We start from the raw sequence: 144,179 nt of genomic DNA, 5'->3' as shown, positions 1-144,179 counted from the left end.
GAGTTAGGAACGGCGTTAGGAACGGAGTTAGGAACGGCATTAGGAACGGAGTTAGGAACAGCGTTAGGAACGGCATTAGGAACGGAGTTAGGAACAGAGTTAGGAACAGAGTTAGGAACAGCATTAGGAACAGAGTTAGGAACAGCATTAGGAACGGAGTAATGGAACAGCATTAGGAATGGAGTTAGGAACAGCATTAGGAACGGAGTAATGGAACAGCATTAGGAACGGAGTAATGGAACAGTGTTAGGAACAGAGTTAGGAACAGCATTAGGAACAGAGTTAGGAACAGAGTTAGGAACAGAGTTAGGAACAGCATTAGGAACAGCGTTAGGAACAGCGTTAGGAACGGAGTTAGGAACAGCATTAGGAACAGAGTTAGGAACAGCGTTAGGAACAGTGTTAGGAACGGAGTTAGGAACAGAGTTAGGAACAGAGTTAGGAACGGTGTTAGGAACGGTGTTAGGAACGGAGTTCGGAACAGAGTTAGGAACAGCGTTAGAAACAGCATTAGGAACAGCGTTAGGAACGGAGTTAGGAACAGCATTAGGAATGGAGTTAGGAACAGCATTAGGAACGGAGTAATGGAACAGCATTAGGAACGGAGTAATGGAACAGCGTTAGGAACAGCGTTAGGAACGGAGTTAGGAACAGCATTAGGAACAGAGTAATGGAACAGCGTTAGGAACAGCGTTAGGAACGGAGTTAGGAACAGCATTAGGAACGGAGTAATGGAATAGCATTAGGAATGGAGTTAGGAACAGGGTAATGGAACAGCATTAGGAATGGAGTTAGGAACGGAGTTAGGAACAGCATTAGGAACGGAGTTAGGAACAGCATTAGGAACAGCATTAGGAACGGCGTTAGGAACGGAGTTACGAACAGCGTTAGGAACGGAGTTAGGAACAGCGTTAGGAACAGCGTTAGGAACGGCGTTAGGAACGGCATTAGGAACAGAATTAGGAACAGCGTTAGGAACGGAGTTAGGAACAGCGTTAGGAACAGGGTAATTGAACAGCATTAGGAACGGCGTTAGGAACGGAGTTAGGAACGGAGTTAGGAACAGAGTTAGGAACAGAGTTAGGGACAGAGTTAGGAACAGCATTAGGAACGGCGTTAGGAACGGCGTTAGGAACAGCGTTAGGAACGGAGTTAGGAACGGAGTTAGGAACGGAGTTAGGAACAGCGTTAGGAACAGAGTTAGGAACAGCGTTAGGAACGGAGTTAGGAACAGCAATAGGAACGGAGTTAGGAACAGCATTAGGAACGGAGTTAGGAACGGAGTTAGGAACAGCGTTAGGAACAGAGTTAGGAACAGAGTTAGGAACAGCATTAGGAACGGAGTTAGGAACAGCGTTAGGAACGGAGTTAGGAACAGCATTAGGAACAGAGTTAGGAACAGCATTAGGAACGGAGTTAGGAACAGCGTTAGGAACGGAGATAGGAACAGAGTTAGGAACAGAGTTTGGAACAGCATTAGGAACGGAGTTAGGAACAGCGTTAGGAACGGAGTTAGGAACAGCGTTAGGAACGGAGTTAGGAACAGAGTTAGGAACAGAGTTAGGAACAGCATTAGGAACGGAGTTAGGAACAGCGTTAGGAACGGAGTTAGGAACAGAGTTAGGAACAGAGTTAGGAACAGCATTAGGAACGGAGTTAGGAACAGCGTTAGTAACGGAGTTAGGAACAGCATTAGGAACAGAGTTAGGAACAGAGTTAGGAACAGAGTTAGGAACAGTGTTAGGAACGGAGTTAGGAACAGAGTTAGGAACAGCATTAGGAACGGAGTTAGGAACAGAGTTAGGAACAGCGTTAGAAACAGCATTAGGAACAGTGTTAGGAACAGAGTTAGGAACAGCATTAGGAACAGAGTTAGGAACAGCATTAGGAACAGCATTAGGAACAGAGTTAGGAACAGAGTTAGGAACAGCGTTAGGAACAGCATTAGGAACAGTGTTAAGAACGGAGTTAGGAACGGAGTTAGGAACAGCATTAGGAATGGAGTTAGGAACAACGTTAGGAACAGCGTTAGAAACAGCATTAGGAACAGTGTTAGGAATGGAGTTAGGAACGGCGATAGGAACGGAGTTAGGAACGGCATCAGGAACGGAGTTAGGAACAGCATTAGGAACAGAGTTAGGAACAGAGTTAGGAACAGCGTTAGGAACAGCATTAGGAACAGTGTTAGGAACGGAGTTAGGAACGGAGTTAGGAACAGCATTAGGAACGGAGTTAGGAACAGAGTTAGGAACAGCGTTAGAAACAGCATTAGGAACAGTGTTAGGAACGGAGTTAGGAACGGCGTTAGGAACGGAGTTAGGAACGGCATTAGGAACGGAGTTAGGAACAGAGTTAGGAACGGAGTTAGGAACAGAGTTAGAAACAGCATTAGGAACGGTGTTAGGAACAGCGTTAGGAACGGCATTAGGAATGGAGTTAGGAACAGAGTTAGGAACAGAGTTAGGAACGGCGTTAGGAACAGAGTTAGGAACAGAGTTATGAACGGCGTTAGGAACATAGTTAGGAACAGAGTTAGGAACAGAGTTAGGAACAGAGTTAGGAACGGAGTTAGGAACAGAGTTAGGAACAGAGTTAGGAACGGCGTTAGGAACGGAGTTAGGAACGGAGTTAGGAACGGGCATTAGGAACGGATTTAGGAACGGAATTAGGAACAGAGTTAGGAACAAAGTTAGGAACAGCGTTGGGAAAAGAGTTAGGAACGGAGTTAGGAACAGAGTTAGGAACAGCATTAGGAACGGAGTTAGGAACAGAGTTAGGAACAGCGTTAGAAACAGCATTAGGAACAGTGTTAGGAACAGAGTTAGGAACAGCATTAGGAACGGAGTTAGGAACAGCATTAGGAACAGGATTAGGAACAGAGTTAGGAACAGAGTTAGGAACAGCGTTAGGAACAGCATTAGGAACAGTGTTAAGAACGGAGTTAGGAACGGAGTTAGGAACAGCATTAGGAATGGAGTTAGGAACAGCGTTAGGAACAGCGTTAGAAACAGCATTAGGAACAGTGTTAGGAATGGAGTTAGGAACGGCGTTAGGAACGGAGTTAGGAACGGCATCAGGAACGGAGTTAGGAACAGCGTTAGGAACGGAGTTAGGAACAGCATTAGGAACAGAGTTAGGAACAGAGTTAGGAACAGCGTTAGGAACAGCATTAGGAACAGTGTTAGGAACGGAGTTAGGAACGGAGTTAGGAACAGCATTAGGAACGGAGTTAGGAACAGAGTTAGGAACAGCGTTAGAAACAGCATTAGGAACAGTGTTAGGAACGGAGTTAGGAACGGCGTTAGGAACGGAGTTAGGAACGGCATTAGGAACGGAGTTAGGAACAGAGTTAGGAACAGAGTTAGAAACAGCATTAGGAACGGCATTAGGAACGGAGTTAGGAACAGCGTTAGGAACGGCATTAGGAACGGAGTTAGGAACAGAGTTAGGAACAGAGTTAGGAACGGCGTTAGGAACAGAGTTAGGAACAGAGTTATGAACGGCGTTAGGAACATAGTTAGGAACAGAGTTAGGAACAGAGTTAGGAACGGAGTTAGGAACAGAGTTAGGAACAGAGTTAGGAACGGCGTTAGGAACGGAGTTAGGAACGGAGTTAGGAACGGGCATTAGGAACGGATTTAGGAACGGAATTAGGAACAGCGTTAGGAACGAAGTTAGGAACAGCGTTGGGAAAAGAGTTAGGCAATAGAGACAGATCGTGGTTAGAGCGTTGGATTAGCAACCGGAAGGTTGCAAGTTCAAATCCCCGAGCTGACAAGGTACAAATCTGTATCAGCGTTAGGAACAGCAGGAACGGGCATTAGGAACGGATTTAGGAACGGAGTTAGGAACAGCATTAGGAACGGAGTTAGGAACAGCATTAGGAATGGAGTTAGGAACGGAGTTAGGAACGGAGTTAGGAACAGGGTAATGGAACAGCATTAGGAACGGAGTTAGGAACGGAGTTAGGAACAGCATTAGGAACGGAGTTAGGAACAGCATTAGGAACAGAGTTAGGAACAGAGTTAGGAACAGAGTTAGGAACAGTGTTAGGAACGGAGTTAGGAACAGAGTTAGGAACAGCATTAGGAACGGAGTTAGGAACAGAGTTAGGAACAGCGTTAGAAACAGCATTAGGAACAGTGTTAGGAACAGAGTTAGGAACAGCATTAGGAACAGAGTTAGGAACAGCATTAGGAACAGCATTAGGAACAGAGTTAGGAACAGAGTTAGGAACAGCGTTAGGAACAGCATTAGGAACAGTGTTAAGAACGGAGTTAGGAACGGAGTTAGGAACAGCATTAGGAATGGAGTTAGGAACAACGTTAGGAACAGCGTTAGAAACAGCATTAGGAACAGTGTTAGGAATGGAGTTAGGAACGGCGATAGGAACGGAGTTAGGAACGGCATCAGGAACGGAGTTAGGAACAGCATTAGGAACAGAGTTAGGAACAGAGTTAGGAACAGCGTTAGGAACAGCATTAGGAACAGTGTTAGGAACGGAGTTAGGAACGGAGTTAGGAACAGCATTAGGAACGGAGTTAGGAACAGAGTTAGGAACAGCGTTAGAAACAGCATTAGGAACAGTGTTAGGAACGGAGTTAGGAACGGCGTTAGGAACGGAGTTAGGAACGGCATTAGGAACGGAGTTAGGAACAGAGTTAGGAACGGAGTTAGGAACAGAGTTAGAAACAGCATTAGGAACGGTGTTAGGAACAGCGTTAGGAACGGCATTAGGAATGGAGTTAGGAACAGAGTTAGGAACAGAGTTAGGAACGGCGTTAGGAACAGAGTTAGGAACAGAGTTATGAACGGCGTTAGGAACATAGTTAGGAACAGAGTTAGGAACAGAGTTAGGAACAGAGTTAGGAACGGAGTTAGAAACAGAGTTAGGAACAGAGTTAGGAACGGCGTTAGGAACGGAGTTAGGAACGGAGTTAGGAACGGGCATTAGGAACGGATTTAGGAACGGAATTAGGAACAGAGTTAGGAACAAAGTTAGGAACAGCGTTGGGAAAAGAGTTAGGAACGGAGTTAGGAACAGAGTTAGGAACAGCATTAGGAACGGAGTTAGGAACAGAGTTAGGAACAGCGTTAGAAACAGCATTAGGAACAGTGTTAGGAACAGAGTTAGGAACAGCATTAGGAACGGAGTTAGGAACAGCATTAGGAACAGGATTAGGAACAGAGTTAGGAACAGAGTTAGGAACAGCGTTAGGAACAGCATTAGGAACAGTGTTAAGAACGGAGTTAGGAACGGAGTTAGGAACAGCATTAGGAATGGAGTTAGGAACAGCGTTAGGAACAGCGTTAGAAACAGCATTAGGAACAGTGTTAGGAATGGAGTTAGGAACGGCGTTAGGAACGGAGTTAGGAACGGCATCAGGAACGGAGTTAGGAACAGCGTTAGGAACGGAGTTAGGAACAGCATTAGGAACAGAGTTAGGAACAGAGTTAGGAACAGCGTTAGGAACAGCATTAGGAACAGTGTTAGGAACGGAGTTAGGAACGGAGTTAGGAACAGCATTAGGAACGGAGTTAGGAACAGAGTTAGGAACAGCGTTAGAAACAGCATTAGGAACAGTGTTAGGAACGGAGTTAGGAACGGCGTTAGGAACGGAGTTAGGAACGGCATTAGGAACGGAGTTAGGAACAGAGTTAGGAACAGAGTTAGAAACAGCATTAGGAACGGCATTAGGAACGGAGTTAGGAACAGCGTTAGGAACGGCATTAGGAACGGAGTTAGGAACAGAGTTAGGAACAGAGTTAGGAACGGCGTTAGGAACAGAGTTAGGAACAGAGTTATGAACGGCGTTAGGAACATAGTTAGGAACAGAGTTAGGAACAGAGTTAGGAACGGAGTTAGGAACAGAGTTAGGAACAGAGTTAGGAACGGCGTTAGGAACGGAGTTAGGAACGGAGTTAGGAACGGGCATTAGGAACGGATTTAGGAACGGAATTAGGAACAGCGTTAGGAACGAAGTTAGGAACAGCGTTGGGAAAAGAGTTAGGCAATAGAGACAGATCGTGGTTAGAGCGTTGGATTAGCAACCGGAAGGTTGCAAGTTCAAATCCCCGAGCTGACAAGGTACAAATCTGTATCAGCGTTAGGAACAGCAGGAACGGGCATTAGGAACGGATTTAGGAACGGAGTTAGGAACAGCATTAGGAACGGAGTTAGGAACAGCATTAGGAATGGAGTTAGGAACGGAGTTAGGAACGGAGTTAGGAACAGGGTAATGGAACAGCATTAGGAACGGAGTTAGGAACGGAGTTAGGAACAGCATTAGGAACGGAGTTAGGAACAGCATTAGGAACGGAGTTAGGAACAGCATTAGGAACGGAGTAATGGAACAGCATTAGGAATGGAGTTAGGAACAGCATTAGGAATGGAGTAATGGAACAGCATTAGGAACGGAGTAATGGAACAGCGTTAGGAACAGCGTTAGGAACGGAGTTAGGAACAGCGTTAGGAACGGAGTTAGGAACAGCATTAGGAACAGAGTAATGGAACAGCGTTAGGAACAGCGTTAGGAACGGAGTTAGGAACAGCATTTGGAACGGAGTAATGGAATAGCATTAGGAATGGAGTTAGGAACAGGGTAATGGAACAGCATTAGGAATGGAGTTAGGAACGGAGTTAGGAACAGCATTAGGAACGGAGTTAGGAACAGCATTAGGAACGGCGTTAGGAACGGAGTTACGAACAGCGTTAGGAACGGAGTTAGGAACAGCGTTAGGAACAGCGTTAGGAACGGCGTTAGGAACGGCATTAGGAACAGAGTTAGGAACAGCGTTAGGAACGGAGTTAGGAACAGCGTTAGGAACAGGGTAATGGAACAGCATTAGGAACGGCGTTAGGAACGGAGTTAGGAACGGAGTTAGGAACAGAGTTAGGAACAGAGTTAGGGACAGAGTTAGGAACAGCATTAGGAACGGAGTTAGGAACAGCATTAGGAACAGGATTAGGAACAGAGTTAGGAACAGAGTTAGGAACAGCGTTAGGAACAGCATTAGGAACAGTGTTAAGAACGGAGTTAGGAACGGAGTTAGGAACAGCATTAGGAATGGAGTTAGGAACAGCGTTAGGAACAGCGTTAGAAACAGCATTAGGAACAGTGTTAGGAATGGAGTTAGGAACGGCGTTAGGAACGGAGTTAGGAACGGCATCAGGAACGGAGTTAGGAACAGCGTTAGGAACGGAGTTAGGAACAGCATTAGGAACAGAGTTAGGAACAGAGTTAGGAACAGCGTTAGGAACAGCATTAGGAACAGTGTTAGGAACGGAGTTAGGAACGGAGTTAGGAACAGCATTAGGAACGGAGTTAGGAACAGAGTTAGGAACAGCGTTAGAAACAGCATTAGGAACAGTGTTAGGAACGGAGTTAGGAACGGCGTTAGGAACGGAGTTAGGAACGGCATTAGGAACGGAGTTAGGAACAGAGTTAGGAACAGAGTTAGAAACAGCATTAGGAACGGCATTAGGAACGGAGTTAGGAACAGCGTTAGGAACGGCATTAGGAACGGAGTTAGGAACAGAGTTAGGAACAGAGTTAGGAACGGCGTTAGGAACAGAGTTAGGAACAGAGTTATGAACGGCGTTAGGAACATAGTTAGGAACAGAGTTAGGAACAGAGTTAGGAACGGAGTTAGGAACAGAGTTAGGAACAGAGTTAGGAACGGCGTTAGGAACGGAGTTAGGAACGGAGTTAGGAACGGGCATTAGGAACGGATTTAGGAACGGAATTAGGAACAGCGTTAGGAACGAAGTTAGGAACAGCGTTGGGAAAAGAGTTAGGCAATAGAGACAGATCGTGGTTAGAGCGTTGGATTAGCAACCGGAAGGTTGCAAGTTCAAATCCCCGAGCTGACAAGGTACAAATCTGTATCAGCGTTAGGAACAGCAGGAACGGGCATTAGGAACGGATTTAGGAACGGAGTTAGGAACAGCATTAGGAACGGAGTTAGGAACAGCATTAGGAATGGAGTTAGGAACGGAGTTAGGAACGGAGTTAGGAACAGGGTAATGGAACAGCATTAGGAACGGAGTTAGGAACGGAGTTAGGAACAGCATTAGGAACGGAGTTAGGAACAGCATTAGGAACGGAGTTAGGAACAGCATTAGGAACGGAGTAATGGAACAGCATTAGGAATGGAGTTAGGAACAGCATTAGGAACGGAGTAATGGAACAGCATTAGGAACGGAGTAATGGAACAGCGTTAGGAACAGCGTTAGGAACGGAGTTAGGAACAGCGTTAGGAACGGAGTTAGGAACAGCATTAGGAACAGAGTAATGGAACAGCGTTAGGAACAGCGTTAGGAACGGAGTTAGGAACAGCATTTGGAACGGAGTAATGGAATAGCATTAGGAATGGAGTTAGGAACAGGGTAATGGAACAGCATTAGGAATGGAGTTAGGAACGGAGTTAGGAACAGCATTAGGAACGGAGTTAGGAACAGCATTAGGAACGGCGTTAGGAACGGAGTTACGAACAGCGTTAGGAACGGAGTTAGGAACAGCGTTAGGAACAGCGTTAGGAACGGCGTTAGGAACGGCATTAGGAACAGAGTTAGGAACAGCGTTAGGAACGGAGTTAGGAACAGCGTTAGGAACAGGGTAATGGAACAGCATTAGGAACGGCGTTAGGAACGGAGTTAGGAACGGAGTTAGGAACAGAGTTAGGAACAGAGTTAGGGACAGAGTTAGGAACAGCATTAGGAACGGCGTTAGGAACGGCGTTAGGAACAGCGTTAGGAACGGAGTTAGGAACGGAGTTAGGAACAGCGTTAGGAACAGAGTTAGGAACAGCGTTAGGAACGGAGTTAGGAACAGCATTAGGAACGGAGTTAGGAACAGCGTTAGGAACAGAGTTAGGAACAGAGTTAGGAACAGCATTAGGAACTGAGTTAGGAACAGCGTTAGGAACGGAGTTAGGAACAGCATTAGGAACAGAGTTAGGAACAGCATTAGGAACGGAGTTAGGAACAGCGTTAGGAACGGAGATAGGAACAGAGTTAGGAACAGAGTTAGGAACAGCATTAGGAACGGAGTTAGGAACAGCGTTAGGAACGGAGTTAGGAACAGCGTTAGGAACGGAGTTAGGAACAGAGTTAGGAACAGAGTTAGGAACAGCATTAGGAACGGAGTTAGGAACAGCGTTAGGAACGGAGTTAGGAACAGAGTTAGGAACAGAGTTAGGAACAGAGTTAGGAACAGCATTAGGAATGGAGTTAGGAACAGCGTTAGTAACGGAGTTAGGAACAGCATTAGGAACGGAGTTAGGAACAGAGTTAGGAACAGAGTTAGGAACAGAGTTAGGAACAGAGTTAGGAACAGCGTTAGGAACAGCATTAGGAACGGAGTTAGGAACAGCATTAGGAACAGCATTAGGAACAGAGTTAGGAACAGAGTTAGGAACAGCGTTAGGAACAGCATTAGGAACAGTGTTAAGAACGGAGTTAGGAACGGAGTTAGGAACAGCATTAGGAATGGAGTTAGGAACAGCGTTAGGAACAGCGTTAGAAACAGCATTAGGAACAGTGTTAGGAATGGAGTTAGGAACGGCGTTAGGAACGGAGTTAGGAACGGCATCAGGAACGGAGTTAGGAACAGCGTTAGGAACGGAGTTAGGAACAGCATTAGGAACGGCATTAGGAACGGAGTTAGGAACAGCGTTAGGAACGGCATTAGGAACGGAGTTAGGAACAGAGTTAGGAACAGAGTTAGGAACAGAGTTAGGAACGGCGTTAGGAACAGAGTTAGGAACAGAGTTATGAACGGCGTTAGGAACATAGTTAGGAACAGAGTTAGGAACAGAGTTAGGAACGGAGTTAGGAACAGAGTTAGGAACAGAGTTAGGAACGGCGTTAGGAACGGAGTTAGGAACGGAGTTAGGAACGGGCATTAGGAACGGATTTAGGAACGGAATTAGGAACAGCGTTAGGAACGAAGTTAGGAACAGCGTTGGGAAAAGAGTTAGGCAATAGAGACAGATCGTGGTTAGAGCGTTGGATTAGCAACCGGAAGGTTGCAAGTTCAAATCCCCGAGCTGACAAGGTACAAATCTGTATCAGCGTTAGGAACAGCAGGAACGGGCATTAGGAACGGATTTAGGAACGGAGTTAGGAACAGCATTAGGAACGGAGTTAGGAACAGCATTAGGAATGGAGTTAGGAACGGAGTTAGGAACGGAGTTAGGAACAGGGTAATGGAACAGCATTAGGAACGGAGTTAGGAACGGAGTTAGGAACAGCATTAGGAACGGAGTTAGGAACAGCATTAGGAACGGAGTTAGGAACAGCATTAGGAACGGAGTAATGGAACAGCATTAGGAATGGAGTTAGGAACAGCATTAGGAACGGAGTAATGGAACAGCATTAGGAACGGAGTAATGGAACAGCGTTAGGAACAGCGTTAGGAACGGAGTTAGGAACAGCGTTAGGAACGGAGTTAGGAACAGCATTAGGAACAGAGTAATGGAACAGCGTTAGGAACAGCGTTAGGAACGGAGTTAGGAACAGCATTTGGAACGGAGTAATGGAATTGCATTAGGAATGGAGTTAGGAACAGGGTAATGGAACAGCATTAGGAATGGAGTTAGGAACGGAGTTAGGAACAGCATTAGGAACGGAGTTAGGAACAGCATTAGGAACGGCGTTAGGAACGGAGTTACGAACAGCGTTAGGAACGGAGTTAGGAACAGCGTTAGGAACAGCGTTAGGAACGGCGTTAGGAACGGCATTAGGAACAGAGTTAGGAACAGCGTTAGGAACGGAGTTAGGAACAGCGTTAGGAACAGGGTAATGGAACAGCATTAGGAACGGCGTTAGGAACGGAGTTAGGAACGGAGTTAGGAACAGAGTTAGGAACAGAGTTAGGAACAGCATTAGGAACGGAGTTAGGAACAGCGTTAGGAACGGAGATAGGAACAGAGTTAGGAACAGAGTTAGGAACAGCATTAGGAACGGAGTTAGGAACAGCGTTAGGAACGGAGTTAGGAACAGCGTTAGGAACGGAGTTAGGAACAGAGTTAGGAACAGAGTTAGGAACAGCATTAGGAACGGAGTTAGGAACAGCGTTAGGAACGGAGTTAGGAACAGAGTTAGGAACAGAGTTAGGAACAGAGTTAGGAACAGCATTAGGAATGGAGTTAGGAACAGCGTTAGTAACGGAGTTAGGAACAGCATTAGGAACAGAGTTAGGAACAGAGTTAGGAACAGAGTTAGGAACAGCATTAGGAACGGAGTTAGGAACAGCGTTAGGAACGGAGTTAGGAACAGAGTTAGGAACAGCATTAGGAACGGAGTTAGGAACAGCATTAGGAACGGCGTTAGGAACGGAGTTACGAACAGCGTTAGGAACGGAGTTAGGAACAGCGTTAGGAACAGCGTTAGGAACGGCGTTAGGAACGGCATTAGGAACAGAGTTAGGAACAGCGTTAGGAACGGAGTTAGGAACAGCGTTAGGAACAGGGTAATGGAACAGCATTAGGAACGGCGTTAGGAACGGAGTTAGGAATGGAGTTAGGAACAGAGTTAGGAACAGAGTTAGGGACAGAGTTAGGAACAGCATTAGGAACGGCGTTAGGAACGGCGTTAGGAACAGCGTTAGGAACGGAGTTAGGAACGGAGTTAGGAACAGCGTTAGGAACAGAGTTAGGAACAGCGTTAGGAACGGAGTTAGGAACAGCATTAGGAACGGAGTTAGGAACAGCATTAGGAACGGAGTTAGGAACGGAGTTAGGAACAGCGTTAGGAACAGAGTTAGGAACAGAGTTAGGAACAGCATTAGGAACGGAGTTAGGAACAGCGTTAGGAACGGAGTTAGGAACAGCATTAGGAACAGAGTTAGGAACAGCATTAGGAACGGAGTTAGGAACAGCGTTAGGAACGGAGATAGGAACAGAGTTAGGAACAGAGTTAGGAACAGCATTAGGAACGGAGTTAGGAACAGCGTTAGGAACGGAGTTAGGAACAGCATTAGGAACAGAGTTAGGAACAGCATTAGGAACGGAGTTAGGAACAGCGTTAGGAACGGAGTTAGGAACAGCATTAGGAACAGAGTTAGGAACAGCATTAGGAACGGAGTTAGGAACAGCGTTAGGAACGGAGTTAGGAACAGAGTTAGGAACAGAGTTAGGAACAGCATTAGGAACGGAGTTAGGAACAGCGTTAGGAACGGAGATAGGAACAGAGTTAGGAACAGAGTTAGGAACAGCATTAGGAACGGAGTTAGGAACAGCGTTAGGAACGGAGTTAGGAACAGCATTAGGAACAGAGTTAGGAACAGCATTAGGAACGGAGTTAGGAACAGCGTTAGGAACGGAGTTAGGAACAGAGTTAGGAACAGAGTTAGGAACAGCATTAGGAACGGAGTTAGGAACAGCGTTAGGAACGGAGTTAGGAACAGAGTTAGGAACAGAGTTAGGAACAGAGTTAGGAACAGCATTAGGAATGGAGTTAGGAACAGCGTTAGTAACGGAGTTAGGAACAGCATTAGGAACAGAGTTAGGAACAGAGTTAGGAACAGAGTTAGGAACAGCATTAGGAACGGAGTTAGGAACAGCGTTAGGAACGGAGTTAGGAACAGAGTTAGGAACAGCATTAGGAACGGAGTTAGGAACAGCATTAGGAACAGAGTTAGGAACAGCATTAGGAACAGAGTTAGGAACAGAGTTAGGAACAGAGTTAGGAACAGCATTAGGAACAGCGTTAGGAACAGAGTTAGGAACGGCGTTAGGAACGGAGTTAGGAACGGAGTTAGGAACGGGCATTAGGAACGGATTTAGGAACGGAATTAGGAACAGCGTTAGGAACGAAGTTAGGAACAGCGTTGGGAAAAGAGTTAGGCAATAGAGACAGATCGTGGTTAGAGCGTTGGATTAGCAACCGGAAGGTTGCAAGTTCAAATCCCCGAGCTGACAAGGTACAAATCTGTATCAGCGTTAGGAACAGCAGGAACGGGCATTAGGAACGGATTTAGGAACGGAGTTAGGAACAGCATTAGGAACGGAGTTAGGAACAGCATTAGGAATGGAGTTAGGAACGGAGTTAGGAACGGAGTTAGGAACAGGGTAATGGAACAGCATTAGGAACGGAGTTAGGAACGGAGTTAGGAACAGCATTAGGAACGGAGTTAGGAACAGCATTAGGAACGGAGTTAGGAACAGCATTAGGAACGGAGTAATGGAACAGCATTAGGAATGGAGTTAGGAACAGCATTAGGAACGGAGTAATGGAACAGCATTAGGAATGGAGTTAGGAACAGCATTAGGAACGGTGTTAGGAACAGCGTTAGGAACGGCATTAGGAATGGAGTTAGGAACAGAGTTAGGAACAGAGTTAGGAACGGCGTTAGGAACAGAGTTAGGAACAGAGTTATGAACGGCGTTAGGAACATAGTTAGGAACAGAGTTAGGAACAGAGTTAGGAACAGAGTTAGGAACGGAGTTAGGAACAGAGTTAGGAACAGAGTTAGGAACGGCGTTAGGAACGGAGTTAGGAACGGAGTTAGGAACGGGCATTAGGAACGGATTTAGGAACGGAATTAGGAACAGAGTTAGGAACAAAGTTAGGAACAGCATTGGGAAAAGAGTTAGGAACGGAGTTAGGAACAGAGTTAGGAACAGCATTAGGAACGGAGTTAGGAACAGAGTTAGGAACAGCGTTAGAAACAGCATTAGGAACAGTGTTAGGAACAGAGTTAGGAACAGCATTAGGAACGGAGTTAGGAACAGCATTAGGAACAGCATTAGGAACAGAGTTAGGAACAGAGTTAGGAACAGCGTTAGGAACAGCATTAGGAACAGTGTTAAGAACGGAGTTAGGAACGGAGTTAGGAACAGCATTAGGAATGGAGTTAGGAACAGCGTTAGGAACAGCGTTAGAAACAGCATTAGGAACAGTGTTAGGAATGGAGTTAGGAACGGCGTTAGGAACGGAGTTAGGAACGGCATCAGGAACGGAGTTAGGAACAGCGTTAGGAACGGAGTTAGGAACAGCATTAGGAACAGAGTTAGGAACAGAGTTAGGAACAGCGTTAGGAACAGCATTAGGAACAGTGTTAGGAACGGAGTTAGGAACGGAGTTAGGAACAGCATTAGGAACGGAGTTAGGAACAGAGTTAGGAACAGCGTTAGAAACAGCATTAGGAACAGTGTTAGGAACGGAGTTAGGAACGGCGTTAGGAACGGAGTTAGGAACGGCATTAGGAACGGAGTTAGGAACAGAGTTAGGAACAGAGTTAGAAACAGCATTAGGAACGGCATTAGGAACGGAGTTAGGAACAGCGTTAGGAACGGCATTAGGAACGGAGTTAGGAACAGAGTTAGGAACAGAGTTAGGAACGGCGTTAGGAACAGAGTTAGGAACAGAGTTATGAACGGCGTTAGGAACATAGTTAGGAACAGAGTTAGGAACAGAGTTAGGAACGGAGTTAGGAACAGAGTTAGGAACAGAGTTAGGAACGGCGTTAGGAACGGAGTTAGGAACGGAGTTAGGAACGGGCATTAGGAACGGATTTAGGAACGGAATTAGGAACAGCGTTAGGAACGAAGTTAGGAACAGCGTTGGGAAAAGAGTTAGGCAATAGAGACAGATCGTGGTTAGAGCGTTGGATTAGCAACCGGAAGGTTGCAAGTTCAAATCCCCGAGCTGACAAGGTACAAATCTGTATCAGCGTTAGGAACAGCAGGAACGGGCATTAGGAACGGATTTAGGAACGGAGTTAGGAACAGCATTAGGAACGGAGTTAGGAACAGCATTAGGAATGGAGTTAGGAACGGAGTTAGGAACGGAGTTAGGAACAGGGTAATGGAACAGCATTAGGAACGGAGTTAGGAACGGAGTTAGGAACAGCATTAGGAACGGAGTTAGGAACAGCATTAGGAACGGAGTTAGGAACAGCATTAGGAACGGAGTAATGGAACAGCATTAGGAATGGAGTTAGGAACAGCATTAGGAACGGAGTAATGGAACAGCATTAGGAACGGAGTAATGGAACAGCGTTAGGAACAGCGTTAGGAACGGAGTTAGGAACAGCGTTAGGAACGGAGTTAGGAACAGCATTAGGAACAGAGTAATGGAACAGCGTTAGGAACAGCGTTAGGAACGGAGTTAGGAACAGCATTTGGAACGGAGTAATGGAATAGCATTAGGAATGGAGTTAGGAACAGGGTAATGGAACAGCATTAGGAATGGAGTTAGGAACGGAGTTAGGAACAGCATTAGGAACGGAGTTAGGAACAGCATTAGGAACGGCGTTAGGAACGGAGTTACGAACAGCGTTAGGAACGGAGTTAGGAACAGCGTTAGGAACAGCGTTAGGAACGGCGTTAGGAACGGCATTAGGAACAGAGTTAGGAACAGCGTTAGGAACGGAGTTAGGAACAGCGTTAGGAACAGGGTAATGGAACAGCATTAGGAACGGCGTTAGGAACGGAGTTAGGAACGGAGTTAGGAACAGAGTTAGGAACAGAGTTAGGGACAGAGTTAGGAACAGCATTAGGAACGGCGTTAGGAACGGCGTTAGGAACAGCGTTAGGAACGGAGTTAGGAACGGAGTTAGGAACAGCGTTAGGAACAGAGTTAGGAACAGCGTTAGGAACGGAGTTAGGAACAGCATTAGGAACGGAGTTAGGAACAGCATTAGGAACGGAGTTAGGAACGGAGTTAGGAACAGCGTTAGGAACAGAGTTAGGAACAGAGTTAGGAACAGCATTAGGAACGGAGTTAGGAACAGCGTTAGGAACGGAGTTAGGAACAGCATTAGGAACAGAGTTAGGAACAGCATTAGGAACGGAGTTAGGAACAGCGTTAGGAACGGAGATAGGAACAGAGTTAGGAACAGAGTTAGGAACAGCATTAGGAACGGAGTTAGGAACAGCGTTAGGAACGGAGTTAGGAACAGCGTTAGGAACGGAGTTAGGAACAGAGTTAGGAACAGAGTTAGGAACAGCATTAGGAACGGAGTTAGGAACAGCGTTAGGAACGGAGTTAGGAACAGAGTTAGGAACAGAGTTAGGAACAGAGTTAGGAACAGCATTAGGAATGGAGTTAGGAACAGCGTTAGTAACGGAGTTAGGAACAGCATTAGGAACAGAGTTAGGAACAGAGTTAGGAACAGAGTTAGGAACAGCATTAGGAACGGAGTTAGGAACAGCGTTAGGAACGGAGTTAGGAACAGAGTTAGGAACAGCATTAGGAACGGAGTTAGGAACAGCATTAGGAACGGCGTTAGGAACGGAGTTACGAACAGCGTTAGGAACGGAGTTAGGAACAGCGTTAGGAACAGCGTTAGGAACGGCGTTAGGAACGGCATTAGGAACAGAGTTAGGAACAGCGTTAGGAACGGAGTTAGGAACAGCGTTAGGAACAGGGTAATGGAACAGCATTAGGAACGGCGTTAGGAACGGAGTTAGGAACGGAGTTAGGAACAGAGTTAGGAACAGAGTTAGGGACAGAGTTAGGAACAGCATTAGGAACGGCGTTAGGAACGGCGTTAGGAACGGCGTTAGGAACAGCGTTAGGAACGGAGTTAGGAACGGAGTTAGGAACAGCGTTAGGAACAGAGTTAGGAACAGCGTTAGGAACGGAGTTAGGAACAGCATTAGGAACGGAGTTAGGAACAGCATTAGGAACGGAGTTAGGAACGGAGTTAGGAACAGCGTTAGGAACAGAGTTAGGAACAGAGTTAGGAACAGCATTAGGAACGGAGTTAGGAACAGCGTTAGGAACGGAGTTAGGAACAGCATTAGGAACAGAGTTAGGAACAGCATTAGGAACGGAGTTAGGAACAGCGTTAGGAACGGAGATAGGAACAGAGTTAGGAACAGAGTTAGGAACAGCATTAGGAACGGAGTTAGGAACAGCGTTAGGAACGGAGTTAGGAACAGCGTTAGGAACGGAGTTAGGAACAGAGTTAGGAACAGAGTTAGGAACAGCATTAGGAACGGAGTTAGGAACAGCGTTAGGAACGGAGTTAGGAACAGAGTTAGGAACAGAGTTAGGAACAGAGTTAGGAACAGCATTAGGAATGGAGTTAGGAACAGCGTTAGTAACGGAGTTAGGAACAGCATTAGGAACAGAGTTAGGAACAGAGTTAGGAACAGAGTTAGGAACAGCATTAGGAACGGAGTTAGGAACAGCGTTAGGAACGGAGTTAGGAACAGAGTTAGGAACAGCATTAGGAACGGAGTTAGGAACAGCATTATGAACGGCGTTAGGAACGGAGTTACGAACAGCGTTAGGAACGGAGTTAGGAACAGCGTTAGGAACAGCGTTAGGAACGGCGTTAGGAACGGCATTAGGAACAGAGTTAGGAACAGCGTTAGGAACGGAGTTAGGAACAGCGTTAGGAACAGGGTAATGGAACAGCATTAGGAACGGCGTTAGGAACGGAGTTAGGAACGGAGTTAGGAACAGAGTTAGGAACAGAGTTAGGGACAGAGTTAGGAACAGCATTAGGAACGGCGTTAGGAACGGCGTTAGGAACAGCGTTAGGAACGGAGTTAGGAACGGAGTTAGGAACAGCGTTAGGAACAGAGTTAGGAACAGCGTTAGGAACGGAGTTAGGAACAGCATTAGGAACGGAGTTAGGAACAGCATTAGGAACGGAGTTAGGAACGGAGTTAGGAACAGCGTTAGGAACAGAGTTAGGAACAGAGTTAGGAACAGCATTAGGAACGGAGTTAGGAACAGCGTTAGGAACGGAGTTAGGAACAGCATTAGGAACAGAGTTAGGAACAGCATTAGGAACGGAGTTAGGAACAGCGTTAGGAACGGAGATAGGAACAGAGTTAGGAACAGAGTTAGGAACAGCATTAGGAACGGAGTTAGGAACAGCGTTAGGAACGGAGTTAGGAACAGCGTTAGGAACGGAGTTAGGAACAGAGTTAGGAACAGAGTTAGGAACAGCATTAGGAACGGAGTTAGGAACAGCGTTAGGAACGGAGTTAGGAACAGCGTTAGTAACGGAGTTAGGAACAGCATTAGGAACAGAGTTAGGAACAGAGTTAGGAACAGAGTTAGGAACAGCATTAGGAACGGAGTTAGGAACAGCGTTAGGAACGGAGTTAGGAACAGAGTTAGGAACAGCATTAGGAACGGAGTTAGGAACAGCATTAGGAACAGAGTTAGGAACAGCATTAGGAACAGAGTTAGGAACAGAGTTAGGAACAGAGTTAGGAACAGCATTAGGAACAGCGTTAGGAACAGAGTTAGGAACGGCGTTAGGAACGGAGTTAGGAACGGAGTTAGGAACGGGCATTAGGAACGGATTTAGGAACGGAATTAGGAACAGCGTTAGGAACGAAGTTAGGAACAGCGTTGGGAAAAGAGTTAGGCAATAGAGACAGATCGTGGTTAGAGCGTTGGATTAGCAACCGGAAGGTTGCAAGTTCAAATCCCCGAGCTGACAAGGTACAAATCTGTATCAGCGTTAGGAACAGCAGGAACGGGCATTAGGAACGGATTTAGGAACGGAGTTAGGAACAGCATTAGGAACGGAGTTAGGAACAGCATTAGGAATGGAGTTAGGAACGGAGTTAGGAACGGAGTTAGGAACAGGGTAATGGAACAGCATTAGGAATGGAGTTAGGAACAGCGTTAGGAACAGCATTAGGAACGGAGTTAGGAACGGAGTTAGGAACAGCATTAGGAACGGAGTTAGGAACAGCATTAGGAACGGAGTAATGGAACAGCGTTAGGAACGGAGTTAGGAACAGCGTTAGGAACGGAGTTAGGAACAGAGTTAGGAACAGAGTTAGGAACAGCATTAGGAACGGAGTTAGGAACAGCGTTAGGAACGGAGTTAGGAACAGAGTTAGGAACAGAGTTAGGAACAGAGTTAGGAACAGCATTAGGAATGGAGTTAGGAACAGCGTTAGTAACGGAGTTAGGAACAGCATTAGGAACAGAGTTAGGAACAGAGTTAGGAACAGAGTTAGGAACAGCATTAGGAACGGAGTTAGGAACAGCGTTAGGAACGGAGTCAGGAACAGAGTTAGGAACAGCATTAGGAACGGAGTTAGGAACAGCATTAGGAACAGAGTTAGGAACAGCATTAGGAACAGAGTTAGGAACAGAGTTAGGAACAGAGTTAGGAACAGCATTAGGAACAGCGTTAGGAACAGAGTTAGGAACGGCGTTAGGAACGGCATTAGGAACAGAGTTAGGAACAGAGTTAGGAACAGAGTTAGGAACAGCATTAGGAACAGCGTTAGGAACAGAGTTAGGAACGGCGTTAGGAACGGCATTAGGAACAGAGTTAGGAACAGCGTTAGGAACGGAGTTAGGAACAGCGTTAGGAACAGGGTAATGGAACAGCATTAGGAACGGCGTTAGGAACGGAGTTAGGAACGGAGTTAGGAACAGAGTTAGGAACAGAGTTAGGGACAGAGTTAGGAACAGCATTAGGAACGGCGTTAGGAACGGCGTTAGGAACAGCGTTAGGAACGGAGTTAGGAACGGAGTTAGGAACAGCGTTAGGAACAGAGTTAGGAACAGCGTTAGGAACGGAGTTAGGAACAGCATTAGGAACGGAGTTAGGAACAGCATTAGGAACGGAGTTAGGAACGGAGTTAGGAACAGCGTTAGGAACAGAGTTAGGAACAGAGTTAGGAACAGCATTAGGAACGGAGTTAGGAACAACGTTAGGAACGGAGTTAGGAACAGCATTAGGAACAGAGTTAGGAACAGCATTAGGAACAGAGTTAGGAACAGCATTAGGAACGGAGTTAGGAACAGCGTTAGGAACGGAGATAGGAACAGAGTTAGGAACAGAGTTAGGAACAGCATTAGGAACGGAGTTAGGAACAGCGTTAGGAACGGAGTTAGGAACAGCGTTAGGAACGGAGTTAGGAACAGAGTTAGGAACAGAGTTAGGAACAGCATTAGGAACGGAGTTAGGAACAGCGTTAGGAACGGAGTTAGGAACAGAGTTAGGAACAGAGTTAGGAACAGAGTTAGGAACAGAGTTAGGAACAGCATTAGGAATGGAGTTAGGAACAGCGTTAGTAACGGAGTTAGGAACAGCATTAGGAACAGAGTTAGGAACAGAGTTAGGAACAGAGTTAGGAACAGCATTAGGAACGGAGTTAGGAACAGCGTTAGGAACGGAGTTAGGAACAGAGTTAGGAACAGCATTAGGAACGGAGTTAGGAACATCATTAGGAACGGCGTTAGGAACGGAGTTACGAACAGCGTTAGGAACGGAGTTAGGAACAGCGTTAGGAACAGCGTTAGGAACGGCGTTAGGAACGGCATTAGGAACAGAGTTAGGAACAGCGTTAGGAACGGAGTTAGGAACAGCGTTAGGAACAGGGTAATGGAACAGCATTAGGAACGGCGTTAGGAACGGAGTTAGGAACGGAGTTAGGAACAGAGTTAGGAACAGAGTTAGGGACAGAGTTAGGAACAGCATTAGGAACGGCGTTAGGAACGGCGTTAGGAACAGCGTTAGGAACGGAGTTAGGAACGGAGTTAGGAACAGCGTTAGGAACAGAGTTAGGAACAGCGTTAGGAACGGAGTTAGGAACAGCATTAGGAACGGAGTTAGGAACAGCATTAGGAACGGAGTTAGGAACGGAGTTAGGAACAGCGTTAGGAACAGAGTTAGGAACAGAGTTAGGAACAGCATTAGGAACGGAGTTAGGAACAGCGTTAGGAACGGAGTTAGGAACAGCATTAGGAACAGAGTTAGGAACAGCATTAGGAACGGAGTTAGGAACAGCGTTAGGAACGGAGATAGGAACAGAGTTAGGAACAGAGTTAGGAACAGCATTAGGAACGGAGTTAGGAACAGCGTTAGGAACGGAGTTAGGAACAGCGTTAGGAACGGAGTTAGGAACAGAGTTAGGAACAGAGTTAGGAACAGCATTAGGAACGGAGTTAGGAACAGCGTTAGGAACGGAGTTAGGAACAGAGTTAGGAACAGAGTTAGGAACAGAGTTAGGAACAGCATTAGGAATGGAGTTAGGAACAGCGTTAGTAACGGAGTTAGGAACAGCATTAGGAACAGAGTTAGGAACAGAGTTAGGAACAGAGTTAGGAACAGCATTAGGAACGGAGTTAGGAACAGCGTTAGGAACGGAGTTAGGAACAGAGTTAGGAACAGCATTAGGAACGGAGTTAGGAACAGCATTAGGAACGGCGTTAGGAACGGAGTTACGAACAGCGTTAGGAACGGAGTTAGGAACAGCGTTAGGAACAGCGTTAGGAACGGCGTTAGGAACGGCATTAGGAACAGAGTTAGGAACAGCGTTAGGAACGGAGTTAGGAACAGCGTTAGGAACAGGGTAATGGAACAGCATTAGGAACGGCGTTAGGAACGGAGTTAGGAACGGAGTTAGGAACAGAGTTAGGAACAGAGTTAGGGACAGAGTTAGGAACAGCATTAGGAACGGCGTTAGGAACGGCGTTAGGAACAGCGTTAGGAACGGAGTTAGGAACGGAGTTAGGAACAGCGTTAGGAACAGAGTTAGGAACAGCGTTAGGAACGGAGTTAGGAACAGCATTAGGAACGGAGTTAGGAACAGCATTAGGAACGGAGTTAGGAACGGAGTTAGGAACAGCGTTAGGAACAGAGTTAGGAACAGAGTTAGGAACAGCATTAGGAACGGAGTTAGGAACAGCGTTAGGAACGGAGTTAGGAACAGCATTAGGAACAGAGTTAGGAACAGCATTAGGAACGGAGTTAGGAACAGCGTTAGGAACGGAGATAGGAACAGAGTTAGGAACAGAGTTAGGAACAGCATTAGGAACGGAGTTAGGAACAGCGTTAGGAACGGAGTTAGGAACAGCGTTAGGAACGGAGTTAGGAACAGAGTTAGGAACAGGGTTAGGAACAGCATTAGGAACGGAGTTAGGAACAGCGTTAGGAACGGAGTTAGGAACAGAGTTAGGAACAGAGTTAGGAACAGAGTTAGGAACAGCATTAGGAATGGAGTTAGGAACAGCGTTAGTAACGGAGTTAGGAACAGCATTAGGAACAGAGTTAGGAACAGAGTTAGGAACAGAGTTAGGAACAGCATTAGGAACGGAGTTAGGAACAACGTTAGGAACGGAGTTAGGAACAGAGTTAGGAACAGCATTAGGAACAGAGTTAGGAACAGCATTAGGAACAGAGTTAGGAACAGCATTAGGAACAGAGTTAGGAACAGAGTTAGGAACAGAGTTAGGAACAGCATTAGGAACAGCGTTAGGAACAGAGTTAGGAACGGCGTTAGGAACGGAGTTAGGAACGGAGTTAGGAACGGGTATTAGGAACGGATTTAGGAACGGAATTAGGAACAGCGTTAGGAACGAAGTTAGGAACAGCGTTGGGAAAAGAGTTAGGCAATAGAGACAGATCGTGGTTAGAGCGTTGGATTAGCAACCGAAAGGTTGCAAGTTCAAATCCCCGAGCTGACAAGGTACAAATCTGTATCAGCGTTAGGAACAGCAGGAACGGGCATTAGGAACGGATTTAGGAACGGAGTTAGGAACAGCATTAGGAACGGAGTTAGGAACAGCATTAGGAATGGAGTTAGGAACGGAGTTAGGAACGGAGTTAGGAACAGGGTAATGGAACAGCATTAGGAATGGAGTTAGGAACAGCGTTAGGAACAGCATTAGGAACGGAGTTAGGAACGGAGTTAGGAACAGCATTAGGAACGGAGTTAGGAACAGCATTAGGAACGGAGTAATGGAACAGCGTTAGGAACGGAGTTAGGAACAGCGTTAGGAACGGAGTTAGGAACAGAGTTAGGAACAGAGTTAGGAACAGCATTAGGAACGGAGTTAGGAACAGCGTTAGGAACGGAGTTAGGAACAGAGTTAGGAACAGAGTTAGGAACAGAGTTAGGAACAGCATTAGGAATGGAGTTAGGAACAGCGTTAGTAACGGAGTTAGGAACAGCATTAGGAACAGAGTTAGGAACAGAGTTAGGAACAGAGTTAGGAACAGCATTAGGAACGGAGTTAGGAACAGCGTTAGGAACGGAGTTAGGAACAGAGTTAGGAACAGCATTAGGAACGGAGTTAGGAACAGCATTAGGAACAGAGTTAGGAACAGCATTAGGAACAGAGTTAGGAACAGAGTTAGGAACAGAGTTAGGAACAGCATTAGGAACAGCGTTAGGAACAGAGTTAGGAACGGCGTTAGGAACGGAGTTAGGAACGGAGTTAGGAACGGGCATTAGGAACGGATTTAGGAACGGAATTAGGAACAGCGTTAGGAACGAAGTTAGGAACAGCGTTGGGAAAAGAGTTAGGCAATAGAGACAGATCGTGGTTAGAGCGTTGGATTAGCAACCGGAAGGTTGCAAGTTCAAATCCCCGAGCTGACAAGGTACAAATCTGTATCAGCGTTAGGAACAGCAGGAACGGGCATTAGGAACGGATTTAGGAACGGAGTTAGGAACAGCATTAGGAACGGAGTTAGGAACAGCATTAGGAATGGAGTTAGGAACGGAGTTAGGAACGGAGTTAGGAACAGGGTAATGGAACAGCATTAGGAATGGAGTTAGGAACAGCGTTAGGAACAGCATTAGGAACGGAGTTAGGAACGGAGTTAGGAACAGCATTAGGAACGGAGTTAGGAACAGCATTAGGAACGGAGTAATGGAACAGCATTAGGAATGGAGTTAGGAACAGCATTAGGAACGGAGTAATGGAACAGCATTAGGAACGGAGTAATGGAACAGCGTTAGGAACAGCGTTAGGAACGGAGTTAGGAACAGCGTTAGGAACGGAGTTAGGAACAGCATTAGGAACAGAGTAATGGAACAGCGTTAGGAACAGCGTTAGGAACGGAGTTAGGAACAGCATTTGGAACGGAGTAATGGAATAGCATTAGGAATGGAGTTAGGAACAGGGTAATGGAACAGCATTAGGAATGGAGTTAGGAACGGAGTTAGGAACAGCATTAGGAACGGAGTTAGGAACAGCATTAGGAACGGCGTTAGGAACGGAGTTACGAACAGCGTTAGGAACGGAGTTAGGAACAGCGTTAGGAACAGCGTTAGGAACGGCGTTAGGAACGGCATTAGGAACAGAGTTAGGAACAGCGTTAGGAACGGAGTTAGGAACAGCGTTAGGAACAGGGTAATGGAACAGCATTAGGAACGGCGTTAGGAACGGAGTTAGGAACGGAGTTAGGAACAGAGTTAGGAACAGAGTTAGGGACAGAGTTAGGAACAGCATTAGGAACGGCGTTAGGAACGGCGTTAGGAACAGCGTTAGGAACGGAGTTAGGAACGGAGTTAGGAACAGCGTTAGGAACAGAGTTAGGAACAGCGTTAGGAACGGAGTTAGGAACAGCATTAGGAACGGAGTTAGGAACAGCATTAGGAACGGAGTTAGGAACGGAGTTAGGAACAGCGTTAGGAACAGAGTTAGGAACAGAGTTAGGAACAGCATTAGGAACGGAGTTAGGAACAGCGTTAGGAACGGAGTTAGGAACAGCATTAGGAACAGAGTTAGGAACAGCATTAGGAACGGAGATAGGAACAGAGTTAGGAACAGAGTTAGGAACAGCATTAGGAACGGAGTTAGGAACAGCGTTAGGAACGGAGTTAGGAACAGCGTTAGGAACGGAGTTAGGAACAGAGTTAGGAACAGAGTTAGGAACAGCATTAGGAACGGAGTTAGGAACAGCGTTAGGAACGAAGTTAGGAACAGAGTTAGGAACAGAGTTAGGAACAGAGTTAGGAACAGCATTAGGAATGGAGTTAGGAACAGCGTTAGTAACGGAGTTAGGAACAGCATTAGGAACAGAGTTAGGAACAGAGTTAGGAACAGAGTTAGGAACAGCATTAGGAACGGAGTTAGGAACAGCGTTAGGAACGGAGTTAGGAACAGAGTTAGGAACAGCATTAGGAACGGAGTTAGGAACAGCATTAGGAACGGCGTTAGGAACGGAGTTACGAACAGCGTTAGGAACGGAGTTAGGAACAGCGTTAGGAACAGCGTTAGGAACGGCGTTAGGAACGGCATTAGGAACAGAGTTAGGAACAGCGTTAGGAACGGAGTTAGGAACAGCGTTAGGAACAGGGTAATGGAACAGCATTAGGAACGGCGTTAGGAACGGAGTTAGGAACGGAGTTAGGAACAGAGTTAGGAACAGAGTTAGGGACAGAGTTAGGAACAGCATTAGGAACGGCGTTAGGAACGGCGTTAGGAACAGCGTTAGGAACGGAGTTAGGAACGGAGTTAGGAACAGCGTTAGGAACAGAGTTAGGAACAGCGTTAGGAACGGAGTTAGGAACAGCATTAGGAACGGAGTTAGGAACAGCATTAGGAACGGAGTTAGGAACGGAGTTAGGAACAGCGTTAGGAACAGAGTTAGGAACAGAGTTAGGAACAGCATTAGGAACGGAGTTAGGAACAGCGTTAGGAACGGAGTTAGGAACAGCATTAGGAACAGAGTTAGGAACAGCATTAGGAACGGAGTTAGGAACAGCGTTAGGAACGGAGATAGGAACAGAGTTAGGAACAGAGTTAGGAACAGCATTAGGAACGGAGTTAGGAACAGCGTTAGGAACGGAGTTAGGAACAGCGTTAGGAACGGAGTTAGGAACAGAGTTAGGAACAGAGTTAGGAACAGCATTAGGAACGGAGTTAGGAACAGCGTTAGGAACGGAGTTAGGAACAGAGTTAGGAACAGAGTTAGGAACAGAGTTAGGAACAGCATTAGGAATGGAGTTAGGAACAGCGTTAGTAACGGAGTTAGGAACAGCATTAGGAACAGAGTTAGGAACAGAGTTAGGAACAGAGTTAGGAACAGCATTAGGAACGGAGTTAGGAACAGCGTTAGGAACGGAGTTAGGAACAGAGTTAGGAACAGCATTAGGAACGGAGTTAGGAACAGCATTAGGAACGGCGTTAGGAACGGAGTTACGAACAGCGTTAGGAACGGAGTTAGGAACAGCGTTAGGAACAGCGTTAGGAACGGCGTTAGGAACGGCATTAGGAACAGAGTTAGGAACAGCGTTAGGAACGGAGTTAGGAACAGCGTTAGGAACAGGGTAATGGAACAGCATTAGGAACGGCGTTAGGAACGGCGTTAGGAACGGAGTTAGGAACAGAGTTAGGAACAGAGTTAGGGACAGAGTTAGGAACAGCGTTAGGAACGGCGTTAGGAACGGCGTTAGGAACAGCGTTAGGAACGGAGTTAGGAACGGAGTTAGGAACAGCGTTAGGAACAGAGTTAGGAACAGCGTTAGGAACGGAGTTAGGAACAGCATTAGGAACGGAGTTAGGAACAGCATTAGGAACGGAGTTAGGAACGGAGTTAGGAACAGCGTTAGGAACAGAGTTAGGAACAGAGTTAGGAACAGCATTAGGAACGGAGTTAGGAACAGCGTTAGGAACGGAGTTAGGAACAGCATTAGGAACAGAGTTAGGAACAGCATTAGGAACGGAGTTAGGAACAGCGTTAGGAACGGAGATAGGAACAGAGTTAGGAACAGAGTTAGGAACAGCATTAGGAACGGAGTTAGGAACAGCGTTAGGAACGGAGTTAGGAACAGCGTTAGGAACGGAGTTAGGAACAGAGTTAGGAACAGAGTTAGGAACAGCATTAGGAACGGAGTTAGGAACAGCGTTAGGAACGGAGTTAGGAACAGAGTTAGGAACAGAGTTAGGAACAGAGTTAGGAACAGCATTAGGAATGGAGTTAGGAACAGCGTTAGTAACGGAGTTAGGAACAGCATTAGGAACAGAGTTAGGAACAGAGTTAGGAACAGAGTTAGGAACAGCATTAGGAACGGAGTTAGGAACAGCGTTAGGAACGGAGTTAGGAACAGAGTTAGGAACAGCATTAGGAACGGAGTTAGGAACAGCATTAGGAACAGAGTTAGGAACAGCATTAGGAACAGAGTTAGGAACAGAGTTAGGAACAGAGTTAGGAACAGCATTAGGAACAGCGTTAGGAACAGAGTTAGGAACGGCGTTAGGAACGGAGTTAGGAACGGAGTTAGGAACGGGCATTAGGAACGGATTTAGGAACGGAATTAGGAACAGCGTTAGGAACGAAGTTAGGAACAGCGTTGGGAAAAGAGTTAGGCAATAGAGACAGATCGTGGTTAGAGCGTTGGATTAGCAACCGGAAGGTTGCAAGTTCAAATCCCCGAGCTGACAAGGTACAAATCTGTATCAGCGTTAGGAACAGCAGGAACGGGCATTAGGAACGGATTTAGGAACGGAGTTAGGAACAGCGTTAGGAACAGCATTAGGAACGGAGTTAGGAACGGAGTTAGGAACAGCATTAGGAACGGAGTTAGGAACAGCATTAGGAACGGAGTAATGGAACAGCATTAGGAATGGAGTTAGGAACAGCATTAGGAACGGAGTAATGGAACAGCATTAGGAACGGAGTAATGGAACAGCGTTAGGAACAGCGTTAGGAACGGAGTTAGGAACAGCGTTAGGAATGGAGTTAGGAACAGCATTAGGAACAGAGTAATGGAACAGCGTTAGGAACAGCGTTAGGAACGGAGTTAGGAACAGCATTTGGAACGGAGTAATGGAATAGCATTAGGAATGGAGTTAGGAACAGGGTAATGGAACAGCATTAGGAATGGAGTTAGGAACGGAGTTAGGAACAGCATTAGGAACGGAGTTAGGAACAGCATTAGGAACGGAGTAATGGAACAGCGTTAGGAACAGCGTTAGGAACGGAGTTAGGAACAGCATTTGGAACGGAGTAATGGAATAGCATTAGGAATGGAGTTAGGAACAGGGTAATGGAACAGCATTAGGAATGGAGTTAGGAACGGAGTTAGGAACAGCATTAGGAACGGAGTTAGGAACAGCATTAGGAACGGCGTTAGGAACGGAGTTACGAACAGCGTTAGGAACGGAGTTAGGAACAGCGTTAGGAACAGCGTTAGGAACGGCGTTAGGAACGGCATTAGGAACAGAGTTAGGAACAGCGTTAGGAACGGAGTTAGGAACAGCGTTAGGAACAGGGTAATGGAACAGCATTAGGAACGGCGTTAGGAACGGAGTTAGGAACGGAGTTAGGAACAGAGTTAGGAACAGAGTTAGGGACAGAGTTAGGAACAGCATTAGGAACGGCGTTAGGAACGGCGTTAGGAACAGCGTTAGGAACGGAGTTAGGAACGGAGTTAGGAACAGCATTAGGAACAGAGTTAGGAACAGCGTTAGGAACGGAGTTAGGAACAGCATTAGGAACGGAGTTAGGAACAGCATTAGGAACGGAGTTAGGAACGGAGTTAGGAACAGCGTTAGGAACAGAGTTAGGAACAGAGTTAGGAACAGCATTAGGAACGGAGTTAGGAACAGCGTTAGGAACGGAGTTAGGAACAGCATTAGGAACAGAGTTAGGAACAGCATTAGGAACGGAGTTAGGAACAGCGTTAGGAACGGAGATAGGAACAGAGTTAGGAACAGAGTTAGGAACAGCATTAGGAACGGAGTTAGGAACAGCGTTAGGAACGGAGTTAGGAACAGCGTTAGGAACGGAGTTAGGAACAGAGTTAGGAACAGAGTTAGGAACAGCATTAGGAACGGAGTTAGGAACAGCGTTAGGAACGGAGTTAGGAACAGAGTTAGGAACAGAGTTAGGAACAGAGTTAGGAACAGCATTAGGAATGGAGTTAGGAACAGCGTTAGTAACGGAGTTAGGAACAGCATTAGGAACAGAGTTAGGAACAGAGTTAGGAACAGAGTTAGGAACAGCATTAGGAACGGAGTTAGGAACAGCGTTAGGAACGGAGTTAGAACAGAGTTAGGAACAGCATTAGGAACGGAGTTAGGAACAGCATTAGGAACGGCGTTAGGAACGGAGTTACGAACAGCGTTAGGAACGGAGTTAGGAACAGCGTTAGGAACAGCGTTAGGAACGGCGTTAGGAACGGCATTAGGAACAGAGTTAGGAACAGCGTTAGGAACGGAGTTAGGAACAGCGTTAGGAACAGGGTAATGGAACAGCATTAGGAACGGCGTTAGGAACGGAGTTAGGAACGGAGTTAGGAACAGAGTTAGGAACAGAGTTAGGGACAGAGTTAGGAACAGCATTAGGAACGGCGTTAGGAACGGCGTTAGGAACAGCGTTAGGAACGGAGTTAGGAACGGAGTTAGGAACAGCGTTAGGAACAGAGTTAGGAACAGCGTTAGGAACGGAGTTAGGAACAGCATTAGGAACGGAGTTAGGAACAGCATTAGGAACGGAGTTAGGAACGGAGTTAGGAACAGCGTTAGGAACAGAGTTAGGAACAGAGTTAGGAACAGCATTAGGAACGGAGTTAGGAACAGCGTTAGGAACGGAGTTAGGAACAGCATTAGGAACAGAGTTAGGAACAGCATTAGGAACGGAGTTAGGAACAGCGTTAGGAACGGAGATAGGAACAGAGTTAGGAACAGAGTTAGGAACAGCATTAGGAACGGAGTTAGGAACAGCGTTAGGAACGGAGTTAGGAACAGCGTTAGGAACGGAGTTAGGAACAGAGTTAGGAACAGAGTTAGGAACAGCATTAGGAACGGAGTTAGGAACAGCGTTAGGAACGGAGTTAGGAACAGAGTTAGGAACAGAGTTAGGAACAGAGTTAGGAACAGCATTAGGAATGGAGTTAGGAACAGCGTTAGTAACGGAGTTAGGAACAGCATTAGGAACAGAGTTAGGAACAGAGTTAGGAACAGAGTTAGGAACAGCATTAGGAACGGAGTTAGGAACAGCGTTAGGAACGGAGTTAGGAACAGAGTTAGGAACAGCATTAGGAACGGAGTTAGGAACAGCATTAGGAACAGAGTTAGGAACAGCATTAGGAACAGAGTTAGGAACAGAGTTAGGAACAGAGTTAGGAACAGCATTAGGAACAGCGTTAGGAACAGCGTTAGAAACGGAGTTAGGAACAGCGTTAGGAACAGAGTTAGGAACAGAGTTAGGAACAGCGTTAGGAACAGTGTTAGGAACGGAGTTAGGAACAGAGTTAGGAACAGAGTTAGGAACGGTGTTAGGAACGGTGTTAGGAACGGAGTTCGGAACAGAGTTAGGAACAGCGTTAGAAACAGCATTAGGAACAGCGTTAGGAACGGAGTTAGGAACAGCATTAGGAATGGAGTTAGGAACAGCATTAGGAACGGAGTAATGGAACAGCATTAGGAACGGAGTAATGGAACAGCGTTAGGAACAGCGTTAGGAACGGAGTTAGGAACAGCATTAGGAACAAAGTAATGGAACAGCGTTAGGAACAGCGTTAGGAACGGAGTTAGGAACAGCATTAGGAACGGAGTAATGGAATAGCATTAGGAATGGAGTTAGGAACAGGGTAATGGAACAGCATTAGGAATGGAGTTAGGAACGGAGTTGGGAACAGCATTAGGAACGGAGTTAGGAACAGCATTAGGAACAGCATTAGGAACGGCGTTAGGAACGGAGTTACGAACAGCGTTAGGAACGGAGTTAGGAACAGCGTTAGGAACAGCGTTAGGAACGGCGTTAGGAACGGCATTAGGAACAGAATTAGGAACAGCGTTAGGAACGGAGTTAGGAACAGCGTTAGGAACAGGGTAATTGAACAGCATTAGGAACGGCGTTAGGAACGGAGTTAGGAACGGAGTTAGGAACAGAGTTAGGAACAGAGTTAGGGACAGAGTTAGGAACAGCATTAGGAACGGCGTTAGGAACGGCGTTAGGAACAGCGTTAGGAACGGAGTTAGGAACGGAGTTAGGAACGGAGTTAGGAACGGAGTTAGGAACAGCGTTAGGAACAGCGTTAGGAACGGAGTTAGGAACAGCATTAGGAACGGAGTTAGGAACAGCATTAGGAACGGAGTTAGGAACGGAGTTAGGAACAGCGTTAGGAACAGAGTTAGGAACAGAGTTAGGAACAGCATTAGGAACGGAGTTAGGAACAGCGTTAGGAACGGAGTTAGGAACAGCATTAGGAACAGAGTTAGGAACAGCATTAGGAACGGAGTTAGGAACAGCGTTAGGAACGGAGATAGGAACAGAGTTAGGAACAGAGTTTGGAACAGCATTAGGAACGGAGTTAGGAACAGCGTTAGGAACGGAGTTAGGAACAGCGTTAGGAACGGAGTTAGGAACAGAGTTAGGAACAGAGTTAGGAACAGCATTAGGAACGGAGTTAGGAACAGCGTTAGGAACGGAGTTAGGAACAGAGTTAGGAACAGAGTTAGGAACAGAGTTAGGAACAGCATTAGGAACGGAGTTAGGAACAGCGTTAGTAACGGAGTTAGGAACAGCATTAGGAACAGAGTTAGGAACAGAGTTAGGAACAGAGTTAGGAACAGCATTAGGAACGGAGTTAGGAACAGCGTTAGGAACGGAGTTAGGAACGGAGTTAGGAACAGCGTTAGGAACAGAGTTAGGAACAGCATTAGGAACAGAGTTAGGAACAGAGTTAGGAACAGAGTTAGGAACAGCATTAGGAACAGCGTTAGGAACGGAGTTAGGAACAGCATTAGGAACAGAGTTAGGAACAGAGTTAGGAACAGCGTTAGGAACAGAGTTAGGAACAGAGTTAGGAACGGTGTTAGGAACGGAGTTCGGAACAGAGTTAGGAACAGCGTTAGAAACAGCATTAGGAACAGCGTTAGGAACGGAGTTAGGAACGGAGTTAGGAACGGCGTTAGAAACGGCATTAGGAACGGCGTTAGGAACAGAGTTAGGATCAGAGTTAGGAACAGAGTTAGGAACAGCGTTAGGAAAAGAGTTAGGCAATAGAGACAGATCGTGGTTAGAGCGTTGGATTAGCAACCGGAAGGTTGCAAGTTCAAATCCCCGAGCTGACAAGCTACAAATCTGTCGTTCTGCACCTGAACAGGCAGTTAACCCACTGTTCCTAGGCCCTCAATGAAAATAAGAATTTGTTTTTAACTTGACTTGCCTAGTTAAATAAAGGTTAAATAAAAATAAATAAAAATCAGCCAGCCAGGAGGCTGAAGAGGAATCAGTCACGCCCTGACCTTAGAGAGCCTTTTATTCTCTAATTTGGTTAGGTCGGGGTGTGACTAGGGTGGGTACTCCAGTTTTTGTATTTCTATGTTGTCCTGGTATGTTTCCCAATCAGAGGCAGCTAGCTGTCTATCGTTGTCTCTGATTGGGGATCATACTTAGGCAGCCTTTTCCCACCTGTTAGTTGTGGGATCTTGTTTTTTTGTTGTTGCATGAGAGCACTTCAATTGTACAACACGGTCACTCGTTTCTTTATTGTTTTTGTTGGTTGTTTCACTTTAATAAAATGTGGAACCCTAAGCACGCTGCACGTTGGTCTGAGTTTGCCGACCAAGAAGATCGTGACAGGTGTGGAGAGTTAAGATTGTCTCTCTTTTGCAAGAGCTGGAGTCCATCGCTGCAGGAAGTGTTCTGTTTGCTATGAAACGGACTCCAAAAGAAAGTGCAAACAGATGTTATTCTCAATATTAGGACACTGATGACTGGACGGTGTTGAATTGCAATTCCTTCCCTAATCCATCTAGGTCCTGTACAAAAAGCATATCTTTCATAAATGGACAAATAATTGTATTAATTTTGGGGAACTGGGGAAATATTGTGAAAACAAAGTTTCTCATATGCTATTCAACTGATTTCATTATCATGCTAATCTGTAAGGTTGGAAATATATTTTGGTAGAAAAACACACACAAACAAATAAAACAAATAAACACAGAGCCATTTTAACCATCAAAAAAGATAGTTTGACTTTGCAGTCTGACGACCGCCAAATGGATTCTACGGCTATAAATATTTTAACACTTTTGAAATGTAATGGAAATTCATTTTAAGGATAAATATAAAATATTTATTGTACCAAGTACCTCCTGGATCATGCATAAAACACTTGTCAGATTTGCTGAGAAATTGCAGTATGTTGAGTCGAGCGTGTGGGCAAACCTTTTGGTTCTGAAAGAGGCAGTTGACCGCCTTTTTTTCAACAGAAGAAAAACACATTTATTTTACCTAGAAAACACAAGGAAAAGCACCCCACCCTCTTTCATGTAAAGTACATGAGGTTAATCATGCATATTCACTGAGGACCAAATCCTAACATACTGTAAGATGTGAGTGCATAACTCTGTTTGCAGTGGTATATTTGCAAATAAGTTTTAAAAAGTTTACAAATATATATATTTTTCTCAATCATGTGACACTCCTCGGGTGAACAGCATCAATGTTATAACTTTAGACCGTCCCCTCGCCCATACCCGGGCGCGAACCAGGGACCCTCTGCACACATCAACAACAGTCACCCACGAAGCATCGTTACCCATCGCTCCACAAAAGCACGGCCCTTGCAGAGCAAGGGGAACTACTACTTCCAAGGTCTCAGAGCAAGTGACGTCACCGATTGAAACGCTATTTAGCGCGCACCACCGCTAACTGAGTTAGCCGTTTCACATCCGTTACATGGGCAACAAGTTTCTATATGCCAAACTGACGTTATATTCATACAGGCGTGTAAGGCAGAACATTGGTACATTGTGGGGGGCAACCTGTCTGCCTAGAGCAGGCCTGGGCAAAGGCTGGCCCGGTGCCGTATGTGGCCCGCGACCTGATTCAGTACGGCCCGCAGAATCATGCTCAGATCACGTAAAGAATTTGCTATTGTAAAATTTTGAGAAACATATTTGTTATTCAAATTAAAAGCCCAATGAATACTCGCCTTTGTGTAATGATTTAACTCCCACCGCTTGTGGGACATTTATTTTGAAGGCACGTATAAATAACAACTGCTCGAGGACAAACTGACTGACAGGCTGGCACACACATCACAGTTACAAATAGTAGCTAGCTAGAAATTGCGCAAAAATACGTTTTTCAAAGATTTAAAGGAAAAGAAAAGTAGACAATGAATGTAGGGTGTTCCAGCAACAGTGGACATCGACATATTTCTTTATTGAGGTATCAGGGAAAGTTGTGTGCTTAGTGCGCAAAGAGAGCATCGCTGTCGTGAAAGACTACAACTTGTCCCGACACTTCCCATGCAGAGAAATATAGGAATATGTCTTCTGAGCAGAGGGCAAGTGCATGGAATGAGTTGCTTTCACAGTTGCAAAAGCAGCAAGGACTTTTCACAAAACTGCATTCAGCAACCAATGGAATTGCGAGAGCTAGCTATGTACTGTCCCACAAAATTGCTAAACATAGCAAGCCATTCGCTGAAGGCGAATTCATTAAAGAATGTTTAATTGACGCTGCAGCAATACTTTGCCCCGACAAGAAAGACCTGTCTGAAAATGGAACAGTTGAAAGACAAGGTAAAGGATTTCACCTATTTCTCATTGGCCCTGGATGAGAGCAGTGATGCATGTGACACGGCACAGTTGTTGATATTCTTACACGGAACCCAAACCGGCTGCGCGCGTGCGCCATTGTTCATAAATGTATTTTGTCCCCCCACAACAAACGCGATCATGACACGCAGGTTAAAATATCAAAACAAACTCTGGACCAATTATATTGATTTGGGGACAGGTCGAAAAGCATTAAACATTTATGACAATTTAGCTAGTTAGCTTGCACTTGCTAGCTAATTTGTCCTATTTAGCTAGCTTGCTGTTGCTAGCTAATTTGTCCTGGGATATAAACATTGAGTTGTTATTTTACCTGAAATGCACAAGGTCCTCTACTCCGACAATTAATCCACACATAAAACGGTCAACCGAATCGTTTCAAGTCATCTCCTCCTTCCAGGCCTTTTCTTCACTGACCTCATTGGTCTTTCAGTCACCCACGTGGGTATAACCAATGAGGAGATGGCACGTGGGTACCTGCTTATATAAACCAATGAGGAGATGGGAGAGGTGGGATTTACAGTGCGATCTGCCTCTGAAATAGAACTGATTAATATTTTAGCCCTTGGCAACGCAGACACTCATTGGCGAGCGGGAGCAGAGTGGGTGCAATATTTGAATAACATAGATTTCTACATTTATTTTGCAACACTCAGCATGCGACACGAGCTGTGTGGTCAGCCTGTCACGAGGCATAAGCCCAGACTTTGAAATTACAGAGGAGCTTGCTTCAGCGCAGTCAATGAAGAGCACAACCACAGCAAAATATTTATTGGAGGAGGTTAATAAGTGTGTGGCAAAGTTTTGAAAAGTGATCCAGTGTGACCACTGATGGGTGCCCAAACTTGACAGGAAAAAAGGTGGGCCTTTTGAAAAGGACACAAGATCAAGTAGCTGAGCTGAACCCAGATGAGAAAATGGTATCTCTGTATTGCATTATTCATCAGGAGGTGCTCTGTAAATGTGTTCTGAAAATGAGATGTTTTGGATACAGTCACTAAAGTGATAAACTTCATAAGAGCAAAACCTTTAAACCACAGGCAGTTTGTCTTGCTGTTGGAAGAGACATAGTTGGGTCAGGCAGATCTCCCCTACCACAAACGTGGGAAAGGTGCTTAAAGGGATGTGGGACCTGAAGTCGGAGATTGCTGAGTTTTTGCAAATTAAAGGATAATATGTGGATTTCCCTCAACCGCAAGATAAAGAATGGTTGGCTGATTTTGCCTTCACCTTGGACATCATGGCCCTCATGAATGAACTGAATTCCAAAATACAAGGGAAGGGCCTTTTTGCACATCAGACGTACAGCCTTGTCAAAGCCTTCAAGGGAAAATTACTCCTCCTGACCTGCCAAGTAGAAGCCAACAATCTTACCCACCTTCCGACAATACTAGTCTGTTCCCTATCAGATGAAAAGCGGGAGAAGTATCGCTGCTGCGCGCTTTGAAGGGTGAGTTTTCTCATTGTTTTGAGGATTTAAATTTGTTGGAAAATTACATGCTGTTGGTTTCCTCTCCTTTCACCTTAAATGTGGATAATGCTCCCACTGACCTGCAACTTGAGTTTATCGATCTTCAGTCTGATGCAGTGATTGGAGAACTATTCAAAACAATATCACTGACGAGGTTATATGCCTCTCTCGATGAACAAAACTTTCCAAAGATTAGGAGTCATTCTCAGAAGATGTTTGTGCTGTTTGGGTCAACCTGTATATGTGAACAGACATTCATGTCAGTGATTCTCTCGTTAACACAGGTGTGAGTGTTGACGAGGACAAGGCTGAAGATCCCTCTGTCATGCTGATTGAGTTCCGAATAACAGACTGGAAGCTTCAAAAGGAGGGTGGTGCTAGGAATCATTGTTCTTTCTCTGTCAACCATGGTTACCTGCAAGGAAACACGTGCCGTCATCATTGCTTTGCACAAAAAGGGCTTCACAGGCAAGGATATTGCTGCCAGTAAGATTGCACCTAAATCAGCCATTTATCGGATCATCAAGAACTTCAAGGAGAGCGGTTCAATTGTTGTGAAGAAGGCTTCAGGGCGCTCAAGAAAGTCCAGCAAGCGCCATGACACCACCAGTACAGAGCTTGCCCAGGAATGGCAGCAGGCAGGTGTGAGTGCATCTGCACGCACAGTGAGGTGAAGAGTTTTGGAGGATGGCCTGGTGTCAAGAAGGGCAGCAAAGAAGCCACTTCATTCCAGGAAAAACATCAGGGACAGACTGATATTCTGCTAAATGTACAGGGATTGGACTGCTGAGGACTGGGGTAAAGTCATTTTCTCTGATGAATCCCCTTTCATCTGGCTGACCACCCAGAATCCCGCCCCCTCTTCATCTCCCACTGTGCCCTGACCAAACTGTGCCAGGCGCTGCACATCAACATCGCCAGGGTGTTCAGTTACCTGTACCTGTACCTGTACCACACAAACACACACTGTACACCTAAAACATCTCACCTCAGGCTGAAAACCTTACGTTTAACTGTTTAATTGAAAGTGGGACAGTATAGACCTCAGACCATTTACAACACTTCTTGACCTTGTGCATTACTTTTAAGTGTGTACAAAAAAAGATTTTTTTGCTCATACAACCTTACAAGAATCAACAGTTCACTATGTGACAGTATATGATTCTAAAAGCATGTAGCACTCCCTATTTCCACAAGTAATGCCAGTAAAGCCCATCCTTTTTTTGTGACAATAGCAGTCCAGTGAGAGCCTATCTGGCCAGTGTTATTGGTTGTCCTCCTACTCTGGCCCAGACCCCTGGCTGCTACACACTATTTATAGAACTGACGAGTAAACGCCAGTGGGAACAGGTGAGCTGGGCCCCGTGTGTGTGTGTGTGTGTGTGTGTGTGTGTGTGTGTGTGTGTGTGTGTGTGTGTGTGTGTGTGTGTGTGTGGTATGGGAAGCAGATGAGCCCATTTACTCCCGGTGTTTATACTGCACATTGACTAAGCCTATTTATCTTCAGGAAGTTGTTGATGTACTCCAAGTTACAGCAGTGTGCACGTTTTGACTTTAATCATCATCACAGGAGTAACTGAGGAAGTCATCCTGCCCTTAGGGAGACGGGGTGGGGAGGGAGGCTCTGGTAATCAGAGAGGACTTAATCAGCCAGGAAATAAACACACACACAGATATCCCCCTGTTATTATACATAGACGCACGGTTGATCACATTGTGTCCTGCTCTTTGACAGGACAGCCTGTCCCCATAAATGTGTCAGTACAGTACGTTACAGCCCAGTTCATATCAGCCACACTGGCCAGTCAGCCCAGCCAGGCCCTGGGTAACTGTGTGTTTCTGTGTTTGTGACACACACTTTAGGGGATGGGCAGAGTGCGATTGAGAAACCAACGTGGTATACAGGTTTCAATCCTTGTTGTTGTGGGGGAGAAACGGTAAATGTGATGAATGCCAGGTCATATCTGATAGGAGAAATGTATTACTGTATTACTCTATAATCACCAAGGTATTTGTTTATGTGGATAACACACACATTCAACCTAATCCTCTGTCTCTCCTCCACATAGGACCTGGGGGTGCGTCTGCTCTTCCCTCTGGGTAACCTAACGTCTCAGAGCAGTGAGGCCAGAGAGCACCTCTTCACAGCTGATGGGTGTGTGTCTGTGCTGCTGGACCCCCCTACCATACACACACCCACACACCTCCAGCCAGGGACGCCCGTACACTCTGTACTTCTCCCGTGTGGGGAGAACATGCTGGTGAAGCTGGTTAGGGTTCTGTTCATCCACCCTGCAGTGGGGCCTACCCTGGCAGCTAACAAACACCTAGTACACGACCTGCTGGACACACTGAGGGAGTTTCAGCGTTTTAGGGTAATGTAAGAGTGAAATTATGGTCCCCATAATGTTCTCATAACATCCCCATAATGTTCCCAAAATGTTCTAATAACGTCCCAATAATGTTCTCAGAACATGTGAAAAAAGGTGAACCCAAACAGCCCACAGTTATTTCTGATAAATGTATTGACAGGACGGACATACCAAGGCCTACCAAGGTGATTTACTCTGAAACGTACGCCTGCTTGTATGTCCCGTCAATACAACTATCACACTGTACAAACCCTTCACTGTAAAACTCTATACAGTCACTCCTTGTTTGGTACCAGTTTCCTGTCTGCTGGAGACAGGTGCCAAACATCTAACACATATTTCTTCTTCAATTTCTTTCTTCTTTGTGTTTTTTTGTTGCACATCCTTTTTCGGTTTAGGTCCTTTTGCAGTCTGAAAGAGCCAAAGAGAGAACAGGATGTTCTGGTTGGTTTCTTGTGAAACTTCTAGGTGGTTGGAATGATGGTTTCAGGACTGACTGGTACAGGCCATGTTCAGGCGGGTGTGAAATTCTCAGCTTTAGCTGTGCGCTCTTCCCTTCCGCCTCCCTCCCACACACTGTAATGCAGTGTTTTTTGAGTGAGTCAGACACAGACAGACAGACAGACAGACAGACAGACAGACAAACTACCCCCCCCCCCCCCCCCCCCCCAATACGCTGCTGTTCATTGATTATTGACACCATTAGTATCTATCTAATTATCCTGCTGCTGGTCACTATTACTCATGTTTATATTACTATTCGTATATTAACAGTATTTAGATATTCCTGCTACCAGTCACATTTCAGCCCTGTTTACATGTACACTGAGTGTACAAATCATTAAGAACACCTTCCTAATATTGAGTTGTACCCATTTAAAAAAAATATTTTCCCCCTTTTTCTCCCCAATTTCGTGGTATCCAATTGTTAGTAGTTACTGTCTTGTCTCATCGCAACAACTCCAGTAAGGGCTCGGGAGAGACGAAGGTCGATAGTCATGCGTCCTCTGAAACACAACCCAACCAAGCCGCACTGCTTCTTAACACAGCACACATCCAACCCGGAAGCCAGCCGCACCAATGTGTCGGAAGAAACACCGTACACCTAGCGAACTGGTTAGCGCGCACTGCGCCCGGCCCGCCACAGGAGTCGCTAGAGCGCTATGAGACAAGGATATCCCTACCGGTCAAACCCTCCCTAAGTCAGACGACGCTAGGCCAATTGTGTGTCGCCCCACGGACCTCCCGATCGCGGCCGGCTGGTGGCACAGCTAGCACTGCGATGCAGTGCCTTAGACCCCTGCGCCACCCGGGAGGCCCGAGTTGCACCCCTTTTTGCCCTCAGAACAGCCTCAGTTCATCGGGACATGGACTTTACAAGGTGTCAAAAGCGTTCCACAGGGATGCTGGCTCGTGTAGACTCATACTTCCTACAGTTATGTCAAGTTGCCTGGATGTCCTTTGGGTGGTGGACCATTTTTGATACACATGGGAAACTGGTACACCTGGCACCTACTACCATACCCTGTTCAAAGGCACTTAAATCTTTTGTCTTGCCCATTCACCTTCTGAATGGCACACACACAATCCAATCCATTTAATGGTCTCAAGGCTTAAAAATCCTTCTTTAATCTGTCTCCTCCCCTTCATCCAAAGTGATTGAAGTTGATTTCAATAAGGGGTCATAGCTTTCACCTGGATTCACCTGGTCAGTCTATCTCATGGGTGTACAATGTAAAATGGTTTGTACACTCAGTGTATCATGCCTACGCTGACACTTTTGCACACACACACACAAACACACACCCACCCATCACTTACGCTGCTGCCATACTGTTTATTATTATTAATACTGCTTCCAGTCACTTTCTCCTAATCCATGCCTAGATGTACATATCCACCTCATTACTCCAGTATCCCTGCACATTGTAAATGTGGTATTGGCACTGACCCTGTATATAAGTTCTTCTATTATTTCTTAGTTTTTAGTTATTAGTTGTACTAATATACAACTGCTCTGTTGGGTAGAGCTAGCAGGTTAAGCATCTCACTCTACTGGTGAATGTGTCAAAAAAAACCTGAAACTGAAACCAACGTTTTTTATTTCTCCTCAGCACTGGCTGTGGACCCAAATCAGGCAGCTCAATATCCTGTTTTGATCACAGTTTATGACAGGCCATGCATGCTGCTTTACATTAGAGACAGAGAGAGGGAGAGGAGAACTTCTCCACCACACCAAAGGGCCTTTCCAGTCAGACCCAGAAACGAAACACACACTATGACGCAGGCACCGGTTGACAGTACGACCGCAATATCTTTGATATAATACGACCAAACAAGCTATATTTTCCTTCCTTCTCTCTCATGCTGTTGAAGCTGCTCCTCTCTAATGCTGCTGGGGGGGGGGGGGGCAGAACTGTCCGGAGTTTTATCAGCCCACCTTTTAGCAGCAGATGCATTCAGGGAGAGCTAATGTAAGGCAGTGTGTGAATCATATGTGAGTTAAACCCCTCTCTCCCGTCATGTGATGTGTGTGTGCAGGCTGGCAGACAGTGAGGGACTTTGGGCCAGCTGGCTGGCCTGGTGTGTCAGACCCTGTGGAACCTCACTGAGAAGGGGGGGGGGGCGGGGACAGACTCCCCAGCCACACTGGACAACCAGGAGAGAGGCACTGCTTGAGGTCCAAACACTTTACCTAGGTAGGGTTATTTTTCTGAAAGTTTTATGAATAACCTTTTATAGTTATATGTTTTGGTCTACTGCTGTAAACATACTTTATTTTTTATGTTGTATTGTTTTGAGGAAGCTCCGATTCAGAGGGGTTGGGTTAAATGCGGAAGACACGTTTCAGTTTAACGCATTCGGTTATACAACTGACTACAGTGCCTTGCGAAAGTATTCGGCCCCCTTGAACTTTGCGACCTTTTGCCACATTTCAGGCTTCAAACATAATGATATAAAACTGTATTTTTTTGTGAAGAATCAACAACAAGTGGGACACAATCATGAAGTGGAACGACATTTATTGGATATTTCAAACTTTTTTAACAAATCAAAAACTGAAAAATTGGGCGTGCAAAATTATTCAGCCCCTTTACTTTCAGTGCAGCAAACTCTCTCCAGAAGTTCAGTGAGGATCTCTGAATGACCCAATGTTGACCTAAATGACTAATGATGATAAATACAATCCACCTGTGTGTAATCAAGTCTCCGTATAAATGCACCAGCACTGTGATAGTCTCAGAGGTCCGTTAAAAGCGCAGAGAGCATCATGAAGAACAAGGAACACACCAGGCAGGTCCGAGATACTGTTGTGAAGAAGTTTAAAGCCGGATTTGGATACAAAAAGATTTCCCAAGCTTTAAAACATCCCAAGGAGCACTGTGCAAGCGATAATATTGAAATGGAAGGAGTATCAGACCACTGCAAATCTACCAAGATCTGGCCGTCCCTCTAAAAACTTTCAGCTCATACAAGGAGAAGACTGATCAGAGATGCAGCCAAGAGGCCCATGATCACTCTGGATGAACTGCAGAGATCTACAGCTGAGGTGGGAGACTCTGTCCATAGGACAACAATCAGTCGTATATTGCACAAATCTGGCCTTTATGGAAGAGTGGCAAGAAGAAAGCCATTTCTTAAAGATATCCATAAAAAGTGTTGTTTAAAGTTTGCCACAAGCCACCTGGGAGACACACCAAACATGTGGAAGAAGGTGCTCTGGTCAGATGAAACCAAAATTGAACTTTTTGGCAAAATTGCAAATCGTTATGTTTGGCGTCATCACCCTGAACACACCATCCCCACTGTCAAACATGGTGGTGGCAGCATCATGGTTTGGGCCTGCTTTTCTTCAGCAGGGACAGGGTAGATGGTTAATATTGATGGGAAGATGGATGGAGCCAAATACAGGACCATTCTGGAAGAAAACCTGATGTAGTCTGCAAAAGACCTGACTGGGACAGAGATTTGTCTTCCAACAAGACAATGATCCAAAACATAAAGCAAAATCTACAATGGAATGGTTCAAAAATAAACATATCCAGGTGTTAGAATGGCCAAGTCAAAGTCCAGACCTGAATCCAATCGAGAATCTGTGGAAAGAACTGAAAACTGCTGTTCACAAATGCTCTCCATCCAACCTCACTGAGCTCGAGCTGTTTTGCAATGAGGAATGGGAAAGAATTTCAGTCTCTCACATACCCCAAGCGACTTACAGCTGTAATCGCAGCAAAAGGTGGCGCTACAAAGTATTAACTTAAGGGGGCTGAATAATTTCACACCCAATTTTTCAGTTTTTGATTTTAAAAAAGTTAGAAAAATCCAATAAATGTCGTTCCACTTCATGATTGTGTCCCACTTGTTGTTGATTCTTCACCCAAATTGTTTTTTATATCTTTGTTTGAAGCCTGAAATGTGGCAAAAGGTCGCAAAGTTCAAGGGGGCCGAATACTTTCGCAAGGCACTGTAGGTATCCCCCTTTCCCTTAGACCTCTGGTGATTACGAGGGACTTCCACCGAGCATTCTGGGAGTCAGAGTTCCGTCCTGAGGCTCAGAGGCTGAGGGACAGGATCCAGACTCAAACAGTCTGCCATCTACACAGTCTCCCTCCCTAAAGTGTGATGTCCTAGCCTTTCTTCTTGCTGTGCCCTGCCTCCAGTGTGTCTGTACTCAACACACTTTACCTTCCGGTTCTACCACGCTCTCTAATTCCATTAGTAAGGTCCTGACCAGGGACAACTCTGGGACTTAGTTATAGGCTGTTACTTGGGTTGAGTGTTTTCCAAGTCAGGAAACCCTCTTGGCCCTAGCTATGACATATTTTGAGCCTCTGACCTGTATGACAAACGGTTTTTGTTGTACCATAATGTAACTGGTAATGTAATATTATCATAGGCTACTCTTACATATCGCAATAATTGTAAATTGCTTCTGTGGTGATAAAAAGTTACGACATTGTTAATCTGTGAACTGCTGTAAGTAATAAACCACAACAAAACAAAGTGTGGTAAACGTTCTCCTTCTCAAAGCCTTTATTGTTACAGATATGGACCAGGCCAGGCAGTACTGCTGCAAAGTTAGTAAAGAACAGCGTTTTTTTAAATCACATAATTATCATTACATCAAATAAGTACAAAAACAGCACTTCTGTCAAAATAAAGTAAACCTATCCTGCAATAATAACGCCTTACAGTGACCACAACCCAATAGCATTTCATCAGCCATAGTTAATGACACATGGTTCTCTACATGATACACACCTGTCCGTCTGGGTTGATAAAGTTATTTAGTCTCATCCTGTTCAGATTGTCGTAGGGAAATGAGGCAGTTCAGTATCAGTAGAGATATGGACCAAGTCACCCTCTGTTTGCCCTTAATAGAAAAGTCCCTGAACATCCAGAGAATTCAGTCTACAGCCAGTCACCCACAAGGATGCCAGGGAGTTTCCGCAGGGAGAACGGAACAGGACAGGAAGGTGAGCAGAATAGAGGTCAAAGGTGATCCTAGAAGGAATTTTCCCTCATCTCACTGCACATTAGACAGGTCCAAGTGTTCTAGCACAACAGGTGTGGGAGTAACGTTCAACCTTGGACTCGTCAACACAAGCAAACATTGAACCACAGAGTTCAGTGTAGTATAAAATGGCAGGACTGACTCCCCACTGGACAAAAACAAGTTGAATCAACATTAGGACATGATTTCAACAACAGAAAATGAAATGGGTTGATGAATGGAAGTGGAAAAAGCAATCAAAACAAGAGAATTTAGTATTTCTTCACCTAACTGTTAACCTAAATCCAATGAGATGGTGACTTTTCTTCATGTTAGTCGACAAGTCAACCAAATCTAAAACAAAACTAGACATTGAACCAGTGGGTCCACACTCAACACATGCGGTTGTACCAAACATTTATTTGTGTGTGGGACTCAATTGCATTAACTGTGCAAAATGCATCTGTAATAGCCAAATGTTTCCTACATCATTACTGATGACATATTGTAAAATGTCATTGATGGAGATCAGATGTTTATTGTTAAGGTTGGAGATAATACATGCATGTGTGCTATGACTACAACTTGGTGGGCTTGTTTCATGAATGATTCAATGTATAGATTATTTCTATGTAATAATCATATCATTATGTTGATGCAGCAGCAACAGTTCTATGGAGAAAACAAAAAAATACAATGATTCAATAACATATTCCATTTTTTTTATATAAAAAGTTTCAGTATCTGACATTAGTCAGAAGTTTGATAAAACCTCTACACTTCCTCTCACAACCACCCCCAAATAATGTACCATTCCATAATCATCCTCATCTTCCTCCTCCTCTTAACGTGAAACAATCATTCAATTGTCCAACTGTATCAATCCACCCTCAGTAGAATGCAGTACTTTACTGTTTTTAGTCAACAAAACTAAAAGTGTGGAGAGTCTACCCCTCGTTTAAAAAACTGTGTTTGCACTGGTTAGGCTCCCACAGAGGGAACAAGCACATCTATGACCGACTGCAGTCGGACCGTATCGACCATAGTCGGTCCAATGAGGCCCAACTGGGCTCCCTACGAATGAAAGCCAAGCGACCCAGAATGATAAGAGTCATTCTGCTCGCCAAAGAGCACTTCTTAATGCGATAGAAAAGAAAACAGCAGAGGTATTTATTTACTGGTACAATTCACAATACCCAAAGCTTTGAAAGTGTTAGGATGCCCAGGCCAGGGTCAAAGATCGAGGGTGAGCGGAAGACAGACAGGTGAGGTCATTGTTATGACAACCGGAAGCCAATCCCCTGGAAGACCACTTTGTTTTAGCTTTCATGTTCTTTTTCTTACAGGACAAAGCTTTTTACCAGAAACAAAACAATGTAACAGTCACCACATAGAAAGAGCTACAGCAGAGGCAAGAAGTTTCACACTTCAAATTACCTCGCTTTCTTCCTGTTTTTTTGTTGCTTGAAATTTCAACACACTTTTTTTCTTTATATTTTCTGTAAAACACATGGAGTTACACACACATCCACACATGATATTTGTCACTGACATCAGTCTCTCATACAGAATGGGTTCATCATACGTACAGTCGAACTAAATAGGGCTCAGACAGTGTTATTTTTTAGTTTTTCCAACACCTCTCCGCTTTCACACACTTCTTGGGTTAGCTTACACAAACAGTTTCAGGGTGGGGGGTATTGGGGAAAGGGGGGGGGGGGGTTAATGCTGTGGGTTTATGATGGATAGGGTTCTTAGGGGTGGGAGGGAGGAGGGGGTCAATATGACCCCTTGCTTACATGAGCAGCAGTATCAGGCAGCACCTCTACACACTATACTGTGGTGTATGACATAACCAGGCACACCAACACACAGGCCAAATAATGCTTCCATCATCTCCAGTTACCGCAACAACAACCACATGAAGATAACAACTTCTCTTAATACAAAAAGACTAAAGCAAAATATATTCAACAAAAAACAGTGACTACATTATCAAGTGCAGACTGATGCACTGCTTTTGCTTTCTGGAGATTTGCTGTGGGTTTTCACACTATATGGAGATTCTATTGACATCATCCACTGAGGTGTATTAGAATACTGGAAGGGTGGCCTGTGTCATCGGTTTCTTTTCCTCTGGCCCAGCAGAGTGTCTGCTCCAGGCTGCCCCCTCATGGTGAGTTTTGGCACTGCAGGTAAAGAGGACAGCTTATCTTTCCACAAGTAGGTTGAGATGACTTTTCTTTTTGCAGTTCTTTTTTTTCTTCAGCTTTCATTTGCTTTTTTTTTGTTCTCTCATTTGTTCTGTTCATTTTTCTTTCCACATCACGAGGACGAGCTTCGTCACGACGGACAGGGTTACCTTTCATCTTTTTAGTTGTTTTCTATTTCCCCCCCCTGGTTTATTTCTTCTGAAGTGTCCCACGAGAGCAAAGACAATGACAGCAAAAAACAATGATAAACGCCAAAAGCATTTCATGTCATGTAGCGGGTGATCGCTCTCAGAGCGTAGAGCAGTTCTGCCTGCATGCGGGCTTCCATAAGAAGCAGATTGACATGGACCTGGAAGAGTGAGGGAGAAAGAGAGAGTAGAACGCATTACAAAACTGCTCCACAACATTACTCCAGTCACACAGATCAACAACTAGGAGAGGAAACTATATAGAAATGTTAAATGCTAACAGAAACAGAAACCCATGGACTAAGAAATAAAATAGAAAGTTGTCCCCTCACCTTCTCGGAGTGCTGGAACTGTCTCCAGAAGCTCTCGTACATTCGTTTGGTGGTTTTCTCCGGGCTGCACACCATGGTCTTAATGTAGACCTTAAAGCTGCGGTCCAACAGCTGGTTAATCTCCCCGTAGTCATAGTCATCATACCTGAGACATAGATATTTCTTTACTAATAACTACATTACTGTACGAAATTACTGCACTTTGTCAATGTATTAAACACGTGATAACATTCTTCTTTTGACTGAATCTAGCATATTACATCATGAAATATATACATTTACATGAGTAGATTGGTGTTTGTATAGAGCCAGTGAGTGACGTACCTGATGCCGAACATGCAGTGGATGTAGTTCCAGATAGCCCTGCGCAGCATGGTGGTGTCCACGTCTTTGTGCATGGCCATGGTGTTGTAGGTCAGGTTGTAGGCCATCTGGAACTTCTCATCCAGCAGCTGACCAACGTCAGGGTACAGACGGTTCACCAGGGAGTAGCCATGGTCCTCCCAACTGTAGTCCTGAAGAGAGGAAAGCAAGGAGTTAATCAGAATGTCTGGATATCAATTGATCAATCAGATAGATAGCGCAACATGGTAACATTTAGAAAATGTAATCTTGAAGTTATTGAGAAAAAAAAAAAAACTCTTCACTTTCTCTCTTTCTGGCTCTCCCTGAAGGGGTGTGTGTATGTACACGTGTATTATATACCTGCACTCTGAAGGTGGGTACATGTTCTCCTCTCCTGGAGAAGTCCTTGTAGCCGTAGCTGGGGTCTTCAAAGTGCCTGGAGACGTCTCTGGATGGCACACACTCCTCGTCCTCTGCCGTGGCCACAAGCATGCTCTCTGTCTTCTCCCTCTCAAAGCGTGTGGCCATCTCCTCCTGACTGGCTTCCTCTTCATCACGACACTCCTGCAGCTGCTTCATCCTCTCCATCAGCACCTCCACCTCACCAGACACCTCTGACACCTAAACACAGGAACACACACATTCTGGTTCAGGGCACTGGTCATACAAAGGGCAACCACAACCACAAGCATCACTGTGCTCACAACCACACGGGTGTCAAAGCCGAGTGACTAACAAACCTACAGCTTCTCTCCCTCGCTCACCCACACACAGTCCTGACTCTCCTCCTCCCGCTCACCTGGTGATTGCCTCTCCTCTCCTCCAGGTGGCCGTGACCGTTGCCATTGGCGATGTCGCAGACACAGTACTGGCTGAGGGAGGGGGGTCTGAAGGTGTGCCCCCCGTCACTGTGGATCTCGGGGGTGATGCCACAGCCAAAGGTAAAGGATGCCAGGGAGTGGTAGTGTGTGAGGAGCACCACAGCATGGATCAGCTCAGCCAGGGACCAGCTGTGTTCTTCAGCCTTCAGCAGGTGCTAGAGGGGAGAGCTGATACGTCAGTCAATCAGTAGTTTCCTTTGGGTGGAATCTTTTCTTTTCCTGTCTCACATTCTATCCATCCATCGCTTTCCAATTGTTTTATTCTCTCTACCCATCCCTTCCCCTCTTCCTTCTATACAGATCCCCCTTTCAAAAAGTTATATAACTAACTCTGCAAAGTCAGCAGCTGTGTAACTCAGGCCAGGCCTCATCACATCATTTCGGTATCTGTTACATAACCCTAACCTGTCCCTCTGTCTGGTCCTGGGGGTTTGTGTCACAGATCCAGCCCCCCCACGTACCTCGATGTGTGCCTTGGTGAGGAGCCAGGGCCGGTGGGCCAGGATCTTGTTGAGCTCCCCGAGGGCCTGCAGCTTCTGTGGGGCTCCGTCCAGGCCATTCAGCCACTTGGAGTCCCCTCCTACCTGGAGGAAGTCGTTGACGTGCAGGTTGACCAGGTAGGAGCACTGGTGTCTGGCTGCAGCCTGGGAGGGGAAACAATTACCAGACTGCCCAAGAACTCTAAAATGTACAGTCTATAGGCGAGTGTCCAAGAATTCAAAACGTACTCTCTGTAGGTAGAGAGATATACAGGGCTTGTAGTGGCTATACTGTGGTAGTGTAGAGGTTGGAGGGGGTTAGGGATCTCACCATGATGCCTATGTAGTGGCGGTAGTGCAGGGATAAGGGCCCGTCCATCTGCAGCAGGTAGTGCTGTGTCCTCAGAAAGCTCTCCAGGTACTGTGGGTGGAAGCCCATCACCAAGGAGATGTTGTCAAGGCGACCCAGTGCTGCGAATGCGTCCTCAAATATCGATTGTGTCCTGGGGTCTACTTTACTGACTTGAAGGATCTGATGCAATAGAGACAGTGAATTTAATGTAATTCACTTATTGGTATAAGATGCTAACTAAATATCTGTAATAAAATGTCAATGTTATGGATGATTTGCATAGATAAGTAACAAGTAAAATGTTTTGAAGTCCAAAGAAAACTCGTGGTAAAAAAAGGTTTTGTTCTCCATACCTCTTTTTCAGGGATAAATCTACTTGGTCCATTTCCCAGGGGTCTTGGGATTCGAACTCCAAAGTCCTGCAAGACAAAATAATACAGAAAACACATATTATAGTTATGCAAGAGCCAAATGCAACAGTGCTCATTGGCGTCAAAAGCTAAAGGCACAGGGGGAAAACTCTAATTGCGATTTTTCGTACCATTTTGGCTGCGAGCCCTGACCGTGTAATATTGTACATCCTTCTGTGGGTTATCGTATCTCTCACCCCCTCCTCTAGCCCACATGTTCGCTCTATAGTCGGGTTGGCGCACTGCAACCGCAGCCTGTGCAGAAATAAATCTCTTTGTTCAACATTTAGCTGCAGCAAGCCACAACAGCAGTCTCTAGAAATGTTACAAAACTACCAAAATACACAAAAAGAAGGCTTGATAGATACAATGTATCATGCCTACAGTGGCTATGTAACCATTTGCAGTTTGATACACCCTTGATACAAGTAATACCCTTGATAAATATTAGACACAATGTTATTGATCAGAAAGGCTCGCATACTAAAATAGTTAAATAAACGAATTCAAAATATGATTGACATCTCACTCAACATAAAAACAGCCAACTGTCAACTTGAAAAGTCGCTGATTGCGACATGTCCTACAGGCTAGGGCTGACTGTCTGCTCCGTTTCTGTCCCTCTGCGCCGCGCAGAGCTGGCGGAATGAATGACCTAGAACTGCCCGCCGAAGATTACTCGAAAGCGACAATACTGTCTTGCATTGATATACACCAACCGAAAAAAGTAGAACCTTATACCGAACGGTCTATAGAGTTGGCAGTAGGATGACAAAGAACTGGAAAGAAAGTAGAGTTGAAAAGCAGCGCAAACTCCTCAAACGCGTAAACAAGGTTGGACACAAAAGAAAAGACTGCACTGCAGTTCCTTCGCTCGAAGCCACAGAAAACAAGTGGCTAAAATGACATGAAATTGTCTTGTCACAAATTAAATAATCTAAATTCCAAAACGAAAGCATAGGCTTTCCAAAACATGCATTCACTGTCAAAATAATTTCCCCTTTATTTTATTCTTACCTTTTTGCTTAGCCGTTCACACCGAGTGCATATTTTAAATACGTCTGTCACTGTAAATGAATCATTTTCAATGGTTTCTGTTGCTGCAGTTGCGTGCTTCATAATGTGTTCTCGGCGCGATCTTATGTTTTCAGGTATAGAAATATAAAGGTCTACTTCGATGGCCGTTTCCTTTCTCGCTTTGTTTCTTAAGGGACTGGTTAATAAAGTGCTCAGTTGTCAGCCGGTGCTGTCCTACAGCAGAATACCGTTCTCTCTCTGCGGATACAGTCCGTAAATAAACGGAGCCTTGGTTGACTGACGTGCGCAAAAGCCAATCCCATGGCGAAAACAACCTCCATTCATCCAATGAGATATAAGGGGACGGAGAGAGGAGGAGTGAAATGTGTAGAGAGGTGAGCGTCTTAACTTGAGCACAGAGCGAGCCCCCACGAAAACATCATCAATCGTCTCTAATTTTGTTCCTTGCTGCAGCCATTGATTGGCAATGGATATCGACTGACTATCACTCTGCAGCGCACAAAATGGCGTGAAATGGTCACTTCCACCAACTGCCTGCTTATTATGGCTTTATTACATGATACATATATTTTTCACCCCTTCCACCCACAGCTGACCCGGTGCTACATGGACGTTTGCAGGCACCTGCTATCTTATCTCTGTGTGTTATAAACAGGATGGGGAGCATCACAACTGTAAATATGGCGGCAGATCTTATAATGGCACAGTAAGATACCTGGACAGTACAGGTCAACAAACAGCAAATCAATTCCAGCTTTCCACTTAGACTACCAGTTCAGATAAAGCAGCCTTAAACCAAATCAAACAGGGCTGTATAGCACCTCAAACAAACCTACCAGGAAGTCTCGATAAAGACAGGAAACGGTTCTCTTTCTGGGTCTATCATAGAGCCTGTCAGTATAGACACCGCCTGGAGCGGATGATGTCACCAGTCACTGGTGTCGGTGTTTTGTACTGTACTCTGAAGTCATTTATGAGTCATTTTATAATGCTGTTTTGTCAGATGGTTGTACCATGAAAAAGGGCTTTGGTCTAGATATGACTACTCAAAAAAGGTACTGCAGTGGCATGAAATCTGAGTATCTGACTATTGTATTATAAATTAGTGGTGGTAAATAAGCAGCTGCATAATTGTGATAATTGCTTATTACTGCAGCACATCTAGCCAGGTCAAGTGTTCCATGGCAGAGATACCAACAACAACCTCATTAGAAGCACAACGCCACTGGAAGGCTGATCATATTAATATTATCTAATAATAAATTCAAGGCAGGGGTGGAAGAACCAAATAAAAACCTGCTAAAACAAGTTCTATTAGGAGTGGTGGTGTGAGGGAGCCCAGATTGTTGTTTATCACCAAGCTGATCTGAACCAAGCTCCAATCTAACACTTTGGTTAAGAGCCTGGCTGCCTGGTTGATATGGGCCTGGCTAGATACATAGCACGCCATTTGGCAGACTCATTGTGTGACGATGCCCCCCCCCCCACTCCTGTTACCCCTAGGGAGGGGCGGGGGTTGGGGTAAACATGCCCTGGGGCTGGAGTCAGCACTCTAGTTTCCCAGCAGCAGAGCGAGCACAGTGTGTGAGCCCCATGGCTCAGCAAAGTTGCAGAGCAGAAGAGGCCTGGTCAGCGTTCAGCTTACGACATGCCCTTTTCACATAAAAGAGTTAGCCTAGGCTAGGGCCCCGACTGGCCCCCAGCCCCCCGGACAAGGGACAGGGCCAAACACTATTTTCAGGGGCGTACACAGCCCTACCACACCACCACCTACTCGGGGGCTTTACTGTACCCACGCCAGCTAGGGGCGTAGTGGGGGCGGTGGTTACTATAACATCATGATGATTTGTTAGACTGCCATGGGAGGCTGGTAGAGAGCCTGCAGGGATCCTTCTCAAGCTGGTTCTCACAGTGCAGATAGTGAGCCTCTGAGAAGAAGGGAAAGAGGGATTGGACATGGTCCTCTCTTCACTGAGTCTGAATGAGCAGTCTAACTGACCGGTGTAGCGGGTTTGACATCATTAACTCATTGCTGTGAGATCTGGTGGCATCTAACATTATGTCATAGCAGTTCTATCAAACCACACACACACACAGAGAGAGAGATAATGGACTCGTGGAGAGCATTGTCACACATTAGTTAATATCCTATTGTTACAACTGACTGGGAATACATTCTAAACTACAGATAAGACAAACAATGGTAGACATAGAAAGATGACATACTTGGGTGTGGTGGCTGGGGTTCGAGAGGAGTAAGTTAGAGACCTGTTAGTAAACTATTAACCATCACATCCATGCAACTGGTTTGTGATTTTTATAACATTTGATGGACAGGATAAAAGTAATTAAGATTAGAATGGGCCTGGAATAAACAAACAGCAAACATCAGACCAGTCACAAGTTCACGATCCGGTTCGAATTCCAAAACATGGATCCCTCTCAACTTGAAATTCAACTAACATGAAAGGACAACTCCATAAGATAATGTAGAGAGGAATTTCAGTGTCACTCCCTTAACTTTGACAAAAGTAATTAACATGTATAATACATGCAAATATGTAACACATGATATTGTGTGATTTTGTACCTACTCTAGATCTATTTATCTTTTCATTTTAAGAGAGCCTGTAAAAATAAATTATTCATAGAGTAGCATTTAAACATTTGGGCATTTAGGAAAAAAGTTTAGAAGATGGCAATTGTAAATGCAAACTTTTTAGCTGCTTTTGCCAATAAAAAGAGGATACAAGTTAAAGGGATTAAAAGAGAAAGGAAGCCAAAACTAAAGCTGTACACATTATGTGCCCCAGAAGTGTCTGCAGTGTTTTTAACATGCGATGAAAATACAAGAGAGCGGAGAGACCAAATCACAAAACCATGGGGAAGTTCAACAAGTGGTAGAAGTCCTCCTAACCAGTTCAAACCTGACCTTTCGCTTAGCAGAGAGGAAGCAAAAAACTCCCTCTCATACAATGACATAAGCCTAGCAACAGGCTTTCCCCAATCACAGGCCAGAACAACATTTACAGGGTCCAATCGTTTCTCTCGCTCTCCCCCTCTTGTTCCTCTGGTTTAAAAAAAAAAAAAGTTTTTGCTAGAGCTGGGAGAGAGAGTTTGACTAACTTTTCACTTTGCTAACTAAATCTTCCAGCAAGTTTTAAGAGCTGTTTTGAGTGCGAGAATGTATACAAGTCAGTGTTGATGTGTGCGTGGGGGGAGTAACAGGTAGACCTCTATCCGCAGCTTAACCCAGAGCAGTTTCACAAGAGCAGCCCACATCAACAGTGTACTGTATGCAGCATGCATGCATATTCCTTATGTCACTTTATTTCTCTCTGTCTTTTCATGCCGTTTACAGTTGAGGCTCTCCAGTTGTTGGTAACGTCTGTTTAAACTTAATGGACAGGAGATAAATCAACAAAATATACAAATACACTACAGTTGACTTGTTCATTTGCAAAGAGTGAAAAGTAGGTATTTTCCCCTTTCCCCCCTCTTTCACCCTCCCTCTGTCGCTCTCCCACTCTTCAAACAACGCTCTTGGTTCGAGCCAGTCCATTCCATCACTAAGCAGTTAACATAACGGCTAAGACTTGGCATAACACTGCACAGTTAACCCTCACGTCCCCATCCATGTCCACTTTGAAGTTAAGGACAGTTGGAATTTTCTTCATTCACATGTCAAGCAATGTCACACGTCACATTGTTCAAAATTGTAACTAAATTGCTTGCTTTTCTTTGTTTCTGCAGCTGCATAGCTATAATTGTATACCTGGAGATGGTGAGCCTTGAGTTATACATGTAACTGCCAAAATAATGGAAACACATGAGTAAATGAGGGATACAAAGTATATTGAAAGCAAGTGCTTCCACACAGGTATGGTTCTTGAGTTAATTAAGCAATTAACATCCCATCATACTTAGGGTCGTGCATAAAAATGCTGGGCAGGCCATTATTTTGGCTACCATGGCTATGCCCTTATAGGATGGCAATGCCCCCATCCCCACGGAAAGAGTGGTCCCTGAACGGTTTAATGAGCATGAAAACATATGCCAACATATGCCATTACACAATGATGTAAGACACTTGTATCTTCATGAATGTTTAATATTACAAATGTAGTATTTTTAAATTTTGCACTCTGCAATTTAACAGATGTTGTCAAATCGATCCAGGTAACTGGATTCTAGCCGTAAGGGATCCCTAAGAGGTTTAAGACACTATGTTGGGGGCCTCCCAAGTGGCGCAGTGGTCTGTTTAAGAGCCTGGCTGAATCAAACCAAGCTCCAATCCGGGTCACTACAGACCCGGGTTTGATCCCAGGCTATGTCACAACCGGCCGTGACCGGGAGACCCATAGGGCGGTGCACAATTGGACCAGCGACGTCTGGGTGAAGGGAAAGTTTGGCTGGGACGGCTTTACTTGGCTCTTTGCGCTCTAGCGACTCCTTGTGGCGGGCCGGGCACCTGCAAGCTGACACTGGTCGTCAGTTGAATGGTGTTTTCTCCAACACATTGGTGCGGCTGGCTTCCGGGTTAAGTGGGCGGTTTGGTGGGTCATGTTTCGGAGGACGCATGACTCGACTTTCACCTCTCCCGAGCCTGTTGGGGAGTTGCAGCGATGAGAGAAGTTCGTAATTGGATATCACGAAATTGGGGAGAAAAAGGGGGTGAAATACAAAAAAATTATAGATAAAAAAAAAGACACTATGCTGGGGCATTAGGTAGCCTAGAGGTTAAATGCGTTGGGACAGTAACCAAAAGGTTGCAGGTTCAAACCCCTGAGCCAACTAGGTGAAAAATATGTTGATGTGCACTTGAGCAAGGCACTTCACCCTAATTGCTTCTGTAAGTCGCTCTGGATAAGAGCGTCTGCTAAATGACGGTTTTTATTTTGGCAGTTACCTGTATGTTGCTGTCGATCAGTGGTCCTCTACATAGCCTAACAACAATAGTAACCGGTGAGAATTGATTCATGCATTTTTCAGAAAGTCAAACTCGAAGAGCAACAGGTGAGAACCTGGGAACCACTGACATTATATAAACCAGAGTTTAAATCCTCTCTAATTCCTCCCTCTACTCCCCCTCCCCTCTCTATTTCCCTCCTTTTCTCTACTCCCCCTCCCCTCTCTGATGTGTGTTTATTCTGGCATGCTATCAGAGTGCAGCAGCCTCGCCAAACGCCGGCTTTCCTGAGCCGAGAGGCGCGGTTGAGAGCAACGGGCCCGGCCCAGGACAAACGCACACCAGGAGGAAACTGCTTTCCCTGGATTCCATGAAGTGGAGCGGAACTCCATGGAGCAAAGAGCACAACAATGTAATAGATTGCAGTGAGGGTAGAGAGGAGGGAGGAATGTAAAACAAAAGAGAGAAAAAAAACATCCAAAACACTTTCCTCCTCTTTATGATTTGTGCTAACATACAGTAACCCCAACCCCCCTCTAACTCTCCCTGATCTCCTCTTCCAGAGTTCGGTGCCTCACAGGGTTCACCTCTGGGAACTGTGGAAGATACCACGGTTTTTTTTACGCTGCAGAGGGGTGCAGGAAAGAGTTCAAAGGGTAAAGAATAGGGACCAGAGAGGTTTAAGAGGAAGAGGGTGTGCATGGTAAAGAAACATACACAAAGATCTGGAGTCAGTTAACCATCCCAAAACTAGAACCTTGACCATTGGGGGGGGGAAGACAAAACTGACCTTAGATCAGTGAGATGCAACATGCAGCTCCAAACTATCCATTGGTGAGCTGTGGGTCTCATGGCAGTCAGTACCAGCTGTGGTTTTTGGTTTGTGAGAACCAGACTCAGCTCACATCCGGGACTCTGTCCAACACATCCCTGATCAGATTATAATAACCCTTAATAAGCATTCACAACAGATCCAACCCCTCACCTGATGGACAATGATGCACTCCCCTAACTCTCCATCTCCACAAACAACAACAGTAAAAAACACGCTCACCAATGTTCCAACACTAATGTGAGTAGTGTCACTAAATCATAGGTAACAACACCTCATAACTTCTATAAAACTCCATGAACCTCTCTGCTCTGCCAGCCGCTACATAGGGCGTTATATCAGTCTCATCTGATTGCTCATACGGTTAAAGGAAAGAAAAACAATGAAAGTGTAAATTAACTCTTTGTATGAAAGAGCGGGACTGAGAGAAGAGCAGGCATGGGGGGGGGGTCAACTTCAAGGTTGGAAAGGTCTTACTATAGCACATTATGGAAGTGTGAAAGGTGCAGATATGAGAGGGATGTCAAAGTCTGATCCTGTCCACCGATTATGAATGACTGACATACCGGGCAGCGGACAGACAGTCCGATGTAACACGTCACAGACATAATGGCAAACATCCGAGATATGACAAGTGCATTCTCCCTCTCAATAACTGTGTGTGTAATATATACAGTGGGGCAAAAAAGTATTTAGTCAGCCACCAATTGTGCAAGTTCTCCCACTTAAAAAGATGAGGCCTGTAATTTTCATCATAGGTACACTTCAACTATGACAGACAAAATGAGAAGAAAAAAAATCCAGAAAATCACATTGAAGGATTTATGAATTTGCAAATTATGGTGGAAAATAAGTATTTGGTCAATAACAAAAGTTTCTCAATACTTTGTTATATACCCTTTGTTGGCAATGACAGAGTTCAAACGTTTTCTGTAAGTCTTCACAAGGTTTTCACACACCGTTGCTGGTATTTTGGCCCATTCCTCCATGCAGATCTCCTCTAGAGCAGTGATGTTTTGGGGCTGTTGCTGGGCAACACGGACTTTCAACTCCCTCCAAAGATTTTCTATGGGGTTGAGATCTGGAGACTGGCTAGGCCACTCCAGGACCTTGAAATGCTTCTTACGAAGCCACTCCTTCGTTGCCCGGGCGGTGTGTTTGGGATAATTTTCATGCTGAAAGACCCAGCCACGTTTCATCTTCAATTCCCTTGCTGCTGGAAGGAGGTTTTCACTCAAAATCTCACGATACATGGCCCCATTCATTCTTTCCTTTACACGGATCAGTCATCCTGGTCCCTTTGCAGAAAAACAGCCCCAAAGCATAAATGTTTCCACCCCCATGCTTCACAGTAGGTATGGTGTTCTTTGGATGCAACTCAGCATTCTTTGTCCTCCAAACACGACAGTTTTTACCAAAAAGTTAGATTTTGGTTTCATCTGACCATATGACATTCTCCCAATTTTCTTCTGGATCATTCAAATGCTCTCTAGCAAACTTCAGACAGGCCTGGAAATGTACTGGCTTAAGCAGGGGGACACGTCTGGCACTGCAGGATTTGAGTCCCTGGCGGCATAGTGTGTTACTGATGGTAGGCTTTGTTACTTTGGTCCCAGCTCTCTGCAGGTCATTCACTAGGTCCCCCCGTGTGGTTCTGGAATTTTTGCTCACCGTTGTTGTGATCATTTTGACCCCACGGGGTGAGATCTTGCGTGGAGCCCCAGATCGAGGGAGATTAGTGGTCTTGTATGTCTTCCATTTCCTAATAATTGCTCCCACAGTTGATTTCTTCAAACCAAGCTGTTTACCTATTGCAGATTCAGTCTTCCCAGCCTGGTGCAGGTCTACAATTTTGTTTCTGGTGTCCTTTGACAGCTCTTTGGTCTTGGCCATAGTGGAGTTTGGAGTGTGACTGAGGTTGTGGACAGGTGTCTTTTATACTGATAACAAGTTCAAACAGGTGCCATTAATACAGGTAACGATTGGAGGACAGAGGAGCTTCTTAAAGAAGAAGTTAAAGAAAGAAATCTTGCTTGTTTGTAGGTGACCAAATACTTATAAATTCATTAAAAATCCTACAATGTGATTTTCTGGATTCCCCCCCCCCCCCCTAATTTTGTCTGTCATAGTTGAAGTGTACCTATGATGAAAATTACAGGCCTCTCATATTTTTAAGTGGGAGAACTTGCACAATTGGTGGCTGACTAAATACTTTTTTCCCCCACTGTATCGATATTTATTTCTCTACCCCGCAGGTGAGAGATTTTAACCAACCTTTCCCGCTGGGTACCTGTCTTTTCCTCTTGCTCTCCCTCCTGCCCGGCAGTTGTATTTTGCCATTTTGTTTCCTGTGTGTCATGAGTATCCAGCTTCACTATGAAGCAGAGAGGATGTGATATTGCCTAATCGCTGTGGCGCTACCTTTTTCCCCCAGGTCCCGTTACCTCATTAACTAGACGATGAGCTCCGGCACCGGCCGGCTGAACAAACCACTGGCAGAGCCCTGTTAGAACGGCACACCACAGCCAGAACGGACCTGTTAATATTTGATTGTTTCTGAAATGCCTATTTGGTCGAGCAGAACATCTCTCTCTCTCAAATATGGAGGGAGGAGAATGTAGTGGCTGTAACAGCTGAGGCCCTGCATCCATCCATTTCCCCCTCTCAGATCTTCTGGTCTCTCATCTTTCCCTCCTTCCCTTCTTTAGGGTCGCCATCTCTCACTGACTAGCTTCCTCTCCCTCGATTTCTTCTTTAAAATGTTCTATAGTGGTAGAGATTACTCAACAGTGGTATTTACAGTATAACGAGCATACACTGAATGTTCTGACTCACTTTTTCCAGGGGAATAAGTACCGAAAACACAAACAGTGCATGGACACCATCTCAAATCAAACGTTATTGGTCACATACACATATTTAGCAATGTTATTGCGAGTGTAGCAAAATGCTTGAGTTCCTAGCTCCAACAGTGCAGTAGTATCAAACAGTTCACAACAATACACATCTAAAAGTTAAGAAATATATAAATATTAGATTGAGTAATGTCGGAATGACAGTCAGTCTGCCATGCATTTACTTCCCATTACATGACAATGTATGTTCAATAGCGATCAGGGGAAATCAATAATTACATATTGGGATATTATTTTTGACAATATACCAAATCATTTTGACAATGTCGCAATATTATTTGTTGCACTAGTTGGCTGTATCTGCACCAAAACTACAGTATTTTTCCTTCTTACCTTGTTCAATCTTCTTTTTAAATAGGAAGTCAATTCATTTTACAGCACTTTTATTGCCATGAATGACAAAAACTAGTTCTCATGCTCTCGTCCCTCTGCAGCAGATATATGGTGAGCAATATGTTTGGAACATCGAATCACAATACATATAGAATTGTGAGAATCGCATATCGGCACTTAAGTATCGGGTAGAGGTCGACCGATTAATCGGAATGGCCGATTAATTGGGGCCGATTACAAGTTTTCATAACAATCGGAAATCGGTATTTTTGGGCGCCGATTTGCCAATAAAAAAATAATATATACAGTGCCTTGTGAAAGTAGTCGGCCCCCTTGAACTTTGCGACCTTTTGCCACATTTCAGGCTTCAAACATAAAGATATAAAACTGTATTTTTTTGTGAAGAATAAACAAGTGGGACACAATCATGAAGTGGAACGACATTTATTGGATATTTCAAACTTTTTTAACAAATCAAAAACTGAAAAATTGGGCGTGCAAAATTATTCAGCCCCCTTAAGTTAATACTTTGTAGTGCCACCTTTTGCTGCGATTACAGCTGTAAGTCGCTTGGGGTATGTCTATCAGTTTTGCATTTTTTCCCATTCCTCCTTGCAAAACAGCTCGAGCTCAGTGAGGTTGGATGGAGAGCATTTGTGAACAGCAGTTTTCAGTTCTTTCCACAGATTCTCGATTGGATTCAGGTCTGGACTTTGACTTGGCCATTCTAACACCTGGATATGTTAATTTTTGAACCATTCCATTGTAGATTTTGCTTTATGTTTTGGATCATTGTCTTGTTGGAAGACAAATCTCCGTCCCAGTCTCAGGTCTTTTGCAGACTCCATCAGGTTTTCTTCCAGAATGGTCCTGTATTTGGCTCCATCCATCTTCCCATCAATTTTAACCATCTTCCCTGTCCCTGCTGAAGAAAAGCAGGCCCAAACCATGATGCTGCCACCACCATGTTTGACAGTGGGGATGGTGTGTTCAGGGTGATGAGCTGTGTTGCTTTTACGCCAAACATAACATTTTGCATTGTTGCCAAAAAGTTCAATTTTGGTTTCATCTGACCAGAGCACCTTCTTCCACATGTTTGGTGTGTCTCCCAGGTGGCTTGTGGCAAACTTTAAACGTCGCAAAGTTCAAGGGGGCAGAATACTTTCGCAAGGCACTGTATATTTATATATATTTTTTACACTTTTATTTAACTAGGCAAGTCAGGTAAGAACACATTCTTATTTTCAATGACGGTAGGTTAACTGCCTCGTTCAGGAGCAGAAAGACAGATTTTCACCATGTCAGCTCGGGGGATCCAATTTCGCAACCTTACAGTTAACTAGTCCAACGCAATAACGACCTGCCTCTCTCTCGTTGCACTCCACAAGGAGACTGCCTGTTACGCGAATGCAATAAGCCAAGGTAAGTTGCTAGCTAGCATTAAACTTATCTTATAAAAAACAATCATAATCACTAGTTAACTACACATGGTTGATGATATTACTAGATATTATCTAGCGTGTCCTGTGTTCCATATAATCTGACTGAGCATACAAGCATACAAGTATCTGACTGAGCGGTGGTAGGCAGAAGCAGGCAAACAGGTAAACATTCATTCAAACAGCACTTTCGGGCATTTTGCCAGCAGCTCTTCATTGTGCGTCAACCATTGCGCTGTTTATGACTTCAAACCTATCAACTCCCGAGATGAGGCTGGTGTGACCGAAGTGAAATGGCTGGCTAGTTAGCGCGCGCTAATAGCGTTTCAAACTTCACTCGCTCTGAGCCTTGGGATGGTTGTTTCCCTTGCTCTGCAACGCTGCTTCAATGTGGTGGCTGTTGTCGTTGTGTTGCTGGTTCGAGCCCAGGGAGGATCGAGGAGAGGGACGGAAGCTATACTGTTACACTGGCAATACTAAAGTGCCTATAAGAACATCCAATAGTCAAAGGTTAATGAAATACAAATGGTATAGAGCAAAATAGTCCTATAACAACTATAACTTCTTACCTGGGAATATTGAAGACTCATCTTAAAAGGAACCACCAGCTTTCATATGTTCTCATGTTCTGAGCAAGGAACTGAAACATTAGCTTTCTTACATAGCACATATTGCACTTTTACATTCTTCTCCAACACTTTGTTTTTGCATTATTTAAACCAAATTGAACATGTTTCATTATCTACTTGAGGCTAAATTGATTTTATTGATGCATTATATGAAGTTAAAATAAGTGTTAATTCAGTATTGTTGTAATTGTCATTATTACAAACACATTTTTTTATTATTAAAATCGACCGATTAATCGGTATCGGCTTTTTTGGGCCTCCAATAAATCGGTATCGGCGGTGAAAAATCATAAATCGGTCGACCTCTAGTATTGGGATAATATCGTATGGTCCCTGGCAATTACCAGCCCTACTGCTTAACCTGAACATACGTTTGCCAAGAACACACACAAAAAAAGCACAGAATGGACAAGATTAGGCTTACATACACGCTAGACAGAAATGCTAGTCCAAAAGGGAATTCAAGGTACATTTATGGTAAATCTGATGTCTGACAGATTTTGGAAAAACTGATTTCTTCAGACAAACATGTTGACCATGTAAGGTTTAGTGCAACTGACATGTCTCATGGATGACAGTCTCCCATGTCTAACTAACAAAAACTACTGTAATACCTGGACCCTCAGGACAGGAGATTTAGAGAATAAGGGACTGGCTGGTGAAACGTCTCCCTCACTCTGTGGTGTGTGTGTGTGTGTGGTCGGTTGAGCAGTCCTCTGATGGCGTGGGCTGCGGTTGAGATGTTTGCCCTGTGGTTAATCAACAACAGGACCATACAAGCAGGAGAGGAGAAGAAAATCTTCCATACGGCTCACAGGACTTTAGACTTTCCTCCATGACCATAACAAGGATGGAGAGAGAGAGAAGGCGGAGAAGGGTTTTTCCGACACAGTGAGAGTGAGAAATGGGAGAGAGAACCTCACGGGTAAGCAAACACTGTGTATCATCAGTCTGGAGTGACATCATTGTCCCAGAGAATCAATAACTAGCCACTTCCAATTTGAAAATCAATTACTGTGCACCCACACCTGGAGGAGCACAAACTTGTAACATAGAAAAGACACACATTTACATGCACACACAAATTCTCAGCTAGGACTAAGATCTCTTCAGTGAATAGGCAGCCTATTTGAGGAGAAACTCCAGTCAGAGTTACTGATTGAAGGCTCAAACAGATTTCCCTCTCAGGTTTCAGCCTTCCCCAATCCCTCCCCGACAAATCACAATCATCCTGTCCTCCCCCTCACCTCCTCTTCCCATCTCTCCCACTCCCTAAATCTCCCAGACTCCATTATCCCTCCTCCACAACATCCTCTTTTCACCCCCTCTCTCTGTCCCCAGCATGTTATTATGTTGCGGTACTGAAAGGAGAAACCACTAATAAAATGGTCATGCCATGAAGTCATGTGACAGGCTGAAAGATAAGCCACAGGTAATAAAAGAGAAGACACACTCACAAGCACAGATGGCCCAGCAGAAGTACAAACTATTTGCCATGCTGTCATTCAATACAACCTCAGAACAATGGAACGATCTTTCACCAGTTTTGTCAGTCATGCATGCAGTCTGAGGCTCCCATCTTACATTAAAAAACAACAACTTTAAAACCTTTATTTAACTAGGCAAGTGAGTTAAGAACAAATTCTTATTTACAATGACGGCCTACCGGGGAACAGTGGGCAAATGCCTTGTTCAGGGGCATTCGGGGATTAGCTCAGGGATTCGATCCAGCAACCTTTCGGTTACTGGCCCAATTCTCTAACCACTAGGCTACCTTCCACCCCATAACCTGTCCTTGACTGAAGATTAGGATTCAATTGCACTTGGCAACTAAAATTATGAGCCCGCATATATCATATACAGGCAAATGCACATAACCTCAGTGATTAAAAAATATATAGAGATCCATTATCTGTTCTACATACTTTATATCTGGTTTAAGTTTCCACTGTAAATGTTTTCAGATCCCGAAAAACGTTTTTGGGGGCAGCGGCGGCCACAATTTACCAGCGGTGGTGCGATGCTGCTAAATGCATATTGGGGAAACTGCTTAAAGTTACAAAGTTCATATATGAAATCCAATACCCTCAGATCACCCCTCTCCAGTGCCAAGACAAAGAGCTAACAGAAGGTTGTCAGAGGTTTCATCACTAACAGGAGAGTAATCAGACGGACAAGGCTGTTGTCAACATAATGAGCAACTGAGCCCTGTATCTCAAACCAGCCACGCATTCACCTTCTCACCGACAGAGAGAGAGAAAGCGAGAAACGTAGACAGACCCGGCTCTATGAGCCCACCGCCCACAAAATGGAGTTGGAAACTGAGCTGCACATCCTAACCTCCTGCCAAATGTATGACCATATTATAGAGACACATATTTACCTCAGATTACACAGACCAACAAAGAATTTGAAAACGCATCCAATTTTGATAAACTCCCATATCTATTGGGTGAAATATCACAGTGTGCCACCACAGCAGCAAGATGTGAGTCTTGCTGCCATGAGAAAAGGGAAACCAGTGGAGAACAAACACCACTGTAAATACAACCTATATTTATCAGTCTATTTATTTAGAAATGTCTCTATTCTTTTGAAACTGTTGGGAGTTTAACTGTTCATTTCTGATTGTTTCCCTCACTTTTTAAAATGATCTATTTCACTTGCGTTGGCAATGTAAACATATGTTTCCCAAGCCAATAAAGCCAATTTTGTGGGGGTGCAACATCACCATCTCAATAACAAGTTACAGAACAGAATAGAGGGGAAGAAAAAAAACAACTGGGAACCAAGAAAAACAAATGTGAGACAGCGGCTAAGCAGAGATGTGTGAACAGAATATCTGGGGGTTGCTGTGTGAGATCTATTTGTATTTGGGTGTGTTTTACACAACCCCTTGGATGTCTCTCATCATCACATACCGTAGATATATTTTATTGTAGTTTCTAACATAGGCATTTTATTGTTGTTGCCAACAACATACTGTAAGCCCTATTGCTGTTTGTCTTTATGTAGACATTGGACTTGAATAGAACTATGTGGGCTAGCGGGGAATATTCTCTATTCTTCACCAGCCCAGCTAAGTCTGGTTCAGCTACAGGGGCATGATCTGTCTGTATTCACCTACTGAGGTGTCTGTCCAACTCTTGTAGAGGCACATATGGCACACAGACACCAAATGTCTACAGCCCTCAGTATGCATGCATCATTTGAAAATCCAATGATCCATGTTATCATTGGTGTGTGTGTGTCCATGTATGTGCAGTGGTCACCAACTGATCTCGAAGGCATTCCTAGTCGATCAAACATTTATGTAAAAAACAAAACAATGATAAAGCCTTGTGCTCCAATTTGTATTTAATTTGTTTCATGCTGTTGGCAGTAGGTGCCCTTGATTCAGTAGCCCTATCACCAGGAGGGCAAAGTGCTCCCATTTTTAACCATTTAATGTGTCTCCACCTACCAGGCAGGCCCTGACAGCAAATCAAGTGCCCTTATTGGCCTACCGCTGGCCAATCAGATAGCTCAGATCACCGCGTCTGCACAGTTTCCTCGAGCCATAGACTGTAAAAAGAAGCCTTGAACGCACAGCAAAGTTGATACTGTGAGATTTCAAAACATGACTAGAGGCACTCAATGAATACAGCTGCTGTTTTTATAAGTAAGTTCACGTTTAAGTTGTTATTCAACACTTTGTTAAACACTTTTTTATAAGCCGTAAAATGTGAGTTCTCCCTACTTCCACTCACGCTACAACCAGCACTGCATCTGTAATGAATGAGTACAACCGGCACTGCATCTGTAATGAATGAGTACAACCGGCACTGCATCTGTAATGAATGAGTACAACCGGCACTGCATCTGTAATGAATGAGTACAACCGGCACTGCATCTGTAATGAATGAGTACAACCGGCACTGCATCTGTAATGAATGAGTGCAACCGGCACTGCATCTGTAATGAATGAGTGCAACCGGCACTGCATCTGTAATGAATGAGTGCAACCGGCACTGCAGCTGTAATGAATGAGTGCAACCGGCACTGCAGCTGTAATGAATGAGTACAACCGGCACTGCAGCTGTAATGAATGAGTGCAACCGGCACTGCATCTGTAATGAATGAGTGCAACCAGCACTGCAGCTGTAATGAATGAGTGCAACCGGCACTGCAGCTGTAATGAATGAGTATAGTAAAGTGTGATAAACTTGCGTTATTATTAGCGGTGTCTATTTTTTTACCCCCTGTGAAGAAATTAAGATCGTCTCATCGCTGCAACTCGCCAAAGGACTCGGGAGAGGCGAAGGTCGAGTAATGTGAAACATGACCCACCAAACCGCGCTTCTTCACCCAGAAGCCAGCCGCACCAATGTGTTGGAGTAAACACCATTTAACTGATGACTGAGGTCAACCTGCAGGCGCCTATTCCGCCACAAGGAGTTGCTAGAGCATGATGAGCCAAGTAAAGCCCCCTGGCCAAACCCTCCCCTAACTCGGACTACGCTGGGCCAATTGTGCACCAGCCTATGGGACTCCTGGTGATGGCAGGTTGTGACACTGTCTGGGATCGAACCCGGGTCTGTAGTGACACCTCAAGCACTGCGATGCAGTGCCTTAGACTTCTGCGCCACTCGGGAGTCCCCAGGCTTGTGTATTGTTTAATAATAGAGAAATATTTCACTCTCTCTGGTCATAGAAGTAACAACATGAATTGGTGCATGAGGCAGAAATAATGCAGTGACTTGAGTTTCACCATCAGCTGGAAGACTGCCCCCTCCCCCCTACTCAGCGGAGGGAAGTGAGTCAGGTGAGAAGCAACCTCACCACTGCTCCCCCTCCCCCCTACTCAGCAGAGGGAAGTGAGTCAGGTGAGAAGCAACCTCACCTCTGCTCACCCTCCTCCCCTCAGACTGACCTTCAAATGCAGACCATCAGTCCAGTAAAAACAAAAAGATGATCATCATTAAGCTCAGCAGTGCCTTACAGGTAATGAATGATCTATTACCAGTGTGATCACTGGTCATTTCAAAATGGTCTGAGAAGAACAATATTAGCAGGGCAATTCAAGCATAGCCAGTGATAATGTATTAGGCCTATAGCACAAACCTTGTTGCTACAGAACTGTTTTTAAAATGAGTTCATGTTGCATAGGCTTAAGTTACATTTGGGAAAAAGTCAGAGCGGTAGATCTCAGCTTGTATTTTGACTCAGAAAGTGATCTCGACTCAGAAAAGGTTAGTGACCACGGTGTAGAATCGTATTCTCTTATGATTTTCGTAATTGTACCCCATTTTCTTCCCAATTGGTAGTTACGAACTTGTCTTATCGCTGCAACTTCCCAACAGGCTCGGGAGAAGCGAAGGTTGAGACGTGCGTCCTCCGAAACATGACCCGCGAAGCTGTGCTGCTTCTTAACACACTGCTCGCTTAACCTGGCTGTCAGCCGTATCAATGTGTAGGAGGAAACACTGTTCGACTGACAGCCTCGTCAGCTTGCAGGCGCCCAACCCCCGCCACAAGAAGTCCCCTGCTAAACCCTCCCCTAACCTGGATGGGCCTTGAAGAATCGTGTTCATTTACTGCACTAAAACTAAGTAAAAAAAGCAGAGACCCTTTGTTTACCTTTCCTGAAGGCCAGGTCTACAGGCCCCCTGGCTCAGTGTGAAGACAGCAGCACTGTTCATGGGTGGGTTCTTTATGGGAGTCCCACAGGAAACACTAACACAATACAGCCAAGGACCTCCTCCAGGTAGACACAGTGTGCACAGACACAAAACACACTCAGTTTCTCTCTCTCTCGCGCACACACACAGACAGACAATGGCAAGTGGAACGGTGCCATAAGGGAAGGCTGTAAGGCGGTTGTCCAGTCACTGGGAAACTGGGGCAGCAGATGGTCATCTTCCCTTCCACTAACACCACACCAGCTAGTCCGAGGAAGGGGAGAGAAGGGGAGAGACTATCATGCACTGTAGTACAATGGATCAACTGTAGTACAGTAGGGAGAGAGGAGAGGATGGGAAGGGAGACTCAGACACCAGTCTTGCACTGCAGTACAATGGTGCAACTTTACCCCATTGGGTTTACTTTGATTTACCATAGACATGTCTAAAACGGATAGCAGAAACATCTACAACAGACCATCTCTGATCTACAAATCCCTGTTGTGCGGTTCTAATGCAGCAGATTGAACAGGAGAGACCCTTAATAGGCCTTAGTGAAAAACCGAGACGGTAGGGAGCATAGTGAGAATGTTCTGGGTATAATGAGACAGTGTATGAGGGAGACAGTAACTGGGAAAAACTGCACATAAAATGAAGTAGGGGAAAGTTCAGCTCCAAAATAAAGAAGCACAGCCCGAGCACTGTGAAAATAAAGATGGGAGAATATAGCCTACTCGCCACCATACAGACTTCGATCAGCCGGTTGTTGCAGGAATGTTCCTGCACAGCAAAAAATGCAAACTTGTAGAGTATTAGAGGTTTAAAAAGGCTTCTAAAGTTTGTAATTTACACTTAAAAAATGTCAGACTTGACTTGCCATAAAAAAAATGCATCAACCCTACACAAATGCCCATTCATTATAATCCACACAATAATTCACATTCCCTGTTGCTGCAGGATTATTTGTGTGTGTGTGTGTGTGTGTGTGTGTGTGTGTGTGTGTGTGTGTGTGTGTGTGTGTGTGTGCGAGAGAGAGCGCATGTGCACGTTTATTTTTTAGCATTTCAGAAAGCATGTTTGAAGTGCTAACTCATAACAAGAGTCATCTTACTGGAGGTATGGAACAGAGGAGCATAAAGTGAGAGGTACAAATCATCTGAGGGATAGATAGAAAATAGAGAGCAAGGGAGAGAAAGACCGTGCCTTCAGAAAGTATTCATACCCCTTGACTTATTCCACATTTTGTTGTGTTAACAACATTAATTCAAAATGGATTAAATATATTTGTTTTCTCACCCATCTACATACAATAACCCATAATGACAAAGTGAAAACATGTTTTTAGAAACGTTGAAAATGTGTTGAAAATGAAGTATCTAATTTACATAAGTGTTCACACACCTGAGTCAATATATGTTAGAGTCACCATTGACAGTGATTACAGCTGTGAGTCTTTCTTGGTAAGTCTAAGAGCTTTGCACATCTGGATTGTACAATATTTTCACATTCTTAAAAAAATTCCTCAAGCTCTGTCAAGTTGGTTGTTGGTCATTGCTAGATAGCCATTTTCAAGTATTGCAATAGATTTTCAAGATGATTTAAGTCAAAATAATAACTAGGCCCCTCAGGAACATTAAATGTCGTCTTGGTAAGCAACTCCAGTGTAAACTGTATTTGGCCTTGTGTTTTAGGTTATTGTCGTGCTGAAAGGTGAATTTGTTTTCAGTGTCTGTTGGAAGGCAGACTGAACCAGGTCTTCCTCAAGGATTTTTCTTGTGCTTAGCTCTTTTCCTATTCTTTTTATCATAAACATCCTCGTCCTTGCCGATGACAAGCATACCCATAACATGATGCAGCCACCACAATGCTTTAAAATATTAAGAGTTGTACTCTGTGATATGTTGTGTCGGATTTGCCCCAAACATAAATCTTTGTATTCAGGACATAAAGTTAATTTGTTTGCCACCTTTTTCACAGTCTTTAGTGCCTTATTGCAAACAGGATGCATGTTTTGGAATATTGTTTTCTTTTCACTCTGTCAATTAGGTTAGTATTGTGGAGGACTACAATGTTGTCAATCCATCCTCAGTTTTCACCTATCACAGCCATTAAACTCTAATTGTTTTAAAGTCACCATTGACCTCAGTGAAATCCCAGAGCGGTTTCCTTCCTCTCTGGCAACAGAGTTAGGAAGGACGCCTGTATCTTTGTAGTGATTGGGTGTATTGATACACAATCCAAAGTGTAATTAATAGCTTTACCATGCTCAAAAAGGGAGATTCAATGTTTTTTTTCATCTACCAATAGGTGCCCTTCTTTGAGGCTTTGGAAAACCTCCCTGGTCTTTGTGGTTGAATCTGTGTTTTATATTCACTGCTTGACTGAGGGACCTTACAGATAATTGTATCTGTAGGGTACAGAGATGAGGTAGTCATTGAAAAATCATGTTAAACACTATTATTGCACTAAGAGTAAGTCCATGCAACTTATGTGACTTAAGCACATTATTACTCCTGAACCTATTTTAGGCCTGCCGTAACAAAGGGCTTGAATAATTAGACTCAAGACATTACAGCTTTTCATTTTTTATTACATTTGTAAAAATGTCCAAAAACATAATTCTGCTTTGGCATTATGGGGTATTGTGTGTAGGCCAGTGACCACAAAAATCTCAATGTAATCCATTTTAAATTCAGGCGGTAACACAACAAAATGTGGAAAAAGTCAAGGGGTGTGAAAACTTTCTTTAGGAAATAGTTGGGGTGTTGGTTTGGGCTAGGCCAGGCCTGGGAGGGGCAGTAGGTATTACAGACTGGGTCAGGGAGGGAGGTTCAATCTAAAACAATATGTTCTACCAGTACCTGGAAAGACTAACTTCAAGTTGTTTTCAGTCTTTTCTGTCAATCAATTTCTTTCCTCACACCCTTCTCTCCCATCCCTCTTCTGTCACCCTCGCTTGTCGGTCTTACTCTTCTTCTGGTACATCCATTTCTTACTTGCCCATGACTGCCTCGGAGCGTTCTCTCTGATCGTTATTTTTGTCAAGGAGACTGCTGGTGGAATGCAGTCGAACCAGACCTGGGTTCAAGTACTTTTTAGGGCATTTCATTACTTTCAAAGACATTTGGAAGTAAGTATTATATAATTAATATAATAATATATATATAATTTAAAACAGTAGGCTATTAATAGGAGGTTGTTTGAAAATACTTTCAAATACTTCCAATATAAAGTACTTGATTTTGGACACATTATTTGAAAATACTTATTTTCTGTGTATTTGAGTATTTAAATAACAAATACTCAAATATGCATGTACAGTGCCTTTCTGCATTGATTAAATTGAGATTTTTGTGGTCACTGGTCTACACACAAGATCCCACATTGTCAAAGTGGAATTCTGTTTTTTGAAAGTATTCAACCCCTTTGTTATGCCAAGCCTAAATATGTTCAGGAGTAAAAATGTGCTTAACAAGTCACAAATTGCATGGACTCCCTCTGTGTTCAATAATAGTGTTTAACATGATTTTTGAATGAGTACCTCATCTCTGTACCCCACACATACGGTTCCTCAGTCCGGCAGAGAATTTCAAACACAGATTCAATGCCATGCAAAGAAGAGCACTTATAAATTGGTAGATACATAAAAGTCAAATTTTTTAAAAGACACTTGAATATACCTTGAGCATGGTGGTTATTAATTACACTTTGGATGATGCATCAACACAGTCGCGACAAAGATACAGGTGTCCTTCCTAACTCAGTTTCCGGAGAGGAAGGAAACTGCACAGGGATTTCACCATGAAGCCAATGGTGACTTTAAAACAGTCAGAGTTTAATGGTTGTGATAGGAGAAAACTGAGGATGGAACAACAACATTGTAGTTCTCCACAATACTAACTTAGAGTGAAAGAAGGAAGCCTGTAAAGAACAAAACAATTCCAAAACATGCATCCTGTTTTCAATAAGGCACTGAAGTAATAATGAAAAACATTTGGCAGAGCAATTAACTTTTTGTCCTGAATACAAAGTGTTATGTTTGGGGCAAATCCAAAACAGAGTACTACTCACCATATTTTCAAGCATAGTGGTGGTTGCATCAGCTTATAGGTATGCTTGTAATCATTAAGGATTGGGGAGTTTCAGGATAAAAAATAAACAGAATGGAGCTAAGCACAGGCAAAATCCTAGAGGAAACCCTGGTTCAGTCTGCTTTCCACCAGACACTGGGAAATTAACTCACCTTTCAGCAGAACAATAACCTAAAACACAAGGCCAAATATACACTGGAGTTGCTTACCAAGACAGTGAATGTTCCTGAGTGGCCAAGTTACAGATGACTTAAATCTACTTGAAAAGCTATGGCAAGACCTGAAAATGGTTGTCTAGCAATGATCAACAACCAACTTAACAGAGCTTGAAGAATTATGAAAATAATAAATGGTCAAATGTTGCACAGTCTAGGTGTAGAAAGCTGAGACTTACCCAGAAAAACTCAGCTGTAATAGCTGCCAAAGGTGCGTCTACAAAGTATTGACTCAGGGGTGTGAATACTTATGTAATTCTTCCAGCCACCACTTATGTATTTCTTCCGGCCACCACCTTTCAAAAAAGTTTATAAAACAAAGAGTGTTTATCAACTCGACACCATTGCACTGGGAAATATCCAACCATTCAACTTGAGTGAGCTAGCTTGTGTCAACAGACCCTTTATCTTCCAGTCTTTCTAAGAAAAACAGATTCCCTGAAAAGCTTAATGATCTACATTACAATAAGTAGACTTGTTCTTAAAGTGGAGAACAACAACAGGTGCTTCTGATTGTGCAACAAAATACCAGAACAATTTTTTTTTTTTGACACACCAGAGACGCAACTGGGCTGTACATTCTACCATCCCACCTCTTCTCCCTCTCTCTCCCCTTTAGGGCGCTGTACAACTCCCTGAACAAACAGGACTTTGAATAACAGAGTGAGGGACCAAGAGGGAGCTAGAAAGGGAAGAGAGAGAGTTAAGGGGGGTTAACCTACATAGCATAGTGTTTTTTCCCCTCCCTGCAGACTTTGCTTCAGTTTGATAAATAGCAGGCCTACTCAAAAGAACCAGATGCTCAGGCTCAAATACCAGCAAATTCATCAGCCTCTACTGCTGTCACACATACTGCCTACAGCAGGGAACACAACACTATCTGGATACTGCCTGGACACCAGACATGGAAACCCCACTTCAACCCTGCTATCCACCCCCCACCCCAAAACCAGCCAGAGTAGGCCTCGTCTGAGAAACTAGTTCCTCTACCCCAGCTGGACCAGGTCACATCTCCCCCTGGTCAAACTAGAGACAAAATAAATGCATTTAAGCTCAAGTTTGTGGCTATTCTGGGTCGTTATTTAGTTCTAACTTTGCCTCTAAATATCTTTAGACACAAACCAAATTGTGATGTCAAGAACTACCCACACACTGACACTCCTACAACTAAGTAATTGTACAGTTGGCTCAATATGGAAACAAGTGTACAAAATAAGAAAATGTGTTTTCCAAACATTTCACCAATCAGCAAACAAGAAAACACTTCTTGAAAAGCATTTTATACTCTGGCGACCAGGAATTGTATTTTCAGTGTTGGGTCTGTTTTTGTTTAGTGGGTTGTGCAGGAGAATGTTGTTTGCTCTGAGGTAGTGTTGTGCAGTTTGTGTTTAGGAAAAGGAGCCTGTTTGTGGGCTGAGCAGAAGGGTGTTTGGGGACAAACAGAAAGTTCAGCTTTTCAGAGAAAATGTAGGTTTTTTTAGGAGAGGGTTGGTGAGACCACATCTTTAGCCCTCTTTCCCATTCTCCCATTTTTTCTCTCTATCAGTCTCTCAGACTGTGGTTGTCTCCATTACTCGTTTTTCTCCATCATTCTCTTCACACATCTCTTTTCTCCCTCTCCCCCTTCTGCCCTTTCGCGCTCTTCTCTCTAGCCAGAGATAGAGAGGTCCTCCGTCTGATCTGAGCAGGCCAGAGGGGTGACTGACTGACATGGAAGGAACTGATTCTTACTATGAATAACAGCATGTGGACACATGAAGAGAACTTCAGATATACAGTAGAAGTTGTTTTTCATGAGGCTCCACAACGGGTACATGGGTTCCATGTGTACAATGGCAGAGGAACATCTGTGCACATACATTCACTAAGTGTGTCAAGTATCCAGAGCTTGCCTGACAGGTCTACAGGACTGAATTCTAACTAAGGGTGAGAGACAGGTCCTGTCAGACACCTCTGGTTGCCACGGTGCCAACAGCAGTACACAAAAACATGGTCCCCACAGCGATGACAGATGTCTACGGCCACAGCCAGAGAATGTTCCAGAAGGCCTCGATTGGAAACTGCCCATCAGTCCCACAATCCACTGATGACCCCAACCACATGCCCCTCTGTCCCCAAATCAGCCCCCTCGCTCTCTCTCTCTTACCTCTCTGTCTCTAGGTGCAGTCACTTAGCTCGACCGTGGCAGCGAGTTTACACATTAAAAGACCTTTCCGGGCCTCCCGGGTGGCGCAGTGGTTAAGGGCGCTGTACTGCAGCACCAGCTGTGCCACCAGAGACCCTGGGTTCGCACCCAGGCTCTGTCGCAACCGGCCGCGACCGAGAGGTCCGTGGGACGACGCGCAATTGGCCTAGCATCGTCCGGGTTAGGGAGGGCTTGGCCGGTAGGGATATCCTTGTCTCATCGCGCACCAGCGACTCCTGTGGCGGGCTGGGCGCAGTGCACGCTAACCAAGGTTGCCAGGTGATTTCCTCCGACACATTGGTGCGGCTGGCTTTCGGGTTGGATGCGCGCTGTGTTAAGAAGCAGTGCGGCTTGGTAGGGTTGTGTATCGGAGGACTCATGACTTTCAACCTTCGTCTCTCCCGAGCCCGTACGGGAGTTGTAGCAATGAGACAAGATAGTAGCTACTAAAAACAATTGGATACCACGAAATTGGGGAGAAAAAAAGGGTAAAATAAAAATATTTAAAAAAAGACCTTTCCATTGATCCAAAAGTAAAATCCCTACCGGCGCACCAACCAAGCTAAAACAAATGTTTATCTGGGCCCAGGTTCATATATCCTTCTGTGTTGACTTATGACCTCATGCTAGGGTATCACTGATGTCACACACACACACCACTGTTCACTGGAGGTGACTTAATCTGGTCTGGAGGCACTGTGCGTCAGTGGTAACAGACCAGAGGCCTTGACCCACCAAGCTGAGCCATGGCGGAAGCTGTTTGATGTTACAGGGACAGAGAACCCTGCTTTTACCCAGCTGACTTGTACAAATCTACCTCAGTACTGCTTCTGACCCTGTATAAAAGGCACACGTTTTTATTTCATCGTATTTTGACCTTTGATATTGAATGCTGCCATTGTTGGGAAAGAGCTGGCAAGTAAGCATTTCACTGTACTGCTTACACCTGCTATATCCTGTTGACGTAACAAACTTTGATTGCCTGGTTTTTGACAACTTTTTCACGGGCTGTGACATCACTCTTCTTATATTTTTCGTTCATCTGGCTCTTTCTCAGAAGTTTCATTCTCTGTGAGTCACATAACTTATTTTGTAGACAGCTGCAAACATGCACAACGGCACACACCCACAGTAAAGTGGCACCCACAAACCCACAGTAAAGTGGCACGCACAAACCCACAGTAAAGTGGCACGCAGAGACCCACAGTAAAGTGGCACGCACAAACCCACAGTAAAGTGGCACCCACAGACCCACAGTAAAGTGTCACGCACAGACCCACAGTAAAGTGTCACGCACAGACCCACAGTAAAGTGTCACGCACAGACCCACAGTAAAGTGTCATGCACAGACCCACAGTAGTGTCACGCACAGACCCACAGTACAGTGTCACGCACAGACCCACAGTACAGTGTCACGCACAGACCCACAGTACAGTGTCACGCACAGACCCACAGTACAGTGCAACTGTTGGTAAAGTTGAGGTAAGAGTGACTGAGATAAAGAGTTCAGGGGTCAGGAAGGAAGAGGAACACACCCCTACTGCTTTCCGAACAGGAAGCAGTGAGGAAACGAGGCCTCACAAAAAACGCTCACAGGACGCTAACAGAACACCAGCAAGCAGACATCATGACATCAGCACTCCATCACCAGGGTTTACATGGCTAGTGAATGGAACATTGGCGGTTCTACAAAGAACCCCTGCTGGAATGCCAGCGTGTGACCTTATGGCAATGCCATTTCTCTCCCCATTCACTATTTCCATTAGTTTGCCTGGCTGTGATGAGGCTAAGCTAGGCTAATGCTAAAGAGCATGCCATGTCATAGTTTCCAAGGCTAATGGGGTTAGCATTCATGTTAACTCTAGGTGGACCCAGAGTCAGAATTGGGGACCTGTCACCATGACGAAGGCTCCCAACGTTCCTCTGTGCTGTCCTGCTGGGTCAGCAGAATAGTGTTCCATGAAGAGAGGGTGTGTTTGTTTGTTTGTGAGCGAAACACACCCAGATTTAAAAATGCCCTACCAAATCAAGTTCCATATGAACCCCCCTTGGTTTGCCACTGAGACCTTCATTCCCTGCAGTCCCTGCATTCCCTGCACACACAGACAGAGAGCATTTCACATCATCATTCAAGTGTCCAGTGTCTTCATCACCAGTCTTCGGATCATGGCATCACCAGTAGGACAGGGCTTCTCAGAATTCCGTTCCCCGAACTCTTCCGCAGAACGCTTGGCCCTACCTTTAACAGAAAAAAGTCTAGAGTGGCATGGAGGTTCTGTGTGCGAAAAACACTATCAGAAGAGAGGCTGGGACAATGAGTCCTGCTTCTGAATAAGTTACACAGCATTCTGATAACACAGTACATACACCTCCATAAGGACACACACACACACACACACACACACACACACACACACACACACACACACACACACACACACACACACACACAATGAAGGGAGGCTCAGTTCTCCAGCCTAGAGAGTTATATGGGTGTGTGTGTGTGCACGCACCATCCCCTTCCTGCTGTGTAGGGGCCTTGTATGAAGCAGCTGCGCAGGCTACCTGCCAACACAACCACGCCTGCTAATTCTCTGGCCTCCCTCGGTTTTCCCTTTCTCCTTCTGCCTTTATTTCTCTATGCTTTATCTTTATGTAGAATCTCCCTTATTCACTTACTCTCTTCAATGCAATCACCTTATTTCACTTCTTTGAAAAACTACAAAATGGTAAACCTGCCACTTGTTTTTGTAAGTAGGCTCGCTGAGGGATGGGGCTGGCCGATTCCCCCACTTGGAAAACTGACAGTGGTACTGATGACAATATGAAGATCAACCAAAACAATCTACAGTGGAAAACACAGACCAAGCAATAAGAGTGAACACAAACACCCAGTCCCCAGTTCCTCTCTGACTTCCACTACAGATGTAGTCTTCAGTGCTTCATTAGAGGTTATGTGAGTGTGACCTTTGGGCCCCAGGCCTGACTCAGTCAGCCAGGCCTTAGTTTATGCAACATCTTGTTTACATAGCCTACTACTACTGCCTAGCAGTGTCCATTCAATGAGTGTGAGGGCAGGGAGGTATTCGTACAGTACCATAAACCCATTCTGTGATTTTACTTGGAGGGGGGGAAAGTGTGTTTATAGGACCTAGGCTACTGTGTAAATAATGTAATGTGAGTCCGAATGAATGGAGACCCCAGTGTTGGGACAAGGCGAGCGAGTGTAAACCACGTAAAGAGGAAGGAGGCGAGAGGACAGGGCCGTGGGGCACCTCAGTTGCCTCTCATAACCTCAGTGGGTGGCTGGAGGGGTTACATGGTTTCACATGAGCTGGGGAGCGTCAGTGTGTGTATCCTCTGTCAGGGACAAGAGGAAGACCTCATTGTGGCTCACCCGTGGCCCCTGCCCTTGCTTTGGCCCAGTATGGATCCCATCCTCCCTCTCTCAGGCTTAGTGGTCACCCCACTGAACCTGCCGCTCTACTCCAGGGCCACAGACTGCGAACATTGATCGCATTTTGCAACCCTTTGACTTGATTGTGCCAGTTTCAATTTAAACTGGTCACATCGGTACATCCTATGGTACCCTCATAGGAGGATAAACCATAATTTGGGCGAACAGTAAAAGTACATTATCCTCATGATTCCTGTATTGGTGTCTGCCTGCCCCTGTATCCCTTTCCCTGGTGCCAGCTGCTGTGTCAAGCTAGCCACTTCGTCTCTCCTTTCCTGGGGTAAGAAATGCTCGAAAAATAAAAAAAATCATATTGCTGGCAAAACACAGCTATCATGTTGTCACCGTTGAAGAGATGCGGTTCTCAGCTTTCTGTAGGTATAATTTGTATGGGTTTGGGATATGGAGCATGCTAAATTATTATGTGCTTTGCAATTGCAAAGGCCTCATGAGGAAGCTGTTTTGGATGTTACATTTACTGTTAGATGAGTACATGACTGCTAGCAGTGGGTATTATGTTTACTGTTAGATTAGTACATGACTACTAGCAGTGGGTATTATATGTACTGTTAGATTAGTACATGACTACTAGCAGTGGGTATTATATTTACTGTTAGATTAGTACATGACTACTAGCAGTGGGTATTATATGTACTGTTAGATTAGTACATGACTACTAGCAGTGGGTATTATATTTACTGTTAGATTAGTACATGACTACTAGCAGTGGGTATTATGTTTACTGTTAGATTAGTACATGACTACTAGCAGTGGGTATTATATGTACTGTTAGATTAGTACATGGCTACTAGCAGTGGGTATTATGTTTACTGTTAGATTAGTACATGACTACTAGCAGTGGGTATTATATGTACTGTTAGATTAGTACATGGCTACTAGCAGTGGGTATTATATGTACTGTTAGATTAGTACATGACTACTAGCAGTGGGTATTATACACTGCTCAAAAAAATAAAGGGAACACTTAAACAACACAATGTAACTCCAAGTCAATCACACTTCTGTGAAATCAAACTGTCCACTTAGGAAGCAACACTGATTGACAATAAATTTCACATGCTGTTGTGCAAATGGAATAGACAACAGGTGGAAATTATAGACAATTAGCAAGACACCCCCAATAAAGGAGTGGTTCTGCAGGTGGGGACCACAGACCACTTCTCAGTTCCTATGCTTCCTGGCTGATGTTTTGGTCACTTTTGAATGCTGGCGGTGCTTTCACTCTAGTGGTAGCATGAGACGGAGTCTACAACCCACACCAGTGGCTCAGGTACGGTCAGAAACAGACTCCATGAGGGTGGTATGAGGGCCCGACGTCCACAGGTGGGGGTTGTGCTTACAGCCCAACACCGTGCAGGACGTTTGGCATTTGCCAGAGTACACCAAGATTGACAAATTCACTACTGGCGCCCTGTGCTCTTCACAGATGAAAGCAGGTTCACACTGAGCACATGCGACAGACGTGACAGTCTGGAGACGCCGTGGAGAACGTTCTGCTGCCTGCAACATCCTCCAGCATGACCGGTTTGGCGGTGGGTCAGTCATGGTGTGGGGTGGCATTTCTTTGGGGGGCCGCACAGCCCTCCATGTGCTCGCCAGAGGTAGCCTGACTGCCATTAGGTACCGAGATATGATCCTCAGACCCCTTGAGACCATATGCTGGTGCGGTTGGCCCTGGGTTCCTCCTAATGCTAGACCTCATGTGGCTGGATTGTGTCAGCAGTTCCTGCAAGAGGAAGGCATTGATGCTATGGAATGGCCCGCCCGTTCCCCAGACCTGAATCCAATTGAGCACATCTGGGACATCATGTCTCGCTCCATCCACCAACGCCACGTTGCTCCACAGACTGTCCAGGAATTGGCGGATGCTTTAGTCCAGGTCTGGGAGGAGATCCCTCAGGAGACCATCCGCCACCTCATCAGGAGCATGCCCAGGCATTGTAGGGAGGTTATACAGGCACGTGGAGGCCACACACACACACACTACTGAGCCTCATTTTGACTTGTTTTAAGGACATTACATCAAAGTTGGATCAGCCTGTAGTGTGGTTTTCCACTTTAATTTTGAGTGTGACACCAAATCAAGACCTCCATGGGTTGATAAATTTGATTTCCATTGATCATTTTTGTGTGATTTTGTTGTTAGCACATTCAACTATGTAAAGAAAAAAAGTATTTAATAAGAATATTTCATTCATTCAGATCTAGGATGTGTTATTTTAGTGTTCCCTTTATTTTTTTGAGCAGTGTATTTACTGTTAGATTAGTACATGACTACTAGCAGTGGGTATTATATTTAGAGTAAGCGATCTAGCCCAATTTGGGGCTAATTCACCATCTTTGATATTAGTACACATTTATTTATATTGAACCAAAGAAATGCATGCCAATCACTATTTGGTTGCACATGAACATATTCTGAATCACAACATGAAAAGATTAACTTATTTCTCAGTAACCTATTACACATTTTAATAAAGCACTGTGAATAACTTCATATGATACATGTTTTCTATTGCATGACGCTGCAGAAAAATTGGGTGAGAACATATCATTGGCTGGTGCCACCAACTGAAAAACTAGGGAAAATGTTTAGTCTGGAGCCCTGTCTCACCCACTCTCTCCCTCCCCCTTTTTCTCTCTTCCTCTATTTCCACAGCTCTGCCACCTCAGCGTTTGGGGCTGTTTAGACAGGAAAGCCCACCACCAGCTGCCTACAATAACAGGCAGACTTTTGCCACAGCTACAGAGAAAGACAGTGTGTGTGTATTTTTTTTATGTATATATCCATGCAGATTTCCTCTAGAGCAGTGATGTTTTGGGGCTGTTGCTGGGCAACACGGACTTTCAACTCCCTCCAAAGATTTTCTATGTGGTTGAGATCTGGAGACTGGCTAGGCCACTCCAGGACCTTGAAATGCTTCTTACGAAGCCACTCCTTCGTTGCCCGGGCGGTGTGTTTGGGATCATTGTCATGCTGAAAGACCCAGCCACGTTTCTTCTTCAATGCCCTTGCTGATGGAAGGAGGTTTTCACTCAAAATCTCACGATACATGGCCCCATTCATTCTTTCCTTTACACGGATCAGTCGTCCTGGTCCCGTTGCAGAAAAACAGCCCCAAAGCATGATGTTTCCACCCCCATGCTTCACAGTAGGTATGGTGTTCTTTGGATGCAACTCAGCATTCTTTGTCCTCCAAACACGACAGTTTTTACCAAAAAGTTAGATTTTGGTTTCATCTGACCATATGACATTCTCCCAATCTTCTTCTGGATCATCCAAATGCTCTCTAGCAAACTTCAGACGGGCCTGGACATGTACTGGCTTAAGCGGGGGGACACGTCTGGCACTGCAGGATTTGAGTCCCTGGCGGCGTAGTGTGTTACTGATGGTAGGCTTTGTTACTTTGTTCCCAGCTCTCTGCAGGTCATTCACTAGGTCCTCCCCCCGTGTGGTTCTGGGATTTTTGCTCACCGTTCTTGTGATCATTTTGACCCCACGGGGTGAGATCTTGCGTGGAGTCCCAGATCAAGGGGGATTATCAGTGGTCTTGTATGTCTTCCATTTCCTAATAATTGCTCCCACAGTTGATTTCTTCAAACCAAGCTGCTTACCTATTGCAGATTCAGTCTTCCCAGCCTGGTTCAGGTCTACAATTTTGTTTCTGGTGTCCTTTGACAGCTCTTTGGTCTTGGCCATAGTGGAGTTTGGAGTGTGACTGTTTGAAGTTGTGGACAGGTGTCTTTTATACTGAAAACAAGTTCAAACAGGTGCCATTAATACAGGTAACAAGTGGAGGACAGAGGAGCCTCTTAAAGAAGAAGTTACAGGTCTGTGAGAGCCAGAAATCTTGCTTGTTTGTAGGTGACCAAATACTTATTTTCCACCATAAGTTGCAAATAAATTCATTAAAAATCCTACAATGTGATTTTCTGGATTTTTTTGGGTAATTTTGTCTGTCATAGTTGAAGTGTACCTAATGATGAAAATTACAGGCCTCTCATCTTTTTAAGTGGGAGAACTTGCACAATTGGTGGCTGACTAAATACACTGCTCAAAAAAATAAAGGGAACACTAAAATAACACATCCTAGATCTGAATGAATGAAATATTCTTATTAACTACTTTTTTCTTAACATAGTTGAATGTGCTGACAACAAAATCACACAAAAATTATCAATGGAAATCAAATTTATCAACCCATGGAGGTCTTGATTTGGAGTCAAAATTAAAGTGGAAAACCACACTACAGGCTGATCCAACTTTGATGTAATGTCCTTAAAACAAGTCAAAATGAGGCTCAGTAGTGTGTGTGGCCTCCACGTGCCTGTATGACCTCCCTACAACGCCTGGGCATGCTCCTGATGAGGTGGCGGATGGTCTCCTGAGGGATCTCCTCCCAGACCTGGACTAAAGCATCCGCCAATTCCTGGACAGTCTGTGGAGCAGTTGGTGGATGGAGCGAGACATGATGTCCCAGATGTGCTCAATTGGATTCAGGTCTGGGGAACGGGCGGGCCAGTCCATAGCATCAATGCCTTCCTCTTGCAGGAACTGCTGACACAATCCAGCCATATGAGGTCTAGCATTGTCTTGCATTAGGAGGAACCCAGGGCCAACCGCACCAGCATATGGTCTCACAAGGGGTCTGAGGATCATATCTCGGTACCTAATGGCAGTCAGGCTACCTCTGGCGAGCACATGGAGGGCTGTGCGGCCCCCCAAAGAAATGCCACCCCACACCATGACTGACCCACCGCCAAACCGGTCATGCTGGAGGATGTTGCAGGCAGCAGAACGTTCTCCACGGCGTCTCCAGACTGTCACGTCTGTCGCATGTGCTCAGTGTGAACCTGCTTTCATCTGTGAAGAGCACAGGGCGCCAGTGGCGTTTGTTGCCCTCCTACGGCCTCCTCCACATTTCCTGATGTACTGGCCTGTCTCCTGGTAGCGCCTCCATGCTCTGGACACTACGCTGACAGACACAGCAAACCTTCTTGACACAGCTCGCATTGATGTTCCATCCTGGATGAGCTGCACTACCTGAGCCACTTGTGTGGGTTGTAGACTCCGCCTCATGCTACCACTAGAGTGAAAGCACCGCCAGCATTCAAAAGTGACCAAAACATCAGCCAGGAAGCATAGGAACTGAGAAGTGGTCTGTGGTCCCCACCTGCAGAACCACTACTTTATTAGGGGTGTCTTGCTAATTGCCTATAATTTCCACCTGTTGTCTATTCCATTTGCACAACAGCATGTGAAATTTATTGTCAATCAGTGTTGCTTCCTAAGTGGACAGTTTGATTTCACAGAAGTGTGATTGACTTGGAGTTACATTGTGTTGTTTAAGTGTTCCCTTTATTTTTTTGAGCAGTGTACTTTTTTGCCCCACTGTACATCATCCAGAACACACATTCTGTGCACGTATATGCGTATACAGTATGTCACACAGACAAGTACACAGCTGGCTGCTGAGAGAAGGGACTTCCCCTCCAGGCGGAGACCACCTCTAACCCACTCTATCTACTTTGTCATCCTGTCAGGGTAACACACACACACACCACTTCCTCTGGAACCAAACAGCACACACACTTTCTCTACTTCTCTCACATTACAGCTTTCTATTTCTCTCGATCAATACTTTCATGTCTTCATCTCTTCCCCACACACTCCCGTTTTCTCTCATTCACTCTCTCTCAGTCTCATCACCACTTCTCCATCATCTACTACACAGGAACACTGACCACCATATCTACATGTTGACCTTTAAACAGGTCAACATTCACAAGGCTGCGGGGACAGTCGGATTACCAGGACGTTTACTCTGGTCATGTGCTGACCAACTGGCAGGTGTCTTCACTGGCATTTTCAACATGTCCCTGATTGAGTCTAACATGTTTCAAGCAGACCAACATTGCCTTTGTGTTCTTGGGCACAAGGACTATCTGCCTAAATGACTACAAACCCGTAGCACTCACATCCGTAGCCATGAAGTGCTTTGAAAGGCTGGTCATGGCTCACATCAACACCATTATCCCAGAAACCCTAGACCCACTCCAATTTGCATACCGCCCCAACAGATGATGCACTCTATTGCACTCCACACTGCACTTTCCCACCTGGACAAAAGGAACACCTACATGAGAATGCTATTCATTGACAACAGCTCAGCTTTCAACACCATAGTACCCTCAAAGCTCATCACTAAGCTAAGGATCCTGGGACTAAACACATCCCTCTGCAACTGGATCCTGGACTTCCTGACGGGCCGCTTAGGAGGCGAGGGTAGGAAGCAACACATCTGCCACGCTGATCCGCAACACAGGAGCCCCTCAGGGGTGCGTGCTCAGTCCCTTCCTGTACTCCCTGTTCACCCACGACTGCATGGTCAGGCACGACTCCAACACCGTCATTAAGTTTGCAGACGACACGACTGTGGTAGGCCCGATCACCGACGAGACCACCTATAGGGAGGAGGTCAGAAACCTGGCCGGGTGGTGCCAGAATAACAACCTATCCCTCAACGTAACCAAGACAAAGTAGATGATTGTGGACTACAGGAAAAGGAGGACCGAGCATGCCCCCATTCTCATCGACGGGGCTGTAGTGTGGCAGGTTGAGAGCTTCAAGTTCCTTGGTGTCCACATCACCAACAAACTAGAATGGCCCAAACACACCAAGACAGTCGTGTAGAGGGCACGACAAAGCCTATTCCCCCTCAGGAAACTAAAAAGATGTGACATGGGTTCTGAGATCCTCAAAAAGTTCTGCAAGCAGTACCGGAGCATCATGTCTAGGACAAAAAAGCTTCAACAGTTTTTAGCCCCAAGCCATAAGTCTCCTGAACAGGTAACCAAATGGCTACCCAGACTATTTGCATTGTGTGCCACTCCCCACCCCCCCCCCCCCCCCCCCCAGCCCTCTTTTACACTGCTGCTACTCTGTTTATCATATATGCATAGTCACTTTAACTACACATTCATGTACATACTACCTCAATTGGCCCGACCAATCAGTGCCCCCGCACATAGCCCGGTTAGCCTATCTGCATTGTGTCCCGCCATACACCAACCCCTCTTTTACCCTACTGCTACTCTGTTTATCATATATGCAGTCACTTTAACCATATCTACATACTACCTCAATCAGCCCGACTAACCGGTGCCTGTATATAGCTAGCTACTGTTTATTTTTTACCCATTGTTCACCCATTACCTTTTTTGCACAATTGGTTAGAGCCTGGAAGTAAGCATTTCACTGCAAGGTGTTGTATTCTGTACACGTGACAAATAAACTTTGATTTGGAACACACTACAAGTTTTTTATTGATGTATATAACCTTAAGTTAACTAGGCAGGTCAGAACAAATTCTTATTTACCTACCAAAAGGCCTCCTGCTGGGATTAAAAATAAAATACAAATATAGGACAAAACCCACATCACAACAAGAGACACCACAACACTACATAAAGAGAGACATAAGACAACGTAGCATGGCAGCAACACATGAAACACATGAGAGCATGGAGCCTAAAACTATCATAGAACACTACCCAATGCTGTAGTGCAGCAGTACCATGGCTGCTAGGTAGGTAACCCTCTGATGTGAATAATGCTGTGCGGTCCTAGTCCTACTCTGCCCCCCCCCGCCCCCAAAGTCCAACAATGTACACCTCCCCTCCCACCCCAGTTCTACCCTGCCACCACCCACCCCACTTCAGTCCTGCCATGTCTCCCCCACCCCCAGTCCTGTCCCTATCCTGTGCAGAGGGAAGGCCTCTGTTATTACTAACTGCTTTGTGTAGTCGGGCCACCGCGCTATATCCCACAATGACAGAGGAACTAGTTTAAACCAGCAGGGACTAGGGGGGCTCATGTCTAATGAACACAAACTACAGCAGCCCCCCCCCCCCCCCCCACACACACACACGATTGGTAAAATCCCTGGACCAGTTTCCTTCTCCTCTGGCAACTGAGTTAGGAAGAAGATGTGTATCTTTGTCTTGACTGGGTGTATTGATAGTATTATTAAAGTGTTATTAATAACTTCCCCATAGTCAGAGATATTCTGTCTGCTTTTTTATTTTTACCTCCCTGATCGTTGTGGTTGAATCTGTTTTAAATGCATTGCTCAACTGAGGGACCTTACAGCTAATTTTATGTGTGAGGTACAGAGATGATAGACATTCAAAAAAAATGCGAACCACTATTATTGCACAGAGTGTGAACGTATTTAGGCTTGCCATAAAAGGGGTTGAATACTTATTGACTCAAGACATTTCAGCTTTTCATTTAATTAAGTAGTAAACATTTCAAAAAACATATTTTCACTTTTGACATGATGGGGTATTGGGTGTAGGCCAGTGACAAAACATCTATATTTAATCAATTAATTCAGTCTGTAACAAGGGGGGAAAAATGTTAAAGTCAAGGGGTGTGAAATCTTTCTGAAGGCACTGTAGGTCAGGAGCAATAGGAAATAGTTGGGGTGTTGGTTTGGGATAGGCCAGGCCTGGGGGGAAGGTTCGATCTAAAACAATATGGTGGTCTGCTTGAAACATGTAGGTATTACAGACTGGGTCAGGGAGAGGTTGAAAATGTCAGTGAAGACATTTGCCAACTGGTCAGCGCATGCTCGGAGTACGCATCCTGGTAATCCGTCTGGCCCTGTGGCCTTGTGAATGTTAACCTGTTTAAAGATCTTCCTCACATCGGCTATGGAGAACGTGATCACACAGTCGTCCAGAACAGCTGGTGCTCCCATGCATGGTTAAAATGTTGCTTGCCTCGAAGAGAGCAAGAAGGCATTTTGCTCGTCTGGTATGCTTGCGTCACTGGGCATCTTGCGGTTGGGTTTCCTTTTATAAACCTTGATAGCGTCAGAGCAAGCGTAACAGGACTCGATCCTAGTCCTGTATTGACGCTTTGCCTGTGATGGTTTGTCGGAGGTCGTAGCGGGATATCTTACAGGTGTCTCGATTAATGTCCTGCTCCTTGAAACCGGCAGCTCCGGCCTTTAGCTCAGTGCGGATGTTTCCTGTAATCCATGGCTTTTGGTTGGGATATGTACGTAGAGAACTGATACTGTATACTCGCTGTTGGGGTGGGATTGGCATGAGCTGTGGCTTGTTCGTGGGTGGCTTTTGACCATTTCTTTAAAATCATCATGTCTTACCCAATGTTAGAATTTTTGGGAATCCAAATCGGATGTTCAAAAATGTGATATCTTATGTTTCATGGAGTCGTGACTGAACGATGACTGAACGAAGCAGCTGGCTGCTTATACGCTGTACCGGCAGGACAGAACAGTGGCATCTGGTAAGACAAGGGGAGGCGGTCTATGTATTTTTGTAAACAACAGTTGGTGCACGATATCTAAGGAAGTCTCAAGGTTTTGCTCGCCTGAGGTAGAGTATCTCATAAGCTGTAGCCCACATTATCTACCTAGAGAGTTTATCTGTATTTTTGTAGCTGTCTACATACCACCACAGTCAGAGGCTGGCACTAAGACAGCATTGAATGAGCTATATTCCGCCATAAGCAAACAAGAAAACGCTCACCCACAGGCCGCGTTTTCCTGTTTGCTTATGGCAGAATATAGCTCATTGAGTGCAGTCTTAGTGCCAGCCTAGTGGCCGGGGACATTAATGCAGGGAAACTTAAATATGTTTGACCTCATTTCTATTAGCATGTTAAATGTGCAACCAGAGGAGAAAAAAAAAACACCCTCTGGACCACCTTTACTCCACACAGAGGCGCATACAAAGCTCTCCCTTGCCGTTCATTTGGCAAATCTGACCATAATACTATCCTCCTGATTCCTGCTTACAAGCCAAATTAAGCAGGAAGCACCAGTGACTAGATCAATAAAAAAAGTGGTCAGATGAAGCAGATGCTAAACCACAGGACTGTTTTACTAGCACAGACTAGAATATGTTCCGGGATTCGTGGTCCAACTCATCCCAAACCATCTCAATTGGGTTGAAGTTGGGTGTTAGCGGAGAATAGGTCATCTTACACTGGAGGTGTGTTGGGTCATTGTCCTGTTGAAAAACTAATGATAGTGGGACTAAGTGCAAACCAGATGAGATGGTTTATCACTGCAGAATGCTGTGGTAGCCATCCTGGTTAAGTGTGCCTTGAATTTGAAATAAATCACTGACAGTGACACCAGCAAAGCATCCCCCACACCACCTCCTCCATGCTTCACGGTGGGAACCACACGTGGGGATCATCCGTTCAACCTACTCTGCGTCTCTCAAATTTTGGCGGTTGGAACCAAAAGTCTCACATTTGGACTCATCAGACCAAAGGATAGATTTCACCGGTCTAATGTCCATTGCTCGTGTTTATTGGCCCAAGCAAGTCCCTTCTTCTTAGTGGTGTCCTTTAGTAGTGGTTTCTTTGCAGCAATTCGACCATGAAAGGTCCTCATGAGAGCCAGTTTCATCATAGCGCTTGATGGTTTTTGCGACTGCACTTGAAGAAACTTTCAAAGTTCTTAATTTTCTTGCCCTAAAATGGACTTGGTCTTTTACCAAATAGTCCCATCTTCTGTATACCACCCCTACCTTGTCACAACACAAATGATTGGCTCAAACGCATTAAGCAAGTGACCATCTCTTGAAGCTGGTTGAGAGAATGCCAAGAGTGTGCAAAGCTCTCATCAAGGCAAAGGCTGGCTACTTTGAATAATCTCAAATGTATTTGGATTTGTTTAACACTTTTTTGGTTACTACATGATTCCATATGTGTTATTTCATAGTTTGGATGTCTTCACTATTATTCTACAACGTAGAACATTGTAATAAACATAAAAGAAAAACCCTGGAATGAGTAGGTGTCCAAACTTTCAACTGGTACTGTATATGAAACAGAACATGGAACAGTAAGAAAATGTCTATATGTGAAAAGTTTCTGGAAAGGTTCAAGTTGAACTTGTAGACATCCAGAATGAGAGAACAGAATGCCTCGTGAAACAGGCCTGCACTGACTAACAGTGAGGGGAACAGGACATGTTGGCCTACTATACAGCCATACTGCTAGAGGTTTGAGACAAACATGCCCAAGCATGTCACACACAATGTAAACAACTGACAGCAATCTGGTGGGGATGGAATCAACAGATCTACAAGCCAGCATGCACAGACAAGAGTGAACAACATGGGGGGATAGTGACATAAGGACGGGGGGGGGGGGGGGGGGTTGCATACTGTATGGTGGCTGGTTAAGTGACATAAGGACGGGGGGGGGGGTGTTGCATACTGTATGGTGGCTGGTTAAGTGACATAAGGACGGGGGGGGTGTTGCATACTGTATGGTGGCTGGTTAAGTGACAAGGATGGGGGGGGGGTTGTGTTGCATACTGTATGGTGGCTGGTTAAGTGACATAAGGACGGGGGGGGGGGTTGTGTTTACATACAGTAAGGTGGCTGGTTAAGTGACATAAGGATGGGGGGGGGGGGGATTGTGTTGCATGCAGTAAGGTGGCTGGTTAAGTGACATAAGAATACTCATGGTCACTAAGTAGTCCCCTAAACCAGTGGTTCCCAAACTGTGGGGCACACAAGGGGTTGGCAGGGGGGGCGCGAGTCTATTTATAACTTGTTAGAAATGTCCAGATCAACTAGCCAATGTCACCTAACGACTTATTTGTTTTTCCCCCCCATAGAGAGTTGTAATTTTTTTGTCACTCAAATGTCACATGAACACATGACATGGCAAAATGTGCAAAATTGAAGGAAATGTTCTTTGCACCCCATGACAAAATGTGTAGAATTGAAGGAAATAAGCTTCAACTCTGCTAAATTATCTCCACCAACAAGAGGGTTGTGAGGGTTTGTGTCATGAACAGTGCTTGTGCCCACAGAAATCGACAGGGCACAGGATGTTCCCCAATGTTGGAAGGGGGGCCCACAAGTGAAGAAGTTTGGGAATGCCTGCTCTAAACCACAACCACCTTGGGAGAAAACTTCCATTCGCCATCTGCGCCCATTCAACAGACACTTTTAGGCTTACAATGTTGTTTTGATTATTGCTTGAACAGTCGTTTAGATTATATTTAATTGTGATGGTTGCAAAAACACCTACTATGGACAGATCAGTTATTAGCAAGAATGCTAACGCTCATTGACATTGGCTAGCTTTGCTACCAGCCTAAGAGCATTTTAAAAGTTTACGTGATTCTTAAGTATAATGCAGGACATTCATATCAGCCTTACAAACCAATTAGAATGCAAAAAGTGTGTGAAATGCAACCATAAACAAATAATGATCGGGGGGGGGGGGGATTATCCATACAGTACAGGATATTCTTTTTGACGATATCATATCGACAATGTTATTTTGGTGCTAGTTGGCTGTACCTGAACACCTTCATAGCTTGTTCTCCTTTTTAAATAGGAAGCCAATTTGTTTTCAGCACTTTTATTTCCATGACTGATCAAAACATTCTCATGGCTTCTCTTGTTCCTCTGCAGCAGACATATGGTGAGAAATAGGTTTGGAACATCGACTTACAATAAAATCAGTTTTGAATTGCAATACATATAGAACTGAGAATGGGAAAACATATCGTATCGTCACTAAAATATTGTGATAATATCGTATTGTGATAAGCAACATGGAAGCCCTATAAGCAACATGGAAAATGGAGGTGTGTTTTACCCCCACAGTGGGGACATTGTGAATAGCAGCTCAGACTATGAGAGTTATGGTCTCCTGGCTCCACCTTTATAGCCTTGGTCACATTGGCAAGAAGTGCTCTGTGAAAAATATGCGCACAGAAACATGCGTACACACACCCTTGACACACCCCTGCATGCGATCCAAAGGGTTTTTAATAGCTATCAATAACACATACCACTCTCTCACACACACACACACACACACACACACTTGGGAAGTGGTAAACAAGGATGGGTTGACACGGTGCTCTCCACTTTCATAACACTAGTGGCACACAAACCAGGTCAAGGGCGGGGATATGTGAACAACACACACACACACACACACACACACACACGACAGAGAACACACAAAGGTATACAATAATATGCACATATGAGTAAGCACACACACAACCCACCCCCCCTCAGATACATAGTGGCAAACCTATTCTGGCGTATAGAGACCAGAACCGCTCAGCTGCCTATGACCCAGGACTAACCAATCCAGTCCCTCTCAGAGCAGTCTGTTCTTAAACAAAGACGGATGAATTTCCTAGATATTGGAACAAGGCCAAAATCTCCCTATATCTCACTCCGATTTCAAAATAAGACCTGAACAGGCCTTGACCCCACCATCACCCGAGTCTATGAACACCAGCAATAGATAACCAGAAAGCAGGTCCTTTCACAGTCTCTGTTCTGGTCAGGAGCCCCTCCACAAACCTACTGTACCAGACCCACCAAACCTTCTAGGCCACTATTCTTAAGATTTATTTAAAAAGTGTATGGAAAATTAAACACTATTATACAGTATCTTGATAAGTATTCAACCTGAGTCAAGACATACTATTATTAGAATCACCTTTGCAATGATTACAGCTGTTAGTCTTATTGGGTAAGAGCTTTGCACACCTAGACTGTACAATATTTGCCCATTATTATTTTCATAATTCTCCAAGCTCTGTCAAGTTGGTTGTTGATCATTGCTAGACAGCAATTTTTAAGTGGATTCTCAAGCTGACTTAAGTCAAAACTGTAACTAGGCCACTCAGGAACATTCAATGTTGTCTTGGTAAGCAACTCTGGTGTATACTTGGGCTTGAGTTTTAGGTTATTTTCCTGCTGAAAGGTGAATTTGTTTCCCAGTGTCTGTTGGAAAGTGGAGTGAACCAGGTTTTCCTCTAGGATTTTGCCTGTGCGAAGCGCCATTCAGTTTCTTCAATCCTAAAAAAAAAAAAATCCCTAGTCTTTGCCAATGACAAGCATTCCCATAACAAGATGCAGCCACCACCATGCTTGAAAATACTAAGAGTGGTACTCAGTGATGTGTTGAGTTTGCCCCAAACATAACGTTTTGTTTTCAGGACCCAAAAAATATTTGTTTTCCCAATTTGTTTTGCAGTACTAATTTAGTGCCTATTGGGAAAGGGAATCGCAAACAGGATACATGTTTAGGAATACGTTTCTTCTATACAGGCTTCTTTATTACACTCTGTCAATTAGGTTAATATTGTGGAGTAACTAGAATGTTGTTGATCTATCCTTAGTTCTATCACAGCCATTTAAAATCACCATTGGCGATTTTCTTTTAGGAAGGAGACCTGAATCTTTATAGTAACTGGGTGTATTGAGACACCATCCAAAGTGTAATTAATAACTTCACCATCCTCAGTGATTTTCAATGTCAGATTTTTTATTTTCTTTACCTCCCTGGTTGAATCTGTTTGAAATTCACTGCTCAACTGAGGCACCTTAAAGATAACTGTGTGTGAGGTACAGAGATCAGGTAGTCATTCAAATATCAAATGAACCACTATTATTGCACACTGAGTGAGTACATGGAACCTATGTGACTTGTTAAGCAACATTTGTACTCATGTATGCTTGCCATAACAAAAGGGTCAAGACTTTTCTTTTGTAATTCATTTGTAAACATTTATAAAAACAAAATTCCACTGTGACATTACGGGGTATGGTGTGTAGGTCAATGACACAAAATCTAAATGTAATCCATTTTAAATTCACGTTGTAACAACACAATGTGTGAATACTTTCTGAAGGCACTGTAAGTTGACAGATTGACAATTGAATAGCAGGCGGTGATTCATGTCTGTTGGTTACACAGTTGGGCTATTCAACCACAAAAACAAGTCAACATCGTTAGCATTATTGCAGCTATGAAGATGTTGCTTTTTCTATCTAAACAAAGATCTACTGTGTGTGTACGGAGTTATTTAAGTCCAAGTTGTTGGCCAACCTTTTAAAAAGGGGAAACAACACGCCCCCAGTTGAGCACAGGGGCCCATAAATACTGCTGACTAAATAAGGTTGGCCTGGTTTCTCTCTCACACACACGTTTCCTAGAAGTTTTTGAAAATGGTTCAATGGATGTTTTCGAGAATCCCATATCCAATCTACACCCCCCCCCCTCTCCTATATCTCACCCCTCCCTTGACTGTTAGTTATGTTTCTTGCAGAACACAAACAGATTCTAGAGGTGTGTCTACATCTGGCCAATGACAGCCAGATCAGGCTGTGTGTCTGAGCCAATGGGAGCGGCTGAGGGGGAGGAGCGAGTTTGTTGTTTTGCTGCTCTCTCTGTTCTCTCACTGTTTTCTGCAAGTCTTCAGGATGATGGATGGAGAGAATAAAGGAGAGGTCAGAACCTAGTATTAATAGGAACTGGATGCATGCCTGCAGAAGGGAGGAGACTCAGACACACACACACACAAATCCTCTCTTAACACACACAGTGTCCAGAGTTACTGAGTAAGCTGATGTCAGGGTGTGGAGGGCTCATAACAGATGAATTCAGTACACTGCCATGATGAGGCATCACCAGCTCGACAAGCACCTCAGAAAAGGACACTGTACATCCCACATAAAACATCTTAACACACACACACACACACAAAAGAACAAACATCCCTCTTTCAGCAGTTACTTCCCTCATCCCTCTCCGCGGTTGATTTATGTAATAGAAAGTCATTACAGGAAGAGCCCTCAAAATATTTGAGTGTTTCTTGAAACTGACCCCAAATATGTTCCAAAAAAGTATTCTCATGAGCATAACAAACCTTAATTCCACAGATGTTATTAAATGACAATATAAATGATCCAATATGACAACTAGCTTGCTACAGGCGAAACCAAAAATACTTGGTTGTTCTGTCATGTGTGTGTTTGCATTTGCTGAGAGAACTGATGAGAGGAGAAATATTAGTGAGGAAAGAATGGGTGATGACAGCATGTTTCTCAGATGGCCACCTGTACACAGAAACACACATGCAGTGCATTCGGAAAGTATTCAGACCACTTTTTCCATTACAGCCTTATTCTAAAATTGATTAAATAAAAATTGTTCCTCAACCTATCATTCTTAAATAGAAGAAGTTCGGAACCACTGAGACTCCTAGAGCTGGACGCCCGGCCAAACTGAGCAAATCAGGGGAGAAGGGCCTTGGTCACCTCACTGACCAAGGACCTAATGGTCACTCTGACAGAGCTCCAGAGTTCCTATGTGGAGATGGGAGAACCATCCAGAAGGACAACAATCTCTGCAGCATTCCACCAAATCAGGCCTTTACGTTAGTTGCCAGACGGAAGGCACGCCTCAGTGAATGGCACATGACAGCCCACTTGGAGTTTGCCAAAAGGCACCTAAAGAAAAGGACTCTCAGACCAAGATAAACAAGATTCTTTGGTCTGATGAAACCAAGATGGAACCCTTTGGCCTGAATGCCAAGCGTAATGTCTGGAGGAAACCTGGCACCATCCCTATGGTGAAGCATGGTGGCGACAGCATCATGCTGTGGGGAAGTGGTTCAGCGGCAAGGACTGGGAGACTAGTCAGGATCGTGGGAAAGATGAACAGAGCAAAGTACAGAGAGATCCTTGATGAAAACCTGCTCCAGAGTGTTCAGGGCCTCAGACTAGGGCAAAGGTTCACCTCCCAACAGGACAACAACCCTAAGCACACAGCCAAGACAGCACAGGAGTGGCTTCGGGACAAGTCTCAATGTCCTTGAGTGGCCCAGCCAGAGCCCGGACTTGAACCAGATCTAACATTTCTGGAGGGACCTGAAAATAGCTCTGCAGCGACACTTCTCATCCAACCTGACAGAGCTTGAGAGGATCTGCAGAGAAGAATGAGAGAAACAGGTGTGCCAAGCTTGTTGCATCATACCCAAGAAGACTCAAGGCTGTAATCGTTGCCAAGAAAGTACTGAGTAAAGGGTCTGTATTCGTACGTAAAATGTTATATTTCAGTTTATTAAAAAACGATTTGATCCATTTTAGAGAAAGGCTGTAACGTAACAAAATGTGGAAAAAGTCAGTGTCCGAATACACTGTACGCAGTACTGAAGCTGGTTAGCTTTATAAATCGAATAGATCTAACTTGCGTCATAGGATACCCCTCTGGTTTCATAAGGGGTTCAGTTCCGTGTGTGTTGACTGCAACAACAACTGAGAAACACAGACAAGGTGTGGCACCCTGCCAACAAATGATAGATTAGAGCAGGAAAAGTTGTTTTTCCTTCTCTCTATAGGTCTCAGCCTGCCCTGTCCGAGCAATCCTCAGAAACTATTTTCCTCCCTCTCCTTTCATCTCCTTTTCTGTGCCTCTCCCGAGATCTTTCTGCCCGACTAGATTTTTTATTTCCCTCCCTCTACTCTGTTATATCCTCTCAACTTTTCATTCCACTTCCTCTTTTGCTGTCTGTATCTCACTTTCCCCTCTCCCTGTGCTTTCCTCTCGTCGGCCTCCATGCTCCTCCTTCTCCTCTCCCTGTGCTTTCCTCTCGTCGGCCTCCATGCTCCTCCTTCTCCTCTCCCTGTGCTTTCCTCTCGTCGGCCTCCATGCTCCTCCTTCTCCTCTCCCTGTGCTTTCCTCTCGTCGGCCTCCATGCTCATCCTCCTCCTCTCCCTGTGCTTTCCTCTCGTCGGCCTCCATGCTCCTCCTTCTCCTCTCCCTGTGCTTTCCTCTCGTCGGCCTCCATGCTCCTCCTTCTCCTCTCCCTGTGCTTTCCTCTCGTCGGCCTCCATGCTCCTCCTCTCCCTCTGCATTCCTCTCGTCTGCCTCCATGCTCCTCCTCCTCCTCCTCTCCCTGTGCTTTCCTCTCGTCGGCCTCCATGCTCCTCCTTCTCCTCTCCCTGTGCCATCATTACACGACAAACAGCATTGTTTCCAAACATTTTCAGCCTAATGTAAACTTTGTCCTCCGAGATCTGAAATGGAATTTTGAACCCGGCCTAGTTCTGATGCTCTGTTGTGAACACCAGTTACATAAGCCCGCAGTAAGCCTTCACACCCACTATAAAGCTCTTACAAAGCTCCACTGTTCACCACCTCAGCATTAGAACCAGCACCACCTAATCAATCCATGATGACGTGGGTTGGATGCAGTCTCTCTCGTCTTCTTTGAGGATGGATGCCCGTCATATTCCATTCCTGAACTTGTAATCAATTGTAGGATATAGGGCCGATCCATACAAACTGTAGACTATCCATGGGGAAGCTCACTACACTAGTCTGTACTTTCAAGCGCTTGATGTAACATCAATCATGATCAGTGGTGGTGTCACAAATTCTACACATGTCCACCACCTCTACCAGCTCAGCTAAAATCCAGGCCATCTGTGGACAAATAATAGGACAAACTGAAGGGATTTCTCTAGTGTGGCAAGGGGTCATGGTTAGGATAGGACAAAGAGGGTTTGGTTTAAGATGAAACCCTGTTTAACCACCTCCTATAAGACTTTAAAATCTGTGTATTCACACAATGTTCTCTAGATAACTACCGGTCTCCCTCTCTCAGACAAAAATGATAAGACATGCTATCCTGATGACTGTGCAGTAACAGTATGTACTGTAGCTAAGAGTAGGTCAGTTGTCGTGCCGACAGTGGTGTGAGGTAATCTGTGCATTACTTGAGTGGTTGACTGGTGGAACCGGGGGCGTGTCGTGTTGTGAGGGACCCGGGACTCAAACACAGAGAGAGAAAGAACATGATGAACAGGACGTTATGTTACCTCAGTAATGGCTGTCCGGTTCATCATCATCAGTTAGAATGAGGGATAGAGACCCGAGTCAGACTTTCTGCTATGTTTAAAACTGACCACCTACTGCTAGGACATCAACACTAGTGGTTCACACACACAAAATAAACAACTAGCATGAGTGGATGTGAAAGAATAGGCAATCAACAGATCCTCAAATACGTACACACGTGTTTCATATCGCTGAGACGTGGTTTCCGTAATCCCCCCCTCTCGTCTTCACATTTTTAATAACCGCTGACTTTAGAAAAGAGGAACACTCATATTTCCTCTTTCAAAAAGAAACACGTGTGGGTTCTGTCTACTTGGGCACATGTCATAAAGAGACAACACTCACGTGTGCCACCACCCAGTCTAGTGTAGGGTAGGGAGGTCCCAAGGATCAAGGATAGCACTGACCATTTTGGTACAGTGTCAGATGTCCCACGCTCCACTCACACAACAAACACTGAGAAAGACTGGAGGAAAAATACTGAACAACATCCATATTAAGGCAAAGTCTTTACAGTGTTTCAAGGCTTAGGCCTACAGAAAGGCCGAGAGCACGTCACTGTGCAGAGTACAATCCCTTCAAGGGCTTATAGACCAAAAGCCTTAGACAGTAGACAAACACAAGGATCAATCTAAGAGACCGTGAACTTGAAATTTAGCAAGTCGTATTGTCTGAATGAGTAGTTCTCCCCTTCTCACTCACACACACACAGGGCGGTTTCCCAGTCACAGATTAAGCCTAGTATTGAACTAAGAAGATTCTGGGAAACCAGCCCTCTGTACACTACCAGTCAAAAGTTTTAGAACACCTACTCATTCAAGGGTTCTCCTTTATTTTTACTACTTCCTACATTGTAGAATTATAGTTTAGACAAACTATAAAATAACACATATGGAATCATGTAGTAACCAAAAAAAGTGTTAGATCTAAATAGATTTTATATTTGAGATTCTTCAAAGTAGCCGCCTTGCTGACAGCTTTGCACACTCTTGGCATGGGCTCCGATATGTTTTAGTTTGAAACGATCCAGTGAGATTCGGTTTGATTAGAGAACGAATCAATGTGATTCAGTGCTATACGATTCGATGCACTAACATTTGTTTCAAACACACATTTATTTTCCATTCTAAATTAAAATCTGCTGAAGATGGAGCTCATGAGCTGGGCCTCTCTGAGCTGGGCCCCTCTGAGCTGACTGTGTGCCCCTCTGAGCTGACTGTGTGTGTGTGTGTGTGTGTGTGTGTGTGTGTGTGTGTAAATGATGTATACTATGTAGGCACCTGATCTGAGCCATAAAGGAGATTAGACATCTACCACCCCACTACCAGATTAGAGATCTACCACTATCAGATTACAGACAATGTAGCCTGTTTTTAGTCCCCCACTTTGGTTCTGAAATCACCATCACCCACTAATTAACTTTTTGCAGGTTAAGTGTTTGAGTTAGTAATGCATCAATAGTTATAGTTTACAAATTAGTTCCGACATAGCCAATGAAAATATAGCACAATTTTGGATTTCACTCCCAATCAAATGGCTATGACCTTTCTGAAGATTAGTTGGCTTCTTTTCTCCTCTCGCTTTGGGCTTGCAGTGTGCCGCACAAACGGGATTCCTCATTATTAAATGATCAACTTCACCCTGTATATCGAAAAATTACCATATACACTGACGTTTAAAGCAAAACTACCAACTGCTGATGGTAAACCTGAACAATCAGGATACAGCCAGATGGGAGTGGTCTCCAGTAGGTTACCTGAACAATCAGGATACAGCCAGATGGGAGTGGTCTCCAGTAGGTTACCTGAACAATCAGGATACAGCCAGATGGGAGTGGTCTCCAGTAGGTTACCTGAACAATCAGGATACAGCCAGATGGGAGTGGTCTCCAGTAGGTTACCTGAACAATCAGGATACAGCCAGATGGGAGTTGTCTCCAGTAGGTTACATTTATTCCGCTAAAACATCATTTTCAACAGCACACATAAGAACCACCTAGCAAATGACATAGGTTGTCACTCAACAAATAAAGCCTAATATTGCGCAGGCCATTTTAGCATTTGAATGCTGAAGGTGCAAGATCAGGAACAGGCTGCCTACCTGGCGTTGGTCAGCGTGAGAAGCTGGGCACAGTGCGCAGTTTGACTAGGCTACTGATTTCCCTAGGGTTGTGCGGAATGAAAAATGACTTGTACATCAATGACTGTCAACACAGTTACATGCTTAGTTCAACACAGAAGGAGAGGACCCTTTGGTTATCACAAAATATGAGGTATTTTTGGAAGGTAGAAAGAAAGTAATATGAGCAAAACATTTTAGTGGTAGAGTTACCTGGCAGAGTTACCTGGCAGAGTTACCACAAAACCAGGACCCCTAAAGCACACCTGGCACCCTCACTGTGTGCATACTTGAACTAGACCTACATAAGGGCCAAAGAAAAGAGATCATCAAATAACACCCATCCTAGGCCCTAAATAATAAACCAGGCACCAGATTTACTATCAAGCTTCAGACCATCCAATATATGCAGGGATGTAATCAACACACCAAGCCCATCAGCTCCTGACTCCTGAACAAGAACTAGGCTAAATCCCAGTCAGAGGCCTTGGAGTTGTTAACCAATACAGCCTACATCAGCATGAGGTCTGGAGACCAGCCTTTGACCTATTCATGCTTTGCCAACTGATCCTTCGATGCCTCTCAAGCATGCATGTCTTACAAGAGACAAAGATACCGTACACATACCCAAAGAGAGAAGAGAAGATGAGAGAAAGACACAGGGGATGTTTGTTCCTTGGCAGTAAGGATAATTATTTATTTATTTTTATTTTAAAAATTAAAACAGGCATTGCTTGCATTCAGTTCAGTGCATGGAAAATTCCAGGTCTTGCCAGAGCATGGGGGTGAAGAGTGGATGTCTGGCGCCCTCTAGTGCACAGATATACTATGCTACACATTATTGTAGTGGTGTAAGCCTAAATATTATAATGGTTTGGTTATGTCTAAAGAATACAATGTGGAGTTTGAAATCCAGTAAAAAGAAGGTGGAAATCTATTTTTATTTTAAATCCATGGTGCATTGGAGTTGCTAACCAATACAGTCAACATCAGAATGGGGTCTGGAGACCAGCCATTGACCAATTCATGCTTTGCCACCTGATCCTTAGATGCCTCAAGCATGCATGTCTTACAAGATAGACAAAGATACCGTACACATACCCAGAGAGAGGAGAGCGAAAGAGACACACAGGGGATGTTTGCTCCTAAGATCCTACAATTGTTCATTCATGCATTCAATCAAATTAAATCGACAACAGGTGGGCTGCAATCTGATCTTTGTCAAACAACTTGGGACTAAAAACATTGCAGTGTGGGTAGCTGTGTGTACCCTTGCTGCAATGACTACAATTTTATTTTGCAGGATGGTGGGAGGGTGTGTCTCTTTCTCCATGCCTTTCTGTATCCCTTGATCTCTCTCTCATTCTCCTTCCATCACTTTCTCTGTGTGTGGGTGAGAGGGGTGTGCACTGCACTGCAGTTGTGGGGTTCTGGTAGTTTTCCACTGGAGGTAGTTGACTGAATACAGAGAGACATTTAGTTCAGTGCTGTTAACCCTTCTCTATCCCTCTTCTCGCTCTCCTTTATTTATACATTCTCTTATTTTGCTCTCTCCTTTTAATTCTTCCTCTTTCCATCCCCCGCTCTTCTGCCAGAAATAAGCCCAGGCCAGCCTCTTGGTAACAGTGCCAACTGGTCACCCTATCATGTCCCTCATACCACTGGTGCCATGGTGACTGCCCGCTCTCTGTAACACCCCATTCACCCACCTCAGCCTCCCTCCTCCCGCGCCAGTATTAAAAGCACTATGGCTAACCATTAAGAGAGGAATAGAGAAGGAGAACACAAAACATTCCAGCAATCAGAAATACATATACTCAGGTCTTTAATATTATAGTAAACTGTGCTGGTATGTAGTGGATAAGAAGAGCGTTTATTATTTTCAGTCAATCCCATTGGCTTAATGACCTAGTTCCACACTTAGCACACCCCCCCTCCCCCATTCTCATGCCCCTCTCTCTACCTCCACTCTTACCCTCTCCATAGTCTGTACTTGCACAGCAAAGGTGTGATGCATTGTGGGACTCAGGAAGGGGGTGTGTCTTCGGTGATTGGATTTTGTGTGTGTGGCGGTGCCCTTTTGATGACATTGCTATGGTTACGCACGTTCAGAATATAGATCAAGGCATGGAGACAGGAGCATTGGATGTGAAAACCCCACTTATTAGATTATGGTTAATTAACATGAAATGTGAACACATTTCAGCATACAAAAAAAGCTTTCTACATGTAGGTACAGCAGCCTACATCTGTCAGTACATCGGCCAGATGATCTGATGACAACCCGCTTAGTCTACTGGTAAACAGCCCCATCTCCCACAGGCCAAGCATTCCAGCTCCCAGGCAGCCCAACCCCCTCAGTCCCGCTACCAGGCAGCCCAACCCCCTCAGTCCCGCTACCAGGCAGCCCAACCCCCTCAGTCCCACTACCAGGCAGCCCAACCCCCTCAGTCCCGCTACCAGGCAGCCCAACTCCCTCAGTCCCGCTACCAGGCAGCCCAACCCCCTCAGTCCCACTACCAGGCAGCCCAACCCCCTCAGTCCCGCTACCAGGCAGCCCAACCCCCTCAGTCCCGCTACCAGGCAGCCCAACCCCCTCAGTCCCGCTACCAGGCAGCCCAACCCCCTCAGTCCCACTACCAGGCAGCCCAACCCCCTCAGTCCCACTACCAGGCAGCCCAAACCCCTCAGTACCGCTACGAGGCAGGCCCAGCAGGTAGCCAGCTGTAAATACAGGGTTTTAGATATCTCTACCCCACTCTACATACAGAGAAACGGGGAAAGGGAGAGAGCATCTCTGTGTGATTACTGTGCCAAAGGTCGCTGCTGCCTGCAGCCTCTCGCTTTCTCTCCCCCCACCATGCAATTTGTCTGCTCAAAAACAAGGTCAATCTCCCATAATCCAGGACAGGGCTCAGAACTGCGACCAGAACACTTGCATTTGTGACCCTTTGACTTGGCAGTGCGACCACAACTTTTAATGTAGCCGGTCAAGTTAGTTTTGGGTTCACAATGTTAAACGTTTCATTAACAAGATTTACTCAAACAGTGATGGGTACGAAACCAGGTATTCAAAAAGTTTAGTCCGAAGTCTTGGTTAAATCTTCGCGATGCGCATTTCAGTCATCATGCACGATTGAATTATAATTTCTAAAGGCTTTCCCCAAAAATCTTCCCAATTAAATGTTGACTGCAAAATAGGGCTACCTGGCAGAATGATGTATCAATCGCGGGGCATTTGTTCATCAAACTCACATGTCGCCTACACTGTATATGGTAGCCACTGGCATAGCACAGCCCCCTGGAGGTCGGGCCCCCCAGATAGCATATCAACATGTCAACATGTCATTCATTTTTTAAAGGAAATTACCTTTAAAACTGCAACATTTTCTCTCAACCTCTTGACAAAATTTACAAAATAGCATGAGACTAGCTATAAAACCTACACTACAAACTACAAAGCTAGCCAAACAACTGTCTCTTGCTAGGTGGACAATTGATTTAAAAGGGTAACTAAACCCTGCACCTTTATTTTATTTATTGTTGCCAGACTTGCGATTTTGAGAGTGAAAACCTGACAAAAAAAACTAGGAAAACTAGTAAAAATTGAATTTACCAAAAGATCAAACTGATTTTATAGGGCCCTACAACTATAGAATGACTGTTCAAAAATCACGAACAATAACATGCTTTTTTAGGTTTTATTTTTTTCCTCCAAAGAGTCAATGTTAATATGATATTGTCAAGTTAAAATGTAATTGTGTGTGTTTGAAGGAAAGGTCATTATAGGCTATAAGCTACTTGCTCAGCCCACAAAGTAAATATAACATAAAATGATGCGAGCATCCCGGGCCAGTATTCTTTTCATTCAGGCCTGTGACAAATGTATCTGAATGTCAAGCCCGACAAGGGAATACTAATTTAATATCGCGTTGCACCCCCTTTTGCCTTTAGAACAGCCTCAGTTCGTCAGGGCAGGGACTCTACAAGGTGGAGAAAGCATTCCATAGGGATGTTGGCCCATATTGACTCCAATACTTCCCACAGTTGTTTCAAGTTGGCAGGATGTCTTTTGGGTGGCGGACCATTCTTGATACACACAGGAAACTGTTTAGCGTGAAAAACCCAGCAGTGTTGCAGTTCTTGACACACCATACCCCATTCAAAAGGCACTTAAATCTTTTGTCTTACCCATTCACCCTCTGAATGGCACACACACACAATCCATGTCTCAACGCAAAAAAAAAAACAACCTTTAAGCAGTCTCCTCCCCTTCATCTACACATCAATAAGCGCCTATAGTTTTCACCTGGATTCACCTAGCGAGTCTGTTACAGAAAGAGCAGGTGTTCCTAATGTTTTGTACACTCAGTGTAGGTCAGGTCATTATCATCGCACAGAGAAAAATTGGTGCGACCAAATCATGTGATGATGCTGTCAACTGAAAAAGCTAGTAGCACCAGTCCCACCAGCATAAAAAGCTAGTAGCACCAGTCCCACCAGCATAAAAAGCTAGTAGCACCAGTCCCACCAGCATAAAAAGCTAGTAGCACCAGTCCCACCAGCATAAAAAGCTAGTAGCACCAGTCCCACCAGCATAAAAAGCTAGTAGCACCAGTATAAAAAGTTAGTATAGAAACCTGAGGGAGTCCCAGACCACCGGCTTCTCTTTTCTCTCCATTTCTCTCTATTGATACAGTAAGCAAATACAGGATGACACACACACACACACACACACACACACACACGAGAGAATGTCCTACCACCATGACGGTACACTAAAAACACATAACAATTCTCTGAAAGAATCTCACCATGTCATGCCAAACAAAACTAATCAGGCAACAGTCATATATAGCAGTAGCTTCCCCCTACCCCCTTTTCAAAGCAGCAGGACTCCTCAAAAAAGGCAACAGTCGTATATAGCAGTAGCTTCCCCCTACCCCCTTTTCAAAGCAGCAGGACTCCTCAAAAAAGGCAACAGTCGTATATAGCAGTAGCTTCCCCCTACCCCCTTTTCAAAGCAGCAGGACTCCTCAAAAAAGGCAACAGTCGTATATAGCAGTAGCTTCCCCCTACCCCCTTTTCAAAGCAGCAGGACTCCTCAAAAAAGGCAACAGTCGTATATAGCAGTAGCTTCCCCCTACCCCCTTTTCAAAGCCTACAAAAAGACAATGCATCAGCCTAAAAATCCACTAACCTTTAAAAAGGAAAAACAAGAACAAAAAGGGGAAACAAGTTGTAATGGTCTTCTGCCTGTAGGGCCTCCTTGGCCTTTCATGTGAAAGGAGAGAGGCCGGGCCTGACTGCGGTTCTATTCCTGGGTGGAGGGACGCCAGACGGAGCACAGCAGACTAGGCCAGGCCATATCATTCATTAATCACAGATTTGTGTTTATTACCACGGCTGCTGAGCCATGCTAAAGAAATCCAAAATGTGTACCAGCTGTTTGTTAAGCTCAAGCAGATACCAGGAACATGGTAAAATAGGAACAAAGATAATTGGTCTTTCTGTAGTTGTTTCTCAGTCAGGTTAGGGTTGCAATGGGTCGTAAACTTTCCGGTAAATTTCCAGACATTTTTCTTGGGAAGTAAAGTAAAATTCTGCAAATTCCCGAGTTTAAGTCATCAAAAAAAAGTTTGTTTATAACAGTGAACCTTTTTTTGTGGGATACACAAGGCAATTCTAGATCTTGTGACATATTTTGGTTCAACTATCCCTAATTCAATAGAATTGCAAACCTCTGCACGCACAGTGCACTCTTCCATCACATGTACAGCTGATTCTCAAGATCTTGCACACGAATGAGATGATATTGAGCCCACACTACTACACTGTCTGAGCCAAGGATTACATGCTATCTGGTCAGTTTTGATTACAATACGGGGTGGGGTGAATATATTTAATATGAGACACATGATTTGTTTGTTAACTAGTAAATAGTGGCCTACAGCAGTGTGTTTAAATCATTTCTAACTTGTTAACAATTTCTGCTAGTTAGTTTTTGCTATCATGTGGGTTTTAGCTTGCTTGAGCCTGCTAACTGAGGAGTGTTAATTCACCTGTTTCCATACATGTTTCATTTTTTTTTTTTACCTTACAAAGGAGTTGTTTAATCTAACTGCTTAACTACTTATCTGTAAATGGAATTGTATTTTAATTATATATAAATAAAATAATCTTTACAGGAAAATGCCACAGGCACTATCTAATGTGTGGAGACATTTCACTGCAGCTAACGTAGAAGGAAAAGCTGTGTACATTTGCAAATACTGTGCCAAATCATAAGTGAAAAATGCAACAAAGATGCAGAATCATCTGGCCAAGTGCATAAAGTTCCCTCAGAGCTCACAACAAGCAAACTCTTGAAAAGAAGTAGAGGGACTTTTGTCAGATGCGATGGGGGTTCAATATTCCCTTTCTTTTGTTGTTCAGTGAAATCATCCCATGTGACAACTCAACTCATTGAATTAAAGTTCAATTCGTAACTAAATTGTTTTTTTTTTCTATTGGAAGGATTTAATAATTTGCAATTATGTCTACTTATGATGAGCTAAAAGGTTTTTGTCTCCATATGATATGGTAAATATATCCAATGCAAAAACATCTACATTTAAATGGTATTCATATTCATTTGCATATATTCGCCTTAATTCCCACGGAAAGTTTCCACCTCTGAATATTCCCCAAAATGTGCAATGCTATTTCAGGTTGGGGGTTAGCGGGTAACAAAATGCGTCATAGCATAACTCAGAGACCCCGCACAGCGTCTGTTGTCTAACAATAAGTAAAGTATGGAAATGTATGCTCTCACTACTGTCAGTCGCTCTGGATAAGAGCATCTGCTAAATAACTAAAATGTACACAGTGACCACACTGAGTTGATCAGTCTAACCGTGCCTTTCATAGACTTTGTATTTTCTCTCTGTGTGTGTAAAGAAGCTGTGCACCTACATGCATTGACTCAACCACCAATGAAAGCACAACGCTTTAACAAGACCAGCGTGACCTTCTGACCAATGTTGCTTACGTTGACCATGTCTACTGAACTGCCTGGGTAAGCTGTTCTGACCTCCGAGTATTGACCTCTCTGAACCCCTTATACAGAGCCAGCTTGTGAGAACTCGACCCTCCTGCCCACCCCTACTCCCCCGCAACATGCTCTCCTAACCCTTCACCCCCAGCAGTCTCCAGTACTGGAGGAACACAACACCAGAAAAACCACAGACCGCTCCCTTCCCTGCAACTGTCAACACGCTGTCCTACAAATTCACAAAGGCTGCCTCCTTGGAAAACATAGCACATGACAGCTGCTTGTTTTAGGTCGAAGGCAATTCTGCAACTGGCAGATAGTATGTTAGGCTGCATACACAGTGCATTTGGAATGTATTCAGACCCGTTGACATTTTCCACATTTTGTAACGTTACAGCCTTATTCTAAAATGGATCTACACAAAACACACACACACACACACACTACCCTATGACAAAACAGAAACTGTTTAGAAAATGTTAGCAAATATATTTACTTAAGTATTTAGACCCATTTGTTGAAGCATCTTTGGCAGCATTCCACCATCAAGTCTTCTTGGGTATGACGCTAGAAGCTTGGCACACCTGTATTTGGGGAGTTTCTCCCATTCTTCTCTGCAGACCCTCTCTAGCTCAGTCAGGCTGGATGGGGAGCATCGCTGCACAGCTATTTATAGGTCTCTCCAGAGATGTTTGATCGGGTTCAAGTCCAGTCCACTCAATGAGACTTGTCCCGAAGCCACTCCTGCGTTGTCTTGGCTGTGTGCTTAAATGGTTGGTGTTCTGTTGGAAAGTGAACCGTCACCACAGCCAGAGGTCCTCAGCCCTCCGTTCATCTTTCCCTCGATCCTGACTAGTCTCCCAGTCCCTGCCACTGAAAAACATCCCCACAGCATGATGCTGCCAACACCATGCTTCACTGTAGAGATGGTGCCACATTTCCTCCAGACGTGACGCTTGGCATTCAGGCCAAAGGGTTCAGTCTTGGTTTCATCAGACCAGAGAATCTTGTTTATCATGGTCTGAGAGTCTTTAGGTGCCTTTTGGGAAACTCCAAATGGGCCATCATGTGCCTTTTATTGAGGAGTGGCTTCCATCTGGCCACTCTACCATAAAGGCCTGATTGGTGGAGTGCTGCAGAGATGGTTGTCCTTCTGGAATGCTCTCCCATCTCTACAGAGGAATTCTGGAGCGCTGTCAGAGTGACCATCGAGTTCAGGGTCACGTCCCTGACAAATGCTCTTTTCCCTCCGATTCCTCAGTTTGGCCGGGCGTCCAGCTCTAGGAAGAGTCTTGGTGGTTCCAAACTTCTTCCATTTAAGAATGATGGAGGCCATTGTGTTTTTAGAGATCTTCAATGCTGTATAAATGTTTTGGTAGGCTTCCCCAGATCTGTGCATCGACACAATCCTGTCTCAGAGCTCTACGGACAATTCCTTCGAACTCATGGCTTGTTTTTCAATCTGACATGCACTATCAACTGTGATACTTTATATAGACAGGTGTGTGCCTTGCAAATCATGTCCAATCAATAGAATTTACCACAGGTGAACTCCAATCAAGTTGTAGAAACATCTCAAGGATGATCAATGGAAACCGGATGCACCGGAGCTCAATTTCAAGTCTCAAAGCAAAGGGACTGAAAACGATGTAGATAAAAGTATTTATGTTTATTTTTAATACTTCCCAAATGCACTGTAAATTAGACTATTTCTATATAAAAACACAACCTACATTTACAAACACATTAATCTCTCAGGTGTCAATACTTTATTCTACTTCATTCTTGAAAGGATGCTACATAATAAATACCCTTCAGAACCTACAGTACCTTACTGTGAGAGCATGTAAACTATCCATCACTGATATAATCCCTGGATTAAGTACAGGGGTATTATAGAAGCATTCTTCTCACCAAGCAGGAAATCCTCTAACATTTGAGACTATTGTTGGAAGGGGACTGCCTGTATGATTAGACTGACCTGCCTGCCTGCCTGCCCTGTGCTCTCCAAGACTCTCTCTTATATCAGCAGAATTAGAAAAGCCCCCCCATCTTAAACGGGGATATGTGTGGGGACGGGCGACCAGAACACAGGGAGGCTAAGGGAGCCGTTGACGTGCAGGACTCATAAACGCAACCTTTGGCAAGACCTCAACAATTGCAGCTTAAGATAATTTGGAAATACCAGACGGTGGTGCGTACCCTCGGCGGCACTGCTAAACCGCAAAGCCGCTTTCTCTATGCTGTGTCCCTCGTGCTTTTACTCACTCTATCATCCAGATATACACTTCTACACACAAACATGAATTATACCCGGAACCTAACAGGTTTTTTTTTTTTCTATGAATAACATCCTGAGCCATATCCTCATGAGATTTTCTAATTGTTTGTTTGTTATAGACATATCATGTTTTTAGCTGGAGAGGATACAGGCGGTGTACACCAGCTCAGGTTAAATGAATATTAATTTACAGCCTATTCTATAAAGTGCAGTGTTCAGCTCATTTCCCCATGCATGCAACACATTACAATATTAATGTAGTCAGACACCCTTAGGATGATTAACAAGGCAAAGTTCCCCTATGCCCTGACCCAGTTTTGTTTGTAGCTTTGGGTCATTTTTAAACAAAAAATGTACAGGAGACAGACAGGGTCAAGATCAGAGGTTAGCTTATCATTACTTTCCCTTGGTGCCTTGCGGTTACATCGTTTTGTACCGTGTTCAGTCATCAATAATACAGTTTCTAATCCGGTTACAGCCAGGAGAGCCTTCTGCATTATAATAGCGTACAGTAATCTCCATCCATTGACACTGTAGCCCATCCTCATACCTGTCAATGATGAGCCATTGGGTTCTGAGGTATTCACGCACAGGGGTTAATAACCAGACAACAATAACAAAAAGAGATCACTTGTAATGGCCTAGCTAAATGATGGCATGAGGCAGGCTGTGGTCTATCTTGGGTTAGTTATAAACATCTTTGACGGTTGTCTCGCGACAAACTGCGCATGTGCAGGCCGTCAAAACAAAGGCACTCCTTCAATATAAAGCTGTTTGACTAAAAATGTAAATGTGTCAGTTTGTAACTTTCACAAGGTTGGAGTAACATATTCAACTATTTAAGACAATGGCTCCAATCTAGGTTGTGCCTTTAGATTTGGACAAAAATTTTAAAAAAGTTAGAATTTCTCACTACTCTCATACTCCAAACCCCGGCCTGCTTGATCTGTTTTGCAAGCATTCCAGGAAGTCTTTCGATCATGGCCGGCCCACTCATTAGGCAGGATTAGGCGGCATTTTCTGAGCTAAACTGACTAAGACGCATCTCCAACAACAAACATTTTCTCTCACTCACTTGCATATGGTCTTTTTAGGTGAGCACTGATGCCTCCCTGTGATAAGCAGTGCCGACTTTGTCAAAGGGGCACCAAATATTTTGCTTGTCCATTCCCAGCACGCCACTCCGTGTAACTCTACACATCGCTGCAGCACTCCACCAACATTCAGTCAAAAATACAATCTAATATAAATCATGTAGCAGACATAGGATATGGTAGAAATAGTATGTGGCCTTTTCTGTAGCCCACAGGGTGGAGATCAAATGTATGACAACGTAATGAGACTTTTTACATCATGCAGGTTTCACTGATCAAATAGCCAAAACTAAATGGCACCCAGTCAAATAAAAATAATGTGCTGTCATGTTAAACATAACATATCCTAAAAACAGGACAGGTAAAAGTAAAATGGACAATCACAACTGAGGAGTTTCACCCCATTGTCATTATTAGTGGTTTCAAGTTTGTATCCGTCAATTTTTCACAAGCTGATCATAGCGGGGAAAAATATAATACTTCTGAATTTCCCGCTGTGTAAACACATTACAAATAGGCTCACGATACCTGCTGACAAAGTTGGGTAGTTGATATTCAGAGCTTAAATAGATAAATAGATTAGTCACAGAAATCAGGATTAATAAAGCCAATGCAACGCATGTTTTACAAATGGTGGGCCTACCACATGGACGGGCATTCATAAAAGTACATTGGGGGCCTACATGGCTGACGTCTTTTGGATGTCTTTTTGGTCCTGTCCGGACTTATTTTTTGTGTTTTACAAACAGTAGGCATACCACACAGATGGGCATTCATAAAATTATATTTCAGGCAACACTGTAGGCACCTCAGTAAGCACGGATCGAAGCCGTCACCTTTTGGAAGTATTTTTATGGTGCAGTCCGGACCAGCCTTGATTTCCACATCCATAGACATCGATTTTTTTGTGCAGACCAAATCTGAACCAACCATAGACGTCTAAATTTGGTTCAGATTTTGTCTGGTCTGGACCAGCCTTGATTCAGCCAAAACATAGGAATCTATAAATTTTGTATTTTCAACTTTCATTCAGAACCTAAATTGAACCTAACTTCAACTACTGGAAAATATGTATTTTAGCTTACTGGGGCTATTCTAGTTCTGCATTTTTTTGAGTCCTGCCTAGGGCAGCAGAACAGCAAGGACCAGCCCTGCTCGCAATGTTGCACCTCTGGGATAAGAAACTCTGTGGTAGTGGTACAGCCACTGCCGTATAATATCAGACAGCACCACATCTGTCAACCTCACGATGCGTGTTCTCCTACCTGAACGTTCTGCAGCAGCCAAACACATCGCTCTCTGACGTCATCGAAAGGGCACCGCTTGGACAGCATGAGTAGACGGGCCAGGATGTCGTTCAGGTCGCTGGTGGGGTGCCCTGCAGTAGCTAGAGGCGAGGGGACGGTGGCTGGTATCGGCCCTATACTCTCCACTCTCCGCATCACCTCCTGGCTGATGTGCTCCATTGCTGTGCCTCTGGATCTCGGGTCACGGCTGCCCAGAGCCTCCCATCTGGCTGTGGCATCCTGATCCTGGATGTCCATCTTATTCTGATTCTCTTGATTTCTCGTGGCAGGCTATAATATGAAGTGCATGAAATACCAACCGTTTGCTGTCAAATACTCAGATGCTAAAATATTTTATGTACACCCTATGTTAGCATCCCCAAAATGCATTCAATAGACCATACAACTACAAATATTTATGAAAATTCTAAAACAATGTCAGTCAACTTCAACAATGCAGCTAGAGAGTTGACATTGATAATGCAAATGAGAAACAAAATTCTTTGACTGGATAAAAAGGACATTGTATGCATTGCCAAGATGCTTCTGTGTGTGTGTGTGACCAGTGAAAGGGAACGGACAAAAAAAACATGCGGGCGTATCAATGGACAATGCAGACAACTTTTCTTCCCCTCCAACCTGTACGGAGAACTCCGAGAAAGTCAGTCGTTTGTTTACCAGAAAGTTACTGCCAACAAAGAAAGCCTAGTTGTACAGTACTGCAGCTGAGAACAACAAGCTAGCTGTAGCTACAACGCTAGTTAGCCGTTTTGCAGTCCGTTGGCAGCTAGTAATGTTGTTCAACATGCAAAAATAAAAACATGTTTCCTATGTACTTTCAAAATGTTTGGCACTGATCTGACAGTATCCACATCCATTGCACTTTGTTTTTGTAGTCTCATTATCTAGTTATAAATGTGTGGTATCTGGTTTACAAGGCAGGTTTGGTTAGCTAGCCAAAATGCCCATTCAATCTTTTCTCGCCCTCTCTGTCTTAAGCCTTTTAACAGTAGCTAGTTGGTTACAAAACAGGAATATTGTACAAATATCTATAGCATAACGGTAGTTATATACCGTAATTTTTCAGTACATTTTACAAACGAAGGATGTCATTCACAAATACTTACTTGATTCACATTATTTTGCACAGATCTTGCAGCCGTAGGACGTCTTGAGTCTGCACTGAAATACGGAGGCAGATTTCATTATACAGAGCAGCAACTTGAGTTGACAGTTGATTGGAAAGACTCATGTCCAATGGTCTACTGCATAATACAAAGAAGGAGGATCTATGCAGATCTTCACCAATAGGTATGGTGTACGGCGTGCCCATAACCACGACAGGGGAAACATGGGAGTTTGATTATTTTAGCAATCGGACCCACATAAAAAACGGGAATGAACAGGTATTAAAAAATACACTTCCCAGCAAACATAGGGATTGTTGTTGCGCAGAGCCCCCCCCCTTCCCCTTGTTTATCATAAATGTAAGTTAACAACATTTTTAGAAGTGAACACATACCCCACTTTGCTTTTACACAGACAAGCAATTCAAAACCTCAGGTGACACAGACATTTAAATACTATTTGCAACAGTGCCACCATTACAACTCTTTGAATATAGAAATGTGTATTTTTATATATGAAAATATAGTACCATTCACAAGAGTAAGGAGAGAATGCCATCATCGTTTGAGGTTTTTGCAATAATTTGGACTAAACATCCAGCCAGGGTGTTTGTGATGGGGAGATTACCACATTGGGACGTGGGCAAACTGCTGTCTCATTCAAGACTGTCACCAGGTGGCTAGTGCCAGACAGGCGCATGCTATTCCGTTCCTTTATAAACGTACCACAAAGCTCTGAAAACCCATACGTGTGCATGTGAAGAAATCTGCGCATTCATCTGCATCTCATCATCGTCATCATCATCATCATCATCATCTGCAAACAGGCTGCCTGCCTCCCAGCTTTGACAGCTTTCTGATGGTATGAAAATATAATTTTCCGACTAATATTCTCCATGGCCAAATATTTTGCATAATTTGGTTGGAGGGCCACTTCAATCAATTGAATCATTGGTTCAGACTTTGTAACACATGGCAGAGGGGCTTTTAAATCTTGTTAGACTGATAAATTCATACATTTAATTTATGCTCCGGTTCCAAGCGCATTTAATATATTATACTGGGTCTCCATTACAGTATTATTTTATCCCTACATCTGTTTTAGCAGACAATCTTTTGAGTGGATAGTGCCTAGAATAAACTGTGCGCAGAGAACCCACTGCGCAGGCTGAACCAGAGAGCGGTAAAAGGAAGAGTGTAGGAGGGAAATGTTAATTGTAAGAACTGCCTGCTGTCATCGTTTGGAAGTTTAGCCATCCAAAGTCAACAAATCGGAACCAGATAAATAATACATGTCATATATTTGTATTTTATTTCGAGGGTATTTTTTCTACCATTACATATGGAGGCTTATCAAGATCAGGTGAGACAATTTCATAGCTAAGTTCATAACTCTAGACATGCTTCGTGTTAGCTAACGTTAGTTAGTCAACACATAGCTAGCTGGCAAGCTATCCTTCCTCGTAACTAACGTTAGCTAGCTGGCGATGCAAGTGCTGCTGTTTGCAGCCGGTTATCTTTGTTTGGGTCATGGTTGTCACGCTAGCTACTGAGACTAGCTTGCTAAAAGGAACAATGGAACGTTCGATGTGTTTCCAGGAGAGTTTGTTTGTCTTTTTTGAAAACAGCTGCGTTGCCACCTTGCTAAGACTGGGCACGTTTAGCACTCTTGTGGGTGGTCTTCATGCTGGTGTCTTTGCTAACCATGCTGCTTTTCTATCTAGTTGCTGGACTCCCCTTCCAAAAATAGTTACATAGGGAGCTACTACCAGCCTCCAGATAGGCTGTCACCTCATTCATATGTCTGGGAAGCCCCTGCACCCCTTACCAAAACGGTCATGAACTTGCAGAACATCACTCCGCAGGTGTATCGGACTACGCCTGATGCTGGCAGCAAAGGTAGGCACAATGTAGACAATGAAATGCCTTTACTTCTGGGACTGTCTGCTGTTCTAGGTCCTTGGTCTAACTATTATGCATATGGTTGTAGCTTGGTTACTAACGGTAGGTGTTTTTCTCCCCGGTAGCAGTCATTGCTGCTCTCAAGACCCTCCAGGAGAAGATCTGTCGTCTGGAGCTGGAAAGGAAGCAGGCTGAGAAGAACGTCAAACAGTTCTCCCAGGCAGCCCATGGATATGAGTGCTCCATCACTCCATGCAACACTACAGAAACAGATGGCTCCAGGAAGAAAGGTACTTGACTTTGAGACTATATACTGTATATCCGCAACTCACTCTCTGTGCCTCTTGTTTTTTAGTGTTTTTTTTTAAGGGGGGTAGATCAGTTTTAATATTGCAGATAGATTGTATCTTCCATCAATGTAATTGTCTGCATCACTTCCAATCCCCCATATATATATTCCTTTATTACTTTCTAACCCTGCCACCCCTCCCCTAATTGGAGTAAACTAGTGAACAACAACACTTAGGCCTCTACTTACAGCTTATACATACTATATACATTTTATGGACACAGTCTATTTTACAATAGTTATCTTTTGTTTGTTTTTACACCTGTTCTTCCTCAACCTCTCCCATCTATTGCTGATGTCCATCTGATTTGATTTCTATTTGCCATGTCTGTGCCTCTTGTTGCTCTGTACTCAGAATGATGCTTATGGTGATAAGGAACTATGTCTAATCTCTCACTCCTGTTTTTTGTCTGTGTTAAGAGCGGGTCACTCCGCTTCAGTCTGCAGAAGCTCGCTGTCAGCTCCTTGAGAAGCAGCTGGACTACATGAGGAAGATGGTGGAGAATGCAGAGAAGGACAAGAACACTCTGACTGAGGAACAGGTACATGCCACTAAGGGTGTGTTCATAAACTCACTCTGGCTATCGACTCTGATTTCAGAGCACTTTCATATGAGTGTGTCAGAGCGCAGAATAACTTATCAATTTTACAAATGCGCAACACTTGCTGAGTATGGCCGGTGTCAGTCAATGTCAGCAAAAAAAAAACGTAATTCAATTGTTGTCAGGATCACAGTTACAGACACCATCACTCTAGATAACATGAAAACAGCCTAACCAGCTGTGTTAGCTAGGGTGAGTACAATGGTCAGACTGTGTTGTCCTCTCATTTGTGTCTAGAAATAGCTAGCAAACTAGCCAAATTAAGCCAGATAGCTTGGGTGCTTGACTGCCGTTGCTCGGATCAAACCTACTCCTCGGCCAAAGCGTCAAGTGTGGCTCTGAACGCTCCGAGAGCAAAACGCTCTGAATTTATGAATGGACAAACTGACAACGCTCTGAATTTACGTAAACCCAGAGCACAGCTGTCCATAGATATAACTGAATGTGAATCTGCTGGCCTCTGTTCACCAGTTCCTCGTCATCTAGGCAGACATGTTGCATGTTATTTGTGCTGCATCAGACTAGATTAACATGTGTCTGTTTATCCATTGGAGTTGTCCCTTCAGAAGCAGAAGCATGCCCACACTCCGCTGGAGAAGCTGGAGAAACTGGAGAGGGACTGTCTGAAACTGTCCAAGACACAGTCTGTGGCTGAGGTAACCAATGGTGCTTTGGTTGAATGAGGCGTAACTAACCATAGTCCGTGATGGTAAATCAAAAGTTAATCTCTCATCTTTTCTCTGTTGTCCTCAGAGGAAAATTCAGCTGCTGGAACAGAAACTCCTGGAAGAGGAACACGAGCGGAAACTTGTGCAGGAGAAAGCAGATGAGGTTAGTGTAATAACACATACACAAGCAGTGGTGTAGTGGAGGCTAAACAGTTTTAACTTTATTTTATTTTGCGATAGCGGTTACCCGCCTTTTGCGGAAAAATACATTGAAAGTATAGGGAACGTTACTTTTTTCATCATGACCGATGATCGGACACACAAGGTTCCACTTTTATCAAGCCCAAACATCCTTTAACAGCTGCAGAGGGAGCTGGAGACCAACCTCCGCCTGTGTCCTGCAGTCCCGGATGAGGTTAAACCAAAGAAGAACTCCAAGAATGCCTTCAAGGTACTACATTCAATAACCAGAACTTAATGACGTGCACTGCAATGAACTTTATTTTGTGCTACATAACAATGTCTGAACATTTCCTCTCCAGAAAACGAGTTTGGTGCGGCAAGAGGTCCCAGCACCACCATGTTTCCCCAAAAATAAACTGCCCTTTGTAGCTGGAACAGTACGTCTGCATTTTACTTTGCAAGAATTTATTTGGTTTGTTGAGAGAATCTCTCTGACTGAGCTCTACATCTCTCTTAGTCGACAAGCCCCAGCCACTCGGTGCATGCTAACATGCAGAGTGTCCTCCACATGATGAAGCACCACCAGCCCCACCTGTGTGAGCGGGTGCGTTCCCTGCGCAGGTCTGGCTCCGCTGGGGCCAGGAGAGCCCTCCATAGGGCCCCATCCACCTCCACCTCTCCCCCTGGACCGGCAGATCCTGCTCTGGGCTCTCTGTCTGAGCTACTGCTGGCACTGCAGGACGAACTGGGACAGATGAGCTTGTGAGTACTACCACTAGCTAAGAGTGTGTGTGTGTTTGTGGACAATGTGTATGCAGGTTTATGACTGATTTTGAGGGGGCTGATAGTGTGTTAACATTAATTATTAAACACACATTACTGAGTGTGTTTAATATTTCTGTCTGTGTAATTCAGTGAGCACCAAGAGCTGGTTTGTCAAATGGATGAGACGCGGCGTCAGGACACCAGGGAGGACCTGGAGAGGGAGCTAGAGCTGCTGGTCAAGAGGATGGAGGAGAAGGGATCTCAGATCACCAAACTCCGCAAACACCAGCAGACTGTACGTACATAATACTGCAGAGATGGAGTTGGGAGGAATGAGGGGATGTTCTGCATCTGCAGGAGGGGTAGGGAGGAGGATTACTGGGGAAGGACTTTTTTGTTGTTGACATGTCTAATAATACTGTATGACCTCTCCCTGTGTTTCCTCTCCCCACTCAGGTGGACAAACTTACACAGAACCCCCAGAAACCTCGTCGGCGGGCGACAAGTGAGGATGGCAGGGCTAAGGGGGGAAGTGGGGTGAGATCCTTGCCCCCCTCTCCAGTTAAGACCACCTCACGGGGGGGTAAGAGAGCTGGGGTGGGTCAGGAGGAGAATCTCCAGCTGCTCAGAGAGACCCAGAGACTCTGCACTAGCCTAAAGAAAGATGACATCACCTGGGAGACATAACTAGGGCAGCATGTATCAGAGCTGGATCTGAAGGACCCCTCTGTACAGGTTAATCTCAAACCATACTGGATTATATACAAATTATGACCAATGGGCGATGGAGATGAAAGCCTGCATACATAGGGGACTGACTTCAGGAGCCACAGAAGCAAAGCATTGTGGATCCCCCATTGTGGTTTTCAGCTTCTGCATTGTCAGATGTTTTCTAAACAGATATTTATGACCAATGAATGTCTCACCTTGAAGAATAAACATTTTATATCCAAGAGTTTTCTCTCTTGCGAGCTTTGAAGTGATGCGTTGGGGCATATTTTATTTCAATTATATTATTGTATTTGAAGTAACTTTTTATTTCTTGTATTTGTTATGAATGTTTGTTTTGTTATACACATTGTACATGTACAACAATAGTCATGTTTTTGTCTAATAAACACTTAATATAACAGCGTCAGACTTTTGTTTTACCTCAACCTTTTTGTGAGATTTTCATTCATCTATTAAAGCCAGATTTGGCCAGACTACTTCAGTTCAATGTTTTGTGCCCTAATGGTCACATACAGTCCATATCCACTAGATGGTGATGTTTCTCCTGGATAGGAAACTAGAGGTAAGAAGAGGCCACCATTTATATTTTTGTAATTTTAGGGCCTCCAGCCCTACTACAGTTAGTCATTTATTTCAGCTTGTGAAATTATGACTTAATTTAGGGACATAGACTACAGTATTTCTTTACAATACATTAATAGACAACTGACATTCCCCTATTGTTCTGCCTAGACAAGGTATTATGAAACCTATTGACACTTACCATAAGGCCTACTGCGTAGGGTATGAACAGCTTCATAATACCCAATATAAGCATCATACGGCTGGCTTCCTTATCTGAAAGGCAACCCATATGGTTTGTTCTGTTTGAGAAAGCTTATGTCAACAGCAGCACGAAGGAGCCTCTATGTCTTTCTGACCACAGGAATACTGAGGTGGTGCAGTACAGTTAGCTTGGGTGCCAGTCCTTCTCCATAAGGTGGAGGTTGGAAATAGCAGAAACAGACTAGCACACAGACTGAATCTGAATGTGAGACAGGCTGGAGTTGGGAATGTAGACTAAGTGAGACTTGAGATGAGCTTTCAGTCTTTGTTTCCATTCACAGTGGCCTCAAAGCTCAGGGGACACCAGATATGCAAGAGGACTTAGAACCTCCACAGAGGAAGGTCGAGTGAACCAAGTCTATCCTCCAAAACAAGCACACACAAAACGGTACACTCTGTTAACAGTATATACAGTCTTGTGAAAAAGAAAGTACACCCTTTAGAAAGTGGTATTTTTTTAAACATATTTGGACACATGGATATTTGGGCTAAATTCCAAACACATTTATTGATAAAGGTAACCCAATTTAACAAATAACACACAAAAAAAATGTACTTTGAAAATGTTAATGCAATTAAAATAAACAAAATACAAGTTTCTTAAGCAGAGAAAATGTGAACATCCCTAGCTTTACCATCACCTAAAAAGGCTAGAATTAGAATCAGGTGCACCAAAACAGGTGCAAATTATTAGGAATTCATTAGAGCACCTTGGGCCCAGCCTTCCATAAAGATTAGAAACTTGGTCTGGTTTGGTTTTAACCGTATTGCTGTGTGGTAACACATCAAGCCAAGATGAAAACACCTCCAAGGCCCTCAGAAGAAACATTATTGATGCCAGTGAGTCTGGGAAGGGTTACAAATCAATTTCCAAGCAATCAAAGTACATCATTCCACTGTCTGATGGATCATCTACAAATGGAGAAAACTCCAGACCACTGGCAATCTACCTAGGACAGATCGTCCCACCAAATTCTGACAAAAGATGCCCATAGAAGTGTCTAAGAACCCCAGGGTAACATTAAGGCATCTACAGACCTCTTGCCATAATCAGTGTCGAAGTGCATGAGTCAACTGTCAGAAAGAGACTGCACAAACTTGGACAACATGGGAGGTCAGGAAGGAAGAAGCCTCTGCTCTCAAAAAAGAATGTCAAGACTGACATTTGCCAGACAACACCTGGGTAAAGACCAAAACTACTGTAACATTGTGCTCTGGACAGATGAGTCAAAGGTGGAGTTGTTTGCCCGCAATGCCAGACGCCATCTTTGACAAAAAGGAAACACTGCCTTTGAACAGAAGAACCTCAAACCAACCCTAAAGCATGGAGGCGGTGGCATTATGGTTTATGGCTGCTTTGCTGCCTGATGGCCTGGCCAACTTGCCATCATTTAGTCAACCATGAATTCTGTATTTTACCAGAGAATTCTTGAGGAGAATGTGAGGCCATCTGTCAAAAAGCTGAACCGAACATGGATCCTTGCAATAGGACAATGATCCAAAACACACAAAAGTAAAGCTACAACCGAATGGCTCAAAAAGAAGAAATGGAGGTTTATGGAATGGCTGGGTCAAAGCCCAGATCTCAATCCTGTCCAAATGGAGGTTTATGGAATGGCTGAGTCAAAGCCAAGATCTCAATCCTGTCCAAATGGAGGTTTATGGAATGGCTGAGTCAAAGCCAAGATCTCAATCCTGTCCAAATGCTGTGGGGGAACTTGAAGTGGGCCTTGCATGCAAGAAATCCCTCGAACATGACACGGTTGATGCAGTAGAATGGGAAAACATTTCTCAGTCGATATATGAGACTGATAGACAGTTACAAGAAACAGCTACATGAAGTTATTTCAGCCAAAGGGGGCAACACCAGCTATTGAAGCTAGGGGTGTACTTATTTTTTCCACTATGGAATTGCATTTCTGTTGATTTTTTTTGATGAATAAATGATTGCAAAGTATAATGTTTCATTGGTTAAATTATGTTCCCTTTATCTGTCAATAGTGTTGAAGTGAACACTACATATCCATCTGTCCAAATATTTACAAAAAAAGACAACTTTCCAGGGGGCGTACTTACTTTTTCACATGACTGTATACACACCATTGATTTATACACACACACAGTGCTCCTTCTCTCATTCTCTATCGACACAAGATAAAATGGTGGAAAAGCATTGCCCATCACTGATGGGACGGATGATGATGATGGCAGACATTCGTTAGGAGTTATCCTAGACTGACTGGGGATTTCTATACAGTAATCACCTGCTATGTTATGGGCTGGGCTCTGCCCATAGAGGCTGGAGAAGCCAAGAGCTCTGCCTAATCCAGTGCCAGCAAATCAGCAGGGTGTGTGTCTTCATACTGTGACTACAATTTGTGCTATAAAAAACACTTTTACAGAATCATGTCAAGTTCAGAATGATTAGTTATCCCAGGGAGAGAGCCTCATCTTAACATTTGACCATAGTTTTGTGTCATTGTCGTCATACCCAGCAAACAGACACACATGGAGGCTTTGTCTCAGTCTCAGACATTACCCATGTAATGACCTCAGTCCTCAGCCACTCCCCAGACACCAAAACACTCTGTGGTCCAACCATTAATCGACCCCAACTATGGTCCTTAAGCTGCAGGTGTGTGTGTGTGGTCAAATTTGTATCCCTAGGGCGGTGGTCTGCTTTCCCAGGGTTCAATTGAAATTAAAACCTAAATTGTAAAAGTTAAAAAGGCAGACGTGGCCGGCTTGGTCTCTACCCCGACCTGAACTGGCTGTACAGGGCCCTGAGTCATGGGAGATGAGTTCAGCTGACACTCATTGTTTTTACCGTCCATTTGATTCACTTCAATACATCTGCCATCACTGGGTTCTGGTATTTTCTGTGTGATTAGGAGCTCACTGCATCTCACCGCACAGAGAGCGGGTTAGAGAGAGCAGTACTGAATCCAGTGGTTTGTCTCATACTGTTTTATTAGATTATCGAATAGCACTGGGAGCAGAAATCAAGTTAGCTCAGATGAGCCCTGGCCTTTGTCTAGCTTTCCCTCCCATCTCACCATCATTTAATCTCTCTCCCCCACCAGACTCACCCACTCCCATACATTCTCTTATTTTCTCCCCCTTTTCACTCTCTCAACTCCCTTACTCCATTTCCCTTTCCATTCTCTCACCTCCCTCTATTACTTTCTTTCTCTCCCTCCCCCTCCTGCTCTATCTCCTGACCAGTGGACAAAGCAGAGTGGTGTCGGTAGCAGCCAGAGTGGGAGGCCAGAGTCATGTCTGTATTCTGCCAGGGCCAGGTATGTTGTTGTGGGTGTGTGAAAGTCCCAAAACACAGTCGCTGGACTGTTGGCAGCCGTCTTTCAACCTACAGTAAGGCTTAAACATTTATATATATATATACACTGAACAATAATATAAAAGCAAAATGCTGGAGGAGTATTTCTGTCTGTAATAAAGCCCTTTTGTGGGGAAAATCTCATTCTGATTGGGTGGGCCTGGCTTCCCAGTCGGTTGGCCTGGCTCCCAGTTGGGTGGGCCTATGCCCTACCAGGTCCACTCATGGCTGCTCCCCTGCCCAGTCATGTGAAATCCATAGATTAGGGTCTAAGGAATTTATTTCAATTGACTGATTTCCTTAAATGAACTGTAACTCAGCAAAATCTTTGAAATTGTTGCATGATGCATTTATATTTTTGTTCAGTATATACAGTATATGTATATATATAGTGAGGGAAAAAAGTATTTGATCCCCTGCTGATTTTGTACATTTGCCCACTGACAAAGAAATTATCAGTCTGTAATTTAAATGGTAGTTTTATTTGAACAGTGAGAGACAGAATAACAACAAACAATCCAGAAAAACGCATGTCAAAAATGTTATAAATTGATTTGCATTTTAATGAGGGAAATAAGTATTTGACCCCTCTGCAAAACATGACTTAGTACTTGGTGGCAAAACCCTTGTTGGCAATCACAGAGGTCAGACGTTTCTTGTAGTTGGCCACCAGGTTTGCACATATCTCAGGAGGGATTTTGTCCCACTCCTCTTTGCAGATGTTCTCTAAGTCATTAATAAGGTTTTGAGGCTGACGTTTAGCAACTCGAACCTTCAGCTCCCTCCACAGATTTTCTATGGGATTAAGGTCTGGAGACTGGCTAGGCCACTCCAGGACCTTAATGTGCTTCTTCTTGAGCCACTCCTTTGTTGCCTTGGCCGTGTGTTTTGGGTCATTGTCATGCTGGAATACCCATCCATGACCCATTTTAAATGCCCTGGCTGAGGGAAGGAGGTTCTCACCCAAGATTTTACAGTACATGGCCCTGTCCATCGTCCCTTTGATGCGGTGAAGTTGTCAAGTCCCCTTTGCAGAAAAACGCCCCCAAAGCATAATTTTTCCACCTCCATGTTTGACGGTGGGGATGGTGTTCTTGGGGTCATAGGCAGCATTCCTCCTCCTCCAAACACGGCGAGGTGAGTTGATGCCAAAGAGCTCCATTTTGGTCTCATCTGACCACAACACTTTCACCCAGTTGTCCTCTGATTCATTCAGATGTTCATTGGCAAACTTGGGATTTCAGTCCTTCACGGCGTAGTGTGTTACCAATTGTTTTCTTGGTGACTATGGTCCCAGCTGCCTTGAGATCATTGACAGGATCCTCCCGTGTAGTTCTGGGCTGATTCCTCACCGTTCTCATGATCATTGCAACTCCACGAGGTGAGATCTTGCATGGAGCCCCAGGCCGAGGGAGATTGACAGTTCCTTTGTGTTTCTTCCATTTGCGAATAATCACACCAACTGTTGTCACCTTCTCACCAAGCTGCTTGGCGATGGTGTTGTAGCCCATTCCAGCCTTCTGTAGGTCTACAATCTTGTCCCTGACATCCTTGGAGAGCTCTTTGGTCTTGGCCATGTTGGAGAGTTTGGAATCTGATTGATTGCTTCTGTGGGCAGGTGTCTTTTATTCAGGTAACAAACTGAGATTAGGAGCACTCCCTTGAAGAGTGTGCTCCTAATCTCAGCTCGTTACCTGTATAAAAGACACCTGGGAGCCAGAAATCTTTCTGATTGGGGGGGGGGGGGTCAAATACTTATTTCCCTCATTAAAATGCAAATCAATTTATAACATTTTTGACATGGGTTTTTCTGGATTGTTTTGTTGTTATTCTGTCTCTCATTGTTCAAATAACCCTACCATTAAAATAATAGACTCACCATTTCTTTGTCAGTGGGCAAACGTACAAAATCAGCAGGGGATCAAATACTTTTTTCCCTCACTGTATATATATCTGTCTTTAAATCACTGACAATATCTAGAGAGCAAATAATGTGAAGCACTCCGGCTTGAATGATTTCACAAGACAAATTCCCTGTCAGTCTACAACAGGGTTCCCCAACTGTGGGCCCATTGTTGGACATAAAAGACTGTAAAAACACCAGCTCCAAGTGATTCCAATTGAGGAAATCCTTCCCAAAGTATTCTCACACAAAATATAGAGATAATAGACTGAGTCTATTAAACATTAGGACCCCCCCCCCCCCCATTAGGACCCCTTGCCCTCAGAACAGCCTCAATTATTTGGGGTATGGACTCTACAAGGTGTCGAAAGCGTTCCACAGGGATGTTGGCTCATGTTGATGCCAATGCTTCCGACAGTTGTGTCAAGTTGTCTGGATGTCCTTTTGATGGTGGACCATTCTTGATACACACAGGAAACAGTTGAGCGTGAAAAGTCCAGCAGCGTTGCAGTTCTTGACACGAACCCGTGCGCCTGGCACCTACTACCATACTCAAAGGCGCTTAAATATTTTGTCTTGCCCATTCACCCTCTGAATGCCACACACACAATCCATGTCTCAATTGTCTCAAGGCTTAAAAATCCTTCTTTAACCTGTCTCCTCTCCTTCATCTACAGTGATTGAAGTGGATTTAACACATGACATCAATAAGGGATCATAACTTTTACTTGGATTCACTTGGTCATGGAAAGAGCAGGTGTTCATAATGTTTTGTATACTCAATGTATGTGATGGTATACAAATGTAAACAAGGTTTGAAATGATTATGTTTCAGTCAAACATGATATCTGTTTGGGCTTCTTACGGTCAGTTTGCAGTCCACAAATGATTTGTAATTATGTTCCGGCCCACTGACCGTCAGCTCAAGATAGAATCTGCCCGCAGCTGAATCTAGTTGATGATTCCTTGGTCTATAATAAATAGTGTTCACAGTGAGTTGATTTGTCATCAAGTAACCTCGTCCCCAGGCTCGAATAGAGATTCGGCATGTGGATGAGCTTAGTCATCGAGTAACTAACAAGACTGACTGGGAGATTCCCTCTCTTCCTTAAAGGGCATCTGGGGTCATAAATAAGAGATGGACTGAAATAGAACAACCATGTGGTTCATCGACCATCCATGTCCACTGCACACTAAGTGCAGGGCGTTAGATTGTTTTTGATGGAAAGATGGAAAGGACCTAGTACTCAGAGTCCAAAATGCCTGGCCTTTCCCGTAACCTCGCTCTCTGGTTGAAGGAAAACAACTGCAGCCTCGAGTGCCGCTTCTGATCAGAGGGAAGAATAATAACATTTGCCCAGTCACACATAAAACATGCTCTCCAAACACACATATACACCCTCAAAGAAGAATGCATATGTACACATTCACAAATACATACACTTTCTCTCGCACTGGCATTTTCTGCAAAGTAAGCAGGCCCTGGGAACTGGCCACGCATCCTGTTAGTTTGAGAGAGTAGGATACAATGGACACTGGACTGAGTGTTTGACAAAAAAAAGGAATGTGTGTATGTGAAAGACAGAGAGAGACAGAGAGAGAGAGAGAGAGAGAGAACTCTGGTCCACTATAATTGATCAGTTTGGTTTCTTAATGGGTTATGGACTTAACTTCTGCTGGTGTTAATTAAGTCAGTAATATCAAGGTCACTGTTTGCATATGGAGCCAGGGGTAAGAGTTCCTGTACCAGTTTCCTCTTTAATATCCTGTTATGTGTGAGTTAGCACTAAGCAGAGGTGAGAGACAGAGAGAGATAGAGAGAGACAGAGAGGGAAGGGGGTGGAGAGTAAAAGAGAGAAAACACAATTTTCCTGGACAGGATTTGCCCGACTACAGAACACCCTGGTTAGGCACAAGACAGGTATCTCTCCATTCTTTTGGAGAGATTGGAAACCCAAATTGGTCTACACGGACAAGTTCTGGCTTGGTTTAGATCTTATCTGTCGGAAAGATATCAGTTTGTCCTCTAACAAATCAATTATAAGTTTCGGTGTTCCTCAAGGTTCCGTTTTAGGAGCACTTGTTTTCACTATATAGTTTACCTCTTGGTGATGTCATTCGGAAACGTAATGTTAACTTTCAATGCTATGCGGACGATACACAGCTGTACATTTCGAGGAAACATGGTGAAGCCCCGAAATTGCCATCCCTTGAAGCCTGTGTTTCAGACATAAGGAAGTAGATGGCAGCAAATGTTTTACTTTTAAACTCAGACAAAACAGAGATGCTAGTTCTAGGTCCCAAGAAACAAAGAGATCTTCTGTTGGATCTGACAATTAATCTTGATGGTTGTACAGACGTTTCAAATAAAACTGTGAAGGACCTCAGCATTACTCTGGACCCTGATCTCTCTTTTGAGGAACACATCAAGACTATTTCAAGGACAGTTTTTTCCATCTTCGTAACAATGCAAAAATCAGAAACTTTCTGTCCTAAAATGACGCAGAAAAGTTCATCCATGCTTTTGTCACTTCTAGATTAGACTACTGCAATGCTCTACTTTCCGGCTACCCGGATAAAGCACAAAATAAACTTCAGTTAGGGCTAAACATGGCTGCTAGAATCTTGACTAGAACCCCAAAATGTGATCATATTACTCCAGTGCTAGCCTCTCTACACTGGCTTCCTGTAAAGGCTAGGGCTGATTTCAAGGTTTTACTGCTAACCTACAAAGCATTACACGGGCTTGCTTCTACCTATCTCTCCAATTTGGTCCTGCCATACATTGTATTACTGTTGATGATATCTGGAAATGTGCATGTACACCCTAGACCATCTACCGTTGCTTGCCCCAATTCTGACTTGTGCTCTGATATCTGCTGCACTGATTTCTGCTCTCGTAAAAGCCTGGGTCTTCTGCACGTTAACACTAGAAGCTTATTACCTTAAATGGATCAATTGAAAGTGTGGGTTCACAGTTCTAATCCCGATGTGTTGGTCATTACTGAGACGTGGAGGGAAGAGTGTTTGAGAACTGATGTTAACCTTTCTGGTTATAACCTTTTACGGCAAGACAGATCTTCCAAAGGTGGGGGAGTGGCAATCTGTCACGAGTCCGACCGAGGGTGGCTTCCCTTCCCGGTCGGATGGCGCTCGGCGGTCGTCGTCACCGGCCTATTAGCTGCCACTGATTGTCTTTCCTCCCCCTCCTTGTATGTTTATTGGTAGCACCTGTTTGTGATGATTAGTTGGGCTTCTTTAGACAGCCGGCCCGCCTGTTTGTTGTGCGGGATTAATCATTGTAACCTTCGGCTCTGTAGTAGAGGAACGTGTTAGTTCCTGGTCGTGCATTTTTCAGTTGTACATTTTTCATTCCCCGTGTTTGGGGCCGTTATTATTGTGAGCACCCTGTGGTGCGTTGGTGCAATTAAAGAGCACAGCATTGCACTCTCTGTCTCCTGCGTTTGACTCCACACCCACGACACCCGGAGCATTACAGAATCCCACACCTAAAGATTGAATGGAGTCAGCAGGAGCAGCAGCCAACCCTCTCCCATCGATGGAGGAACGGGTTCCCCACCACACCACCGTCCTCCATCGGATCGGATCCGCGATGGATCAAGTGATGGAGAGAATGGACCGATTGGAGAGGAGTGGTCTCCTCTCTCCACCTTCGGCACCCCCGGCTCTGGACTCCCCATCTCCCGACTCCAGCACCCTCCGTCTGACGCTACCGAGGGCTTATGATGGAGCGGCGGCGGGTTGCCAGGGGTTTTTGCTTCAGCTGGAGCTATACCTGGCCACCGTCAGACCCACTCCCTCGGGAGCGGAGAGGGTGAGTGTCCTCATCTCCTGCCTCACGGGTCGTGCTCTGGAGTGGGCGAACGCAGTCTGGAATGGCCCAGACTCAGCGCGGGAGCACTACCCAGAGTTTTCCCGCCGCTTCCGTGCCGTGTTTGATCACCCTCCAGACGGCCGAGTGGTGGGAGAACGACTATTTCATCTCAGGCAGGAGAGGAGGCGCGCCCAGGATTACGCGCTGGAGTTCCGGACCTTGGCAGCAGGATCTGGGTGGAACGACAGGGCCCTTATTGACCACTACAGGTGTAGTCTCCGGGAGGACGTCCGCAGGGAGTTAGCGTGACGGGACACCGCTCTGTCACTGGATGAGCTGATTGACATGTCCATTCGACTGGACAATCTGCTGGCTGCCCCCGGGCGTTCGGAGAGGGTCCTGTGCGTTCCACCACCCAGCCCCTCCGCTCCCATTCCGATGGAGTTGGGAGGGGCTGTGCCGAGGGGTACCGGAGGAGGAGGCCTTCCCTGCACCAACTGTGGTCGGAGAGGACACACGTCTGATCGGTGCTGGGGGGGTCCGTCTGGGAGTAGAGATGGCAGGCGGAACGCTTCTCGATCACCCCAGGTGAGTCAGCATCAAACTCACCCAGAACCCCTTGTTGGCCACTTGTTTGTCTTAACTTTTTCCCTTAACTTTTTTCCCTCTTCCCAGCATAGGGCGCTAGTCGATTCAGGCGCAGCTGGGAACTTTATGGATCGCGGACTCGCCCTTAAGTTAGGGGTTCCGCTGGTACCGATAGATTCTCCTTTTCCCGTGCACTCCCTAGATAGCCGGACATTAGGGTCAGGGATGGTCAGGGAGACCACGGTCCCACTGGACATGGTGACGCAGGGGAATCATAGGGAGCGTTTCAGTCTTTTTATTATTGATTCGCATGCGTTTCCAGTGGTGCTAGGGATTCCCTGGCTGGCCCGGCACAATCCTAAAATTTTGTGGAGACAGGGGGTTCTCCAGGGATGGTCAGAGGAGTGTTCTGGAAGGTGTTTGGGAGTTTCCATCGGTGCCACGTCGGTGAAGAGTCCAGACCAGGGTTCCACCGTGTGCATTCCCCCCGAGTATGCCGATTTGGCAATCGCTTTCAGTAAAGTGAAAGCGACTAAATTACCACCTTATCGCCCGGGAAGGGATTGTACGATAGATCTCCAGGTAAACGCTGCACTTCCCAAGAGTCACGTGTACCCGTTGTCCCAGGAGGAGACGTTGGCGATGGAGACATATGTCACGGAGTCGCTGGGACAGGGGTACATTCGGCCCTCCATCTCACCCGTCTCCTCGAGTTTCTTTTTTGTGAGGAAAAAGGAGAGAGGTTTGCGTCCGTGTATTGATTATAGAGGTCTAAACGCCATCACAGTGTGGTATAGTTACCCTCTACCTCTCATCGCTACGGCGGTGGAATCATTTCACGGAGCGCAGTTCTTCACAAAACTGGATCTCAGGAGCGCGTATAGTCTGGTGCGTATTCGGAAGGGAGACGAGTGGAAAACCGCATTTAGTACCACATCAGGCCACTATGAGTACCTCGTCATGCCGTATGGGTTAAAGAATGCTCCAGCCGTCTTCCAATCCTTCGTAGACGAGATTCTCAGGGACCTGTGCGGACAGGGAGTGGTGGTTTATATCGATGACATTCTGATCTACTCGGCCACTCACACCGCGCATGTGTCTCTGGTACGTAAGGTGCTTGGTAGACTGCTGGAGCATAACCTATACGTAAAGGCTGAGAAATGCGTGTTCTCTAAACGAGCCGTCTCCTTTCTGGGTTATCGCATTTCCACCTCGGGGGTGATGATGGAGGACGATCGCATTAGGGCCGTGCGTAATTGGGCGACTCCGACCACGGTAAAGGAGGTGCAGCGGTTTTTGGGTTTTGCCAACTACTACCGGAGGTTTATCCGGGGTTTTGGCCAGATAGCGGCTCCCATTACCTCACTGCTGAAGGGGGGCCCGGTGCGGTTGCAGTGGTCAGCAGAGGCGGACGGAGCTTTCAACAAGTTGAAGGCACTGTTCACCGATGCGCCCGTGTTAGCGCATCCGGACCCCTCTCTAGCATTCATAGTGGAGGTGGACGCGTCCGAGGCTGGGGTGGGTGCCGTGCTATCACAGCGCTCGGGTACGCCACCAAAACTCCGCCCCTGCGCTTTTTTCTCAAGGAAGCTCAGCCCAGCGGAGCGTAACTATATGTCAATATGCCTTGTATACTGTTGTTCAGGTTAGTTATCATTGTTTTAGTTCACAATGGAGCCCCTAGTTCCACTCTTCACGCCCCTGATAACTCCTTTGTCCCACCTCCCACACATGCGGTGACCTCACCCATTACTACCAGCATGTCCAGAGATACAACCTCCCTCATCATCACCCAGTGCCTGGGCTTACCTCCGCTGTACCCGCACCCCACCATACCCCTGTCTGCGCATTATGCCCTGAATATATTCTACCATGCCCAGAAACCTGCTCCTCTTATTCTCTGTCCCCAACGCTCTAGGCGACCAGTTTTGATAGCCTTTAGCCGCACCCTCATACTACTCCTTCTCTGTTCCGCGGGTGATGTGGAGGTAAACCCAGGCCCTGCATGTCCCCAGGCACCCTCATTTGTTGACTTCTGTGATCGAAAAAGCCTTGGTTTCATGCATGTCAACATCAGAAGCCTCCTCCCTAAGTTTGTTTTACTCACTGCTTTAGCACACTCTGCTAACCCGGATGTCCTTGCCGTGTCTGAATCCTGGCTCAGGAAGGCCACCAAAAATTCAGAGATTTCCATACCCAACTATAACATCTTCCGTCAAGATAGAACTGCCAAAGGGGAAGGAGTTGCAGTCTACTGCAGAGATAGCCTGCAAAGTAATGTCATACTTTCCAGGTCCATACCCAAACAGTTCGAACTACTAATTTTGAAAATTACTCTCTCCAGAAATAAGTCTCTCACTGTTGCCGCCTGCTACCGACCCCCCTCAGCTCCCAGCTGTGCCCTGGACACCATTTGTGAATTGATCGCCCCCCATCTAGCTTCAGAGTTTGTTCTGTTAGGTGACCTAAACTGGGATATGCTTAACACCCCGGCAGTCCTACAATCTAAGCTAGATGCCCTCAATCTCACACAAATCATCAAGGAACCCACCAGGTACAACCCTAACTCTGTAAACAAGGGCACCCTCATAGACGTCATCCTGACCAACTGGCCCTCCAAATACACCTCCGCTGTCTTCAACCAGGATCTCAGCGATCACTGCCTCATTGCCTTTATCCGCTACGGAGCCGCTGTCAAACGACCACCCCTCATCACTGTCAAACGCTCCCTAAAACACTTCTGTGAGCAGGCCTTTCTAATCGACCTGGCCCGGGTATCCTGGAAGGACATTGACCTCATCCCGTCAGTTGAGGATGCCTGGTCATTCTTTAAAAGTAACTTCCTCACCATTTTAGATAAGCATGCTCCGTTCAAAAAATGCAGAACTAAGAACAGATAGAGCCCTTGGTTCACTCCAGACCTGACTGCCCTCGACCAGCACAAAAACATCCTGTGGCGGACTGCAATAGCATCGAATAGTCCCCGCGATATGCAACTGTTCAGGGAAGTCAGGAACCAATACACGCAGTCAGTCAGGAAAGCTAAGGCCAGCTTCTTCAGGCAGAAGTTTGCATCCTGTAGCTCCAACTCCCAAAAGTTCTGGGACACTGTGAAGTCCATGGAGAACAAGAGCACCTCCTCCCAGCTGCCCACTGCACTGAGGCTAGGTAACACGGTCACCACCGATAAATCCATGATTATCGAAAACTTCAACAAGCATTTCTCAACGGCTGGCCATGCCTTCCGCCTGTCTACTCCAACCTCGGCCAACAGCTCCGCCCCCCCCGCAGCTACTCGCCCAAGCCTCTCCAGGTTCTCCTTTACCCAAATCCAGATAGCAGATGTTCTGAAAGAGCTGCAAAACCTGGACCCGTACAAATCAGCTGGGCTTGACAATCTGGACCCTCTATTTCTGAAACTATCCGCCGCCATTGTCGCAACCCCTATTACCAGCCTGTTCAACCTCTCTTTCATATCATCTGAGATCCCCAAGGATTGGAAAGCTGCCGCAGTCATCCCCCTCTTCAAAGGGGGAGACACCCTGGACCCAAACTGTTACAGACCTATATCCATCCTGCCCTGCCTATCTAAGGTCTTCGAAAGCCAAGTCAACAAACAGGTCACTGACCATCTCGAATCCCACCGTACCTTCTCCGCTGTGCAATCTGGTTTCCGAGCCGGTCACGGGTGCACCTCAGCCACACTCAAGGTACTAAACGATATCATAACCGCCATCGATAAAAGACAGTACTGTGCAGCCGTCTTCATCGACCTTGCCAAGGCTTTCGACTCTGTCAATCACCATATTCTTATCGGCAGACTCAGTAGCCTCGGTTTTTCGGATGACTGCCTTGCCTGGTTCACCAATTACTTTGCAGACAGAGTTCAGTGTGTCAAATCGGAGGGCATGCTGTCCGGTCCTCTGGCAGTCTCTATGGGGGTGCCACAGGGTTCAATTCTCGGGCCGACTCTTTTCTCTGTGTATATCAATGATGTTGCTCTTGCTGCGGGCGATTCCCTGATCCACCTCTACGCAGACGACACCATTCTATATACCTTCGGCCCGTCTTTGGACACTGTGCTATCTAACCTCCAAACAAGCTTCAATGCCATACAACACTCCTTCCGTGGCCTCCAACTGCTCTTAAACGCTAGTAAAACCAAATGCATGCTTTTCAACCGGTCGCTGCCTGCACCCGCATGCCCGACTAGCATCACCACCCTGGATGGTTCCGACCTAGAATATGTGGACGTCTATAAGTACCTAGGTGTCTGGCTAGACTGCAAACTCTCCTTCCAGACTCATATCAAACATCTCCAATCGAAAATCAAATCAAGAGTCGGCTTTCTATTCCGCAACAAAGCCTCCTTCACTCACGCCGCCAAGCTTACCCTAGTAAAACTGACTATCCTACCGATCCTCGACTTCGGCGATGTCATCTACAAAATGGCTTCCAACACTCTACTCAGCAAACTGGATGCAGTCTATCACAGTGCCATCCGTTTCGTCACTAAAGCACCTTATACCACCCACCACTGCGACTTGTATGCTCTAGTCGGCTGGCCCTCGCTACATATTCGTCGCCAGACCCACTGGCTCCAGGTCATCTACAAGTCCATGCTAGGTAAAGCTCCGCCTTATCTCAGCTCACTGGTCACGATGGCAACACCCATCCGTAGCACGCGCTCCAGCAGGTGTATCTCACTGATCATCCCTAAAGCCAACACCTCATTTGGCCGCCTTTCGTTCCAGTACTCTCTGCTACTTTTCTGCTCTTTTGCACACCAATATCTCTACCTGTAAAATTTTAAAAAATAAAAACTATGATGTGGGGGACCGGGAGTTGCTAGTGGTGGTTAGAGCTCTGAAGGTGTGGAGACACTGGCTTGAGGGGGCTAAGCACCCCTTTCTCATCTGGACCGACCACCAGAATCTGGAGTATATTCGGGCAGCTAGGAGACTTTGTCGGTTTACATTGTCGTATAGACCGGGCTCCCAGAACGTAAAGGCTGACGCACTGTCCCGTCTTTACGACACGGAGGATGGGTCCACCGAACCTACTCCCATCCCTCCCGCCTCTAAACTGGTACCACCAGTGGACTCGGACATCGAGCGGGCGTAAGTACGTGCCGTTTGGTGTTCGGGACAAACTGATTCGGTGGGCTCACGTCCTACCCTCCTCGGGTCACCCTGGGGTGACGAGGACAGTAGAGAGCCTTCGGGGGAGGTATTGGTGGCCTACTTTGGCAAAGGACGTTAAGGGTTATGTCTCCTCCTGTTCGGTGTGCGCCCAGAGTAAGGCTCCTAGGCACCTTCCTAGAGAGAAGTTACAACCCCTTCCCGTTCCACAACGGCCATGATCACATCTATCCGTAGATTTCCTGACCGATCTTCCGCCGTCTCAGGGGAACACCACGGTTCTAGTGATTGTGGATCAGTTCTCTAAGTCGTGCCGTCTCCTCCCGTTGCCCAGTATCCCTACAGCCCTACAGACTGCGGAGGCATTATTCACCCATGTCTTTCGGCACTACGGGGTTCCGGAGGACATCGTTTCTGATCGGGACCCCCAATTCACGTCCCGGGTCTGGAGGGCCTTCATGGAATGTTTGGGGGTCTCTGTCAGCCTGACCTCCGGTTATCACCCCGAGAGTAATGGGCAGGTGGAGAGAGTGAACCAGGAGGTGGGTAGGTATTGCCAGGATCGGCTAGGGAAGTGGGCACGATACATTCCCTGGGCTGAAATGGCTCAGAACTCCCTACGCCACTCCTCTACTAACGTGTCCCCTTTTCAGTGTGTGTTGGGGTACCAGCCGGTCCTGGCACCATGGCATCCGAGCCAGACCGAGGCTCCTGCGGTGGAGGAATGGGTACAGCGCTCCAAGGAGACCTGGAGGGCCGTCCAGGAATCTCTACAACAAGCGAGTGGACGGCAGAAGAGGAGTGCTGACCGCCACCGCAGTGAGGCCCCCGTGTTTGTACCGGGGGACAGGGTCTGGCTCTCGACCCGAAACCTACCCCTCCGCTTGCCCTGCCGGAAGCTGGGTCCGCAGTGTGTAGGGCCCTTTAAAGTCCTGAGGAGAATAAACGAGGTGTGTTATCGATTACAACTCCCTTCCTATTATCGTATTAACCCCTCGTTTCATGTGTCTCTCCTCAGGCCGGTGGTAGCTGGTCCCCTGCAGGACAGTGAGGTGCCGGAGGTCCCCCCACCCCCCCTCTGGACATCGAGTGGTCCCCGGCGTATACGACCCGGGCCATTCTGGACTCAAGACGCCGGGTGAGGGGCCTGCAGTACCTCGTGGACTGGGAGGGGTACGGTCCGGAGGAGAGGTGCTGGGTACCGGTGGGGTACATTTTGGATCCATTCATGTTGAGGGATTTCCATCGCCTCCATCCGGATCGCCCTGCACCTCGTCCTCCGGGGCGACCTCGAGGCCGGTGTCGGCGCGCGTCGGGGGGGGGTACTGTCACGAGTCCGACCGAGGGTGGCTTCCCTTCCCGGTCGGGTGGCACTCGGCGGTCGTCGTCACCGGCCTATTAGCTGCCACTGATTGTCTTTCCTCCCCCTCCTTGTATGTTTATTGGTATCACCTGTTTGTGATGATTAGTTGGGCTTCTTTAGACAGCCGTTCCGCCTGTTTGTTGTGCGGGATTAATCATTGTAACCTTCGGCTCTGTAGTAGAGGAATGTGTTTGTTCCTGGTCGTGCATTTTTCAGTAGTCATTTTTCATTCCCTGTGTTTGGGGCTGTTATTATTGTGAGCACCCTGTTGGTGCAATTAAAGAGCACAGCATTGCACTCTCTGTCTCCTGCGTTTGACTCCACACCCACGACACCCGGAGCATTACACAATCTTTACCAAGGATCCCTTTCAGTGCTCGGTTGTCTCCACCAAGTCTGTCCCCAAAAAATTTGAATTACTGGATTTAAGTATTAAACTTTCAAATGGCTCTTTGTCGACTGTTGATGGGTGTTATCGTCTTCCATCAGCACCGGTCTGTACCCTACCTAAGCTCTCCCCTGGCCCCTTACACTAAGCCTGAAAATGGGATTGAATCAGCTTGAAGACGCTTGGACCTTCTTTTTTGATGTTTTCAATGGTGTTGTTGACAAACACGACACCCATAAAGAAAAGGAGAATTAAAAACAGGTTCAGCCCCTGGTTCGACCGTGATCTTGCAGAGTTACTCCACCTCAAGAATTGCATTCGGCGAAAGGCTCGGCACACGCATACTCAGGCTGACGGGCTCTCGTTCAGAGAAATTAGAAATACGTGCACTCGGGCTATCCGAAAGGCCAAGGTTAGTTACTTTAAGGAGCAGTTCTCTCTCTGTGGGTCTAACCCCAAGAAGTTCTGGAAAACTGTTAAAGATCTGGAGAATAAACCCTCCTCCTTACAGTTGTCTATGTCCCTCAGCACATGGCTGAGCTCTTTAATCACCACTTCATTAAGTCAGGATTGCTATTTGACTCAGCCATGCCTCCTTGCCTGTCCAACATTTCCTCATCTCCCACCCCTTCTAATGCGACTTTCCCCCACGCTTCTCCCTCTTTTTCCTCTGCCCCGCTACAAAGTTTCTCCCGGCAGGCAGTCACTGAGTCTGAGGTGCTAAAGGAGTTCCTGAAACTTGACCCCAAAAAACTATCTGGGTCAGATGGTTTAGACCTTTTCTTCTTTAAGGTTGCTGCCCCTATCATCCAAGTCTTTCTCTGACCTTTTTTAACCTGTGTCTCCTTTCTGGGGAGGTTCCCATTGCTTGGAAGGCAGCCACGGTTCGTCCTTTATTTAAAGGGGGAGATCAAGCTGATCCTAACTGTTATAGGCCTATTTCTATTTTGACCTGTTTATCAAAAGTGTTTGAAAAACACAATAATCAACTGACTGGCTTTCTTGTTGTCTATAGTAATCTCTCTGATATGCAATCTGGTTTCCGCTCAGGTTATGAATGTGTCACTGTAACCTTAAAGGTCCTCAATGATGTGACCATTGCCCTTGATTATAAGCAATGTTGTGCTGCTATTTTTTATTGACTTGGCCAAAGCTTTTGATACGGTAGACTATTCCATTCTTGTGAGCCAGATAAGGAGTATTGGTGTCTCTGAGGGGTCTTTGGCCTGGTTTGCTAACTACCTCTCTCAAAGAGTGCAGTGTGAAAAGTCAGAAAACCTGCTGTCTCAGCCACTGCCTGTCACCAAGGGATTTACATCAACAACATAGCTCAGGCATTAGGAAGCTCTCTCATTAATTTATATGCAGATGATACAGTATACTCAGTTGGTCCCTCCGCGGATTTTGTGTTAAATGCTCTACAACAAAGCTTTTGTAGTGTCCAACAAGCTATCTCTGCCCTTAACCTTGTTCTGAACAACTCCAAAGCAAAGGTCATGTGGTTTGGTAAGAAGAATGCCCCTCTTCCCACAGGTATGATTACTACCTCTGAGGGTTTAGAGCTTGAGGAAGTCACCTCATAAAAGTACTTGGAAGTATGGCTAGACGATACACTGTCCTTCTCTCAGCACATATCAAAGCTGCAGGCTGAAGTTAAATCTAGACTGTCGTAATCACTCCTCTTTCACCCCAGCTGCCAGACTAACCCTGATTCAGATGACCATCCTACTCATCCCGATTTATATATCGGGAGGTAAGGGTGCTCTCGAGCAGCTAGATGTTCTGCCAGTCACATTCTGATAAAGGTCCCCAAAGCACGCACATCCCTGGGTCGCTCTGCTTTTCAGTTCGCTGCAGCTAGAGACTGGAACAAGCTGCAACAAACACTCAAACTGGACAATTTTATCTCAATCTCTTAATTGAAAGACTCAATCATGGACACTCTTACTGACAGTTGTGGCTGCTTTGTTGTCTCTACCTTCTTGCCCTTTGTGCTGTTGTCTGTGCCCAATAATGTTTTACCATGTTTTATGCTGCTACCATGCTGTGTTGCTACATGTTGTTGTCATGTTGTGTTGCTGCCATGCTGTGTTGTCATGTGTTGCTGCCATGCTGTGTTGTCATGTGTTGCTGCCTTGCTATGTTGTTGTCTTAGGTCTCTCATTATGTAGTGTAGTCTCTCTTGTCATGATGTGTGTTTGCCTTTTGGTAGACAGTCATTGTAAATAAGAATTTGTTCTTAACTGACTTGCCTCGTTAAATAAAGGTTAAATAATAAAAAATTAAAAAAAACATACCTACACGTACGCTACGGTCACAAGACGCAGGCCTCCTAATTGTCCCTAGAATTTCTAAGCAAACAGCTGGAGGCAGGGCTTTCTCCTATATAGCTCCATTTTTATGGAACGGTCTGCCTATCCATATGAGAGACGCAGACTTGGTCTCGACCTTTAAGTCTGTATTGAAGACTCATCTCTTCAGTAGGTCCTATTATTGAGTGTAGTCTGGCCCAGGAGTGTGAAGGTGAACACAAAGGCACTGGAGCAACGAACCACCCTTGCTGTCTCTGCCTGGCCGGTTCCCCTCTCTCCCCCGGGATTCTCTGCCTCTAACCCTAATACGGTGGCTGAGTCACTGGCTAACTGGTTCTCTTCCATCACGTCCCTAGGAGGGGTGCGTCACTTGAATGGGTTGAGTCATTGACGTTATCTTCCTGTTTGGCGCCCCCCTCGGGTTCCCTTCTGTCGCAGCCTCCAGTATTTATGCTGCAATAGTTTGTGTCGGGGTGCTAGGGTCAGTCTGTTATGTCTGGAGCATTTCTCCTGTCTTATCCGGTGTCCTGTGTGAATTTAAGCATGCTCCCTCTAATTCTCTCTCTCTCCCTCCACTCCCAGAGGACCTGAGCCCTGGGACCATGCCTCAGGACTACCTGGCCTGATGACTCCTTGCTGTCCCCAGTCCACCTGGTCGTGCTGCTGCTCCAGTTTCAACTGTTCTGCCTGCGGCTATGAAACCCTGAGCTGTTCCCCGGATGTACTACCTTGTTCAGGACCTGCTGTTTTCGACTATCTCTCGCACCTGCTGTCTCTAACTTTGAATGCTTGGCTATGAAAAGCCAACTGACATTTACTCCTGAGGTGCTGATCTGTTGCACCCTCTACAACCACTGTGATTACTATTATTATTTGACCCTGCTGGTCATCTATGAATGTTTGAACATCTTGGTCATGTTTTGTTATAATCTCAACCTGGCACAGCCAGAAGAGGACTGGCCACCCCTCAGAGCCTGGTTCCTCTCTAGGTTTCTTCCTAGGTTCCTGCCTTTTAGTGAGTTTTTCCGAGCCACGGTGCTTCTACATCAGCATTGCTTGCTGTTTTGAGTTTTATGTTGGGTTTCTGTATAGCCCTTTGTGACGTCGGCTGATGTAAAAGGGGCTTTATAAATACGTTTGATTGATTTATGTTTTTAAGAGGCAGTGCTGCAGAGTAAAGTTGTAATAACCGGTTGCACCTCTACAGGCGTTGTGGGCAACGTGACCCTTCCAGCACGTGGCTAGATCACCGACAGAGATGTGTTTGTTTGACTGTCGCTGACATCCACACCTTCACTAGGGGCCCTAGAATGTAGTCAGCAGCGCTACTTCTTTATCTTAGTCCAGCATCTTTACCTGTTTAGTTCTTCCGAATTCTGTGAGGTTTCAACGGCAGGTATTCTAGTGTCTTCCCTACTTCTCTCTTCCGTGTCCTAATTCTAAATCTGCTGGAGATCATTCTTTCTGAACTCTGTACCTTCTGTTGCTGAGGCAACCTGCCACATTATTTCATAGACAAGAGGTTAAAGATCCAAGTCCTGGTTTCCAAACTGTTTCACAAATATACAGCTCCATTGTAGCGGTCTTGAATTGTGGTTTACTGTATGTTCCACTGCATTCTGCCATAAGACTGTCCTGCTCAGAAACGTGAGGGAGAGAATTTACAGTAAATACAAAGACAAATCAATTGTTTAAGAATATTCAAACTTTATTGATTTTAACATCTTGAATCTAATGGCAAAACTATAAAAGGCAAAACAAGATTCCAGGCAAAAAGGACACATCAAACAAGCATAAACCATTAGAGTAGTAGGCATCCTGACTATATGCAACAGCAAGTGTCTGTCAACACATTAACCTGTGTGTGTGTGTGTGTGTGTGTGAGAGAGCGAGAGGCATCCTGACTATATGCAACAGCAAGTGTCTGTCAACACATTAACCTGTGTGTGTGTGTGTGAGAGAGCGAGAGGAAATCTGAGGAATCATTCCATAAGACCTATGACTTTTATTCAACAGGACTTAGATCAAGGTGGCATGTGGACATTGTTAAAAAGCAACAAGGCAAAAAAAAAAAAAACACGGCTCCAGAGCTTCACACTAATAATGACAGCTGCCTCCAGAGCCAGAGACATGTAAAGGTCAGCCAACTGGGTACAATACTAACGTACACCGTTGTTCCAGAGAACGCTACATTCTAGGGTCAAGAATGTAAATTCCATTTTAGGTTGGAATGTAGGCAAGTCATGGAATGCTTGGTGACAATATTTAGGACAATTTGCCATACTATGCATGTCTGTGGCTCTGGCCAGCTGACCCATTCTTCTGTGTCTGGTTTAGGCTCCCAAAGCAAAGTGTGATTGAGAAAACGAAGACAACATTTATAAAATGCTCTTACAACACAAAGCATCTTTGATTTCATCTTTACAAGGGGTCTGAAAGTGCGGAGTCCCTTTGATATCTATTGGGTGTACTATCTCGTTACGACAAAAATAAAAACCTTCATTTATGTTCAACTGAGTAAGGCACTTTTCTTGAAAAGGTGCAGGGAGAGGAACTGTGTGACAGTCTACGGGCACAGGCAAAAATTGTCAACAATCAGAATATTTGTATCAGTTGCTGTGGGTACGTACTGGCGATGTCCTGTGACAGCTACTGAAAGAAAATACTATCTCACTGCAAGATGGTGCCTTTCTACGGTAGGCAGTCATTTTAAATCAGTTTCAAAAACAAACATTGTGTCCTTAGGACTATGGCAAAAAGAGAAATAACAGGGAAGTAACAGTCAGAATGCTGGATTGATTCACAAATGCTTATCAGTTGCCACAGCATACTGTGAAGCTGTGAATGCAGTCAAGGCAAAACTAGATTTATACTTCTGACTTGCCATAGTTCGGGGGTCTTTGGGACGTAGCCTAATGCCGTTGGGTGACTGTAGATGGATATTGTAAAAGGCATGCTTAAAGCAATCAAGAAAAAATACATAAAATCAGGGACAATGAAGGCCAAGGAAAGACGCATGCGCACATTTAAATGACATGGAGTGTGCTCATACAAAACAACCAAGTTATTATTTTTTTCCATCATCAGGAAAATATTGAGTTAAGAGTTCTCACAAGCATTCATACATTTTTGGAAGCAATACAAAAACGATAAGGCAAAAACTACAAAGCAAAGCTTCGTCAGTGCAACGCTCCATTTTCCATGCCAAGACTGAGGACTTTGGCTTTAATGCACATTTTTAGGCATACTCTCCACTAGCATACTGTTTGACAAATTCATCAAGTGGTTATTTTAATTTTAAGTATCTGAAGCCCCAAGAGCCTAATTCAAAATAAAATATTACAATTCCAAGCATTGGACATGCAAAAAATTACAAACAAAAACACAACCGAGTCTTGACATTGACATGCCACTGCAAGCGAAAGCTATTGATAAAACACTAAAAAAGATCCATCATCTTGCCTTTACACGATTGAAAGTGGAAACCTTGAAGGTAGATCAACTGAAGGACATGACAGCTCTATGTACAAGGTGGACATCACACTGTTAGCAGCAAGCTAATCAAAGAACTAGACATACTGTACGAGCACTACATTTGGGAAACCTACAGTGCTTTGAGAAAGTATTCAAAACTCTGGACTTTTTCTACAATTTGTTGTGTTACAAAGTGGGTGTAAAATTGATTTCATTCTATTTTTTTTTGCCAACGATCTAGACAAAATACGAACGTCAAAGCAGAAGAAAAATCCCCCAAAAACGTGTAGTTTTGCACACCTGGATTGTGCAATACGTGCACATTATTCAAGCTGTCTAGTTGGTTGTTGATCATTACTAGACAGCCATTTTCAAGTCTTGCCATAGATTTATGAGCAGATTTAAGTAAAAGCCCAACCAGGCCTCTCAGGAACATTCAAAGTTGTCTTGGTAGAAACTCCAGTGTATATTTGGCATTGTGTTTTAGGAATTGTCCTGCTGAAAGGTGAATTTGTCTCCCAGTGTCTGTTTGAAAGCAGACAACCAGGTTTCCCGCTATGATTTTACTTGTGCTTAGCTCTATTCCGTTTATTCTTATCCTAAAAAACTCCCTAGTCCTTGCCGAAGACAAGCATACCCATAGCATGATGTAGTCACCACCATGCTTGGAAATATGAAGAGTGGTACTCAGTGATGTGTTGGGAGTTTCCCCAAACATAATGCTTTGTATTCAGAACAAAGTGTAAAATGTATTTTGCAGTATTATTTTAGTGCCTTGTTGCAAACAGGATTCATGTTTTAGAATATGTTTTATTCCTGTACAGGCTTCCTTCTTTTCACTCTGTCAATTAGGTTAGTATTGCGGAGCAACTAGAATGTTGTTGATCCATCTTGGTTATTCCCATCAATCACTAAACTCTGTAACTGTTTTAGAGTCACCATTGGCCTCGTGGTGAAATCCCTGAGCGGTTTTCTTCCTCTCCAGCAACTGAGTTAGGAAGGACGCCTGCATCTTTGTAGTGACTGGCTGTATTGACACACCAGCCAAAGTGTAATCAATAACCACCATGCTCAAAGGAATATTCAAATGTCTACTTTAATTTTTTTTTTTACCCATCTTCCAATAGGTGCCCTTCTTTGTAAAACCTCTGGTCTTTGTGGTTGAATCTGTGCTTGAAATGAACTGTTTGACCGAGGGACCTTAGATAATTGTACGTGTGGGGTTTTAGAGATGGAGTAGTCATTTAAAAATCATGTTAAACACTATTATTGTGCACAGAGTGAGTCCATGTCATTTACATGACTCGTTAAGCACATTTTTACCCCTGAACTTATTTAGGCTTGCCATAACAAAGGGGTTGAATACCTTTCGACTCGAGACACTTCAGATTTTCATTTTTAATTAATTTGTAAACATTTCTAAAAACATAATTCCACTTCAACATTTTGGGTATTGTGTGCAGATCAGTGATACAAAATCTCAATTTAATCAATTTTAGGCTGTAACAACACAATGTGGAAAAAGTCAAGGGGTGTCAATACTTTGAAGGAACTCCTCTCCTTGGCACTGCACTTAAAAAAGACAGAGCTCACTGGGAGAAAAGAAAACTCCCAAAATGAAAAGGACGACATCTCAACATTGCGCCCATTTTAAGTTCAGGGATTAGTTAGTTTTGAAATGATCAAATAACTATCAGTTCAATTTATGCATGACTCCAGGAAAAAGACATTTATTAAGAACTAAGCAAAAATTATTCTTCACTGTTAATTTTCAAAACACAGGCTATAAGGTTGTGCCTGTACAATGAGGGGACTAGCACTAGGGCGCTGTGGGGAACATTCAAAACTTCTGCCTGCATAGGTGACATCTCAACCAATGCCAATATAATCAATTGATACTGTAATAGGTCTTCATCCATCAAAGACCAAGATGAGGAACTAACGTATCGGTCTACTCTTCAATAATAAAAGGCTATTCAGTCCAGCTGGGATACTAGGGTTCTGCTTTTCAGGGTTGGGCTCAATTCATTGCAATTATTCAGCAAGTTCAGGAAGTCAACTGAAATTGAAATCATTCCCAATCTTCTATGAGGAACATTTTGGAATTTCAGGTAACTACTTGGTTTGAGTGAATTTAAATGGGATTGAGAACCACCCTGGTTCTCTTCTCTCTGCTCATCACCAATATCAGCACCGCATTACCGTGCCTGTCACCAGACTGCTTTTACTTCACAACAACGACACTCAGGCCTCAGCTAGGAGGAAGAGGAGCAACATCATAATTCTCACTCATCCCCTCTTTAAGTCACATTTAACATTAAAGGCACTTTACTGCTATGACTGTACGCATCAATAAGGTGCAGACTGTCTTATCTTCATCTCTTTCCGTTCAACACTTGAATTCATAATTAGACTTATTTAATCATTCTCATATATTTACTACAATCTTTTATCTGTAGAACCTTTCGACCATTTCCCAAAGACGTGACTCATTGCGATTGCCTTCCTGTCAAGGGAAGATCTCAAGTCTACTGACTGGACTCTTCACTGTGATCCGTTTGGCTGAAGCCGATAAAGACAGAGGGGGTTGTAGAAAGGGGGATTGATTTGCGTGTATTGCATTGAGCTGCTCTCTTGGCAGCGTGTGGTGTGTGCTATGTCTTAACACCAAGGGTCTGACTCGTCCTCCGCTTCAGATGGAGGCATCTTCATACAGAATATAAACTTAAAGAATGGAGTACTGCTTCTAGTTCTCCTTTTGTTTGGACTTTCTATCATCATTTGATTATAACCCCTTTATATAGGTGTGAAAAACTCTGCCCAGATCTGTCCCACGACAAACAAGAATAAAAGCTATGCTGCAACCTCCAGTCATCAAATTCTGAAAAATAACAGGGGAGGGGACCTCTGTTTCTGAAGCGTTACCAAGGTGCATGAAGGCCACAAGCTAATGCCATGGCAGCCCCACTATATTCCAACAGAACAGAAAGTATTTTACATAAATGACCGTTGGCTCGTTTTACCAGGCCAGGCAGGTAAAACATTCAAATGAAGGGCCAGGGGAGAGGAGCAGGAAATTAGGCAGATTTTTCTCCAGTCACAATGACTAACTGAATGAGGAGAGGGGGAGAGAGGGGAGTAGGAGAGGGGAAACAGTGATGTAATTCTATGTGCTGAAGGCTGCACCAGGGTGTGAGAAATGCGTAGTGTACACATCCAGTAAAAGATGTGGCACAAGTGTGGGTGTGTACCACAGGAGGTTGGTGGCACCTTAATTGGGAGGACGGGTTCGTGCTAATGGCTAGAGTGGAATGGTATCCAATACATCCAACGCATGGTTCCCATGTGTTTGATGCCATTCCGTCTGCTCCGTTGCAGCCATTATTATGAGCCGTCTTCTCCTCAGCAGCCTTCTGTTGTGTGTATAGTTTACAGTCCATGTGTCTATTCAGGCTACAGGCCTAAACCACAAGTTGCCAGCACAATGCAATGAGGAGTGGGGATTGTGGGAGAAACACTGTTTGAGAGAATCACAACGGCCAGGGGTTAGGGGGTTGATATTAGGAGGTTCCAGCTGGCCCAGGAGGGGTGGGGGGCCAGAGTAGGTGTTGGTGTGGGTCCTTCAGAGGGTGTGGTAGTTGCGGTCCTTGGACTTGCAGAACTTGTAGAGGAAGAAGAGCACAGCCTGCAGGCCCAGGACCAGCACGATGCCCCCAATGAAGCTCGCTGCGTCAAACGTTGCCTTCTTATGAGGTGCAGGAGAGGGCACCACTGGTGACGCAGTGCTGTCTGCACAGGGTGGGAGTGAGAGCCAAGTCATACCACTGTATCACCACTAGCCTTTAGGGCCATGTAGAACCACAAATATATTGATAATACACTGGCGGAATTGACTTTTGATTCAGTAATATGATTTGATTTCAGACTGGGCTGGCATGGGAACTTACTTGAAGCAGTCGTTGTGTCAGAGACTGGGACGGTGCCGTTAGTGGGCAGGGCGGTTGGTACTGCAGTAGTCAGGTTAGCTGGACACAGCAGTAAGATATCAGTTTAATACCATTTCACCAATTACAAAAACAGTTGACCATTTCCCCATATTTAGGTTTGACATTACAACCATCCGGCCACCCAGTAGACACACACTGATTAGAAGGGAGCAGCTGAGAGGCTGGTTTTTGCTGGTTACCTGTGGTGGACTCAGTGGTGGAGCTGTTAGTGACATTGATGACCGTAGGGATAGCAGACATGGTGGGGGTAGTAGGTTTGGCTGAACTTGAAATTAAAGGCTCCACTGAAGAAACCGACACAGAGAAAGACAGAGTATAAAGCAGGGCTGTGACGATTTCAGTATTGCAATATTTTTTCCAAGGCAAAAATGAAAACACAAAGCAGACCTAACACTACAGTCCTGCTGTGCGTAAAATATTGTGCGCCATTGCTTGGGAAATAAACTCTGGACTCTGGATGAGAACCGTTCGTTTCCAACATTAGGGCTGTTAATCGAAAGAAGTTAAATCCACTTTGTGTTTTGTTTCCTTGCCATAATACTAATGAGTATCGCGATACTGGTATCATCCCGGGCCTAGTATAAAGCAGGGAAGAAAGAGACAGGCTACATCTGGATAGTCCCAAAATGCCTCCTGCATTCCCCTCCTGCCTTCCATTTTGATCTGACAGGATTTGGTAGGTGAATGTAATAGCGTGAATTCATTCAATTAGCTTTCACCCATCTAATCCTTTTGGACTGGTGGAAAGACAAGGGAGGAGGAAGGCAGCAACAAAGCAATTAGGAAAGGAGGGAAGCATTTCAGAGTATTGAGAGAAAGCAACTGACACCACATAACAGAGATATAGAATGTCTCCATATGCCTAGATCAGTCACTTTCTGTTGAAGGCCAGTCCTGTGTCATGTTAAATAAGTGACAGTGACTGGAATAACAAAGCACATGTAATCCCTCTGGAGAAGCCTTTAACTGAACCAGGTGATGGTATTGGACTTTACCTGAGCAGGTTTCATTGGAGCAGGCGCCTATGGTCATGTTCTGACTGTTTACGGAGGTGACGTTGACACAGGAGACATTGGAGACATCTGGAGTTGCTGTAACTGAACAGAGGGGATCAAAGGAACAAACAAGCACCAATGAAAGACTTAGTGCTCTATTGGAAAACTAAGACAAGAAAATGTGTTCAGGTGATCGGGAATCTTTAGGAAAAGTATATTAATCATGACACCATAGGGAACATGAGCCATTTAAGAACACAAGGGCTGCATTCCAAACATTTAAGACACACCCTATTCCCTCAGCCCTCAAATTAAGTGGACACTTCTGATGAGTATACACTTGCAGGGTAAGGGAGGAAGGAATGATTTTAAAAATGGACCGCCCTCGCACAGAAATTCGTCCCTCATTCATCCCGCGATGATTGTGTTTTCAGCCACCGGTAGCTTGTGGGTGCTTTACATATGCTACAGTCAATTATGATTGCACGTCTACTTAAAATGAACTGTATAAATAATTAATATATGCCTACTATATGATAGCTAGCAAATTAATTAGCTAACTAATGGTTACCCTGCCTAGCTGGAACTTCTGATGAAGGAAAATGTTTTATTTCTACATTTTCCAAAAACA

General features: G+C 44.8%; 3 protein-coding genes across 9 annotated transcripts in view; 1 reads left to right on the top strand and 2 right to left on the bottom strand.

Annotated features, from left to right (window-relative positions):
- Positions 1–43,106: 43,106 nt before the first annotated feature.
- sesn1 (sestrin 1) lies at positions 43,107–110,296 on the bottom strand. Of its 3 annotated transcripts, none has more exons than XM_020454852.2 (10): positions 110,180–110,296; positions 109,032–109,343; positions 48,739–48,804; positions 48,365–48,565; positions 48,016–48,198; positions 47,473–47,709; positions 47,034–47,294; positions 46,653–46,843; positions 46,329–46,473; positions 43,107–46,157 (listed from the first exon to the last, which is right to left on the bottom strand). In XM_020454852.2, exons 2-10 carry the CDS (start codon positions 109,308–109,310, stop codon positions 46,071–46,073), a joined length of 1,650 nt encoding a protein of 549 aa, XP_020310441.1. In that variant the 5' UTR covers positions 109,311–109,343; positions 110,180–110,296; the 3' UTR covers positions 43,107–46,070. The 3 variants fall into 3 exon arrangements, with proteins under 3 accessions (XP_020310441.1, XP_031656099.1, XP_020310442.1); XM_031800239.1 differs by lacking the exons at positions 109,032–109,343; positions 110,180–110,296 and adding exons at positions 48,927–49,050; positions 49,813–50,066; XM_020454853.2 differs by lacking the exons at positions 109,032–109,343; positions 110,180–110,296 and adding an exon at positions 49,813–50,086.
- Positions 110,297–110,922: 626 nt separating this feature from the next.
- cep57l1 (centrosomal protein 57, like 1) lies at positions 110,923–115,788 on the top strand. 3 transcript variants are annotated; one of them, XM_020455608.2, is made up of 11 exons: positions 110,923–111,041; positions 111,904–112,078; positions 112,207–112,371; positions 112,851–112,972; positions 113,587–113,688; positions 113,786–113,863; positions 114,062–114,151; positions 114,243–114,320; positions 114,401–114,645; positions 114,799–114,943; positions 115,105–115,788. In XM_020455608.2, exons 1-11 carry the CDS (start codon positions 111,039–111,041, stop codon positions 115,333–115,335), a joined length of 1,434 nt encoding a protein of 477 aa, XP_020311197.1. In that variant the 5' UTR covers positions 110,923–111,038; the 3' UTR covers positions 115,336–115,788. The 3 variants fall into 3 exon arrangements, with proteins under 3 accessions (XP_020311197.1, XP_020311195.1, XP_020311196.1); XM_020455606.2 differs by lacking the exon at positions 110,923–111,041 and adding an exon at positions 111,314–111,542; XM_020455607.2 differs by lacking the exon at positions 110,923–111,041 and adding an exon at positions 111,317–111,542 and having other exon boundaries at positions 112,210–112,371.
- Positions 115,789–136,759: 20,971 nt separating this feature from the next.
- LOC109866394 (sialomucin core protein 24) overlaps positions 136,760–144,179 on the bottom strand; it is a 16,726-nt gene continuing 9,306 nt past the window's right edge. For 2 of the 3 annotated variants that reach the window (XM_020455048.2, XM_020455050.2), the window contains 4 exons: positions 143,549–143,650; positions 142,733–142,837; positions 142,494–142,571; positions 136,760–142,335 (listed from right to left, as the gene is read on the bottom strand). In XM_020455048.2, the coding sequence (XP_020310637.1) occupies positions 142,169–142,335; positions 142,494–142,571; positions 142,733–142,837; positions 143,549–143,650 (452 nt within the window). In that variant the 3' untranslated portion in view covers positions 136,760–142,168. The remainder of the gene's footprint in view (positions 142,336–142,493; positions 142,572–142,732; positions 142,838–143,548; positions 143,651–144,179) is intronic. The other variant, XM_020455049.2, reaches the window with a different exon arrangement.

The sequence above is a fragment of the Oncorhynchus kisutch genome, linkage group LG21 (genome assembly GCF_002021735.2).
Source record: "Oncorhynchus kisutch isolate 150728-3 linkage group LG21, Okis_V2, whole genome shotgun sequence".
NCBI lineage: Eukaryota > Metazoa > Chordata > Actinopteri > Salmoniformes > Salmonidae > Oncorhynchus > Oncorhynchus kisutch.
Note: the sequence above shows the minus strand (reverse complement) of the source record. Positions and strands in the feature narration are given on the sequence as shown.

Excerpts from the sequence above, each read along its gene's own strand:
- cep57l1 (XM_020455606.2), top strand. The coding sequence starts at position 111,522 with ATGGAGGCTTATCAAGATCAG. Across the intron at positions 112,973-113,586 it reads ACACTCTGACTGAGGAACAG|TTGTCCCTTCAGAAGCAGAA; the intron begins GTACATGCCACT and ends TATCCATTGGAG. Across the intron at positions 114,944-115,104 it reads TCCGCAAACACCAGCAGACT|GTGGACAAACTTACACAGAA; the intron begins GTACGTACATAA and ends CTCCCCACTCAG.
- sesn1 (XM_020454852.2), bottom strand. The coding sequence starts at position 109,310 with ATGGACATCCAGGATCAGGATGCCACAGCCAGATGGGAGGCTCTGGGC. Across the intron at positions 47,710-48,015 it reads TCACCAAGGCACACATCGAG|CACCTGCTGAAGGCTGAAGA; the intron begins GTACGTGGGGGG and ends TCTCCCCTCTAG. Across the intron at positions 46,474-46,652 it reads CACTGCATGTTCGGCATCAG|GTATGATGACTATGACTACG; the intron begins GTACGTCACTCA and ends TCTATGTCTCAG.